This window comes from Pituophis catenifer, unplaced genomic scaffold (genome assembly GCF_029215685.1).
Source record: "Pituophis catenifer annectens isolate HBS135680 unplaced genomic scaffold, rPitCat1.0.hap2 SCAF_2, whole genome shotgun sequence".
Taxonomy (NCBI): Eukaryota; Metazoa; Chordata; class Lepidosauria; order Squamata; family Colubridae; genus Pituophis; species Pituophis catenifer.
Genome location: NW_027256882.1, coordinates 33,952,452 through 34,096,630, shown reverse-complemented (window position 1 = coordinate 34,096,630; position 144,179 = coordinate 33,952,452). Strand labels below are relative to the sequence as shown.

Sequence of the window (144,179 nt, the reverse complement as noted above, 5' to 3'; positions counted from 1 at the left end):
ACATAAAAGCCTATGAAAAAAGAAAAAAGATACATTATGCCTTTTACAGGGAGGATAATTGGGAAGTGGGTGTGGCCCACTGATGACGCCTTAAGAGGTAGAAATAGCTATCTGGGTCTCCCAGGAAGCAACACAGAGTTGCAGTTTGGCAGCAGAATGGGTCTCCCAGGAAGCAACACAGAGTTGCAGTTTGGCAGCAGAAAAAGGGCCCAAGAACTTGTGAATGAGATTTCACAGAACCTAGGGCTGAAGAACAACTAAGTTTACATAGGTAAAACCTGGCTAGAAAGAATATGCACATAAAAGCCTATGAAAAAAGAAAAAAGATACATTATGCCTTTTACAGGGAGGATAATTGGGAAGTGGGTGTGGCCCACTGATGACGCCCTAAGAGGTAGAAATAGCTATCTGGGTCTCCCAGGAAGCAACACAGAGTTGCAGTTTGGCAGCAGAATGGGTCTCCCAGGAAGCAACACAGAGTTGCAGTTTGGCAGCAGAAAAAGGGCCCAAGAACTTGTGAATGAGATTTCACAGAACCTAGGGCTGAAGAACAACTAAGTTTACATAGGTAAAACCTGGCTAGAAAGAATATGCACATAAAAGCCTATGAAAAAAGAAAAAAGATACATTATGCCTTTTACAGGGAGGATAATTGGGAAGTGGGTGTGGCCCACTGATGACGCCTTAAGAGGTAGAAATAGCTATCTGGGTCTCCCAGGAAGCAACACAGAGTTGCAGTTTGGCAGCAGAATGGGTCTCCCAGGAAGCAACACAGAGTTGCAGTTTGGCAGCAGAAAAAGGGCCCAAGAACTTGTGAATGAGATTTCACAGAACCTAGGGCTGAAGAACAACTAAGTTTACATAGGTAAAACCTGGCTAGAAAGAATATGCACATAAAAGCCTATGAAAAAAGAAAAAAGATACATTATGCCTTTTACAGGGAGGATAATTGGGAAGTGGGTGTGGCCCACTGATGACGCCTTAAGAGGTAGAAATAGCTATCTGGGTCTCCCAGGAAGCAACACAGAGTTGCAGTTTGGCAGCAGAATGGGTCTCCCAGGAAGCAACACAGAGTTGCAGTTTGGCAGCAGAAAAAGGGCCCAAGAACTTGTGAATGAGATTTCACAGAACCTAGGGCTGAAGAACAACTAAGTTTACATAGGTAAAACCTGGCTAGAAAGAATATGCACATAAAAGCCTATGAAAAAAGAAAAAAGATACATTATGCCTTTTACAGGGAGGATAATTGGGAAGTGGGTGTGGCCCACTGATGACGCCTTAAGAGGTAGAAATAGCTATCTGGGTCTCCCAGGAAGCAACACAGAGTTGCAGTTTGGCAGCAGAATGGGTCTCCCAGGAAGCAACACAGAGTTGCAGTTTGGCAGCAGAAAAAGGGCCCAAGAACTTGTGAATGAGATTTCACAGAACCTAGGGCTGAAGAACAACTAAGTTTACATAGGTAAAACCTGGCTAGAAAGAATATGCACATAAAAGCCTATGAAAAAAGAAAAAAGATACATTATGCCTTTTACAGGGAGGATAATTGGGAAGTGGGTGTGGCCCACTGATGACGCCTTAAGAGGTAGAAATAGCTATCTGGGTCTCCCAGGAAGCAACACAGAGTTGCAGTTTGGCAGCAGAATGGGTCTCCCAGGAAGCAACACAGAGTTGCAGTTTGGCAGCAGAAAAAGGGCCCAAGAACTTGTGAATGAGATTTCACAGAACCTAGGGCTGAAGAACAACTAAGTTTACATAGGTAAAACCTGGCTAGAAAGAATATGCACATAAAAGCCTATGAAAAAAGAAAAAAGATACATTATGCCTTTTACAGGGAGGATAATTGGGAAGTGGGTGTGGCCCACTGATGACGCCTTAAGAGGTAGAAATAGCTATCTGGGTCTCCCAGGAAGCAACACAGAGTTGCAGTTTGGCAGCAGAATGGGTCTCCCAGGAAGCAACACAGAGTTGCAGTTTGGCAGCAGAAAAAGGGCCCAAGAACTTGTGAATGAGATTTCACAGAACCTAGGGCTGAAGAACAACTAAGTTTACATAGGTAAAACCTGGCTAGAAAGAATATGCACATAAAAGCCTATGAAAAAAGAAAAAAGATACATTATGCCTTTTACAGGGAGGATAATTGGGAAGTGGGTGTGGCCCACTGATGACGCCTTAAGAGGTAGAAATAGCTATCTGGGTCTCCCAGGAAGCAACACAGAGTTGCAGTTTGGCAGCAGAATGGGTCTCCCAGGAAGCAACACAGAGTTGCAGTTTGGCAGCAGAAAAAGGGCCCAAGAACTTGTGAATGAGATTTCACAGAACCTAGGGCTGAAGAACAACTAAGTTTACATAGGTAAAACCTGGCTAGAAAGAATATGCACATAAAAGCCTATGAAAAAAGAAAAAAGATACATTATGCCTTTTACAGGGAGGATAATTGGGAAGTGGGTGTGGCCCACTGATGACGCCTTAAGAGGTAGAAATAGCTATCTGGGTCTCCCAGGAAGCAACACAGAGTTGCAGTTTGGCAGCAGAATGGGTCTCCCAGGAAGCAACACAGAGTTGCAGTTTGGCAGCAGAAAAAGGGCCCAAGAACTTGTGAATGAGATTTCACAGAACCTAGGGCTGAAGAACAACTAAGTTTACATAGGTAAAACCTGGCTAGAAAGAATATGCACATAAAAGCCTATGAAAAAAGAAAAAAGATACATTATGCCTTTTACAGGGAGGATAATTGGGAAGTGGGTGTGGCCCACTGATGACGCCTTAAGAGGTAGAAATAGCTATCTGGGTCTCCCAGGAAGCAACACAGAGTTGCAGTTTGGCAGCAGAATGGGTCTCCCAGGAAGCAACACAGAGTTGCAGTTTGGCAGCAGAAAAAGGGCCCAAGAACTTGTGAATGAGATTTCACAGAACCTAGGGCTGAAGAACAACTAAGTTTACATAGGTAAAACCTGGCTAGAAAGAATATGCACATAAAAGCCTATGAAAAAAGAAAAAAGATACATTATGCCTTTTACAGGGAGGATAATTGGGAAGTGGGTGTGGCCCACTGATGACGCCTTAAGAGGTAGAAATAGCTATCTGGGTCTCCCAGGAAGCAACACAGAGTTGCAGTTTGGCAGCAGAATGGGTCTCCCAGGAAGCAACACAGAGTTGCAGTTTGGCAGCAGAAAAAGGGCCCAAGAACTTGTGAATGAGATTTCACAGAACCTAGGGCTGAAGAACAACTAAGTTTACATAGGTAAAACCTGGCTAGAAAGAATATGCATATATATATATATATATTATATTGATTATGTATTAATTATTGATTTTTATGTAGTGATTATGATTTTTCCTTATGGGAAAAATCTGTTTGGTACTCATAGTTTTTGGTACTCATTGCATCTCCCGAAACCAATTAATGAGTATTGAGGTACTACTATAATTCTCAACCTAAACTACTTATAGGGTGTTAGAGGAAGGTGCATGCTGGCTAATCTTGAAAAAAATGTGGGATACATAGACGGGATAAATTACAATTATCTTTGTTGGGCAGAATTCCCATAATCAAGATGAACATTTTACCAAAGATGTGGTTTCTATTTCAGACATTATCAATACCGATGATTGATGAACTGTATTAAACAATGGCAAAAGGATATTTCTAAGTTCACATGGCAAGATGGAAAAAAAAAACTGAGAATAAGTATAAATTGTTGCAAGACGCTAAAGAAAAAGGAAAGTTGGATTTACCAGATTTAAAATTGTATTTTGTGGCATGTGGCTTGGTCTGGAGGAAAGAATGGGGGACCCTCCAAAAGAAGAGATTATTAGTTTTGAAGGGTCATGAACTGAGATTTGGATGGCAATAAAACAAGCATTTGGCATCTTCAGAGTTTCAGCCTTCATTTTCTCCTGCCCAGAAAAACAAGACTTTCCAGCTCAATCCCTGTGCAATATCAGCCTGTTTATTGTACCACACAGGAGTATGTGTATTTTGTCTACAGCCTGCCCAGAATGAGTCACCTGAGGCCCAGAAAAATAAATTACACTCTAACCCAGATTCTAATCAGGACAAGGTGACTACAGAGGTTCTCCCTCCCAGATTAGCAAAGGAGAGGAGAAGAAAAAGATAGGAGAAGGAGGGAAGGAGAAATAGAATAGAATAACAGAGTTGGAAGGGACCTTGGAGGTCTTCTAGTCCAACCCCCTGCCCAGGCAGGAAACCCTACACAACTTCAGACAAATGGTTATCCAACATCTTCTTAAAAACATCCAGTGTGGAGCATTCGCAACTTCTGGAGGCAAGTTGTTCCACTGATTCATTGTTCTAACTCTCAGGAAATTTATCCTTATTTCTAAGTGGCTTCTCTCCTTGATTAGTTTCCACCCATTGTTTCTTGTCCTGCCCTCAGGTGCTTTGGAAAATAGCTTGACTCCCTCTTCTTTGTGGCAGCCCCTGAGATATGGGAATACTGCTCTCACGTCTCCCCTGGTCCTTCTTTTCATTAAACTAGATATACCCAGTTCCTGCAACCGTTCTTTGTATGTTTTAGCCTCCAAACCAGGGGTGAAATGCTCCCGGTTCAGACTGGATCGCCCGATCCGGTAGCGATGGCGGCGGGTGGTTCGGAGAACCGGTAGCAAAAAAATCCCTGCATCCCCACCACCACCATGCCCATCTGAGTCGCAGGATCATCAGAGGCTTTTTTTTTTTTACTTCTACAACTTCTTCCACCAAAAAGATGCTTTTAAAAGTAAAAAAAAGCCTCTGATGATCGCGCAGATCGTCAGAGCCTTTTCAAAGCATTTTTTTAAGCACCTCTTCCCCTAGGTTGCAGGAAAAAAATGCTTTAAAAGTCTCTCTGATGATCCCAGCTGAGTTGCCTGATCTTCAGAGAGACTTTTCAAAGCACTTTTTAAGACGATCAGGCAACTCAGCTGGGATCATCAGAGAGACTTTTAAATTATTTTTTTCTGCAACCTCTTCAGCGGAAGAGGTGGTTTAAAAAATGCTTTGAAAAGGCTCTGACGATCCCAGCTGTGTTCCTGATTGGCAGAGGCTTTTCAAAGCATTTTTTTCCATTTGCAGAAAAAATGCTTTGAAAAGTTAAAATAATTAAAAAAAAAAGTTGGCCACGCCCACCCAGTCACATTACACCCCCCCCAACCAAGCCACGCCCACAGAACCGGTAGTAACAAATTTTACATTTCACCCCTGCTCCAAACCCCTAATCATCTTTGTTGCTCTTCTCCGCACTCTTTCTAGAGTCTCAACATCTTTTATACATCGTGGCGACCAAAACTGAATGCAGTATTCCATATTGGAGAAAGAGAAGAAAGAGAAAAAAGGAGATGAGAGGAGAGAAGGGGAAAGGAGAAGGAGAAGGAGAAGGAGGGAAGGGGAGCAGGAGGAAAGAGGAAGAAGAGGAGGAGGAGGAGGAGGAGGAGGAGGAGGAGGAGGAGGAGGAGGAGGAGGAGGAGGAGGAGGAGGAGGAGAGGAGGGGAGGAGGGAGGAGGAGAGAGGAGAGGAAAGGATACAAATAATTATTTATGAGGTCAGTGTCTATAGTTCCCATCATCCCCCATCAGTCTGATCAATGTGGCCTCCCCCACTCACCTCATTGATGAAATTAAGCAAGAGCTGGAAGTCAGAAGGGCTGTCAAACAGGCCATGGACAACGATGACAGGCTTATAAGAGGCGGTGAACGTGAGGAAAAGGAAGGTGAGGCAGAAAGCAGCCAGTAACCGGAGACAGCCTCGGTGGTGTGGCATGGTCCCACCAGCTGGACAAGAGAGAAAGGTTAAATTGACCTCCAGCCCAACCCTAGGAGATTTCTCACTGTCCATTTAATCCAGAAATTCCTTTCTCTGCTCAAAAGTATATTATGGAGTGACTGCTCAACCTAGAAGTGGGAAACACTGAGTCTACGGCCATATCAAGAATAATCACAAAATGGGGGATCTGGACACACACCCCTCTTATTTACTCCAAAGGCAATTGTTGAAATCCCTTCCCATTCACCTTCACTTGTTCCTTGGATGTTTTTTCCCCCCTCATTTAATTTTGTTGCTTTTTTCAGCATGAGGATGCAGTTTGAATCAAAGCTTCAGGTTATAACCACTCCTCACTTTATTTCCTAAAAAAGGCTGCAGAGAAAAATTACCTCCAATGCATCCCCATAGGAGCAGTAGGCAGGCCGGCAGCTTGAAACATTACAGGGGAAAAATGGGCACGTAAGAAGTGTGAAATATAAATAAATACAGAAGTCTAATGTTCGTTTTAAGAGTTCATGCGATCAGAGGGACCTGGATTAATTCTTACACTGGTTGAAAAAAAAATTGTAAATGTGGACTGTACCCTTTTAGACAGCTGGAGAATTACCTAATTCACCTCTCCGTTGTCTAAAATAAAAAATCTCGGCCATGGTTGACTCACTATGCAGCTGCACTTGCAGCCAGACAATAGTAACGGTTGGGGGGGTGGGGGAGGGAATGCATTGGAATGTAAGGGAGGTTTGGGAAGGAAATTTGAAATGAAAATGTGCAGACTGGAAGCCTGAGATGGATTCAGTGGTGGGATTCAACCGGTTCGCACCACTTCGGTCGAACCAGTTGTTAAATTGCAGGCTGGCCCCTCCCCTCCCCACTATTTTGTTCTCAGTGCCGGCTGACAGGACAGAGACGGAGATTAAACTAACTGAACCTTTATTAATACAAACATGACAGAGAGAGCCGGAACCCGCGCTTGACAGCTCCTTTTATACCGCCAGCTGTCAGTTGTTAACCAATGAACGTTGTGCTTACAACACCCAATCCCAATACTCCAATCAACTTAACTTAATATGTAACACCCCTTTCCACCTATCTGAGCATGCACCGACGTCAGGCGCATGCGTAATCGCCCAGGTAAGCGGGTCTTCGCCGTATCCTCCCTGAACGTCTGGGCTCCACCCCTCCGGCCCCCTCCGGCGGTGAATTTGAACTCACCTCCCGTTGTACCTCAACTCTGGGCTGCGGGCTAAGCGAGCCCCCTACTTCTACTGTACTGCTTCCCGTATCCAGCAAAGGTAAGTTCTCCTCCTCACCCTCTCCCCCATGGGTGGTCGGTGTGTTTGCCTGTGGCGGCACCGGGTGTTCCTTCTCGTATCTAACTTCCTGCGAGCTTGGCTCGGCGGCCATACCCCCACCTTTGGCCCCACTTCTCCGAGCCCTCAACTGATCCTTGTGACGCTTCCAAATTTTTCCCTGATCTATCTCAATATGGTAGGAGCAAGGACCTGCAATCCCAACAACCTTCCCTGCCAACCATAAGGGCATTCCCCCATAGTTCCTGACGTATACGTGATCCCCTATAACAAATGACCTGTATTGTCTCATGGCATCAAAGGGCTTGGCATGTCCGTACGTGGGGTGCAAACGATCTAAAGTTGTGCGGAGCTTCCGGCCCATTAAAAGTTCGGCCGGGCTCCTGTTAGTTAGTTGACAGGGCGTGGTATGTTGAGCTAATAAGAACTCCTCCACCCGCTCAGCCCACGTCCCGTGCCCTATCTTTTTCAGTGCGTCTTTTGCAGATCGCACAGCGCGTTCCGCACACCCATTGCTGGAAGGATGAAACGGCGATACTAAACAATGCCGTATGCCCCTGTGGGCTAAAAAACCCTCGAATTCGGCCGCAGTAAATTGCGGACCGTTATCCGAAACGATGCAGTCAGGCAATCCATGTGTTACAAATAGTGAACGCAAAACCTTAATGACAGCCTCTGCTGTAGTCGACCGTAATGGGACGACTTCAACCCATTTTGAAAACGCATCAGCGAGGACCAGGAAAGACTGACCCTTCAATGGACCAGCGAGGTCAATATGCAACCTCGACCATGGGGCCCCAGGCGATTCCCACTCCCCTGGGGGGTCTCTAGGCGGCATTGACATGTTCTCCTGACACTGCGAACACTATGCGACCCAGTCAGTGATGTCCCGGTCCATCAAAGGCCACCACATATAGCAACGGCCTAACGCCTTCATCCTGACCACCCCCGGGTGACCCCGATGCAATTTCTTCAACAATGAGGAGCGAAGGGGGGGTGGAATAACCACCCGGTGACCCCACAGAAGGCACCCCGCTTGAGTAGAAAGTTCGAGGCGGCGGCTGGCAAATGGCTGGAATTCTGGAGCGAAGGGCCCTGGTGGCCAACCTCTGGCCATCCAGTCCAACACCTGCTGCAGGGTAGTATCCTTCGCGGAGAACCGGGCGACGTCTGATGCGGTGATCAACAATGGCGCGTCCTCCAACAGGAACACAGAGGACACAGGGACAGGGTCCTCTAGCCAGTCAGGGCTGGGGCATCGGCTCAATGCGTCAGCGTGAGCGAGATCCTTCCCAGGCCGGTGAACCAGTCGATATTCGTATGCAGCGAGGAAGACAGAGTAACGGGTCATGCGGGGGGACAGAATTTGAGGAGCAGGGCGATCGCCTGCCAATATGCCTAACAAAGGCTTATGATCAGTGTATAATACGAAGGGACGGCCATAGAGGTAATGGTGGAACCGTTTGACCCCGGCCACCAAGGCGAGAGCCTCTTTATCTAACTGCGAATAATTACGCTCTGCTGGTGCCAAGGTCTTAGAATAATAGGCAATGGGCAACTCACGGCCAGAAGGTAGGACATGGCTGAGCACCGCTCCCACCCCGTACGGGGAGGCATCACATGCTAAGGTTACCGGCAGGTGTGTAGAAAATTGGGTGAGAACCGAGTTGGAGGTCAGGAGATGTTTGACAGCCAAAAATGCTTTAGCCTCTCGAGCACCCCAATGCCAACGAGCGTCACGTTTTAATAGCCGGTGAAGGGGCTCAGCAACAGACGCCTTATGCGGAATAAAAACAGCATAAAAGTTAAGTAGTCCTAGGAAAGATTGGAGATCAGCCTTACACTTAGGAGGAGGAGCGTCCATAATGGCCGATGTTTTAGCTGCCGTCGGATGGATTCCCGAACTATCCACCAGGAATCCGAGGAATTCCACCTGGCGCACCGCGACTTGGCATTTGGTCTTGTTAACCTTCAGACCTGCAGCAGCTAGCTTCCGAAGAACCTGCCGTGTCCGCTCCAATAGCTGTGAAGTCGAAGAAGCTGAGACGAGAACGTCATCAAAATAAGGAATAACCCCGGGGAGTCCATGCAGCAAACGTTCCATCATGCTCTGGAAGATCCCCGGGGCAACACTGACCCCGAACTGCAACCGGCGACACCGGAATGCCCCCCTATGGGTCACTATTGTCTGTGCCTCCGCCGTCAGGTCATCCACTTTAAGTTGCTGGTAGGCTTGGGCCAGGTCCAGCTTTGCAAATATCGACCCTTGCCCCAATGAGTGTAGCAGATGCTGAACGACAGGAACGGGGTAAGCATTACCTAATAGGGCCTTATTCAGCGTAGCCCGGTAGTCAGCACAAATACGGACCGATCCGTCCGCCTTAATAGGAGTTACTATAGGGGTTTCCCAGCGTGCGAATTCAACAGGTTCTAACACCCCTTGAGAAATTAATTTATCCAGTTCTGCATCCACCCGTGCCCTCAGCGCAAAGGGCACCCGGCGTGGTTTCAATCGTCTCGGGGTCACGCCAGGATCTAGGCTGAAGGATACTGGGGGCCCATTATAACAACCTAGCCTTCCATCAAAAACATCAGGAAATTCTTTAATTAGCAATTCCAATTCGGAGGACTGGATGGCGTGTACCCCCTGAATAGTAATTCCCAATGCCTGGAACCAATTTAAGCCCAATAAGCTTGGTAATGGAGCCTCAACTATAATTAACGGCAGGCGTCCTGAAAATGTCTTAAATTTTATTCTGAACTGCCCACATCCCAGCACTCTGATGGGGTTCCCTTGATAATCACGGAGTTGCAGGTTACAAGGGTCCAAACGACGACGAGAGATGTGGGGCACTAATCGCTTAATTGTACTCCAAGCAATGAGGGAGTGTGCTGACCCTGTGTCCACCTCCATCTCACACTGTCATCCCTCGATGGCGAGTTCCACATTAATTTTCGGTTTCCTATTTGGCGAGGCGGTCTTTCGCTGCGTTTGATACACCCCATTTACTCCTGCAGACTCACGCCCCCAATTCGCTCTCGGGTTCCTTCCCGCCTCCTGTCTGCGCGGACCACGATACTGTTCTTGAGGGGGCGGAGTTTTCTCCTTCAGCGTCGGGGACTGACATATCCGCGCGATGTGGCCACGGCGCCCACATCGATAGCACGTTGCCTCTTTAAAACGGCAACTGACTCGCTGATGACCCCCTCCGCAACTCCTGCATCTCCCCTGTGCTAGTGTATCTTGTCTCCCGGGCCGCGGAGAAGTCTTGATGCGAGCGACGTTACCCTCTATCCCAGGGATGTCTTCATCACTGAACTCAGTCACGTTTTGATGAATTTGCTCGCCTGTTGCCTTATTTGAGCACTGCCCCCTAGGTAAATCAGCCAGTGATAGAACGGCTAATTCAGCAGCGCACGCTTCATCTAGGGCATCCTGGAAAGATAAGTCAGGCTTGGCTATTAACCGACGCTTTAGGTTCTCGTCCCTCACTCCGCTGACTAGTCTGTCTAATAAATAATCATCTAAATTGGTAAATTGACAGTGCCTCGCTGCTTTTCTAAGTGCCGCCACATATTGGCTTATTGACTCGCCCTCAGCCTGGTCTCGGTGGTAGAAATGCTGCCGGCGAGCTATACGGGACGGCGCGGGAGCATAATGATTTTTTAACTTATTCAGGAAGTCCTCCCAGGTGCCAGCGTGTACAGACAACGGGGCCATTAACGTCATCGCTGTTTCAAACATTTCTGGCCCACACAGACTCAGGAAGTACGCCCGTTTTCTCTCACTTGACAACTCACGGTAGTCGTTAGCGATCAAAAAACAATCGAACCGAGTAACAAACGCTTCCCACGACTCCACAGTAGCGTTGAATGGAGCGAAATTCTGAGGCGACGCCATTTCTCCTCACCGCTCCGCTATCGCCCTTACTCAAATATTTTTTTTTTTTTTCTTCAGCACTGGAACCCGTTTTCGATTAATTCTGGAGGTTATACTTCCTAAATCCCACCTTCGTCGCCACTATTTTGTTCTCAGTGCCGGCTGACAGGACAGAGACGGAGATTAAACTAACTGAACCTTTATTAATACAAACATGACAGAGAGAGCCGGAACCCGCGCTTGACAGCTCCTTTTATACCGCCAGCTGTCAGTTGTTAACCAATGAACGTTGTGCTTACAACACCCAATCCCAATACTCCAATCAACTTAACTTAATATGTAACACCCACCCCTTCCAGAAGTCCCCACACACCCCATTTTGGCTCCTTGGTAAGTGCAGGGAGGCCTACTAGGCCCGAAATGGGGTGCAAGGGGGTGCAGAGCGCCTCCCTGTGGCCCATTTTTGCTCCCAGGAGGCTGCAGGGAAGCCTAGGCCCAAAACAGGGCATGGGGGGATGCAGTGGGGCCCCCCACATGGCCCCTTTTTGCTCCCAGGGGGATGGAGGAGGCCGAGTGCTGCCTGTCACACCCCCTGGCCATGCCCACCCAGCAGGTCATTAGGACAGAGAACCGGTTGTTAAATTATTTGAATCCCACCACTGGATGTATCCAACACCCAAGGTCATTGGTTGAGAACATCCGAGGCAGACAAACCATTCTCAAAACAACACAAATGCAAATGATCAATAGAGAATGGACAATGGAAGGTACGGGGAGAAAAGGGTAAATTTTCCTATACTGTTTGTGCGCGAAATAGTTAGATCCGGCTTTTCTATTTCTCTACCCATAGGGAATCCTCAGTAAAGCTCTTGGTACAAAAAAAATGTCCCAGGAGTTTTTTTTGCTCTCTACGCCAGTGGGACGGTTGACAATCTCTTTGCATTAAGCTTGTCAAGAATAAGGTACATCTCTCCGACATCTTGTTTTTTGTGGGCACTCTGTTTCATATTTTACAATCTTAAATTCATGTTGGTATATTCCGAAGCATGAATTCTGTAATTCTCTTTGATCCAACCCTCCTGACCTTCTGTAAAACCTTAAAGTTTTATGTAAGACCTTAAAGACTTCCGTAAGAGCTTAAAAGACCTGGTACTGTCAGCTTGCTTGGAGCTCCAATGGGGAAGCATCCCACTGGAGGTGGTTGATAGATTAAGATTAACTGATCCCACCTCCTCCACACCCCACCCTTCCTCCTCCCTCCCTCCCTATCATTTAGCTAGGGCTGTGTGTTGTATTTTGCATTTTTGTAATATTTTATTTATACAGTTTTATCTTTTTAATAATGCAAGCCACCCGGAATTACTCCATGGTAAGATGGGTGGCCAATAAATTTAACAAAAAAATAAATCACACAATCTTTTTTTTTTCTTTGATCGGGAAGGGGAAAAAAAAGAGAAGAAAATGAAGGGATTGGCAACCTATTAGGCACAAGTAATTGGGAAGGTCTACCCATGATCAATGTAAAATCAGAAATATAAAACATAAAAAATAATTCTCATTGCCCCTGTGAATGCAACAATACACAGTATATCTTGAAAACAAATTTCACTTTCAATTATTTTCTCTGATCGCTCTCGCAGTAACTCAACCTAGACTATGCCATTTATTCTTTCAAACAGAGGCACCAGGGTTCATCAAGCGGAAATGATTTGCCTTAGTCTACTCAGTGTCTGTAAACGTAGGATGGATATGGAAGTGAACCCTAATCCGTTATTATTCCTCACCGGGCAGGAATTCAACTGACCTACTTTCACACAAGCAGGCAGTGTCCCTTGCAAATCTGCGCTGAAAAGCATGGATTGCGTCATCCAGAAGAAATCTGTTTTCCAACTCAAAAGCCTAATCCAAGACCTGAATGCATCCCATTCATTTGAATCCATAAACAAACACGTTCCAATTTAAGACTCTTTCAGTTTTGGAAACTAAAACCAAGAGCTTGCAATATAACAAAGAACGAAGAATGAAGAAATGGATGTTTAGAGAAAAAGGCACTGATTAACTTTTTAGCCTCTTTTGGACTTTTTGTGGGGAACTGAATAAAAATGACGACATATGGATTTAATGATTAGCAATACTCAGAGACTGTTTAAAAATGGATATTGTTGTGTAATTTTAGACAGTGTGGTGGCCTAGAGGTGCCGATGCTCGCCTCACATTTAGGAGGCCGAGTATTCAATCCTAGGCAGAGACAGATGTTTCTCTATTAGAACACAAAGAGAAAATGTCTGCTGTCAACTCCACATAGACGTTAGGAAGGGCATCCAGCCAGTAAATGCTCAGCTCCATTCAGTCGCCCTGAGTTGAATTTAAGTTTCATTTCTATCTGCTGCAAAAGGAGTCGGAAGTCATTCTTTTTTTGTGTATCTTTCTTTCTACATTTTAAAAAAAAATTACTGCACCTCTATTTCCTATTTTTCTCTCTATCCTCTTTACGGTTTCCTTTCTTGATAATTCTTTTGTTACTTTTACAAATTTATTTTTACTTTGACAAATTTAATAAAGCTATTGAAAAAATAACTTAAACGGATGCTTGTAAAACCCAAGGTTAGGTACCCATTCAGATCCACCTATATGTCAATGTACCCCAAAAGAAAGCTACAGTCATTGATCTAAAATATTTCTGCCCTCTTGGAAACAGACACAAAGGAGAAGGAGATCACAGGTTGCTTAGAGTCAGAAGGCAAATCTTCTAAGCTTATTAACTAGCCAGGATTTCTCTAGATCAGCCTTCTGCAACTTTGTATGTACATAATGTTGCAGGTCTATTTAGACAGACCAGGTTCACACATGCTATGCCAGGGGTGTCAAACTCAAGGCCCCCGGGCCGGATCTCGCCGGTGGGTTGCTTAGATCTAACCCGTGGGGTTGCCATGGAAATAGCTAAGGACCAGCCCACTGGCCTCGGCCAGCGAAAACTGAGCTCAAGAGGGCTGCGCACAGCCCTCCCGGCAGAGGTGGGTTTCAGCAGGTTCTGACCAGTTCTGGAGAATTGGTAGCGGAAATTTTGAGTAGTTCGGAGAACCGGTAGTAAAAATTCTGACTGGCCCCGCCCCCATCTATTCTCTGCCTCCCGAATCCCAGCTGATCCGGAGGAAATTTATTTATTTATTTAATTAATTAAATTTATTTTTATACCGCCCTTCTCCTGCGGGACTCAGGGCGGTGTACAGCCGAGATAAAACATAGCATATAAAATTTAAAAACAGTTTAAAAAACAATTAAATAATTTCAGCCCAAAATTTAAAACAACCCAATTAAAACCAAATTCAATTAAAACTGAGAGGGTGGGATCAAGCCAGCCTGGCTAGATGGAATAAGTGTGTTTTCAGGGCCCGACGAAAAGTCCGGAGGTCTGATATCATCTCAGGGGGCAGGTCATTCCAGAGGGCAGGTGATGCCACAGAGAAGGCTCTCCCCCTGGGGGTCGCCAGCCAACACTGTCTGGCCAACGGCACCCTGAGGAGGCCCTCTCTGTGCGAGCGAACCGGTCGATGGGAGGCTATTGGCGGCAGAAGGCGGTCTCGCAGATACCCCGGCCCTAAGCCATGGAGCGCTTTAAAGGTGGTCACCAACACCTTGAAGCGCACCCAGAAGACCACCGGAAGCCAGTGCAGCTCGCGCAGGAGAGGTGTCATATGTGAGCGCCCCGTCGCTCCCATAATCCCCCGCGCGGCCGCATTCTGGACTAACTGCAGCCTCTGAGTGCACCCCAAGGGGAGCCCCATGTATGGGGATTCTGCAGTAACCTTCCCCTGGATTGGGGAAGGAATGGAGATTTTACAGTACCTTCCCTTGGAGTGGGGTGGGAATGGAGATTTTATAGTATCCTTCCCCTGCCACTCCCAAGCCACACCCACCAAGCTACGCCCACAGAACCGGTAGTAAAAAATTTTGAAACCCACCACTGCCTCCCGGGCCCCATTTTCAGCCATAATGACCTCCACCAGCCCTTTGTCAGTGAAAATGTTCCAGGCTCCATTTTTGGCCACAATGGCCTCCTGCTGCCCTCTGCCAGTGAAAACGGAGCCCGGCAGGGCCATATGTGGTCCACCCGGGCTTCGTTTTCACTGGCAGAGGGTGGCAGGAAGATTCCCCCCCCCCAGCTCCACCCTGGCCACCACAGGTGCCCCCGACACAAGTGACCTCGAGATGGCCATGCCCACCCCAGCCTCGCCCACCCCGAGTTCAAACACAAGCCTGATGCGGTCCCCAATGAAACCGAGTTTGACACCCCTGTGCTATGCTGCATTGACGTTTGTTTGGCATTGGGCCAGTATATTGGGTTTACCCAATAAAGTTCATAAATCATGGTTTATGGCCAAGCACAACACTGTGGCTTTAATTAATGAAATACAGGGCGAAACATGACTTGACACAATATATAGACTCAGCCAACTAACACTTATTCAATAAACGTTAGTTAAGCAAGTCTCTGTGGGCTGACTTTTGGGAAAATGCCAAGTAATAATCTCTGTCAGGTAATCCAGATTCAATAACCTGAATATTCAACCAAGCTATGCCTATCTTTTCTCAATATCTAGTTCCTCTCTAGAAAAACTCCACGTGGATTTTAAGGGTCTTAAAACTACATTTTGAATTGATCTTCACAGCAACCTTATAAAATGGGTTAGGCGGAGAGAGAAATAGACAGAATGCAAGTAGTCCTTGACTTACGACCACAATTGAGCCCCACATTTCTGTTGCTAAGTGAGATATTAAGTGAGCTTTGCCCCCTTTTACGACTTTGCTTGCCACAGTTGTTGAGTGAATCATTGCTGTTGTTAAGTTAGTAACATGGTTGTTAAGTGAATCTGGCTTCCCCATTGATTCTGATTGTCAGCAGGTCGCGAAAGGGGATCCGATGACACACACACACACACACACACCCCGGACACTGCAACCGTCATAAATATGAGTCACTTGCCAATCATCTGAATTTTGACCATGGGGATGCTACAAAAGTCGTACGTGTGCAAATGGTCATAAGTCACTTTTTTCAGCGCTGTTGTAACTTTGAACGGTCATTAAACCAACTGTTGTAAGTCAAGGACTACCTGTGCATAGGTGCCAAAATATACCCAGTGAGTATCTCAACTTTAGCTCAGACTTTCTCATTTTACACTTCTAAATATATTGGATTTTGACAGCCATAATCTCCAGGTGAAGATTATACCTAGGCTTTCCCAAACCACAAAGCAGATTCCTTGTCCCGACAAAAAAACTTTTTATTTAATTTACGGTGAATTCCGCTCCAGCAAAGTCTTTCTTCTCCCACAGTCTTTCAAGATAGTTCACAATTACTGACCTTTATCAGGCTTGGAGAGGGGCCAGGCCGATATCTTTCAGACTCCACAATACTTGGCAAGAATGCAGGAATGAACTAATTGTCTGCTGAAAACTTCACTTCCCTTTCGCTCCTCTTTCATTCTCTATGGGAGGGGCCCTTCATCGTCCACCTGTGGCCTTACTCCCAAGTCGACCCTTGTTCTTTAGCTGTTCCCTTCATCTGGCAACTCTGCGCATGCGCACACTGGGAACAGGCTCCAGCTGTTCGTCTGCCTCACTGATGTCTGACTCTGAAGGCAGCTGATAGTTGGCATATGGCCCTGGCCCCATCTCTGCCTCCGATGCAGAACCCTCATCAGAGCCTTCCCCAGACTCCAGGACTGGCCCACATTCCTTCCCAATCTCCTCACTGTCCAAATCTGCTGCCAGTTCCGCTGGCCACTGGCGGGCCACAACAAGGAGAGAGTTGAACCTGTCAAACTATGGGACCTTTCTCTTATTCCAGAAACTTTTTTGAGGGGGGTTGGGTCTGGATAATCAGTTCTGTTTTGCATAGCTGTGGAGGGCAGAGGGAACGAAGAGCAGCCATCAAGGCAACTATGAGATAAGAGGGATTTGAGCCCTAGCCAAGAAAGTAACCTGAGGAAACATCTCCGACAAGCCCCTCCTTAGTTCAACACAAAGATAAAGAAGAACCACATCTAGTCTTGCAAGATTCAGGGATCCATGTAGATCAAAGCCAATCAGAAAATGTTCCTCGAACAAATATTGCTAGCTTTCCCAAACAATTACACCATGTTTAATACGGAGACAGATCACTAGTTAATCTTTTGCCCCCTACTGATTGCTTTTTTTTCTGGGATTTGGTGCAGATTTCCCAACACTGCTTGATGGTGACAGAAACCAAACATATAACTCCTTGAATGCAACATATAATATCACTACTATGCTTTGCCCCAATGGTGTTTTTTCAAAGTTCTGAAGAAGCTTCTTGGATGAGAAGCGAAATGTCTTCAAGGAAAAACAAAGGAAGTCCAGTTGCCTTTTCAAAAAGCACCGTTGGGACAACTGTGACCTGGATGACTGAGAAACTCCATAGACATTTACTATGCTTTTGTGCACGCTTGCTAATCTCTGTTTGGCCAGAAAGGGAAATCTGTGTTACCCCCCGGAACCATAACTACGTTTAGGCTTAGCAAGTTATTTGCAAACAAATGAATATGTAGGAGGGAATCTGCCCAAAATATGAAACTCACAGTTGCAGGAGAATATCTGCAGAGGATGCTTGTCATACAAGTCAAGATAATAGCCAGGGATCACATGAATAAAGTCTTATCATCACAAAATAAAAAAAAAGGGGGGGAGGCAAAATTTTGGTTGCAGACATCATTTTGACTTTTTTTTTTTAACCTCAATTTGGCCACTCCTGTCCTGTTTGATGAACTTTGGTATTATTTGCGAGCTTGGGGATTTTCTTTTGAATTAAACAGAAAAAATAGGAGCGTTTGATCACTCTGATATTGTTCTGAATTCCATGCTTTTAAGGACAATTCAAATAAAATGGAATGAGAGCCAAAGAACAGCTGTGTGAATGATCAGGGAAATAGCCCCTCTCCAACTCGATGATGATGATGATGATGATGATGATGATGATGATGATGATGATGATGATTTATTTGATTTGTATGCCGCCCTATCTCCATAGGGCTCAGGGCGGCTCACAACAATTAAAAGCAAACCAGATAAAACATGTTAAAATACATATTAAACACATTAAAATAATCCAAACCCCATCAGAAAACGAAAACGAAAGTCCAGTTGCCTTTTGAAAAAGCACCTTTGGGATAACTATGACCTGAGTGACGGCGAATCTCCACAGACATACGTATTATGTATTTCAGTGGTCCCCAACCTTTTTATCGCCGCGGCCCGCTGAGCGCGCGCAGGGGTGGGGGCACGGCCCAGGAGCTTTTGCGCATGGCCCATTGCGCACGGCCCAGGAGCCTTTGCGCTGCAGCGTTCATGTCCCCCGGCCGCTGCGCGGCCCGGTGCCAGGTACTCCACGGCCCGGCACCGGTCCGCGGACCGGGGGTTGGGGACCACTGATGTATTTGTATTAAAATTGAAGAGTAGATAAATCTGGAAAACTATACTACAAGCAATGCATTCATTTCAATTCCTCAGAGGTCCTCTCTGTTAAAGGTAAAGGTTCCCCTCACACATGCGTGCTAATCGTTCCCAATTCTAGGGGGCAGTGCTCACCTCCATTTCAAAGCTGAAGAGCCAGCACTGTCTCCTTGGTCATGTGGCTGGCATGACTAAACGCCACAAAGGCGCACGGAATGCTGTTACCTTCCCACCAAAGGTAGTCCCTATTTTTCTACTTTGCATTTTTAACGTGCTTTTGAACTGCTAGGTTGGCAGAAGCTGGGACAAGTAACGGGACCTCACCCCGTTATGCGGCACTAGGGATTCAAACCGCTGAACTGCTGACCTTTCGATCGACAAGCTCAGCGTCTTAGCCACTGAGCCACCGCATCCCTCGTTCCTCTCTGTTATCCCTTGGTTAAAAGAAAGGCAAGTTGAAATGTAGAGAAACAACACCTAAAATACAGGACTTTGACATTCTGATAGGTTGAATACACACACAAACACACAAAGTATCGAGTGAATTAAGACACACAACTTTGGATCAAAGTCAAGGCTTAAAACAAACTGGCAGGCCTTGTGCTCAACCCTAGGTGTCATTTCAATATAAACAGTTGACACCTAGCATGATTGGAATTCTGAGTAATCTTTGAAGACCAAGCCTATAATTTCTTGGAAGCAATACCCACACAAACAACTGTAGTACTGACATGCTGTTACATGACAGATCTGCATCTATCAGATGTCTCCAGCGGTGAAGACAGTATTTTCCGAGGGTTAAAACAGAAAGACCCAAGATAAACCCTAAATCTTCACATACGTCTTACCTGCTCACACCTTTATTGGCAACTCCCACTTCCGGATGATGTGCTTGGAGAGACCTTGAGCTCTATGGCATGGTTCTGGCCAGGATGTTGGGATTAAGAAGGACTTCTCCTAGCTCCGCCCCTTTCCTTTGAACCACCAGCAACACCTATGGGTGGAGACAAGGAATTCCTGCCGTCATTGATCAACGCAAGACTTGACAAGCAACAGGCACCGATGGCTACAGAGGTTTCGTAAATCGTGATTTCAGATGAGGTGGAGGTGAGGTGGGCTAAATAGAAGGCTGAGCAGCCACCCCAGCCTCCGTATTTTCCTCAGTGGGTATCTCTACCACAGAGGAACATCGAAGTGAGAGATTCTTGAGGCTGCCCTCAAAAGTACCCAGAGTCAGTTACGGATTCATGAAAGATTCAGTGGAGAGAAGCATACAAAGAGAAGATACTCTGAGAAACCATTGGTCCAGTCCAAGGATGGGATTCAGCCCTGTCAGACTGGTCTGGGCGAACCGGTAGTTCTGACGATCAGCTGGCCACGCCCACTCGCCCCTCCCTACCCTGCCCTATATTTCCTTCTTTCTCGCTCAGCTGATTCGCGCGGCACAGCTGATTTCCGTGCCTCTGCTGTTCTACTTACTAAGGGTCGGCCTTAGAAGGTAAGCAGCTGAGCTTCAAATTGCTATAGTTTGAACTCTGTGCCCAGCTTCCCCAGCTAAAATATGTGGCAGTTTAGAAGCAAAAAGAAAATTGTTTTCCAAAACTGACACGTGTTAGGCATGCGTGCTCGCAAAGAACGTGCTCACCGAACTGGTTTTTAAACCAGTAGCATCCCACCACTGGTCCAATGAATCTAGAACCAAGCTGAAATAGTGCCACCAAATCTTAGGTCAGTGTTGGCTAACCTTTTTGCCATTGCGTGCCAGGAGGAGGGGGAGCACGGGGGGGGTCGCATGCGCATGCGCCCACACCCATAATTCTATGCGCCCCACCCGTGCATGTGTGGACGACTCCCCCGCTCCCCCTGCTCCTGGCATGTGATGGCCCGGTGGGCCTGTTTTTTTCTCTCCCCAGGCTCCAAAGCCTTTCTAGGAAAACGGCCCATTTGCCAACTTCCGGTGGGACTGGAAGGCCCATTTTTTGCTATCCCCAGGCTCCAGAGCCTTTCTAGGAACCTGGGGACGGAGAAAATGGCCTTCCCCACCCCACCGGAGGCCCTCTGGAGGCCAAAAACAGCCCGTTTGCCAACTTCTGGTCCCCACTGGAGCCTGGGGAGAGCAAAAATAGGGCCTCTGGTCCCACCAGAAGTTGGCAAATGGGCCATTTTTGGCCTCCAGAGGGCTTCCGAGGGGGTGAGGAAGGCCGTTTTCTCCCTCTCCAGACTCCTAGAAAGGCTCTGGAGCCTGGGGAGAGCAAAAAACGGGCCTTCCCCACCACCCCCCAAGGCCCTCCAAAGACAGGAAATAGCCTGTTTCCTTACTTCTGGTGGGCCCAGAAGGCCCAAAAATCAGGTGGCTGAGCTCGCATGCCCACTGATATGGCTATGTGTACCACCTGTGGCACGCGTGTCATAGGTTCGCCATCACGGTCCTAGGTCTTGCAGACAGGCCAGGAAGATACCATAGTTGGTGGTACTGAAAACCACCAAGAGTTGTAAAAGGACCAAGATATAAAAGGACTTTCTCCAATCAAGTCTCAACGAGGGTCATCCAAGAACATTCCAATTCCATACAGGTAGTCCTTGACTCCCAACAGTTTGTTTAGCGACCATTCAAACTTACAACAGCACTGGAAAAAGTGACTCATGACCGTTTTTCACACTAATGGCCGTTGCAGCATCCCCACGCTCACGTGATCAAAATTCCAATGCTTGGCAACTGACTCAGATTTATGACCATTGCAGTGTCCTGGGTCATGTGAGCCCCTTTTGAGACCTTCTGACAAGCAATGTCGATGGGGAAGCCAGATGGCCATGTTACTAGCTTAACAACTACAGTGATTCACTTAACATCTCTGGCAAGAAAGGTTGTCAAATGGGGGGAAACTCACTTAACAACGATCTCGCTTAGTAACAGAAATATTGGGCTCAATTGTAGTTGCAAGTCAAGGATTACCCTGTAGCTAGATCTCAACCCCGGTTGAAAAGGGTCCACCTGCCAGTCTGCTTTTTCTAACGGTAGGCCAAACAATCAAGTTCCTATTACAGACCCAACAATCTTGACTAAAGGAGAGCTGGAGACTGGATGAAAATTATTTACCGTGTTTTTCAGTATAAGACGCATCTTTTTCCCTCCTAAAAGAGGCTGAAAATTTGAGTGCTTCTTATACTCTGAATGTAATTTTTTCGAAGCTTTTTTTCAGCCCTAACGAGGCGCTAGCGAGTGAAGTGATCTCCGTGCTAAGCTTTTTTTCAGTGAAGTGATCTTCCTGCTTTGCCTGCTCCCTCCGACTCTCAGCTGTGAAGCTTTTTTTCAGCCCTAACTAGGCACTAGCGAGTGAAGCGATCTCTGTGCTTTGCCTGCTTTTCTCATTGTTTCTCTCTCCAAAGATCAGCTGTGCTTTAGAAGCTGTTTTTTATCCCCAAGCAGGGGATAAAAACCAGCAAACTAATGTGCTGTAGCTGACCAGACTAAGGACGCTGGCCAGATGAATACCTGGTAGGCAGATTTTTTCCCCCCTATTTTCTTCCCCAAAAACTAAGCTGTGTCTTATACTCCGGTGCGTCGTATACCCTGAAAAATACGGTATGTCTTCCGCATCCAGGAAGAGCTTCCGAAAGAGAAGTAGCCATTGCCACTACCTTGCCTACAATATCCAAAATCCAGAAAAAAAATATCCCCTTCAACTACCCAGAGGAATCAGATGACACACGGAGGCATCGCACAGGAGACAAAGGTCATCCTAGAGGTCACTCCACCCACTGTCTCAGAAGTCACGAGCCAAAATGAATCCCAGGTAACTTGGCAAGATGGCGTCCTTCCACCTGCCCAGGTGGAATCAAGACTGAAATGGAACTGAGAGACTGGCTAAATTTTACACTGTCTAGTTCAGGGGTGTCAAACTCAAGGCCCACTTATCTATCTATCTATTTATCTATCTATCTATCTATCTATCTATCTATCTATCTATCTATCTATCTATCTATCGGTTTGATTTATATGCTGCCCTTCTCCAGAGACTCAGGGCGGTTTACAATGTGTTAAGCAATAGCCTTCATACTTTTGTATATACCTGCATAGTAGGGCTTTCGTCCCCCCCCAAGCGGTGTTCTTTTTTATACAAAGTCAGCTTATTGCCCCCACAAACCGGGTCCTCATTTTACCTACCTCATTTTACCTACCTACCTCGAAAGGATGGAAGGCTGAGTCAACCTTGAGTCAACCTCTGAGTCAACACTTCCTCTGAATTTATCAGAGGAAACCCTTATTCTCCAAATATTCCCAAATCTTTTGCTATGGATTCTGTGGTCTGGGCTCAGACATACCTGCAAAACCTCTGGAGAGGTCCAGGTTATTTATTCCTGCCATATGTTACCTGTAACATATTGAATATGTTGAATAAGCCTAAGGAAATGGGCTGGAATCATATTTCTCATTCCTGGAAGCCTATTTTGTCCCAAAAGCATGCAAAAGTGTTTAAAAATAAATGCAAGAAAATCACATTTTTATTCACAAAAAGACCTGGAGGGATTTTTTCCCCCAACCCATTGGGAAATCAGTACTATTATGAGATTATAGAGGGGGTTTTAGGTGCGGTAAAGAAAAAAAAGCTTACCTAAGTTAAATGATAGATTTAGGCATACCAAACTGGATTAAAACAATTTGCAGTCCTGTGTTATACCTTAAAGTTCAGAGAACATACCATTCCCTGTTCACCTGAGCCAGCAGCAGCCAAAAAAGTTAACACAATCCTGGGTTGGACAAACAGAGGCATAGAATCAAGATCGCCTGAAGTATTAGTACCGCTTTATAAAGCCCTTAGTAAGACCACACCTGGAATACTGCAACCAATTTTGGTCACCACACTATAAAAAAGATGTTGAGACTTTGGAAAAATGTTCAGAGAAGAGCAACTAACATGATCAAAGGCCTGGAGGGTAAAACACATGAAGAACGTCTGCAGGATTTGGGTTTGGCTAGTCGAGAGAAAAGAAGAATTAGGGGTGACACAATAGCAGTCTTCCAATATTTGAGAGGCTGCCACAAAGAAGAGAGGGTCAAATTATTCTCCAAAGCCACCTGAGGGCAGGACGAAGAACAATGGTTGGAAACTAATCAAAGAGAGAAGCCATCTGGAATTAAGGAGAAACAGAGAGGACAATTAACCAGTGGAACAGCTTGCCTTCAGAAATCGTGGGCGCTCCATCGTTGGAGTTTTTAAGAAGAGACTGGACAGTCACTTGTCTGAAATGGTATAGGTTCTCCTGCTATTCTATTCTATTCTATTCTATTCTATTCTATTCTATTCTATTCTATTCTATTCTATTCTATTCTATTCTATTCTATTCTATTCTATTCTATTCTATTCTATTCTATTCTATCCTATCCTATCCTATCCCATTCCATTCCATTCCATTCCATTCCATTCCATTCCATCCTATCCTATTATTCCATTCCATTCCATTCCATCCCATCCCATCCCATCCCATCCCATCCCATCCCATCCCATCCCATCCCATCCCATCCCATCCCATCCCCCTGTGTGGTAGCAAATGACAAAGCAGAGCTGGGTGCCCCCCCAAAAAGGAATAATGTGGCTTTGGAGAATGATGATATTTTTGCTACAAGAAACTAGGCCCGCCAAGGATTTTATGTAAAAGCTTTTATTGACCCATATTCTTTAAAATGGGCAGTTGGATCTCATAAAGCTTCCATCTGAAAGAAGAGAAATGTTATTAAAAGCATAAAGATCTAGAGTGAAGGACATCCGTTGATGATCGTAGGCGTGACGGTGTAATTTCCTGGGCAACAGTATGGAGGTGTATTTCATCATTATCTTCACCACTATCTCATGGTACACCATTTATCTTCTTTGGGAATGTGTTCTTCCCCAAACAGACCGGCCTTTCCTATGAACGTGACAACCAACCCATGTGGAGAATATCATTACGGACTTGTAATTATGAGCATTCTGTCCACCAGCCGAGAAATATTATCAGCAAGAAAGAAACACAACCCAAAAGATAATCTGAAGGACAGTGAGGTTGGCCCATTTCCACACATCCAACTATAACAGTAACAAAGGCAGGAGTTACAGGTAAGTCCTCTACTTACAAGCATTTGTTTAGCAACTGTCCAAAGTTACAACAGCACTGAAAAAAACAATTCACGCTTAGCACTGTTGCAACATCCCCAGGCTCACACGTGATCAAAATTTGAGAGCTTGGTATCCAACATGCATTTATGATGGTTGCAGCATCCTGGCAGATCATACGGTGATCATTTGCAACCTTCCCAGTCAGTTTTTGATTATAGCAATAGCATTTATTTTATTTATTTTATTATATTTTATATCAAATTTATATACCACCCTTCTCCCTAAGGACTCAGGGCGGTGTACAGCCAAAGTAAAAACATAAACTACAAACATTAAAATACAATTAAAAAGATATATAAATATTTGGCCCCATAATTAAAAGCAATGACAAAACAATTAAAAACATTTTAAAAAGTGTTAGGCCAGCCCAGCTTGCTGGAAAAAGAAAGTTTTAAGGGCACGGCGGAAGGCACCGAAGTCTTGGATTCTCCTTATCTCTGGGGGCAGCTGGTTCCAGAGGGTAGGTGCCACAGAGAAGGCCCTCCCCCTGGGGGTCACCAGCCTACATTGTTTGGCTGATGGCACCCTGAGGAGGCCCTCTCTGTGAGAGCGCACAGGTCGATGGGAGGCCGTCGGTAATTTAGCGGTATATTTAGACTTATATACCGCTTCATAGTGCTTGTACAGCCCTCTCTAAGCGGTTTACATATTGCCACCCAACAATCTTGGTCCTCATTTTACCGACCTCGGAAAGATGGAAGGCCGAGTCAACCTTGAGCTGGTCAGGATCGAACTGCCGAACTGCAGTCAGCAGAAGTAGCCTGCAGTATTCTATTCTAACCACTGTGCCACCGCGGCTCTTAAGCAAAGTCAGTGGGGAAAGCTGGATCCATTTAATTATTATTATTATTATTATTATTATTATTATTATTATTATTATTATTATTTAGCGTATGATGAGAGCATCATAAAGGAGAGAAGTAAACATATGCAATAGTGGTGAATATCCGTAGCTTGGGTATAGGATGAAGGTAAAGGTTCATTCTCCGAGCTTGTGGGTTGGCTTCCGAACACTTGTGCGGGCACTCCGCAAGCAATTCCATCAACAGACACGTTGACCTACAACCAGCCTACCAACCCTTCAAAATCCAAATCAACCACACAGCCAACCAGAGATGGCACTGACCCTCAACTAACCCAGACAATTTCCCATCCACACATCGGAGGTTCAACTCCCAATGTCCCTGACCTGATGTAATCTTCTTATCACAAGACCCATCACAAGACTCACTGATGACTCACAGCTGACCCATCACAAGACCCTCACTTGACACACCCAGACCTGAAGCCAGTGGTAGGTTCCTCCCAGTTCGGCCCGGTTCTGCCGAGCCACTAGCAGTGACGATATGACGTCACCGAACCAGTTCTCTTTGTTCAGGAGCTGGGCCCCCCACCCCCCCGCGTTATTCTTACCTTTTATTTGGCCCCGCCCCCAATCTATTCACTGCCTCCCAAGTCCCAGCTGATCGGCTAGAAGGAAAAAAACTGTTTAAACTCTTGCCGCGGGGCTTCAAAGGGCCGCCCTACTGCTGATCAGTGTTAAAAGGCAGTGTGGTGGTAGACCGGTGCACTCGAAAAACAAATGGGTAGACTGGTGCCTCTAAAAACAAATGGGTAGACAGATGCCTCCAAAAACAAATAGGTAGATCAGGACGCTCCAAGAACAAATGGGTAGACTGGTACAGCTCTGCAAGCAGTTAAAAGCCTGGTAGACCAGTACCTCTGCTAAATCCTAAAGAATAGTCACATGACCATCAAACTATGCCCATAAAATAAGCCACGCCCACAGAACTGGTAGTAAAAAATTTTAGAACCCACTCCTGCCTGAAGCCCTTATAAACAGAAGAATCAGTGACATCCCCTAAACTCCGCTGAAGATGTTACCCAGCCTGGTAATGAAACATTTGGAAACCAAGCCACAAGGTCAGAGAACGAGCCTTCACCCTCAAGTAAACATATATACACAGTCTACATAAATATGACTAAAACTTTTATAGGGGGTACTGCAGTGTCCTCATAACTGGATAATTTAACAACTATGCAGTTCACTTAAGCTCATAAAATCAGCTTTTTTTACTCACTTAACAACTGCCCTGCTTTGCAATACAAATTCGGATCCCAGTTGTCCTGTCGTAGGTCAAGGACTTCCTGCTATCCTGTCAGTAAAGGCTGGATGATGCTATGAGGAGGTTGCAAGTCACTAAAAGTGAAAACAACCACCATCTCTTTGTCAAAACAAAGCTCGTGAGGAAAAACTCCGTGTAGGAATTTAAAAGACCAAACAGCCATTTCCTCTCCAGAGAGAGAGGGAGGCAGGGGTTGGTATAAAGGAGAAAAAAAAACTAGATGACTTATTTCTTCTCGAGTTCATCTATGCAAAACAAGGACTGGAGATAACAGGTTTTGTACAACTCAGTGCCCTGAGAATTCATGCTTGCTCAATTTGGGGCATAATTTTACATCTGCTCCAATGCTGTGTTACTCCATTAGCTTAGATTGCTCATTCTTCAGAGACCGAGCTTCAGTATTATCATTTGGTAGACACTTATGTATAATCATCAGGAAGGACCTATCTTTCTTATCCACAACAACAAACTTGATAGGTTGTTCTGATGGGCCCAAATCCACCTGGGGACTTTCCATGAATTGAAAGGGAAGAGAAAATCTGTCTACCCCATCTAAGTTCCAGGTGAGGTTACATCTCCCCACTGAAGAAAAGGTGAGGTCGGCATAACTTCCTGCCTGAGTAAAACTCCCTTACCTTGGGAAATTCCTAGATACTTCAGGTCCCAGGTGTGGGGACTACATAGCTGGAGATCCACGGAAGGAGACTAACAGATTAGTATGATATGTCAGTAACAAGCCCTCCTCTTCCTCCTCCTCCTCCTTAATACAGGTAGTCCTCGACCTACGACCCAAAAATTCCATTGCTAGATAAGACAGCTGTTAAGTGAGTTTTGCTCCATTTTACGACCTTTCTTGCCACAGTTGTTAAGTGAATCGCTGCAGTTAAGTTAGTAACATGGTGGCTAAGTGACTCTAGCTTTCTCATTGACTTTGCTCATCAGAAGGTCACAAAAGATGATCACATGGGATGAAATATATTTACGTTCCCAACCGGTTCGGAAGCGTGTGCGCACGTCACATGCGTGCTTGGAGCCTTTGCACATGTGAAAACCCTTCTGCACATGTGCAGAGGATAAAAAACAGGTTACTTCCTGATTAAACCAGGAAGACCGAGCGGGTGGGCGGAGCCTCGCGCTGCCATCACTACTGGTTCTCCAAACCACCAGCCGCCATTATTCCCAGTTCTGCTGAACTGGTCCAAACCGGGAGCATTTCACCCCTGACATGACCCCGGGGAGCACTCCAGCCGTCATAAATACATACCAGTTGCCCAGTGTCTGACTTTTGATCATGTGACCATGAAAATGGTGTGAAAAACAGTCACAAGTCATTTTTTTTTCAGCGCCGTTGTAACTTCAAACGGTCCTAAACGAATGGTTGTAATTCGAACACTACCTACACAGATGTGATGCAATGACCATCATGGAAGAACTGTGGTTAGAAATAACAAAGGTTTCAGTGGAGAGTTGTATCAGAGGCAGTGTGGTGTAGTGGTTAAGGCGACACCAAACTGGGTGAGTTTTTTTTAAAAAAAAACAAAAACTCACCCAGTTTGGTGTCGCCTTAACCACTACCTCTAAACAGGAAAGTTGGTTGGGTGACTGTTGTTTTCTCTCTGCCCAAGATCATCATCATTATTGATTGATTGATTGATTGGTTGGTTGGTTGGTTGGTTCAATTTATATGCTGCCCTTCTCCGGAGACTCAGGGCGGCTTACAATGCGTTAAGCAATAGCCTTCATACTTTTGTATATACCTGCTTAGTAGGGCTTTCGGCCCCCCCTAAGCGGTGTTCTTTTTTATACAAAGTCAGCTTATTTCCCCCACAATCCGGGTCCTCATTTTACCTACCTCGGAAGGATGGAAGGCTGAGTCAACCTTAAGCCTGGTGAGAATTGAACTCACAGTAATTGCAGGCAGCTGGCAGCTAAGTGCTACTTTAACAGTGCTTTAGTCTGCTGCTCCACCAAGGAAAACACAATGGGGACAGGACAGCCACTTGTCTTGAATGGTATTGGGCGGGGTTGGCGAACCTTTTTGGCACCAAGTGCTGAGACGGGAGCAAGCGTGCGTGCGTGGGGCAACACCGGAAACTGGAAGAGCCGTTTCCCAGCGCACATGCATAGGAGTGCTAGAAACTGGAAGAACAGCTCCCTGGTGTGCACACATACAAGCGCTGGAAAGCAGAAGAGTTCCGGTGTGCGTATGCGCGCTAGTCACCTGCTCTTCCGGTTTTTAGTGCGCATGTGAGTACGAAGACCATGAACGCCAGGGAGCTGTTCTTCCAGTTTCTGACACTCCCATGCGCACGAAGACCAGCTGGTTGGTGCACATGTGCACACCGGAACCCGGAAAAGCAACGGGCGACGGCTGGTATGCCCAGAGAGAGATGGCTCTGCGTGCCACTTCTGGCATGAGTGACATAGGTTTGCCATCACAGGTACAGGGTCTCCTGCTCGAGCAGAGGATTGGACTAGATTAACGTTAGGATTCCGTCCAACAACTGTTATTCTGAATTCCGTATTATACATACAGTACCTTAAGTCAGAGGTGGGTTTCAGCAGGTTTTGACCAGTTCTAGAGAACCGGTAGCGGAAATTTTGAGTAGTTCGGAGAACCGGTAGTAAAAATTCTGACTGGTCCCACCCCCATCTATTCTCTGCCTCCTGAGTCCCAGCTGATTGGGAGGAAATGGGGATTTTGCAGTATCCTTCCCCTGGAGTGGGGAGGGAATGGAGATTTTACAGTATCCTTCCCCTGCCACGCCCACCAAGCTACACCCACAGAACCGGTAGTAAAAAATTTTGAAACCCACCACTGCCTTAAGTTGATCGAAACAAAGATGAGAGATAGATCAAATAAACTAATCAGTGTGGTGGCTATTTCTGTTACAACCAGAGTGGAATCTTTGCTAAACTGCTGCTTAATAGTTTATAGAGTTTCTTGGGTCAAATCCAACGTAGCACTTCTCATATTTTTATTTGTTGGAGGTGTTTCTGTCAGGGTGGATTTGATTTAAATCGAGTTGATTTAAATCACAATTTAAATAATGATTTAAATCACTAGTAAAAAGGCTTGATTTAAATCAACTCGATTTAAATCATAATTTTTAAAGAGCAACTGTCATCTCTGCTACTCCTTTGACCCACTGTTGACTCACCGATAGTCCCAGTGTTGCAGAATATACAGCCTCATGCTACATAACTAAGCTCCATTTCATGCTGAATCAACTAAATTATTTATGTATCTTAAATAGAAAACTACCTTACGATAGATTTTGACCCCAAAAGTTTTTTATTAAAATAAATTTGATAAAAATCAAAAAAATCCTATTTAAATCAAAAAAATCTGATTTTTTTTTTATTTTTTTAAAAAAATCATTGATTTTTATCCACCCTGGTTTCTGTACACGGTTTGTATTAAATGGGTGGATCCGGTCTTATTTATCTATTTTTTTTAAAAAAATCACGTTTTATGCTGTTTTGGGAGCCTACCTAAAGTGGCTTTAGCGTCAGGGCAGCTCCTAAACCTAATAAAATAGTTTTCTTTTTTGCAAAATAATAATAATCAATGAATAACGAATTGCTACCGTAAATATCATCCCATTGAATTGATATGTTTTTTTTCCTGCAGCGCTGAGGTGTGATAGCACACAGCATATCAAAGAATTCAACTGCCTCGTGACTTTCTGCTTTTATCTACGGCAGACAATGTCCGCAATTGCTAAATGTCAGCATGGCTTTGTCAAAAGCAAATCATGGGAGAGAAATCGTCTCTGACAAGGTAATAGCTTTGGTAGATAGGGGAAGGCGCCAGGCTAGAAACCAGGAGACTGAGAGTTCTTCTTATCCATGAATTCCAGCTGGGTGACTTTGGGCCAGTTATTCTCTCTCTCAAGCCCAATCTACCTCACAGGCTTGTTGTGGGAAAAATAGGAGAAGGAAGGCGTACAGGTAGTCCTTGACTTACAACCATTCATTTATTTTATTTATTTATTTATTTATTTATTTATTTATTTATTTATTTATTTAATTTGTATACCGCCCTTCTCCCAAAGGGACTCAGGGCGGGGAACAGCCAAAATTAAAATACATACAATACAAAAGTTAAGGTAATTAAAAGAGATTAAATCAATCGGCCTCCCAATTTAAAAGTCTATAAAGTCTATAAAATTTAAAAATCCCATTAAAAACCATTTAGGCTAGGCCGGCTTTCTGGAATAAATAAGTCTTCAGGGCCTTACGGAAGATTTAGTGACCGTTTGAAGTTATACTGGCACTGAAAAAGGTGACTTATGACTGGTTTTCACACTTACAACTGTTCCAGCAGCCTCAGGGTCACATGATAAAAATCCGCACGTTTGGCAACTGGCATGTACTTATGACAGTTGCACTGTCCCTGAGGTCATGTGATCGCCATTTGTAACCTTTCCTAACTGGCTTCCGATAAGCAAAACTAATGGGGGGGGGGAACAAGATTCGCTTAATGACTGTATGATTCGCAAAACAACTGTAGTAATTCGCTTAACTGTTGTGGCAAAAAGATCGTAAAATGGGGCAAAAAAACCTCACTCAGCGACCGCCTTATTTAACAAAGTTTGGGCTCAACTGTGGTCATAAGTCAACAAGTATGTGTGTTAGATACGGTTGCCTCCTTGAGTTATTTTTAAACAAATAATAACAGTGGAATGAAAAGGAATGATCCCCCTTGATTGCAAAGATTTCATTTGAAGTTCTCACTGACAAGCTGTTACAAGTGCAATTTGGATGACACTACACTCAGGTAGTGACGTGGTGGCTCAGTGGCTAAGATGCTGAGCTTGTTGATCAGAAGATCGGCAGTTCAGCGGTTTGAATCCCTAGTGCTGCGTGTAACGGGGTGAGCTCCCGTTACTTGTCCCAGTTTCTGCCAACCTAGCAGTTCGAAAGCACTTAAAAAATGCAAGTAGAAAAATAGGGACCACCTTTGGTGGGAAGGTAAAAGTGTTCTGTGGGCCTTTGGCGTTTAGTCATGATGACCACATGACCACGGAGATGTCTTCGGACAGCGCTGGCTCTTCGGCTTTGAAATGGAGATGAGCACCGCCCCCTAGTGTCGGGAACGACTAGCACATACATGCGAGGGGAATCTTTACCTTTAACAGAGAGGACCTTTACTACCAGTTCGCAATGGGGCCGCACATGCGCAGAAGCTTCCTGATGATGTCGGGGTCAGTGGGCGGAGCCTCCCGCCGGTTTTACTACCAGTTCTTGTGAACTGGTCCGAACCGGGGACAACCCATCACTGGAGATGAGCACCAGCCCTTAGAGTCGGGAACAACTAGCACACATGTGCAAGGGGAACCTTTACCTTTACCTTACACTCAGGTAGACCCACAACTGGAGAGTCTAGCCAACATTGGAGAGTCCAACCAACACGCAGGATGACAGAACTAGATTACAGCTCTAACCTGGATAATTTGGAAAACTGGGCTAAGAGGAACAAGATGTTCTCAACAGGGAGAAGCATAAGGAGGAAAAATATTGAACGCAAATGCAGGAGAGATCCAATATTAGACCTCAGGCCCATTAAATAGTGTCACAGAGAAGACGGGCAGGAACTATTTTATGTTGTCGCAAAAACTGGAAATAAATAAGTTGCAGCTACCTAGTATTTAAAAACCGTATAAGGAAAATCATCCTGTTGGTAAAATCTTTCAAATAGTAAAAGAGTCAATTTTCAGAGGCAATAGGCTCTCCATCTCTGGATGTTTTTATGAGAAAATTGGATGCCCTCGTCTCAAGGATTATTTTAATTTTCTGCATATAGTCCTCAACGTATGACTGGACACCTAACAACCATTCAAAGTTATGATGGATCTCCCCAGGATCCGGTTCCAAAGTTGCAATGGCCACTCCTGAGTCACGTAACAACAATTTGGGTGCTCAGCAATCGGCCAGCATTTATGGTTCTTTGCAGCATCACACAGTCCCAAGACCGCGATTTACGTTTTTGCCAAAAAAAAATCAGCATTTACTTCCGATTTCTGGCAAAAAAATTTCCCCAGCACACAATGGGTTTCTTTAATGATCACAGCGTTCACTTTATGACCACAGTCTCTGCTTAATGGCCACCACTAAAACAGGTGGTAAAAATGGATCTGGTCACGTGATGTCCTGCTTTACAATTATCACAACTTACAAACCCTAATGGACAGACTCCACTACGGTTCTAAATGGAGGAGTACTTGGACCGTAGAAGATCGGGCTAGAGCAGGAGTCCCCCAACCCCTGGTCCATGGACCAGCACTGGGCCACGGCATGCCAGAAATCGGGCCGCGCAAGCAAGAGAAGCCCCATTCATGGGATGCAGACAGGATATGAAATCCTCCTCCTCTGCTCCACAGAAAAACTGCTGTCCACAGAACAGACTAGGTGGCTCAGTGGCTAAGACACTGAGCTTGTCGATCAGAAAGGTCGGCAGTTCGAATCCCTAGTACAGGTCTCCTGCGTGAGCAGGGGGTTGGACTAGATGACCTCTAAAGGTCCCTTCCAACTCTGTTACTGTTAACAGAACCCTGGTGCCCAAAAGATTGGGGGGCCCTGGGGTAGAGGATCCCTTTCATCGTCACTGTTCTGGGAATCCTATGACAAATTGCTGTCAAATTGATTTATGCTATTGTTCGATCATGAATTCTATTATCCTAACTCTGAACCTTGACTGACAGCAGTTCTCAAAAAGACTCTTTATTATCATACTGGAGAAAAAAGATTGTTCCAAAGAACTTTCATACTTTCATACCGAACATATATTCTACTATCACATATGTAAGAATGTGGTGATAAAACCCCAGTATGATAGAATGAATTGTTCTCTTTCAGACCAGGAAACCTTTTTCTTGCAAAATTGAGAGAGGAGATGTTAAAGGCAGTTTATTTCTGGTTTATAGCTCTTTGACCTGTTTTATTCTGGTTACCTTACTATAAAAAAGACATTGAGACTCCAGAAAGAGTGCAGAGAAGAGCAACAAAGGTGATTAGCTAAAACGTATGAACAACGGTTACAAGAACTGGGCATGGCTAATCTAGTGAAGAGAAGGCTCAGGAGCAGGGATGAAATGTTCCCGGTTCGGATCAGATTGCCCGATCCTGTAGCAATGGCGGCAGGTGAATCGGAGAACCGGTAGCAAAAATTCCTGCTCCCCCACCCTCCACCATGCCCAGCTGAGCTGCACGATCATCAGAGGCTTTTGTTTTTCCTTTTAAAAGCATTTTTTCTACAACCTCTTCCGACCAAAAAATGCTTTTAAAAGTTAAAAAAAAAAGTCTCTGATGATCGTGCGGCTCAGCTGGGATCGTCAGAGGCTTTTCAAAGCATTTTTTTCTGCAACCTCTTGGCCGAAGAGGTGGTAAAAAAAAATGCTTTGAAAAGCCTCTGACGATCCCAGCTGAGCCGCACGATCATCAGAGGCTTTTTTTTTAACTTTTAAAAGCATTTTTTCTACAACCTCTTCCAACAAAAATATGCTTTTAAAAGTAAAAAAAAAAAAAAGCCTCTGATGATCGTGCAGCTCAGCTGGGATCGTCAGAGGCTTTTCAAAGCATTTTTTTTACCACCTCTTTGGCCAAGAGGTTGCAGAAAAAAATGCTTTGAAAAGCCTCTGATGATCCCAGCTGAGCTGCACAATCATCAGAGGCTTTTTTTTTCCTTTTAAAAGCATTTTTTCTACAACCTCTTCCGACGAAAAAATGCTTTAAAAAAAAAAAAAAGCCTCTGATGATCATGCGGCTCAGCTGGGATCGTCAGAGGCTTTTCAAAGCATTTTTTTTACCACCTCTTCAGCCAAGAGGTTGCAGAAAAAAATGCTTTGAAAAGCCTCTGACGATCCCAGCTGAGTTGCCTGATCGGCAGAGGCTTCTCAAAGCATTAGAAAAAAATGCTTTGAAAAGTTAAAAAAAAAAAAAGTTGGGCACGCCCACCAGTCACATTACCAGTAGCACCAAACCACGCCCACAGAACCGGTAGTAACAAATTTTACATTTCACCCCTGCTCAGGAGTGACATTATAGCAGTTGTAATATTTGAGGGGCTGCCACTGAGAGGAGACGGTCAACCTGTTTTCCAAAGTACCTGAAGGCCAGACAAGGAACAATGGATGGAAACTTGATTCAAGGAGTGATTCAACCTAGAAATAAGGAGGAATTTTGTGACAGTGAGATCAACCAATGGAACAGAAGTTGCCTTCAGAAGTTGTGGGAGCTTCATCACTGGAGGCTTTCAAGAAGAGACTGGATAGCCATCTGTCAGAAATGGTATAGGGGTCTCCTGCTTCAGTAGGGGGTTGGACTGGATGACCTACAAGCTCTCTTCCAACTCTGTTATTCTATTCTATTCTAAATAGTGACTGATACATCTTGGAGGGCAGGATAATCAGGCCACGATTTTATGACTCACGGTTCAAAGAAGGTAAGACATACAAAACATTTTGAGGTTCAAATTCTGTGGTTTCTGAACTTCCCTTGCTTCCAAGTCCAAGATGTTGGAAACCTTTCTGGCATGTAAGAACAGCTCAGGTTGAAATGAGGTAGTTTGGATTGGAAGTTTTCCATCCTGAAACTCTTTAGCTATCTCTGTTCGGTAACTGACTCAACAGGTGGCGGCATTTCTATATTGTTGCCAAAAAAAAAAAAAGTTGCACAAATATGTCCATGCAGTTACTAGCAGGGTGGATTTGATTTAAATCGAGTTGATTTAAATCACAATTTAAATCATGATTTAAATCACTAGTAAAAAGGCTTGATTTAAATCAACTCGGTTTAAATCATAATTTTTAAAGAGCAACTGTCATCTCTGCTACTCCTTTGACCCACTGTTGACTCACCGATAGTCCCAGGGTTGCAGAATATACAGCCTCATGCTACATAACTAAGCTCCATTTCAGGCTGAATAAACTAAATTATTTATGTATGTTAAATAGAAAACTATCTTACGATAGATTTTTATCCCAAAAGTTTTTTATTAAAATAAATTCGATAAAAATAAAAAAAATCCGATTTAAATCAAAAAAATCCGATTTAAATAAAAAAAAATCTGATTTTTTTTTATTTTTTTAAAAAAATCATTGATTTTTATCCAGCCTGGTTACTAGGAGCTGAACTCAACTTGAAAGAGAGCTTATATGTACTTCTTATACTGCTAAAAATAGAAAAGGCAATTTCTTAACTTGCAAACCTGATAGAAGCAACCCAAATCTTCAATATCTTCATAAACGACTTAGATGAAAGAACAGAAGGAGAATTTACCAGATTTGTGGATGATACTAAAATGGCAGGAATAGCTAACACCCTAGAACAGTGGTCCCCAACCCCCGGTCCGCGGACCGGTGCCGGGCCGTGGAGTACCTGGCACCGGGCCGCGCAGCGGCCGGGGGACATGAACGCTGCAGCGCAAAGGCTCCTGGGCCGTGTGCAAAAGCTCCTGGGCCGTGCGCAAAGGCTCCAGGGAAGAGAGCCCCGCGCAGGTACGCACGTGTGGCCCAAAGCCCCCACCCCTGCGCGCGCTCAGCGGGCCACGGTAAAATTATCAAAGGCTGATTGGTCCGCGGTGATAAAAAGGTTGGGGACCACTGCCCTAGAAGATAGGCTCAAGAGCCAGATGGATCTTGACAGACTTGAACACTGGGCCTTATTTAACAAAATGAAATTCAACGTAGAGAAAAGTAAAGTCCTACACTTAGGCAAGAAAAACCAAAAATACACATATAGACTGGGTGAAACTGGCCTTAATAGTAGTAACTGTGAGAGGGATCTTGGAGTCTTAGTGGACAATTGATTAAATATGAGCCAGCAGTGTGCAGCGGCAGCCAAAAAAGCCAATGCAATCCTAAACTGCATTAACAGAGGATACAATCAAAATCAAGAGGGGTACTAATACCACTCTATAAAGCCTTAGTAAGACCACACCTAGAATACTGCATCCAGTTTTGGTCACCACACTATAAAAAAGACGTTGAGATTCTAGAACAGGGGTTGGCAACCTTAAACACTCAAAGAGCCACAAAGGTCCTAACCGGAAGCCCCCCGTTCAATTCTGGAGCCGACCGGAAGTCCGGTTCCCCCACCATAGTCTCCTCCTAGCGCAGCATCCTTTTTCCTCTACCTCTCCTAACCGAAAGCCCTATCAATTGTGGAGCCGACCAGCAACATGGAGTCACAGCAAAGGGATGAAAGAGCCACATGCAGCTCCAGAGCTGCAGGTTGCTGACCCCTGGCCTAGAACAGGGGTGTCAAACTCAAACCCACCCGATACAAGTGATGTCAAGCTGGCCACACACACCCTGCCCCCCCCCACAAGGTCAAACACAACCCTGATACTGTCACTGCGTTTTTGTATTTACCAGCTGAGCTCATTATTTCTGGACTGTCAGACTTTCCGTAGCTTGCCAAAATTTCTTATCGGTGACTGATGCTACGTGTATCCGCATTCCTTTCTTTCCCCCTCACACATTTCTTTGTTCTCTTGCCAAGAAGTCTGACCACAGAGAGGTGGCCGGCACGAACTTTGCAAAAATGTAACAATTAAATATTTAGATAGTTAGATGTTTTATTTTCTTTACAATGAATATGAGTTTAATTAGAAGATGTATTCCGGTTTTATTTTATCAAAAGTATACACAAAGAAAATGCCACGATCCAGGCAATTTTATTTATTTTTATTTTATTTTATTTTAAATTTATATACCGCCCTTCTCCCTGAGGACTCAGGGCGGTGTACAGCCAGAATTAAAAAACATGAAATACAAATATTAAAAACAATTAAAATATATATAAATTTGGCCCAAAATTAAAAATACAAACCAATTAAAACATTTAAGATTTCTTCTTAAGCCAGCCCGGCTTGCTGGAAAAAGTGGGTTTTAAGTTACCCCAGGAAGGTAACGGGGCTAATTACCTCTGACAGATACGTCCCTCAATGAAATCAAGTGTGACACCCCTGCTCTAGGAAGAGTGCAGAGAAGAGCAACCAAGATGATTAGGGGACTGGAGGCTAAAACATACGATGAACGGTTGCAGGAACTGGGCATGGCTAGTCTAGTGAGAGCAATCAACCAACAGAACAGAAGTTGCCTTCAGAAGTTGTGGGAGCTTCATCACTGGAAGCTTTCAAGAAGAGAAGGAACTGCCATCTGTCAGAAATGGTGTAGGGCTGTGATGGCAAACCCATGGCATGCGTGCCAGAGGTGGCACACAAAGTCCTCTCTGCTGGCACACACGCCGTCACCCCAGGTCAGATCTCCGTGGCGTTTCTTTCGTGAGCTTCTCTTTCCCTGCAAATGACGAAAGAGAAGCTCACAAAAGAAAAAGATCTTACCTCTTGCCGCGCTGCCAGTGTTGGGATGCCCAGCCTCCCACCGGCCAGCTGGTCTTCAGGTCTCTGCTGCGCATGCATGTCCATGCGTGCACATGTCCGTGCATGTCCGTGCATGCACACATTCGCACATGTCCGCGAATGCGTGCATTCGTGTGAGCACCTTTCAGTTTGGGCATGCGTGTGTGTGCAGTTTGGGCATTTGGTGCTTAAAAGGGTCATCATCAGTGATGTAGGGTCTCCTGCTTGCGCGAGGGTTGGACTAGATGACCTACAAGGTCCCTTCCAACTCTGTTAATCTGTTAAATAAGCAGCCTCTGCTGCTTCTTGCCACACCAACAACTCCTTGCAAAGTTGTTATTTATTTGTGGGGGATGTCCTCTATTTAAAAAACATCCCCATAAATAAGCAACAGTCTCAAAGTAGAAGCTTCTGACCTCTGTCAGAAACAGGATTCCATAAATCAGGGGTCACCAACCTTTTGGACCTCCGGGACCACAAAATTCATAATTTTTAATCCCACGGACCATTAATATGAACTGCCTAATGACCGGCTGGGTGGGCGTGGCTAGGTGGTCATGTGACTGGGTGGGTGTGGTTAACTCAATGTCACTCATGTTGAGGGGCACCTCGCTGGCTTCTATTTGCCCCTCCTCTCCCAGCCCCTCCTCGCTTGCCCACCCAGGCTCCTTAGGGCCCCAACAGGAAGCAGTTATTGGAGTTAAGCAGCCACCATGAGAAAGAGTTGGCAAAACAGCTCAGTTCAAATTGGATCTGACCGAGAAGGAGGCTTAGCAGAACCACCTCACCGAGGACTAGGAGCATAGGCTTTCCAAGCAGAGGGAAGACCTGCAAGGCCAGGTACCGGCGCCTGGAGGTTCAGTAGGCTGAGATGGTTAGCCAGTTCCAGGCTATGATGCTGTCCAGGGTGGATTTGATTTAAATCGAGTTGATTTAAATCACTCACCGATAGTCCCAGTGTTGCAGAATATACAGCCTCATGCTACATAACTAAGCTCCATTTCATGCTGAATAAACTAAATTATTTATGTATCTTAAATAGAAAACTATCTTATGATAGATTTTTACCCCAAAAGTTTATTAAAATAAATTCAATAAAAATCAAAAAAATCTGATTTAAATAAAAAAAATCCGATTTAAATCAAAAAAATCCAATTTTTTTGATTTTTAAAAAAAAATCATTGATTTTTATCCACCCTGGTTGGAAGGGACCTTGGAGGTCTTCTAATCCAACCCCTTGCTCAGGCAGGAACCTATACCTGTGATGGCGAACCTCTGGCACGTGTGCCACAGGTGGCACACAGAGTCATATCGGTGGGCACGCAAGCTCAGCTCTGGTGCACATGTGCATGCCAATCAGTTTATTAAAATAAATTCGATAAAAGTAAAAAAAAATCCGATTTACATTAAAAAAAATCTGATTTTTTTGATTTTTTAAAAAAAATCATTGATTTTTATTCACCCTGATGCTGTCCCATTGGAACAAGGCCCTCTGGCTCTTCGCCACCAGCGGTGCTTCCCTCCAACCTTTGCCCAAAGCCCCACACCAGGAGGCTGAAGCAGACCCCCTCCGACCCACACAAAAAGACCCAAAAGGGAGAGACTCTCTGCAGTAACACAAACGTTCATGGCATGTATCTGTCGCAGGGGCCGTAGTTTGAGGACCCCTGATTTAGTGCAATATAAAAATGCAAATAATTTTTCTGCAGACCCCCAAAATTTTCTCACGGACCACCAATGGTCCACGGACCACCAATTGGTGACCACTGCCATAAATTCAATCCAGAACAGCACAGTCCAATTCTACTCCTCTTTTCCCTTCACGAAATAACTGCTTAAGAGAGTTGCAAGAATTAATGCAGGAACTGGATGGTGCAAGAGATACTGTTGATCTGCTTCATACACCACCTGTGCTGGAAATGCAACTTTTTTTCCCTCTCCCTGTTTTGCAAAAGAGTCTTTCTTAAAAGGGTATTTCTTAACTCAGCCTCCTAAGTAGGACATGCCTAGCTCCATGGGGAAATCGGGGCCGTTTCAACACGATCGTTCAGTTTGGCCATCATTCATCCTTCCTTTTTTTATTATTATTATTAACCTGCTTTTGAAGAGGAACCCAGGAGAGTTGTCAACTCATGACTCAACATCAAGTTAACTCACTCTGCGATACTACAGCAACAGAAGCTTTAACAAGGGTGTCGGAGACAAGCAAAACTTCCACTAACCCACGATGACGGAGAGCTGTAAAGTGACTCATGATGATGATCGGGGCAACCTGCTCAAGAGTGAACCAAAATAAAGGTCACCAGGTGAAACACTCGTGAAGTGGATTGAAGAAAATACAACTGGACAAGGCAACAGAGGTCAACTAGGCCAACCACTTGCTGAATACAGGCTCTATAATGCAGGATTTATTTATTTATTTATTTATTTTATTGAATTTGTATACCGCCCTACTCCCGAAGGACTCAGGGCGGTGAACAGCCATAGAATAAAACATATAAATACAAAATTTAAAATAAAATAAAACGAATTAAATAATTTGGCTGAACAAATTTAAAACCCCAGTAATTTAAAACCAAATTTAAAAAGGGGAAAGACTTAGGTCAGGCCAGCTTGATGAAATAAGAAAGTCTTGAGCGCGCGACGGAAGGTACGCAGATCCGGGATCCTCCGTATCTCCGGGGGGAGCTCGTTCCAGATAGTAGGTGCCCCCACAGAGAAGGACTCTCCCCCTGATTCACTTCCATTTCATCCATGATTCCAACCTTGCCCTTGACAAATACAGGTAGTCCTTGACTTACAACAGGTCACTTACTGAATGTTTAAAGTTACAACAGCCCTGAAAAAAAGTAACTGTTTTTCACATTTATGATCACTGAAGCATCCCCATGCTAATGTGATCAAAATTTGGACTCTGGGCAACCGACCCGTATTTATGATGGTTGCAATGTCTTGGAGTTATGTGATCACCATTTGTGAACTTCTGACAGGGAAGCCGGATTCACTTCACAACCCCATTAAAGTTCGTAACATGGGGCAAAATTCACTTCACATCTGTTAGGAAGTTTCTCCTGAATCCCAGGTTGCTTCTCTCCTTGATTAGTTTCTGTCCATTGTTTCTTGTCCTGCCCTCCAGTCAGGGGTGGGCTTCAAAAATTTTAGCAAGGGGTTCTCTGCCCGTTTGCTGGGTGGGCGTGGCCATGGTGGGCATGGCCTAGTCGGCGTCCTGCACCATGGTGGGGGAGCTGGTGTTTTTGTCCTCCCCGGGCTCTGGAGGCTTTCCTCGAGCCTACAGGAGGGCGAAAATGGCCTCCCCAAGCTCCGGAGGCCCTCTGGAGGCCGGAAATTTTTATTTATTTATCTATCTATCTATCTATCTATCTATCTATCTATCTATCTATCTATCTATCAGATTTCTATACTGCCCTTCTCCTTTCAGACTCAGGGTGGTGAGCAGCCAAAATAAAACATTTGTACACAAAAGTTAAAATAGATTTAAAATAATTAAATAAAGTTTATTTTATTTTATTTTATTTTATTTTATTTTATTATTTTATTTTATTTTATTATATTTTATTTTATTTATAATTTAAAATATTTCAATTAAAATCAATATCAAATTTTAAAAACCCACCATAAAATCAGGACAGCCCGGCTAACTGAAAGAAGTAGGTTTTAAGGGCCCGACGAAAAGTCCAGAGGTCTGGGATCACTCGTATCTCTGGGGGTAGATTGTTCCAGAGGGTAGGTGCCACCACAGAGAAGGCTCTCCCCCTGGGGGTCGCCAGCCGACATTGTCTGCCCGACGGCACCCTGAAGAGGCCCTCTCTGTGGGAGTGAACTGGCCGGTGGGAGGCAATGGACCTATTTCTGGCCTTCCCGAACTTCCAGTAGTTTTTCGCCCTCCCCAAGCCTTCACACGCACCCTGCACTTACCTGCATCCAAAACAGGCCGGGTGGGGACTCCTGGTAGGGGTGGGATGGGCGGGGCCTGCCAGGAGTGAGATTTGGAGGTTCTCCGAACTGCACAGAATCTAGAGGTTCTTCTGAACTCCTGCAAACCCCCAGCAGCCCACCCCTGCCTCCGGTGCTTTGGAGAATAAACTGATACACACACACCTTGCCTTTCACCGATGCAACAATCCCAGCAAGCAGAATGGTCTTGCATGGCTTCCCCTTTATCCGGTGCCTTTCACAATTCTCAGATAGGCTGGTTGATTTGCGCAATTGTTATTAGGTAACTACTGCCAATAACAAGCTTGCGATGGAAGCTGCCTACCGTCTGTATGTTGGATTTTGATGACAGGGAAGTTGCATCAATGAAATAATTAAAACGATGATTTAATGATTTAATAAAGTCATCCTACCTACATGACCGTATAACAGAAAATACCACGTGGGAGGAACCTGAAGAGTGCCCGTGGCTTCGGTTAGTTGTATTGGCAAAGGGAAGTTTGCCTTGTTCCCACAAGCTTAAGGTAAAGGTAAAGGTTCCCCTCACACAAATGTGCTAGTCGTTCCCAACTCTAGGGGGCGGTGCTCATCTCCATTTCAAAGCCGAAGAGTCAGCGCTGTCCAAAGATGTCTCCGTGGTCATGTGGCTGGCATGACTAAATGGCAAAGGTGCACGGAACGCTGTTACCTTCCCACCAAAGGGGGTCCCTATTTTTCTACTTGCATTTTTTAGGTGTTTTCGAACTGCTAGGTTGGCAGAAGCTGGGACAAGTAACGGGAGCTCACTCCGTTACGCGGCACTAGGGATTCAAACGTGGCACTAGGGATTCAAACAGCCAACCTTTTGATCAACAAGCTCAGCGTCTTAGCCACTGAGCCACTACGTCCTACCGCGCCCCACAAGTTTACACCTCTGCTAAATCTATTCTGTAAATTTGGAATCGGGGACCTTCTCTGGACCATGGTTAAGCACCCCATAAAGCAAACCAGACTTTAGTGCAATCTGTGAAGCCTACCACTGAGTAGTTTCAATTATAAAAGTGTTTTAAAAAGGGAAAAATGCAATAATACAAAGAGTAGACAGAGTGGATGAAGAAATGCCAGAAAGGTATGCTATGCACTCAAAAGAGAACATAACATTTATTGCCATTATTGCTAAACATTTCCAGTATCATACCTTCTATTATTTATGAAACCCATTTTATCCTAGATATTCTACACATCATAGTAGAACCAGAAACCACTAGAATAAATTGCTTATTAAAATATATGAGTATCTATTCAATAAAAGCAATCTAGGTTTGTTCAATTCCCTTCCTCTAAAGAAAGTATGTAATTTAGCATTATAGCCCAAACATTAATTAATTAATTAATTAATTAATTAATTAATTAATTATTAATGATTAATAGCAAATAATTGTACTGAAAACAGAACTCCACCGAGCCAGGGATGGACAAACAAAAATGTATTTTAAGATTACTTAGAAATATATTTTTAAAAAATCAATGCCCGGGAACAGATACAAAAAGCTGAAATATTTAACAGTGCAGTCTTTTGCATGCCTCCTCATAAAGAAACTTCAAAAGGGCTTATTTTCAGATAAAGAATTTTTAGATTGTAACCTCCTTTTAAAATCAGCATCTAATGTTGCCATCCAGACAAACACAAAGAGGAAGAGACATTTGTTAAAATGTTACTATCGGGTTAAAAATTTCAAAGTTACAAGTGGCGAAAGCCAACTCCTTAGCTATGGCTACAAAAATAATCCCTTAGCTAATAAACTTAAAACATTTTAGTTTTGAAATGTTTCACCTAATACCTTATCAATGTATGTTATCTATCCAATTGTTTTATCTTAGGCTTGGCTTCTTAGATTACGGCTAGACTTTGCGGTTCAGATCTTTCAGCCTTCATAAATGTAACATGTCATTATACAAGAAAGAAAGAAATTAAATGTCAATCAAAATACTGTTGCTTTGGCTTTGGGGTAAAAATCCAGGCATTATGGCTTGTAAACCTGCATTTATAGCTTGTTCAACCACATCAACAAACCATGACTTATCGCAACAGATAAATCTGGGGAAAGACTTTCATCATCCTGGTGCCAACGAATAAAACCTTTGTCCCAAAGACGGACTGGATATCTACACCTTTACATACCTACTCCCTGATCTCTTTGTGTTCATACAGACAGCAACATTAGTTACTGATTTTAAAAGCCAGAACTGAGGTTACAATCCTAAAACGTCTTTGCCTACAAATAAGCCTGTTTAAAATGTGTTTCTTTATAAGGCACGCAGAAGGTTTTTGTAGCAATGCAGAGAAAGGACCATGAGTTTCTTCCATTAATGACAACCTAATGCCCTTCAGGGGAGATATTTTGTTCTACTCATTGGTGCTCCCTGGCTGTATTTATGGGACGGGAACAAAAATATTCGAAAGCCATCATGTCGATCATTTCAATTGGAATTATATAAAACAGTGGATTAGAGGTAGCCCTTGACTTAAAAACTGCTGGGGGTTTGGAGGAGTTTGCAGGGGTTCAGGAGAACCTCTAGCTAAGATTCTGTGCAGTTCAGAGAACCCCCAAATCCCACTCCTGGCTGGCCCCGCCCACCCTGCCCCTCCCAGGAGTCCCCATGCGGCCTGTTTTGGATGCAGGCGCATGAAGGCTCAAGGAGGGCGAAAAATGGGTTTCTGGCCTCCAGAGCCTGGGGAGGCCATTTTCTCCCTCCTGGAGGCTCAAAGAAAGCCTTTGGAGCTTGGGGAGGGCAAAAACGCCCCCCTGCCATGGTGCAGGAGGCTGACTAGGCCACGCCCACCATGACCACGCCCACCCAGCAAGCGGGCAGAGAACCTCTTGCTAAAATTTTTGAAGCACACCCCAGTTTAAAACAGTTTATTTAGTGACCATTTAAAGTTACAACGGCACTGACAAAAAGCGACTTAGGACCATTTTTCACTCTTACAACCTCCTCATGCTCCTCATTGCAGCATCCTCATGGTCATGTGAGAAAAATTCAGATGCTGGGCAACTGATTCATATTTATGACACTTGCAGTTGTCCCAGAGTCACATGATCCTCTTTTGCAACCTTCTGACAAGCTAAGTCAATGGGGAAGCCAGGTTCACTTAACAACCGGGTCACTAACTTATCAACCTGGCGTGATTCGCTTAACAACGGTAGCGAAGAAAGGTTGTAAAATGGGGGCAAACCTTACTTCAGAAATGTCTCGCTTAGCAGCATCAGTTTTGGGCTCAATTGTGGTCCTAAGCCAAGGACTAACTATACTGTAGTGGGCAGGGACAGGAGTACATGCGGGGGGGCTTCTGATGAAGGACACAGTGTTTTTTTTTAATTGATAAATAATCTGATTGTTTCACATCTTGGTTACTGCAATAGTTCCCTGGCAGGAGTTCTTACTGCTTCTCTCCATCCATTGATCATAAACCAAAACAAGGTAATTGTATACCTTCTACACAACTGTTACATGTCTTACCGAGCAAGTCTCTTTACGGGTGTTGTGAGCCAAGGCTTAGTATAAACTACTTGTGTTTGTGTTTACAGCCTTCTGGTCACACTTTGTATCTGTCTGTCCTTATTTCTCACTACAATCCCACTTGCTCCTTAAGTGTCTTGCTCCAGGGTTGAGATGTTCAGATTTTGGGGGGGGGCTACCAGGCTGCAGACTCAGGGATTACCTTCCTCCTTCCTTGCACCTCTGTGTAAATTTGATGGCCTTTAAAAAGGGCTTAAATACCTGCTTATTAGACTAGTGCAGTGTTTCTCAACCCTGACAACTTTAAGATGTGTGGATACCTACCCCCTGATCTCTTTGTATTCATACAGATAGCAACATTAGATACTGATTTTAAAAGCTAGAACTGAGATTACAATCCAATGTGTGGACTTTAACTCCCAGAATTCTGGGAGTTGAAATCCTCACATCTGAAAGCTGCTGAGATTGGGAGACACTGGACTAGTGAGTTGATATTTTAGGTTAATTAACCTATTATTTAGGTTAATATTTTAATTACAGGATTTCTATGGACTCTGTTGTATCACAGCATTGTTTGAAAGCATTGTTTGAAAGACGCACACTGTTGTGTTTGTCTTCAGTGTACTTTGTACTTTGTATACTGGTTTGGCTACTAGGTTTTTTTTTTGTTGGATTTTTTTTAATTCTTCAGGTAGGTAGGTATATATATATATATATATATATATATATATATATATATATATATATATATATATATATATATATATATATATATATAGGCTGCAGCTAGTATAATGAAGCATGACCCACAGCTTCTAAATTGATAATAAAGGCCCGAAGATGACAAGGTAGAGAGCTTGTCGAAACTCTGCCTAACCTTAAAGTGTTGGTTAGGATTTCAGCCAGAGTTTTTTGAAAGACCTTAAAAAGGTTTTTGTTTGGGAATTTAGAGGATTCTGAGCTGGGATCTTAGCCAGGATTTTAATATTTATATTTATATTTATATTTATATTTATATTTATATTTATATTTATATTTATATTTATATTTATATTATTTATATTTATATATAAATACATAAGATATGGGTGTGGCCTACTGATGAAAGCAAATGAGCTAGAAATGGATCTATTTAGGTCTCCCACCTAGCAGTTAGAGCTTGCTAGCTGTTAGAAAGGAAAAAGCCCAGAACCGAGTAGATGTGATTCTACTGAGCTGGAGCAACAAAAAACCTTGGTTACGTAGGGAAAACCTGGCTAGAAAATATATATATATATACATACATACATATATATATATATATATATATACATATATATATATATATATATATATATATATATATATATATATATGTAGGTCTTTGGTTATTCGGGTCTTCTCCCACGTAAAATTGGAAGTGTCTTGGCGACGTTTCGACGAAGTCTCATTCGTCATCTTCAGGCTGGTGTTCTCGGCTTCGTGCTCCTGGAAGCACGAAGCCGAGAACACCAGCCTGAAGATGACAAATGAGACTTCGTCGAAACATCGCCAAGACACTTCCAATTTTACGTGGGAGAAGACCCGAATAACCAAAGACCTACATACAAACACCCGCGAAAACCTGAGAAAATATATATATATATATATATATAAAAAAAATTTATTTATTTATTTATTTTATTTCAATTTGTATACCGCCCTTCTCCTAGTGGACTCAGGGCGGTGAACAGCCAGAGCTAAAACACATGCAGATACAAAATTTAAAATTGTTAAAAGAATTATATAACTGGCCCAATTTAAAACAATTCAATTTAAAACCCCATGACAATTTAAAACTAAAAACTAAAAAACTGAAAAAGGGGGAGGGGGTTCAAGCCAGCCCTGCTTGATGGAAAAGAAAAGTTTTCAGGGCACAGCGAAAGACCCGGAGATCCGATATCCTTCGTATCTCTGGGGGTAAATCGTTCCAGAGGGCAGGAGCTGCTACAGAGAAGGCCCTCCCCCTGGGGGTCACCAGCCGACATTGCCTGGCTGACGGCACCCTGAGGAGTCCCTCTCTGTGGGCGTGTACTCGTCGGTGGGAGGCTATCGGTGGCAGAAGGTGGTCCTGCAAATATATATATACACACACATACACACACACACACACACACACACACACACACACACATACTCCACCTTAAAGGTGCACAGTCACAACTATTATTATAACCATTATCCTAATCTCTGAAATTTTTTCCAAGCTTTTCTTACTAAACAGTTAGTCAAACATTTTGATGTCACAGGATGCGAAGATGAGCCATTCCTTCCCCTACTATTTATGGCACAGCTATTCCACAAGTTTGGGACTCTTAAACAGGAATTAGTGACTATAAGTGCTATAAATAATCCTAAACTAAATATCTTCCCGAGCTGTGATGGCTGTTTCACGCAAACACTAGGTCACAACAAAACAAATCCTAAGCCATGATGAACCCAGTCATCATGGGTGAAGTAGGCCAGGGAGACCACAGAGGGAGGAAGCCTGCTAGATTCCTTCAATAGGATCCAATGAAATTGATATAAATAATTTATTTGTTATTTGCTCTCCTGGAGATCACCTGTCCTACATCCACTTCCCTGACATTGTGTTCTTCTGATACATGGCAATGCAAACGCCATCATCCCCAAACAGATGTGGTTGTTTATATATTAATTCAACTGGTGGATTTGCCCATCTCAATAAGTGATCCTGGGTAGCAAAATATTCCAATGTGCCTGGGGAACCACCAAGTTCAGGGATCTGCCCTAGATTCTCTAAATCCCACATATTTTACACATAAACTTGAATCTCAATCACTGTTGTGGCCCGTCAGTGGCCTGTACCAATTGTAGCTGATTCTGACAGCGAGGAGGCTGGTGTGGTGTTGCGCCAGCATCCTGTGCAGCTGGCACCCGAGTTGGACAATGAGGAGGCTGGAGAAGATGTGGTGCCAGAGGCAGGGATTCAGCCAGGGCCTTCAAACCTCCAGAAGCTCCTTTAAGTGAAGAGGACGAAGAGGAGGAGCCTCTTCTTGATGCACAGGCGTGCAGAACTGCCAAAAGGCAGGAGTGGCTCCTCAGGAGAAGGTCTCCTTGAGAATAAGGCTTGGGGCTAATTGGCCACTCCCTTAGCCTATTTAAGGAGGAACGCTGACTGAAGCAAGTTGTAGGGAACAACTTTAGTTCATTCTCCTTCGCGTCTGGATTCTCTGCAAATTGCTTCTGGGCTTTCTGCCAACCTTAATAAGACTTTTATCTTTGTTTTCTTGTAGCCTGTTAAGGAAGTTTATTAACAGCCTTTGTTTGGAAAAGACTGAGTTATTTTAGTAAATTTAATTTTTGTACAGACTTTGTGTGTGCTGCGTTCTTTGGGGTCTGTAGCTGGGGCAGAACAATCACCAGTTCCAGACACAACTCCTTGCTGGCAGAAGGGACTGTACTTATTTTCTCCTTATTCTATCAAGGAAGCAGTGGAAATGCAGGTTGCCCTTCACTTACAACAGTTTGTTTAGTGACCATTCAAAATTACAATCGGACTGAAAAAAGTGAGGGTTTTTTTTTGCACTGACAACCATTATAGCATCCCCATGGTCACACCATCAAAATTTGGATGCTTGACAACTGACTCATATTTATTTATTTATTTATTTATTTATTTATTTATTTATTTATTATTCGAATTTCTATACCGCCCTTCTCCTTTTGGACTCATGATGGTTGCAGTGTTCCAAGGTCATGCAATCACCTTTTGAGACCCCTGAGAAGCGTAGTCAATGGAGAAGCCAGGTTAGTGTTACTAACTTAACAACTGCAGTGATTCTGTCAAGCTCGAAGCAGGCTTATGCTGTTGCATCCATTATCGCTTCTCAACTCGCCAACAAACAAGGGGGGGAGGGAAGGGTGAGAAGGAATGTAGGCTCCAGACATCAAGGAGGAGAACCGTGAGAGCCAAGGTCACATCTGCAGGTGTCAACCAAACCAGAGACTCTTTCTCATAACAATACAATGACACTCCATTGGACAATGTGACCTACACTAATAGGGGAGGAGGGGGAATTCTATATTGTAACTATGTGGGTTTGCGCGAGAATTAGGTAGAGCTGGTTTGCATTCAATAGTGCCGAAATAATGTACTCAATCAAGTTTTGCACTGAGACATTGCCCGGTGTCGAGGGTGATTGCTTTGGTTGGGATTGTCAGTTGGGATATGGACAGATTCACTTAATCACTGCAGCAAGACTGGTCGTAAAATGGGACAAAACTCACTTAACACATATCTCAACAGAAATTTTGGACTCAATTGCGGAGGTAGGTTGAGTACTAGCCAACTTCCACTTAGGTTTCTTTCATATAGTGGCACAAGTCAAAAGGTTCGAAAGAATGGAAGAGGTGCAGAGGTGAGTCCCAGTTGATCCAGACGAAATGGGGATTTTGCAGTAACCTTCCCCTGGATCGGGGAGGGAATGGAGATTTTTCAGTATCCTTCCCCTGGAGTGGGGTGGGAATGGAGATTTTACAGTATCCTTCCCCTGCGACGCCCACCAAGCCACACCCATCAAGCTATGCCACACCCACCAAGCCACACCCACCAAGGTGAAGAGGTGGTTATGCTAACATTAACACAACCACAGCCATGTGGATGCTGCAATTCTGAGTGCTCGGGCCATCACAGGCGCCCCCGACATGAGTACCGTCAAGCTAGCCACACCCACCATGGCCACGCCCCCTACCTCCTCCGAGGTCAAACACAACCCTGATGCGGCCCTCAATGAAATCGAGTTTGACACACCTCTGCCCTATACCATTTCAGACAAATGGTTATCCAGTCTCTTCTAAAAAACCTTCAGTGTTAGAGCACCCACAACTTCCAAGAGGCAAGTCGTTCCACTGATTGATTGTCAGGAAGTTTCTCCTTAGTTCTAGGATGCTTCTCTCCTTCATTAGTTTCCATCTATTTTATTCCTTCTTGTCCTGCCTTCTGGTGCTTTCGAAAATAGGCTGACCCCGTGTTCTTTGTGGCAGCCCCTCAGATATTAGAAAACAGCTATCATGTTACCCCTAGTCCAGTGATGGCTAACCTTTTTGCCATCACGTGCCAAAAATGGGGGGAGTGTGGGGGGGTCATGCGTACAAGTGCCCACACCCATAATTCCATCTGTCTTGCCAACCCGCGCACACACGCACAACCCCCCTGTGCTCCCCCTGCTTTTGGCACGCGGTTGCACGTGGGCCCGGTAGGCCCGTTTTTTCGCCCTCCCCAGGCTCCAGAGCCTTTCTAGGAGCCTGGGGAGGGCGAAAACAGCCTCCTGTCCCCCCCCCAAGGCCCTGCAGAGGCCGGAAATGGCCCGTTTGCTGACTTCTGGTGGGCCCAGAAGGCCCAAAAATCAGCTGGCCGACATGCGCATGCGCGCCAGAGCTGAACTCGTGTGCCCACAAATATGGCTCCGTGTGCCACCTGTGGCACGCGTGCCATAGGTTCGCCATCACGGCCCTAGTCCTTCTGTTCTCTAAACTAGCCATACCCAATTCCTTTCCATACCCTTTCCTCCTATCTGGTGTGGTTTCGTTGGTCCCACATGCCAGTGCTGGTGCAGTGGTTAGAATGCAGTATTGCAGGTTAACTCTGCTCACATTGCCAGGAGTTCGATTCCCTCAATCCTTCCAACGTCGGTAAAAGGAGGACCCAGATTGTTGGGGGCAATAGGCTGACTCTGCAAACTGCTTAGAGAGGCCTGTAAAGCACCGCGAAGCGGTATATAAGTGCTATTGCTATTATTCTAGACATACCCAATTCCTGCAGCCGTTCATCATAAGTTTTAGCCTTCAGTCCTTAATCATCTTTGTTGCTCTTTTCTGCACTCTTTCCAGAGTCTCAACATCTTTTTGATATCGTGGTGATTGAAACTATTATTTATTTATTTATTTATTATTTCAATTTGTATACCGCCCTACTCCCGAAGGACTCAGGGCGGTGAACAGCCATAGAATAAAACATATGAGTACAAAATTTAAAATAAAATAAAACAAATTAAATAATTTGGCTAAAAATTTAAAACCCCAATAATTTAAGACCAAATTTAAAATTTCCATTTAAAAAGGGGAGAAACTTAGGTCAGGCCCGCCTGGTGAAATAAGAACGTCTTGAGTGTGCAACGGAAGGTACGCAGATCCGGGATCCTCCATATCTCCGGAAGGAGCTCGTTCCAGAGAGTAGGTGCCCCCACAGAGAAGGCTCTCCCTCGGGGGGCCGCCAGTCGACATTGTTTGGCCGACGGCACCCGGAAGGCCCCTCTCTATGGGAGCATACTGGTCGGTGGGAGGCTACTGGTGGTAGCAGGCGGTCCCGCAAATAACCAACTAGATGCGATATTCCAAGTGTAGTCTTACTAAGGCATTATAAAGTGATATTATCACTTTATGCAATCTTGATTCTGTCCTTTTGTTAATGCAGTCTGCATTGGTTAAAGAGAAACTAACTTATCTATAGGGCTAGGGCAGAGGCAGTTCATTGAACCTCTGGGTGGCAGCACAGTGGCATGATAATGCTGAAGTAGCCACACATCTAAATCCCAAAGGAGGCACCACCTTGAATTTTGCATGCAAATCTGTCAATCTGAGCTACCTTGGTTCAAAAATTGTTGCCCTATTATGTAGCATTTCGCCCAGGGGTGAAATGCTCCCGGTTCGGACCAGATCGCCCGATCCGATAGCGATGGAGGCGGGTAGTTCGGAGAACCGGTAGCAAAAATTCCTGCCTCCCCCATGCCCAGCTGGGCTGCGCGATCATCAGAAAGTTTTTTTAAAAATTATTTTTAAAAGCATTTTTTCTATAACCTCTTTGGCCGAAAAAATGCTTTTAAAAGTAAAAAAAAAAAAAGCCTCCGATGATTGTGTGGCTCAGCTGGGATCGTCAGAGGCTTTTAAAAGAAAAAAAAGCCTCTGCCAATCAGGCAACTCACCTGGGATCATCAGAGGCTTTTAAAAGTGTTTTTTTTACAACCTCTTCAGCCAAAGAGGTTGTAGAAAAAATGGTTTTAAAAGGAAAAAAAAAGTTGGCCACGCCCACCCAGTCACATTACCCCACCACCACCACCAAGCCATGCCCACAGTACCGGTAGTAACAAATTTTAGATTTCACCACTGATTTCGCCCCAATTGAAGGTTAAAGAAAAAGAGACACAAGAGTTTACTACATAGATAAGGGCCCAGATGCATGATAGAATCCCAACATAAAAGATGGGTAACATTTCCAGTCACTTGGGAACATCAGTGTAACACTTTATGACTTTCTTCCCTGCTTCCAGGGTGGATAAAAATCAATGATTTAAAAAAAAAAATCAGATTTTTTTGATTTAGATTGGATTTTTTTGATTTAAATCAGATTTTTTTGATTTTTATTGAATTTATTTTAATAAAAAACTTTTGGGGTAAAAATCTATCGTAAGATAGTTTTCTATTTAAGATACATAAATAATTTAGTTTATTCAGCATGAAATGGAGCTTAGTTACGTAGCATGAGGATGTATATTCTACAACACTGGGACTATCGGTGGGTCAACAGTGGGTCAAAGGAGTAGCAGAGATGACAGTTGCTCTTTAAAAATTATGATTTAAATCAAGCCTTTTTACTAGTGATTTAAATCATGATTTAAATTGTGATTTAAATCAACTCGATTTAAATCAAATCCACCCTGTCTGCTTCTAATAAGTCAGGGCTTTAGTAAAATCACAAATAACAAACCAAGCAAGAGAAACAACTTGTTGAAAATCTGCACGTAGGTAGTCCACAACTTACAACATTTCATTTAGTGACCAGTCAAAGTCACAACAGAACTGAAAAAAAAAGTGACTTATGACTATTTTTTCACCCTGACGACTGTTGCAACATCCCCACCAGATGTTGGTCACCAGATCAAAAATTCAAATGCTTGGTAGCTGATTCATACAGTGGCAGTGGCCCAGGGTCATGTCATGATTTTGGTGACCTTCTGACAAGTCAACCAGGAAGCCAGAAACAATAACATTCCTAACTTAACAACTGCAGCAATTCACTTAACAATTGTGGCAAGAAGGATTGTAAAACGGGGCAAAACTCACTTTAACAACTGTCTCGCTTAGCAACAGAAATCTTGGGCTTAATTGTGGTCATAAGTCGAGGACAACCGGTCCTAGCCATCAAACCAGAATTCAGGTTTTAACACAGACTTTATCTGGCTAGTTGCAAAATGTTATGATACTTTTTAAAAGCGGAGAGGAAGATGGATAGCCAGAAATTGAAGGAAGATGAAAGGCCCCAAAGGGATAAAACTAAGTGGTGGCACTGAAAGCCAATGCAGCACAGCAATATCTAAAATATAAGTAGCTTGTTATTTTCATTTGTCCAGGAAAAGTACAAATGTCCATGGTGATACAGCTACAACTAAGAGGGCTATTGGGAATTGTTTATGTTGGCTTGGCTAATAGAAGAGCCTTGGTGGCGCAGCGGACTAAAGTGCTGTTAAGTAGCACTTAGCTGCCAGCTGCCTGCAATTACTGCGAGTTCAAATCTCACCAGGCTCAAGGTTGACTCAGCCTTCCATCCTTCCGAGGTAGGTAAAATGAGGACCCGGATTGTGGGGGCAATAAATTGACTTTGTATAAAAAAGAACACCGCTTAGGGGGGAGCGAAAGCCTTACTAAGCAGGTATATACAAAAGTATGAAGGCTATTGCTTAATGCATTGTAAGCCGCCCTGAGTCTCTGGAGAAGGGCAGCATATAAATCGAACCAATCAATCAATCAATCAATCAATCAATCAATCAATCAATCAATAAAAGCTTCTATCCAACTCCATCATAAATTTTCCTCTCCTAATATATGGACTTTAAAAAAGAAATTCAGGTAGTCCACAACTTACCACAGTTCACAATGACCATTCAGTTACAACAGCACTAAAAAAAAAGTGACTTATAACCATCACACTTTCACACTTATAACCGTTGCGGCATCCTCATGGTCATGTGATCAAAATTCAGACGTTTGGCAACTGACTCACATTTATGACGATTTGAAGTGTCCCGGGATCATGTGGGTCTCCTTTTGCAGCCTTCTGACAAGCAAAGTCAAAGGGGAAACTGGATTCATTTAACAACCGTGTTACTTATTTAACAAGTGCACTGATTCATTTAACAAAGGTGGCAAGAAAAGTCGCACAATGGGGCAAAACTCACTGAACAAATTTCTCGCTCAGCAGCATAAAATTTGGGCTCAATTGAGGTCATAAGTCAAGGACCACCTGTAGTACATGAGTCACAACTGCTTATGTACAATATGCTAAATCAGTGGTTCTTCACCACGGATCCCCTTTAAATACCTTTTGGGGCCATGGACCATGGCCACAGCCCACCAAGATTTAAATCATACAATTTTTTCAAGTCCCCCTGGGATGACATCATGGCCCCTGGACCACAGTTTGAGAACCACTGTGCTAAATCATAATTTATTAGCATAGTAGTTGGCTTCACACAGGCTAAAAGCAAGGAACATGAGCTATTCTACATAGGCACAGGATTTATGTATCCCCTTAATACCACGCATATAAAGAATGGTTGCTGGAATTGGGTATGTCTAGTTTAATGACAAGGAGGACTAGGGGAGATATGATAGCTGTGTCCCAATATCTCAGGGGCTGCCACAAAGAAGAGTTAGTCAAGCTATTCTCCAAAGCACCTGAAGGCAGGACAAGAAGCAATGGGTGGAAACTAATCAAGGAGAGAAGCAACCTAGAACTAAGCAGAAATTTCCTAACAGTGAGAACAATTAATCAATGGAACGACTTGCCTCCAGAAGTTGTGAATGCTCCAACACTGGAAGTTTTTAAGAAGAGATTGGACAACCATTTCTCTGAAATGGTATAGGGTTTCCTGTCTGAGCAGGGGGTTGGACTAGAAGACCTCCAAGATCCCTTCCAACTCTGTTTTGTTCATGCAAGCTCTGAGCTCCAAGTGAGGGACTTTTTAAAAAAAATCTACAATAGTTTGCTCTTGTTGTTTTTGAAATGAGACATCTGAAAAGTCTGAGTGCCTTTTTCTCCTGGACTGTAGTCACTTCCCGATCTGGTTCTAAATTTCAGAGTTCCTCCCCCTCCCGTTACCAGATCACAACCCAGGAATCCTGCACCGCAAATGTCACCAAAGTGAGTGACGAGGCAATCATTTACCATGTCAAACATCCACTTGTAGATTTTAAAAGCGCTGCCTTTTATTCTTCCTGTTTTCTAAGGCAGCAGCATGACAAAGTCAGCCAATCTTTAGAATGACTGAGATGAAAAATTGACTAATGAAGGGTGAATCATGGCATGGGAAAATCCAAAAGTTAACTACAGCAGTAGCTAAACTTAATTACAAAGGAAACAATTCCTACAGTAGTGCTAGCGCTACAGTTACCTGCAACTGAAAAGACACACCACAATACACAATTACCCCACTTTTTCAAGGGCTTATCTTTGACCCATGGCATCACACACCAGCCATGCAGGCTCAATAACTCTCTAAACTCAAATGTCATCAGTCACCTTATACCCAAGCCTTTTGTCCAATACAGCTAGTCTTCGACTTACAGCCACAACCGAGCCCAACGTTTCTTGCTGCTTAAGCGAGACATTTGTTACGTGAGTTTTGCCCCATTTGACGACCTTTTCTTCTCACGGCTGTTAAATGGATCAAATGAGTGACACGGTTGTTAAGTGAATCTGGCTTCCCCATCGACTTTGCTGAAGGTTGCAAAAAGTGACCGTATGACCACAGGACACTGCAACCGTGGTAAATATGAGTCACCTGCCAAGCATCTGAATTTTAATCATACGACCACGGGGATGGTTATGTGTGAAAAACGTTCGTAAGTCCCTTTTTTCAGTGCTGTTTAACTTTGAGCAGTCACTGGACAAACTGTTGTAAGTCGAGGACTACCTGTACGGAAAAATCCCTCAGGCACAAATCTTAACCATACCACGAACTACTAACCGGCCACCCACGACTGACCACAATGTATTGTGTGAACCCAACCCACCCATCCTAGTGAAGGCCACATCGGGTGAATGCAAGAATCGAGCACAACCGTGGTTCCATTTCCCGACCCGGCCAGAAATCGGGATTCCGATCTCTCTCCAAACCCAGAGCCCCAGGCCTCCCGCCCAAACGAAGGGACAGGCCTGTCGCCAGTCGATCACCTCGCCGATCCCGCGTCTCCAAACCGTGCAAAACAATTCCACGCGAATGGCGACTCCCGGTCACGTCACGGCCAGATGAGTCGCTCCTCCATCTCTGGCTGTTGCACCGGTGCAGATCCAGCAAGGGAGGCGGAGAAAGCGAGAGAGCGGCCGCCTGGCTTTTTTTGCAAAAAGCCCCTTAAAAGCTCCCAGTCCTGAGCTGCCTCCGCACCGGGCGGTTCTTAAAGGCACAGCAGCCGCGGGCAAAGCCTCTTTTCAGGGAGAGGAAAGAGCTCCGTTGCCCTCCTGTTTAAATAAACCGGGCCCCGGTCCAGGTGCCTTGTTTCCCTCAAACAACACCCCCCGCCCCTTGAAATCTTTCCCTTCTCCGATTTGCAATGGATGAGATGGCAGAAGAGTCAACCCCGATCTTCGGCTTTGCCCCTTGCCGGCGCCCTCTAGTCGTAGAGAGAGACTACACCGCCCCTGATCCTTTAATCTCAGGGTCCCTTCCCGCCCCCCCACGCCCTCCGCATGCAGTTACAAGTCCATCCTTGCAAGTTTGTGGCTTTAATTTGGGAAAGGAAGGAAGGAAGGAAGGAAGGAAGGAAGGAAGGAAGGAAGGAAGGAAGGAAGGAAAAAGAAAGGCAGGGTGGGAGGGAGAGAAGGAAGGAAGGAAGAAAAAAGAAAGAATGAGGGAAGGAAGAAAGAGAGGAGGGAGGGAGGAAAGACAGAAAGAAAGAAAGAAAGAAAGAAAGAAGGAGGAAGGAAGGAAAGAGGGAGGAAGGGAGGAAGGAGAGAAAGAAAGAGGGAGGGAGGGGGAGGGAGGGAAGGAAGGAAAGAAAGAGAGGGAGGGAAGGAAGGAAAGAAAGAAAGAAAGAAAAAGGAAGGAAGGAAGGAAGGAAAAGGAAGGAAGGAAGGAAGGAAGGAAAGAGGGAGGAAGGAAGGAAAGAAAGGGAGGGGGAGGGAGGGAAGGAAGGAAAGAAAGAGAAAGAAAGAAAGAAAGAAAGAAAGAAAGAAAGAAAGAAAGAAAGAAAGAAAGAAAGAAAAGAAATCCATTAGGAATTTCCCTTACAATCCCATTCATTAGCTTCTCCCCCTATTTGCAAACCGTGGATGAATGGAGGAAGGAGGGGAGTTTTCTTGAGGGGTGGGAGACAAGATTTTAAAAGAATAAGAACTTCCCCGGATCGAGACCGAGTAAATCACTCCAGTCCCATCAGGTAAAGCCTTTTTTTTTTCCCCCGGCGAAAATAAACACGCACTTTGTATGACTGGAAAAGTCCAACAACATCGCAGTCAACTCCGTCCAAGATACGGTCATCAAGCAATTCGAGATATATATATATACATACATACATACATACAATAAGATAAATCTCTCTAAATCTCTAAATCTCCCATACATATATAATAAGCATAATGTAATATAGTAAAATACCGATCTATTTCCCCGATCACCCACCAGATCTTGCCCTGGATCAAGCCGGCAGCCGCTTCCCTGCCCCCTTCCGCCAGCTGATCTCGCTCTCCCTCCTTGTTTATTTCCCCTCTTGTGCCAGCGCGCCGGCGCGTCAGATCCGGGAAGGGTCCCTCCACTAACGCCTTAGCAACCGCGCAGGCGTCCCCGGCAACGCCAGGTACCAACGTTCTAAGGCCGCCCCCCCCCTCCAGCCCCCAGCCCCTTTCCACGGTACCTTTGGAAGCTGTTTTCAGGGGGAAAGAGGTCTTGGAGATGCAGGTGGATGCGAGCCAGGTTATTCTCTCTTCCAAGTCCACGGTATTCTCCCCGAAGCCCTGAAACTTGATTTTTCAAACATTTCCACTATATATTATAAATAGTCTGCGATTAATATGTATGGGGTGTGTATGTGTATATGTGGGTGTGTATGTGTGTTTGTGTGTATAATATACATATACATACACATCCTATTCTCTTCTCTTCTCTTCTCTTCTCTTCTCTTCTCTTCTCTTCTCTTCTCTTCTCTTCTCTTCTCTTCTCTTCTCTTCCCTTCCCTTCCCTTCCCTTCCCTTCCCTTCCCTTCCATTCCCTTCCATTCCATTCCATTCCATTCCATTCCATTGAGTGGTGGGTTGCCCCCGGTTCGGACCGGTTTGCAAGAACCGGTAGTATAACCGGCGGGGAGGCCCCGCCCACCGCTCCAGATGTCATCATTGGTGATCTGCGCATGTGGGATCTTAGATCCCGTTGCAAACCGGTAGTAAAGGTAAGTAGAACCCACCCCTGATTCCATTCCATTCCGTTTGATTCCATTCTTTCTACCCTGTTTCCCCCAAAATAAGAGATCCCCTGATAATAAGCCCAATTGGGCTTTTGAGCGCATGGCAGTAAAGCGAAGCGCTTATTTCAGGGCTCAAAAAAAATATAAGACAGGGTCTTATTTTTGGGGAAACACGGTATTCTATTTTTATGTATGTATATAATATACAATGTATAATACACACGCATACACACTGTCTGTGTCAGTGTATATCAAAGATCACCTGAGGTACTAATAACACTCTATAAAGCCTTAGTAAGTAAATACCTAGAATACTTCATTCAGTTTTGGTCACCACACTATAAAAAAGATTTTGAGGCTCTAGAAAAAGCGCAGAGAAGAGCAACAAAGATGATTAGGGGACTGGAGGCTAAGAGACTGTCCAGAGATTGGACAGCTACCTGTCAGAAATGGTGTAGAGTTTCTTGCTTGAGCAGGGGGTTGGACTAGATGACCCACAAGGTCCCTTCCAATTCTGTTATTCTATTCTATTCTGTTCTGTCCCGTTCTGTCCTGTCCTGTATATGTGTGTGTGTCTATATAGCATATGTATGTGCATATGTGTGTGTATTCTTTTGAGAGCGGGCATCAGAATTTCATTTTTTAATGTGTGCCAGTGTGTTTTGTTTTTTTTTTAATTTGATTTATATGCCGCCCTTCTCCGGAGACTCAGGGCAGCTTACAGTGCATTAAGCAATAGCCTTCATACTTTTGTATATTTTATACAAAGTCAGCTTATTGCCCCCACAAATTGGGTCCTCAATTTACCTACCTTAGAAAGGATGGAAGGCTGAGTCAACGTTGAGCCTGGCAAGATTCGAACTTACTTTAATTGCAGACAGCTGGTGTTAAACTACAGGGCTTAGTCTGCAGAGCTATCCAGGCTCCTGTGTTCCCAGAAAAAATGTGACAATAAAAGTTATCTTATTGAAAGTCACCCCAGAACAAAGCACTGTCCCCTCCATCTTTTCAAAGGATCCCACCCCCTGAATCCCGCCAGTATTGCTCAATTTCTGCAGGACGAATTAGGGCTCTCTAACCGATAAAATAAATAAGAGCGCTGCCCATGGTTCTGGAATGGCAACTCTTTTAACTTTTCATTAGAACAGACTGGCTATCGAACTAGTTAATGACTGACTTTCTAGGAGATTTCCTGAATCCAGCTGGCTGGATTTTCAGCACAACAGATTATGAATCAGCTTGATTAAACACGAACGGAGGCTGAGTTTGCACAATAAAGCTTAACAAGGTCAGCTAAAGATGCTGTCTGGATCTGGATTTGTACACAACAACCTTGGTTATCCCAAAGCAGGGGTGTCAAACTCGATTTCATTGAGGGCCACATCAATGGGGAGGGGTTGTATGTGGCCAGCCTGATGTCACTAGCGTCAGGGGTGCCTGTGGTGGCCCGAGCACTCTGCCAGCAAAAACGAGTTCCCCAGCTCAGTTTTTGGCTGCGACAGCCTCCTGCACCCCTCTGGCAGTGAAAATGGAGCTCGGGAGGGCTGTGTGCAGCCGCCTTGAGCTCTGTTTTCACTGGCAGCGGGCTGTAGGAGGCTGTCATGGCCGAAAATGGAGCCTGGGAGGTACCACGGGCTGGTCCTTCACCTGTCCTCCAGGGCAGTCCCGCAGGCCAGATCTAAGCACAGCCCAAATCTGCCCGCAGGCCTGGAGTTTTACACCCCTGTTCCCAAAGTATCAAGACACACTTGAAAACACAATCTTCATTTAATATACTATACATGAATATATACACTATACATGTCCATGAATTTATTTACAGCATTCATTCATTCATTCAGCTCCTTTAATTAGTACATTCAGCTCCTTTAATTAGTACATTCAGCTCCTTTAATTAGTACCCCAAAGTATCAAGAAACACTTGAAAACACAATTTTCATTTAATATACTATACATGGATATATATACTATACATGTCCATGAATTTATTTACAGCATTCATTCATTCATTCATTCATTCATTCAGCTCCTTTAATTAGTACATTCAGCTCCTTTAATTAGTACCCCAAAGTATCAAGACACACTTGAAAACACAATTTTCACTTAATATACTATACATGAATATATATACTATACATGTCCATGAATTTATTTACAGCATTCATTCATTCATTCATTCATTCATTCATTCATTCATTCAGCTCCTTTAATTAGTACATTCAGCTCCTTTAATTAGTACCCCAAAGTATCAAGAAACACTTGAAAACACAATTTTCATTTAATATACTATACATGAATATATATACTATACATGTCCATGAATTTATTTACAGCATTCATTCATTCATTCATTCATTCATTCATTCATTCAGCTCCTTTAATTAGTACTGTTTCATGCTGAAGGCTGGCAACCCATAATGTCATTTGTCTCTCTGATACTGATATGCACAACAGAATAAAAATCAGAATCAGAATAGAGTTGGGAGAGACCTTGGAGGTCTTCTAGTCCAGCCCCCAGAATATAATAGATATAACAGGATATAATAGATATCCTTACAGTATATACTGGAATGCCAATTTGTAATCAGTCCATCTCTTTGGCAGTGTTCAAAAGCTTTCCCCTTTTGCATCAAGTTGTAACATTCCAGGTTGCAATATTGTGAGCTGACCTAGAAATTTCTAGGGCATTTACTCTGGTTCAGAGACTTCTAGCCCCAAAATAGTTCTCAATTAAATTGGAACTCCTCACACTATAGAATCCTATTTCTCCTAATATCTAACCTAAAAATGCCCTTTACGCGCAGGGAGAGGGAGAGGGAGAGGGAGAAGGAGAAGGAGAGGGAGGGAGAGGGAAAGGGAGAGGGAAAGGGAGAAGGGGAGGGAGACAGAGGTGGGTTTCAGCAGGTTCTGACCAGTTCTGGAGAACCGGTAGCGGAAATTTTGAGTAGTTCGGAGAACCGGTAGTAAAAATTCTGACTGGCCCCGCCCCCATCTATTCTCTGCCTCCCAATTTCCAGCTGATCGGGGTGAGGGGGGAATTGGGATTTTGCAGTAACCTTCCCCTGGAATGGGGTGAGAATGGAGATTTTACAGTATGCTGCCCCTGGCGTGGGTGGGAATGCAGATTTTACAGTATCCTTTCCCTGCCATGCCCACCAAGCCACGCCTACAAAGCCATGCCACACCCACCAAGCCACGTCCACAGAACCGGCAGTAAAAAATTTTGAAACCTACCCCTGGAGGGAGTGGGAGGGAGAGAGAGGGGGAGAGGGAGTGGGATGGAGAGGGAAAGGGAGAAGGGGAGGGAGGGAGAGAGAGAGAGAGAGAGAGAGAGAGAGAGAGAGAGAGAGAGAGAGAGAGAAAACAGTTCTTTGGAGTGACTTCTTTTCCCAGACTCTGATCTGTTCCAATCTTTCTGGAAGGAATTAGGGTACATTAAAACCAAGGGTTGAGGCAGTGACTTGTGATTGTGTTTACTTGGCAAACAATCAGGAGCTGATAACAGTCTTACAAGTGGAAAATGTCAAGTAGCTGTTTAAGCAGATGTAAAGCAGCAGTGGAGTGACCTGAGAAGCTCTGGCTGTAAATCATAATTATTTCTCTTCCTCCTCCCTCTCTCCCTCCCTCCCTCCCTTCTAGCACTGAGAATTCTATGATTTGAGCCACAACACCTATTTTTAGATTTTGTTTAGGCCACAGAGAGAGCTGGGCAAACCACCCACCCTTAAGAGGGATGTTGCAACATTATCATTCCAGATTCTCCTGGGCACAATGCCCTCAATGAGATAAGGTGGGGCACCAAACTCCTTTTCCCAAATCCAAAACAACTCCATTAGGCTTCTATCTGGACTGGAAGAGATAAACAGGCACACGTGGATATAAGAACACCTGGTGTTAAATAAAAAAAATCTAAAAATTAAACCATAACTGCAAAGGACTTCCAATGACAGCTATCTACCAGAAATTGGATTCTATAAGGTAAAGGTAAAGGTTCCCCTTGCACATATGTGCTAGTTGTTCCTGACTCTAGGAGGTGGTGCTCATCTCTGTTTCAAAGCCAAAAAGCCAGCGCTGTCTGAAGACGTCTCCGTGGTCATGTGGCCGGCATGACTAAATGCCAAAGGCGCACGGAACGCTGTTACCTTCCCACCAAAGGTGGTCCCTATTTTTCTACTTGCATTTTTTACGTGCTTTCGAATTGTTAGGTTGGCAGAAGCTGGGACAAGTAACAGGAGCTCGCCCCGTTACGCGGCACTAGGGATTTGAACCGCTGAACTGCCAACCTTCTGATTGACAAGCTCAGCATCTTAGCAACTGAGCCACCGGGTCCCTTTTAGGATTCTATAGGTAGTCTTTATTTATTTTTTTGAATTTATATTGCTGCCTATTCGCCCACGGCGACTCAAGGCGGCTTACAGAATATAAAACCACATTTAAAACAATAAAAACTAACAAAAAAATCAAATAAATTAATATACTACAATATAACAAAATCATCCCCCACCTCCCACTCCCCGGTGACAGCAGATCACACGAGCAATTTAATGGGCTCCACCCCGCTCTGGGTTCCCCAGGCCCGCTGGCAGAACCAGGCCTTCAGCGCCTTCCAGAAGAGTATTAGAGTGGAGGCCATTTTAATCTCTGGGGGGGATGATGTTCCAGAGAGAGGGAACCACCACGGAGAAGGCCTTTCCTCATTGATTTTGCTTGTCAGAAGGAAGGTCATAAAAAGTGATCATATGACCCCAGGATGCAGCAACGGTCATAAGTAGAAACCAGTTGCCAAGAATCTGAATTTTGATCACACAACCATGGAGATGCTGCAAAGGTTGTAACTGTGAAAAACGGTCATAAATCACATTTTTCAGTGCCGTTGTACCTTCGAACCGTCACTAAATGAACTGTTGTAAGTTGAGGACTACCTGTACCTTTTGAAGGGTCTGTTGTAAATTCAAACAGTCACCGAGTAACCGGTTGTAAGTCGAGGACTACTTGTAGATGAAAACTAAACATTTTGCCTTCTTTCTTAGGAGCACCTTCCTTATCAAGGGGATTGATGAGACCCCCGGTTGGTACCAAGTTACTTAAGAATGCTTTTAGTGTAGGAATGTTGGTGTTAAGATTAAAACCTTGGCACACCTTCCAACTTTTAGTTGAAGCAAACCCTTGGCTGAACCATGTTGCTATGATTACTGAAATGTACGCATGATGATGTTTTTTATTATTGGTGTATGATAATGCATGCTCCCATGATTGACTCATGACAATATATGCATTTTAAAACTGTATAATAGGTGTGCCACTCAAACAGGGGTGTTTCCTATTTCTCCATATTCCCGTTTCTGGGAAATTTTTTATTTGCAAATTTAAAAAAATTCAATCAAAATAGAGTTGAAAGGGACCTTGGAGGTCTTCTAGTCCAACCCCCTCCTCAAGCAGGAGACCCTACATCATTTCAGATAGGCAGCTGTCCAGTCTCATCTCAAAAACCTCCAGTGATGAAGCACCCACAACTTCCGAAAGCAAAGCTTCGGACTGGTTAATTGTCCTCGCTGTCAGGAAGTTTCTCTTTAATTCTAGGTTGCTTCTCTCCTTGATTAGTTTCCGTCCATTGTTTCTTGTCCTGCCTTCTGGCTCTTTGGAACATAAGTTGACTCCCTCTTCTTTGTGGCAGCCCCTCAAATACTGGAACACTGTCATCCCTAGTCCTTCTTTTCTTGACCAAATCCTGCAACCGTCCTTCATATGTTTTAGTCTCCAGGCCTTTAATCATCTAAGTTTGTTCTTCTCTGCACTTTTTTCAAAGCCTCAACCTCTTTTTTTGTAATGTGGTGATCAAAACTGGATGCTGCATTCTAGGTGTGGCCTTGCTAAGGCTTTATAAGGCTTTGTGGCAGCCTCTCAAATGCTGGAATACCGCTTGGGCAAAATCACACAGATGATGGCAACTAATTCATCTGTAGACAGAGACCTTGCACCAGTGGTGGGTTGCTACCGTTTCGCCGCGGATTGGGCAAATCGGTAGCGGCAGCCGGAGGCTCCACCCACCCACCCGGATGCTTCTACACACACACACACACACACACACACGTGCATGAGAGAACCGGTAGCAAACTAAATTGAAACCACTACTGCCTAGCGCCAAACTAGAGTTATTAAATGCAGGTAGTCCTCAACTTACAAACATTTGTTTAGCGATTGTTCAAAGTTCAAAGCTATGGGACCGCCTGCTACCACCAATAGCCTCCCACCGGCCAGTACGCTCCCATAGAGAGGGGCTCCTCCGGGTGCCGTCGGCCAAACAATGTCGACTGGCGGCCCCCAGGGGGAGAGCCTTCTCTGTGGGGGCACCTACGACCTGAAACGAGCTCCCCCCAGAGATACGGAGGATCCCGGATCTGCGCACCTTCCGTCGCGTGCTTAAGACTTTTTTATTTCATCAAGCTGGCCTGGCCTAAATCTTCTCCCCTTTTTAAATCTAAATTTTAATTTGTTTTTAAATTATGGGGTATTTTAAATTTGTTCAGCCAAATTATTTAATTCATTTTTATTCTATTTTAAATTTTTGTATTTATGTGTTTTATCCTGTGGCTGTTCACCGTCCTGAGTCCTTCGGGAGTAGGGCGGTATAGAAATTTAAATAAGTAAATAAATAGATAAATAAATAAATAAATAAATAAATAAATAAATAAATAAAGCGTCCCTGAAAGATATGACTTACGATGACTCCTCGCCCTTACGAATGTCACGGCATCCCTGTGGTCACGTGATCAGAACTTGGTTGTTTGGAAAACAGCATGTATTTATAAAATGCTTGGGGTCCTGGGATTGCTATTTGTGACTTTCCCAGATGGCTTCCGACAAGCAAAGTCAATGGGGAAACTGGATTTGCACAACATCCATGTGATTTACTTAACAACTGCAGTGATTTGCGTAACAAACAAGGCAAAAAGGGTCATAAAGTCATGATGGAAGGAAAAAAAATGTCCTTCTGGGCTCAGTTCCAAGTGGAGAGAAAGACACTGGAAACATGGTGGCTGATAGTTTTAATGGTGGACAGGATCACAGGTGAAGGGAAAAAGGGGAAGAGATGCTGAGAGTGCCTGAGTTTTATACCCTCTCTGGGCTTTTGAATTTGAGCTTGTATTCTGATTGGTTGTCAGACTCCCATGAGGCCATTCAGGGGCAACTCTGTAGGTTGTGTCTTGAGTCCCAAGCTTGGTTGAGCCGTGCTGGGTGATGTAATCTTCCCAGGTGCCATGTGGTGAGATGGGTAGAGGGCTAATCCTATCATGTCCTGAGGGCCATGTCTCAATCCCATCACCCTGGCCTGGAGCTGAAGGGGTGGGTGGGCAGGAAGCTGCTTTGTCTTTGAAAACATGTTTCTCCTGTTCTCATCCAGGGAAACCTAATATTTTGCCTTTTTAATATTTTCCTAAAATATTTCATTCTTCTAGGGGAGGGGTTGGGTGCTAACTTCCTAAAGTCGGGTGACTTTAACACTTAACAACTGCCTTGCTTAGCAATGGGAATTTCTGGTCTCAACTGTGATAGAAAGTCGAGGATTACCTGTAGTTACTGAGCTGGAGTGGATCCTTGGAGAGCCAGGCTCAAGTCTACAAAAAAAAGTCACCAAAAAAACCCCATTGGATGATTTTGGGCCAATCGCTTCCTTTCTTGCAAGGTTGTTGTGAAATAAATATCAGACATGAAAGCGCGCTACTGCGGGTTTCCTTGGATATAATTTAATAAACAATAAGCAAATAAAGAGCACGTTGTGTAAACCCACTGGGAGAAATGACTTGCTCTTTCTCACCAGCATAGCTTCTGAACAGGAAAAACCAGTTGCCAGCATCACAAAAGGAGATTCTGATGATCGTCTATTGTAGCGTGAAGCCTTCTGAGGAACCTTGGCATAAATAGAGTTAGAACAGAGCTGAGTTCCCGTAAAGGGAGGCTCACATAAAACTGGCTTGACAGGTATATCTTCGGGAGTGTCCCCAGGCATTTTGGCAGCAAACCACAATTCCTTTTCGGGTGGTTTGGTGGAAGAAAATGTAGACAGAGAAATAATTTATCAAAACAAAATGAAATCCAAAAGGTTGCCTTACTGTTTCCCTGGCAGGCACCGTCAAGACAAATTTTAGGGAAGATGTGGGGAACGATGGCCCCTTTATGACTTGTGGACTTCAACTCCCAGAATTCCTGAGCCAGCCATGCTGAGGAATTCTGGGAGTTGAAGTCCACAAGTCATAAAGGGGCCATTGTTTCCCACCCCTGCTTTAATGCTAGTGATGTGATTGGGAGACATTTGGTAGTCTCGAGAAAAGAAGGACTAGGGATGACATGATGAAAGCAGTAGTCCAGTATTTGAGAGGCTGCCACAAAGAAGAGGGGGTCAATTTATTTTTCAAAGCACTAGAGAGCAGGATAAGAAACAAGGGATGGAAACTAATCAAGGAGAGAAGCAACCTAGAATTAAGGAGAAACTTCATAACAGGGAGGACAATTATTTATTTTTATTATTTATTTATTAATTTTATTTCTATTCCAATTAACCAGTGGAACGGCTTTGCCTTTAGAAGTTGTGGGTGCTTTTCTTCATCACTGGGAGGTTTTTAAGAAGAGACTGGACAGTCACTTGTCTGAAATGGTATAGGGTCTTCTGCTTGAGCAGTGGGCTGGACTAGAAGACCTCCAAGGTCCCTTCCAGCTGTGTTCTGGTTAAAATAAAAATTGAAACATTCATAACATGGCGAATAGGGCTGGCATGACGAGTCCACTTAGCAGAATGTAAACAGCTGAATTTGCTTTCTGGCGGCGTCTCTCCGCTTTTGATCTGAAAAAAAAAAAAAAGGCGGTAGCTCAGAGTGGCCGAGGGAGCTTCTATGGCTGAAGAAAGACTTCGAACCTGGGTCTCCTGATGCCCAGCTGATCGTTTTCACCACTTAGACCAGGCTGAGAAGGAGGAACTGTCCCACAGCAGAGTCCTCAAGGCAGCTTCTCTGGTTGGAGAGGGACTTAGAAACTGGGTTTGTTGGTGCCAGCCCAATATTTTCACCCCAAAACCAGGCTGAGCAAGAGGAACTGTCCCTGAGTCCCCAAGAGAGCTTCTGTGGCCGAAGGGGCACCTAGAACCTGGGTCTGCTAGTATCAGCCCAACATCTTCACCAGAAGATCAGGCTGAGAGGAATGATCTGGCCCAGAGTCCTCAAGGGTTACTGGGTTGAAGGAGGATCTAGAACCTGCATCTCCCTAGTGCCACCCCAACATTTTCACCACTAGACCAAGCTGAGAAGGAGGAATTGTCCCAGAGTCCCCAAGAGAGCTTCTGTGGCCGAAGGGGCACCTAGAACCTGGGTCTGCTAGTATCAGCCCAACATCTTCACCACAAGATCAGGCTGAGAGGAACGATCTGGCCCAGAGTCCTCAAGGGTTACTGGGTTGAAGGAGGATCTAGAACCTGCATCTCCCTAGTGCCACCCCAACATTTTCACCACTAGACCAAGCTGAGAAGGAGGAATTGTCCCAGAGTCCCCAAGAGAGCTTCTGTGGCCGAAGGGGCACCTAGAACCTGGGTCTGCTAGTATCAGCCCAACATCTTCACCACAAGATCAGGCTGAGAGGAACGATCTGGCCCAGAGTCCTCAAGGGTTACTGGGTTGAAGGAGGATCTAGAACCTGCATCTCCCTAGTGCCACCCCAACATTTTCATCACTAGACCAAGCTTTGAAGGAGGAATTGTCCCAGAGTCCCAAAGAGAGCTTCTGTGGCCGAAGGGGTACCTAGAACCTGGGTCTGCTAGTATCAGCCCAACATCTTCACCACAAGATCAGGCTGAGAGGAACGATCTGGCCCAGAGTCCTCAAGGGTTACTGGGTTGAAGGAGGATCTAGAACCTGCATCTCCCTAGTGCCACCCCAACATTTTCACCACTAGACCAAGCTGAGAAGGAGGAATTGTCCCAGAGTCCCAAAGAGAGCTTCTGTGGCTGAAGGGGGACCTAGAACTTGCGTCTCCCCATTCTTGGTCCAGCACCTTCACCGTCTTTTAAACCTATTCCCAATAAAATGTGTGCACGAACAATGAAGGGCAGCCAGCTTTTGCACACCTCTAGATCAGGGGTGGGTTCTAAATTTTTTTACTACCGGTTCTATGGGCGTGGCTTATTTTGTGGGTGTGGCTTGGAGGTCATGTGACTAGGTGGGTGTGGCTAGCTGGTCAGAGTCATTTCTGGAAGGTCCTCGCACTTATGACCAGTCCTCGCACTTACGACCCGACTCATTTGTTTGCTTTTAACACTGATCAGCTGTAGGACGGCCCTTTGAAGCCCCGCGGCAAGAGTTTAAACAGTTTTGTTCCCTCTAGTCATCAGCTGGGACTCAGGAGGCAGCAATAGATTGGGGGTGGGACCAAATAAAAGGTAAGAATAACGTGGGTGGTGGGTGGGAGGGCGGGGGGGGAGAACTGGTTTGGTGACGTCATATCGTCACCGTTACCGGCTCGGCTGAACCGGACCGAACCGGGAGGAAGCCACCACTGCTCTAGATGGATCACTCTGCCCCCAGGATGATGCTCTGGGTGGGAAACATTTCTCCTTCCAGTCCCTGCACTTATTAGAGCTTAGCTTGGTTTGTTACAGATGGGATCTCAAGACAGGATCTCCTCTCCTCTCCAGAGGACAGGCTCCTTATCCCAAGCCTCCTAGGGAGGGGATCTGAGCTTGATGTCCATGTGGCCTGAACAGTTTAAATTTCACAACACCCAGAAATAACAACAGTCAACACCCACCCCTGCGGTTATTGGTTGGCCAGGTTATTCAATATCCTGACCTTCTGAACACAAACAGCCGCACTAAGAAAACCAGGATTGGTTCTTAGTCCTCAGGGCTGGGAATGGTGATCTGACAAGTGATACCTGTACTTTTCAGGCAAGAATTTTTTTTCAGGGTTTCCAGCTGTCAAGGAACGGAGACTTATGAGTTTGCAATACTGCAGAGTTCCTGCAGCAATCCTTTGCTGCTTCTTTTTAATGGGCCTGTTTTTCAGACATCAGCAGGTTGAAAGAGAGGGGGTGAGGGGGAGGGAGAGGAAGGGAGGGAGAGAGTGAGGGAGAGCGGGGAGAGGGAGAAGGAGGGTGGGTGGGTGGGAAGGACGGAGAGAGGGAGAGACAGAAAAAGGGGGAGGCAGAAAGAGAGGGAGGGAGAGAAAGAGGGGGAGGGGGAGAGGGAGAGAGAGAGCAGGAGGATGGATGGGAAGGATGGAGAGGGGGGAGAGAGGGAGGGGGGAGAGGGAGAAGGAGGGTGGGAAGGACGGAGAGAGGAGGAGACAGAAAGAGAGGGAGAGAGGAGGGTGAGAGGGAGAGAGAGCAGGAGGATGGTTGGGAAGGATGGTGAGGGGGAGAGAGAGAGAGAGGGAGGGAGAGGGAGGGAGAGAGAGAGAGGGAGGGATGATGGGAGATGGAGGGAAGGAGAGAGGAAGGGAGGGTGGCAGAGAGAGAAATGGAGGGAGGGAGAGGGAGGAAGAGAGAAGAAGGGTGGGAGGGAGAGAGGGAGGAGGATGGGGGAGAGAGAGATTTTCTCCTAAATTTTTATTATCTCTAGGCTAAGCCAATAAATTTTTCAGGGCAGGGCCAGCAAGAAATGCATGTTGACTCTGGTTTTCCATTTGAGTCATATATAATTTCTATAAAATGAAGGATGTTTAGCAATGTTTGGCATTTCTATAAAATGAAGGACGTCAGCGTCCGAAAGTCTATATTAAACCATTATATTAAACCATTTTTTTTAAAAGCCTAGTTCCTCTGACACAGGGTGTTGACTAAACTATTTAGCTATGCTATGCTTTAACAGCAGCAAAAGGAAATCTTAGATTTCTCCTGCCCTGGGACAATTTCTAATAGCATTTATTCAGAATAAACTGAATTTACATAACGTGGTAAACAACTAAAGCTAAGTACAACCTCTGAACCTGGCCATGGAGGACTGTAAACAACTGTATCTGGCTTAATACAAGGTGGCTTAAAGCAACATATAGCAACTATTTCAGCTTGCTCAATAAAGTATGATAAAACAAATCACATGGGTTCTAACTGCATAATACCGGTATCTTAATGTGATGCTTTTGTTAATAAATTATACTAAATGGACGTCAAGCCACTATGTCTTGTTCCATAAATTATGATCACAACAAACCATGAGGGCTGTAAACCATTCCGTATGTCTGAATGCATTATTTCTTAAACTATTTTTTTTCCTCAGGGCCTCTTCCCACTTTTAAAAATCACGGAGGGCCCCAGGCTGGGCTATCAACATAATAATTTTAAATTGGGTTTTTTTAAATTTTTGGGGTTTTAAATCGGCCAAATCTATTTAATTATTTTAATTTTTAATCGTTGTTGTGTCTTGTGTTTTTAAATTGGCTGTACACCGCCCTGAGTCCTTCGGGAGAAGGGCGGTATGGAAATAAAATTATTATTATTATTATTATTATTATTATTATTATTATTATTATTATTATTATTATTATTATTATTATTATTAAATCAGCTTTTGTTTATCTGGGTTATATTCGGGGTGGGCTTCAAAAATTTTAGCAAGGGGTTCTCTGCCAGGTTGCTGCGTGGCCTAGTCGGCCTCCTGCACCATGGTGGGGGGGTGTCTTTGCCCTCCCCGGGCTCCTGAGGCTTTTCTCAAGCCTCTGGGAGGGTGAAAACGGCATCCCCGGGCTCCAGAGGCCCTCTGGAGGCCAGAAACGGGCCTGTTTCCAGCCTTCCCGAACTTCTGGTAGGCCCATTTTTCGCCCTCCTCAAGCCTCTGCACACACTTGCACTTACCTGCATCCAAAACGCGCCACATGGGGACTCCTAGGAGGGGATGGGTGGGGTGGGTGGGGCCAGCCAGCAGTAGAATATGGGGGTTCTCTGAACTGCACAAAATCTTAGCTAGAGGTTCTCCAGAACCCCTGGAAACACCAAGCATCCCAGCCCTGGTTACATTTATATTTACCATATTAAAAAGTAGAATCGACTCCATCACTGCTACTACTTCCTGTCACAATCATCTTATGGGATTTTAATATTGTATTATTTTTCAACATAGGCTGGCAAATCATTTTGATTTTGTGGGTTGCTGAAAGCACCTGGGGGGGGGACACCCCAGAGATTGTGGGATCACATTTTAAGAAACACCATCTTAATGTTTTTCTCAAGCCATTGCTGATTCTTAAGCTGACCACAAAATATAATGACAGAATAATGGTATGAATAAACATATAACTGAATAAACATATGAACAAATGTACTCATTAAGTGTTGTGGCCTGTCAGCGGCCTGTGTGGATTGTAGCTGATTCTGACAGCAAGGAGGCTAGTGTGGTGTTGCGCCAGCAGCCTGTGCAGCTGGCACCTGAGTCAGACAATGAGGAGGCTGGAGAAGATGTGGTGCCAGAAGCAGGGATTCAGCCAGGGCCTTCAGAACCTCCAGAAGCTCCTATAAGTGAAGAGGAAGAAGAGGAGGAGCCTCTTCTCGATGCACGGGCGTGCAGAGCTGGCAAAAGGCAGGAGTGGCTCCTCAAGAGGAGGCCTCCTCGAGAGTAAGGCTTGGGGCTAATTGGCCACTCCCTTAGCCTATTTAAGGAGGAACGCCGACTGAAGCAAGTTGTAGGGAACAACTTTAGTTCATTCTCCTTCGCGTCTGGATTCTCTGCAAATTGCTTCTGGGCTTTCTGCCAACCTTAGTAAGATTGTGATTACTTTTATCTTTGTTTTCTTGTAGCCTGTTAAGGAAGTTTATTAACAGCCTTTGTTTGGAAAAGACTGAGTTATTTTAGTAAATTTAAGTTTGGTACAAACTTTGTGTGTGCTGTGTTCTTTGGGGTCCGTAGCTGGGGCAGAACATTAAGAAGCAATAACCCTTTTACTCCTTTTTAAGATTCACTTGATCTTAGCCACCCACCAGATTTTAGTTTTATGTTAACAGAATAAAGTCACTGTTAAACATTGTCGCAAAGTCTATTATGGCTGCAAACTCTGAGGAGAAGTTGCAGCCATAATAAAGAAATGAACAATAGAAATGCCTCTTAATAAATTCAAGAAATACCGGTAGTCCTCAACTTACGGCCACAATTGAGCTCAAAGTTTATGTTGCTAAGTGAGAGGTTTTTGAGTTTTGTCTCAATTTACGACATTTCTTGCTACGTTTGTTAAGTGAACAAGTTGCAGTTGTTAAATTAGTAACTCGGCTGTTACATGAATCTGGTTTCCCCATTGACCTTGCTTGTTAGAAGGTCGCAAAAGAGGATCACATGACCCCAGGACACTGCAACCCGTCATAAATGTGAGTCGGTTGTCAAGCATCCGAATGTAAATCACTTGGCCATAGGGATGCAGCAATGGTCATAAGTGTGCAAAATGGTCATAAGTCACTTTTTTTTCAATGCCGTTGTAATTTCAGTCACTAAAATCCCTACGGATTACCAGTATAGACTCTTTTGCAATGTAGCCTCCTCCAGTCATGTTTTAAAATGAACCGCACCCGACTTTCTAGCTAACCTGGGCTTTTCTACATTATAAACCTGAACAATTCAACCAGGGGTGAAATGTACAATTTGTTACTACCTGTTCTGTGGGCGTGGCTTGGTGGGGTGGGGTGGGGTAATGTGACTGGGTAGGCGTGGCCAACTTTTTTTTTTTTTTAACTTTTCAAAGCAATTTTTCTAATGCTTTGAAAAGCCTCTGCTGATCAGGCAACTCAGCTGGGATCGTCAGAGACTTTTCAAAGCATTTTTTTTACCACCTCTTCGGCCAAGAGGTTGCAGAAAAAAATGCTTTGAAAAGCCTCTGACTATCCCAGCTGAGCCACGCGATCATCAGAGGCTTTTTTTTTTTTTACTTTTAAAAGCATTTTTTCATCAGAAGAGGTTGTAGAAAAAATGCTTTTGAAAGTAAAAAAAAAAAAGCCTCTGATGATCGTGCGACTCAGCTGGGTATGGTGGGATGGGTGCAGGGATTTTTGCTACCCGTTCTCCGAACCACCCGCCACCATCACTACCGGATCGGGCGAACCGGGAGTATTTCACCCCTGAATTCAACCCTGTGTGATGACCTTCGAGTGAGTGTGATGAAAGCAATGATCAGTTGCTCATTCCTCGTCAATGCTGAGCAGGGGAAGTTGGCTGGGGAATTCTGGGAGTTGAAGTCCAAACACCTTAGCACAGCCAAGGTTGAGAAATACAGGGCTAGCTTAAGTTGTAGGATTTCAAGGGGCCTCCCATACCCATTCTTTGCCAAGTCCAACATTGCTTACCTTTTTCGACATTTGGAAAGTCTTGCAGTGGTGGGTTACTACTGGTTCGCACAGGATTGGGTAAACTGGTAGTGGCAGTGGCGGCAGGCTCTGCCCACCTGCCCGGACACATCAGCGCAGAAGCACCCCGTGCGCACGCACAAGGAAACCAGTAGTAATGGGATTTCAAACCCACCCCTGAAGTCTTGATTGCACCAGACTACACGTTAGTAGCCAGATATAAACAGAGGCATAGAGTCAAAATCACGTGAAGTATTAGTAAAGCCTTAGTAAGGCCCACCTGGAATACTGCATCCAGTTTTGGCCACCCCATTACAAAAAAAGATGTTGAGACTTTGGAAAAAGTGCAGAGAAGAGCAACCAAGATGATTTTTTTTAAAAAATTTTTTTGCTTTAATTTATATGCCGCCCTTCTCCGGAGACTCAGGGCGGCTTACAATGCGTTAAGCAATAGCCTTCATACTGTTGTATATTTATACAAAGTCAGCTTATTGCCCCCACAATCTGGGTCCTCATTTCACCTACCTTTGAAAGGATGGAAGGCTGAGTCAACCTTGAGCCTGGTGAGATTCGAACTTGCAGTAATTGCAAGTAGCAGATGTTAATAACAGTGCTTTAGTCCACTGTACTACAAGCTCTGTATTACAGGCTCTGATTAAGGGCCTGGAGACTAAAACATATGAAGAACAATTGCAGGATTTGGGTTTGGCAAATCTAGAGAAAAGATGGACTGGGGGGGACAGGATAGCAGTGTTCCAGTATTTGAGGGGCTGTCACAAAAAGAGGGGGTCAACTTATTTTCCAAAGCACCAGAAGGCAAGACAAGAAACCATGGATGGAAACTAATCAAGGAGAGAAGCAACCTAGAATTAAGGAGAAACTTCCTGACAGTGAGGACAATTAATCAGTGGAACAACTTGCCTTCAGAAGTTGTGGGTGTTTCATCACTGGAGGTTTTTAAGATGAGATTGGTCTGAAATGGCATAGGGTCTCCTGCTTGAGCAGAGGGTTGGACTAGATGACCAACAAGGTCCCTTCCAACTCTGTTATTCTATTCTATTCTATTCTATTCTATTCTATTCTATTCTGTTCTGTTCTGTTCTGTTCTGTTCTGTTCTGTTCCATTCCATTCCAATTCTATTCTTATTCTATTTTATTTCTATTCTATTCTATCCTAATTCTATTCTATTCTCATTCCCTTTTCTTTTCTTTTCTTCTCTTCTAATTCTTATTCTCTTCTCATTCTTCTTCTCTTCTCTTTCTCTTCTCTTCTCTTCTTATTCTATTCTATTCTATTCTATTCTATTCTATTCTCATTCTCTTCTCTTCTAATTCTCATTCTATTCTCATTCTTCTCTTCTCATTCTATTCTATTCTAATCAATTCTCATTCTATTCTCATTCTCTTCTCTTCTAATTCTTATTCTATTCTCCTTCTATTCTCATTCTTCTCTTCTTTACTTTACTTTTATTGGATTTGTATACCGCCCTACTCCCGAAGGACTCAGGGCGGTGAACAGCCACAAAATAAAACACATAAATACAAAATTTAAAAACAGAATAAAACCGAATTAAACAATTTGGCCGAGACAAATTAAAAACACCCAATAATTTTAAAAACAAATTAAAATTTACATTTTTAAAGGGGAAAGATTTAGGCCAGGCCGGCTTGATGGAATAAAAAAGTCTTGAGAGCGTGAAGGAAGGCACGCAGATCTTCTCTCCTCTCCTCTCCTCTTCTTATTCTATCTCTACTCTACTCTACCTCTTATACTATCCTATGATTCCATTCCATTCCATTTCCATTTCCATTCTGTATATTGGAAGTGGTGCCCCTTTTTGAGAGCTGTATGCAACGAAATTTCCTTTTAATCTATGCCGATTAGCGTGCATTTAAAGGGACAGTAAAGTTATTCTCTTATTCTGTTATTCTTCTACTGATAAGAGAACAGATCCAGGGGGAAACCTCCGATTGCTTTCCCAGGGCAGACCAGAATTGGGGTGGGGTGGGGTTGGGGGGGGGGAGACAGAGTGGGAGGGAAGGAGGGAGGGACCCTCCCCTCTCTCCCTCTTGCACAGTTTCCTCCCCTTTTGCAGGAAGTGACACACACGTTCGCAACCGGGTCAGGCTGGGATTCCGCTTTCCTCGCCGCCCACCCTTCGCAACTTCGCAAAAACCCTGGGCTATCAGGAGGGCGCATGGGATTCCTGCAATGGGAAGGTGGAGGGCGTTGTGGCGGCCTTGGGGCTGCGGCCAGAGCAACCTCTCGGCGCCTACGGTCAGTACAAAAAAAAATTCTCCTCCATTGCCCCTTCTCTTTTGTTGTTGGTTTTTTGTTTGTTTGTTTTTTTTTTTGCAAAGGTTTGCAGTCGCAGAGCGTGCAAAAGTTAAGGCGGGGTTTGTTTTTGCAACAATTGCCAGCCTGCGCGCGGACGTGCCAGAAGGAGGCAACGCTTGCCCGTGGAGGCTGGGGTCGAACCTGCGATTTGGGGAGGGGGGGTGGGGGTGGGAATCCCCCAAAGGAGTTTAAAGGGGAAACGGGGAGTCGCGTGCAAAGCCGTCCTGGAAAGCGATCCCGTGCAAAAGGCAGCCGGGATCGCGTGCAAGAGGCTTTTGCGTGCAGAGAGCGCAGCGCAGCGCAGCCACCTCACCTCCCCCTACCGGTTCGCTTTGCTGAAGCGCGAAACCTCTGAAGATCCAGATGGCTGGCAGGCAGGCAGGCAGGCTGGCTTTGTCCATTGCGTGGGGAAGAGAAGTGGTTCCTTCCCCCACCCCCTTTGAAGGTGGTGGTAGCTCCCGTTTTATAAAATTAAAACGCATTTAATGCCATTATCTTTCCGATTATGGTATATTGAAGAGCCTTTGATTTCGCCGCGCGGTCTGGAAGGGCGAAGTTTGATCTCGGGGGTTTTCCGCATTATAAGGCGTTGTATTCTTCTTTCCCCTTAACGTCTTTAGTTAATTTAGTTAATTAACTAAAGTTAGTTAGTTAATTTAGTTAATTTATCTAATTCTGCGCGTTCCAGAATTTTCTTAAATTAAATCCTTAATTAAATCCTTTGAAGAATCAAAGTACTATAAGGTATGGAGTAGATGGTATGAATGGTTGAAAAAATAAGGAAACACGGTAAATGAATGAAGGAACGAGGGGGGAAATGTGTACGATCAATTGATAGGATCCGATAGAAGGATTGATAGAAAGCAGAAAATGAACGTCAAATAAGTTAATACTAGATTATCTGTAAATATTGATGTGTAGAAAGAATGGACGGCTGCACCTAACTGAAAAGAAAAATAATATTAAATTTTTTTATTATTATTATTCTATAAATGTATGTCTATGTTTGGTTTTTAATGTGTTTAAAATAAAAAAAACTATAAAAAAAGAATTAAAAAAAAGGCATTGTATTATTTGCACATTATTAGAACCATATTATAAATAATGCAGTTCTAATAATAGAGTGGTATATGGCAGTGCTCTGTTTGTATTCAATCGTGGGCTTAAGTTACCTTTCGGGAAGCAGATCAAACCCGTTTTAAATACAGGTTTGCGGCTGGAGATCGCGTTAAAATGAGATCTGCTGGGGAAAAAGAAAAGGAATGGGGGGGGGATAAAAGTCAAATAATCGGCATAAAACTTCCGTGGTTTGGATAAATTGAAGATCAAGGTACAAAATAGACAAAGAAAGATGGTAAACAAGGTAGAAGTAAGATAAGGTTACAATATGTGTAAATATGTATAAAGAGTAAGAAAGGATCACTTTGAAAGAGCTGTAAAAAAAAAGCGATATGCCTATAAATGTTGTATGTTTGCGTCTTGTTTTAATGTGTTCATAATAAAAAACTTTTTAAAAAGTAAAAATTTAAAAAAAAAAAACTTCAGTGGTTTGGTAAAAAAAGGTTTGTTAAGTTTTCCTTAATAGACGTAGAGGTGCCTCCATTCGCCACCGGACTTTAAATCTTTTTCATTCCAATTTCCCCGCTTATAACCAAACTAGAGCCTGCTAAATAAGCAATGATGCCCTCTTGATTTGTGTCTGGGATGTGGATAGGTACAGAAAAACAAATTTCGGGAAGTAGGTGAGAGGGTGGGTGGGGAGGCTGCTTCTCTGAAGTCTTTGAAATTTTAGTTGTCTCTCTAGTCCTTGAGACTTGGGAGGTGTACAACTTTAATAGATGTATCTAATATACAGTAATAATTTTATCTCATATGTATTGTAAGAGATCTCTCTGCCTCTGTGTACAAGCAATTTAGGGATCTCCCCCCCCCCATTAAGAAAACATGTAATAGTCAAAGTTAGTTGAGGATAGTTGAAGTCGTAGGCTAAATTCTCGTGTTGTGCTAAACCATGGTTTTTAACCATGGTTTATTGAACTTTATTGAGTCCACATATAATGTTAACCCCTTAGCCACCCATTGATGAGAAATTCCTTCACTAAACCAGAGGAGCCAAATTCTATATTTAAAAAAAAAGTTTATTGGGGAAATACAGGAACAAGGAAAAGGATGGTTACATAAAAACTCAATAAAATCAATATAATCTGTTTAAATAAACATTTTTTTTACCTCCTTGAATTAAGATGTTGGATTCCCAAACATGTTGGAGGTTCATTGACCAGAATATAGTTGGAAAAATGTCATCAGGGCCTCCTGCGTGTGGAAGTTGATAGGCAGGCAGGGACGTCTTTCCTGGTTCTTCCTTGGAGTGCTTCTCTGTTTTACGGAAGGTGGGCAGGTAGATCAGAGCCAACCTCTTTGGGCAGAGTGACTTGTGTTTTGTCCAATCAAAGCCAGTCCTCTTTCTCTGATGCCTTAGATCTAGCTAGCAAATCAGAAATTACCTTAATGGTTAGACTCACCTTCATAGCAAGGTGGAATATAAAGACATAGTTTAGTGTTTAGTTTGTACTATATCAGTGGAAATCTCATTTGAGGAAACAAAGTCTGAATCCAGAAGAGAAGAGAAGAGAAGAGAAGAGAAGAGAAGAGAAGAGAAGAGAAGAGAAGAGAAGAGAAGAGAAGAGAAGAGAAGAGAGAAAAATAACAGAGTTGGAAGCAGGGTGGATTTGATTTAAATCGAGTCGATTTAAATCGAGTCGATTTAAATCATGATTTAAATCACTAGTAAAAAGACTTGATTTAAATCAACTCGATTTAAATTATAATTTTTAAACAGCAACTGTCATCTCTGCTACTCCTTTGACCCGCTGTTGACTCACTGATAGTCCCAGTGTTGCAGAATATACAGCCTTGTGCTACATAACTAAGCTCCATTTCATGCTGAATAAACTAAATTATTTATGTATCTTAAATAGAAAATTACCTTACAATAGATTTTTACCCCAAAAGTTTTTATTAAAATAAATTCAATAAAAATAAAAAAAATCTGATTTAAATAAAAAATCCGATTTAAATAAAAAAAAATCTGATTTTTTTAAAAAAATCATTGATTTTTATCCACCCTGGTTGAAAGGGTCCTTGGAGGTCTTCTAGTCCAACCCCTTGTTCAGGCAGGAACCTATACCTGTGATGGCGAACCTATGGCACGCGTGCCACAGGTGGCACACAGTCATATCGGTGGGCATGCAAGCTCAGCTCTGGTGCACATGTGCATGCCAGTCATCTGATTTTTGGGCCTTTTGGGCCCACTGGAAGTTGGCAAACAGACATTTCCAGCCTCCGGAGGGCCTCTGGAGGGATGGGGAAGGCAGTTTTCGCCCTCCCCAGGCTTCTAGAAAGGCTCTGGAGCCTGGGGAGGACGAAAAAACGGGCCTACTGGGCCCACTGTGCCATCACATGCCAAAAGTGGGGGAAGCACCGGGGGGGGTCGTGCACACATGCATGGGGGCAGGGCGCATAGAATTATGGGGGTGGGCATGCGTGCGCCCGCTCCCCCCACTTTTGGCACGCAATGGCAAAAAGGTTAACCATCACTGACCTATTCCATTTCAGACAAATGGTAGTCCAATCTTTTCTTAACTGTTGGGCAGTTAAGATAGCATAGTATCTAATGCCTAAAGAGTTTAATCAGTTACATGTTTAAAAAAAATGACAAACGTTTCCCTTTCACTCAGCAGAGGAGCCATTGTTTTTCCATGATTTTGTGACTTTTCTTCCATCATTATCCTGTGGGAAATCCAAGTTGGGATAAAGGGGGAGGTATCTCTCCAAACATTAGCTCAACCCTGAACTCTGTCCATTTCATCGAGATGGCTGCGTCGAGGGCCTTATTTCATGATGCCTCTTTCTCCAGGCCCGTCTCTTACACCCTGCTCTTTAATGGTAGCTCAGAGCAAGGTAGATGGGGCAATCGTTTTAATGAATTGATACCGAGAAAGCATCGCCTGCTATTCCTAGAGCAGAGCTCCAGGCATCTCCGATCAATGGCGAGGGGTTTGAGAGTTGTAGATAGAAAATATCTGGAGAGAGCGTAGAGAACAAGCTTGAACGACAGAAGGGTTGAGCTGCTAAGGTCAGATAAGAAGGGCCTGAACCCAGGCCAAGAATGTAAGGTGAGTAAACATTTCAAAGAAGCCCCTCCCAAATTCACATGAAGATAAAGTGAGGGAGGTGGAAGCACGTTGAGACTTGGGAAGGTTCTGTTAACTACAGCTATTATAATAACTGATTCTGATCTACATGGCTATAGGACAGGGGTCCTCAAACTACGGCCCGTGGGCTGGATATGGCCCGCCGAAGCCATTAATCCGGCTTGCGTGGGAACACGAGGCTGCCTTGTCCACATCACCCCCGCTGGCCGCCACCTGCCTTCTGGAGGCCAAGGTGGCCAAAAACGGGACCGTTTTTGGCCTCCAGAGAGAGGGAGGGAGGGACACTCACCCACACACACAGAGAAGTCCCTCACACACACATCAAGGCAGCCACATCCCTTCACTAATCTGCTTTCCACCCCCAGGAGCATAACAAAATTTAATTTGTGTGTATTGTTTAATGGACTGCTAAATTGGCCACACCCACCCAGTCACAAGACCACCTAGCTAAACCCATCCAGCCAGTCCGGGCCCCCCAACAGTCTGAGGGACCGTGAATTGGCCCCCTGTTTAAAAAGTTTGAGGACTCCTGCTATAGGATTTGACCAAGACGAGCCTGAGGGTGGGATCAAATACATCATTAGTTTAGAGTCTCTAATGCCCCTGTAAGAGACCTAAGTCCCCTTGAAATCCGTTGACCCTTATCTAATGCCAATTTGCCTTGACTAGATTCTTACGTATTGGTACCCTGTTTCCCCAAAAATAAGACATCCCCTGATAATAAGCCCAATCAAGCTTTTGAGCGCATGTGCTAAAATAAGCCTCCCCCCGGAAATAAACCCTCCCCAAAAATATTTAAACGCAGAGCTGGAAATCAGGTGAGATAGCAAGAGGAGCTCCATCTTGCTCCACACACCCGAAAATAATAAGACCTCCCCGAAAAGAAGGCCAAGCGCTTATTTCAGGGTTCAGAAAAATATAAGACAGGGTCTTATTTTCGGGGAAACACGGTAGGATGAAATAAACCTGTAGTACGTTTGAACTCTTATCTTGGCTTCTGACTTCTTGCACCTGACAATGGCCTTGGTTTCTTAATCTGGTCTACCTGGTAGAGCTGACACTAGGTTTCCTACACAAATCGGTACAAGATAAGTCTATACAGGTTGTCCTTGGCTTACGACCATAAACTGAGCCTGCAATTTTGGGCAGAAGTCGTCATGTTCCTTAAGCGGATTGCCAAGTGACTGTTTTTTGCAATCTTTTTGTGGCAGTTGTTTAGCAACGATGTTACAACCCTTTTTTGTGTGTGTGTGGTGGTCATTAAGTGAACACTGTTAGGACTATGACTATTACCTAATTGGTTGGGTTGGCAATATAATAACCATCAATATATGTTCGCAGTGAAAATGTATGTATGTATTGTATAGCTTTAAGATTGCTGTATTGCATCATACTATGTCCTGATTGGTTAGCTCTGTTGCCAATGTCCTTAAGAGGGAGCTAGAAACATGGTTTGTTCTCTTTGTTGTTCTTGCTCTCTGATATCTCTGTCTGGTACTGTTTGCAAATCCAGAAGAACTGTTTACTGTGAATGACTTTGACGACTGGTAAGAAGACTTTGTTATTGGATTATCCCTGTCATTTTGGCTGTCTCCTGATTTATATATGTATGACCTGGACTGTTTATTGGACTGTGTTTTACTGTTTCCTGAAAAGTAAACTAGAACACAACTCGGTGTATCTGTGTGGTAACTGTGCTTATTCATAACTATTCTCAATCGTTTTCATGTGCACACCCTTGCTACTCAAGGGTTACTCTGCAAATTCCTTAACAAACACTACAATCTTTAAGCCAATCCATTGTATCCTATGGGATTTCTCCTTTTTTGCCAGAAACCAGACATAAACACCAGTTTCCAGCAAAAAAAACCATCATGAAATGCGGTCACATGACTGCAGGATGCCACAAACAGTAGTAAATGCGGGCCAGTTGCCCACCCTCTGAATTTTGATCATGTGACCGCGGGAATGCTGCGACGGTCATAAGTATGAAAAATGATCGTGAGTCATTTTAAAAAAAAATTAAAAAAAAACTTTTTAACTAAAGGAATGGTTGTAAATCCAGGACTACCTGTAATTGGGTGTTGTGGGTATGGATCGATGGGTTATGAGAACCCACCTTCAAGGAAGAAAAAGTGTTGATTAAGCAAATATGCTAAGTTCTCTCTTGCCTCCTTTTGATTTTCTAGGTATTCCACTACCGAAATGCCTCTTCCCTTGCCCTCCCGCGTCAACCTGTGCCATCATTGGCTCAAACCATGAACCAATACCTGCGCTCCCTGGAGCCCCTGGTGAACCCCAAAGACCTGGAGCAGACGCGGCAGCTAGTGGCAGCCTTCGAGGCCCCAGGCGGAGAAGGCGAGAGGCTCCAGGTGCGGCTGAAATGCAGGGCTGCCCGCATGGAGAACTGGGTAAGGAAGGGGTCTCTGGAGGGCAGAGGGAAACCATGGAGCCCTGGTTGGTGGTGGGGTGGGGTGCAGTGGCTGGAATGCAGTATTGCAGGCAAACTTTGCCTACAGCCTGGAGTTCGATCCTGACGGAACTCAAAGTTGACTCAGTCTTCTAAACTGAGGAGATGAAGGGATGACTTGTCTTCTTAATGTTGAAGAGATTTGGACCACTTTCTTCTTTTCAGTCCTTCCTCCAGAGCAGCAGGTGACCTGGGAAATTTTTTGTCCTTCACATTTTTTGTGCTTCATTTTTTGTGCTGCTTAGGAGAAGCTGGAGAAAGTTGCTGGAAGATGAAAAAGTTTCTCCCTAAGCAAGGTCTTTCCCATCTCCTCTTTTGAGCGTCATCAAAGCATTAGAAAAGCAGTGGTTGCGCAGTGGTTAGAGTGCAGTATTGCAGGCTAACTCTGCCCACTGCCAGCAGTTCGATCCTGACGGAACTCAAAGTTGACTCAGTCTTCTATCCTTCTGAGGTTGGTAAAATGAGGACCCAGATGGTTGGGGGCAATGTGCTGACATTGTAAACTGCCCAGAGAGTGATGTAAACCAGGAGTCTCCAACCCCTGTTGGAGAGACATGGAGAGGAACTCCAGGGTAATGGTGCAACAGAAGCTCCCATTTTGCTTTCCTGGGAATGGCTCCTTTCTCCCATTTGGTGCCTACCAGATGTATTGCAACTACAGCCCCCCCCCCAATTCTACAACCACATAATGGCCTGTGAACCAGATGTTCCCAAAGATGCTAAATTCTAGATTCCCAAAGATGTCTATGGAGTTTCTCAGTCATCCAGGTCCTGTCCCAAAGATGTTTTTCAAAAGGCAACTGGACTTTCTTGGTTTTTCTTTGAAGACATTTCGCTTCTCATCCAAGAAGCTTCTTCAGCTTCAATCCTTCCATTCCCCACTATACTGTCAGAGCTGAAGGAGTTTCTTTTTTTCTTTCAGTGCCAAAGAATTTGAAAGAATACAAAAATTTTTGTAAATAAAAATGGTGACAAAACAAGAGCCTGGTGGCCTGGGCCTGGTGGCTCAGCAGACTGATAGCATTGTGATTAACACCAGCTGTCTGCAATTACTGTAAGTTCGAATCTCACCAGGCTCAAGGTTGACTCAGCCTTCCATCCTTTCTAAGGTAGGTAAATTGAGGACCCAGATTGTGGGGGCAATAAGCTGACTTTGTATAAATATACAAAAGTAGGAAGGCTATTGCTTAACGCATTGTAAGCCGCCCTGAGTCTCCAGAGAAGGGCGGCATATAAATCAAATTAAAAAAAAAAAGAGTCCTCTCCATGCCAAAACCTTAATGGTTTGTTCAGCTAATTCGGGGAAAGTGGTGAGGGAACTACTGGGCACTGCTGCCCCAAGTTGCTTATTTGATGGTATGGGAACTAAAGAGCTTGCTCTGTACTTACCTTGTCACAGAAATGAGCCACCAAGTGGATGCCAAGTTCGTAATGATCAATATAGGATCTACTTAGGAGCATTTGCTGGGGAAAAGAGGAGAACAGATAAAATGGATGTAACAAGTGTCACAACTCAGATACTTGCACCCGATGTTGTACCTCAGGTACACAGTGGCAGTGTTTGCACGACGATTCACTGCATGGGATTCACTGCATAACTTAAGAATCATTTGTAGTTTGCGCTAGATTCTGTCGGGTCTTCCCACAGCAGCTGGTGACCTCCAGGTGTATTGGACCAATCTCTGCACATCTGGAGGGCATTAAGCAGGGGAAGGCTGCCATAATTACCGTATTTTTTGGAGTATAAAACGCATCGGACTATAAGACGCACCTACCTTTTTTGGTTGTTTTTTTTAAAAAAGTTTTTATTTTTTAGACAAACACACATACAAACATACAATGTTTGAACAGAGTATTTGGCTGGTTCACAAATTTAAACAGTGTTTAGTCATTTCAATTAAATTTACAATTTCTATATTTCCTTTTTGCCATATTTATTCCTCATCTATTTTTTTAAAAAAACCAATATTACCCTTCATTCTCATCTCTAATCTTAATCAAATTCAATTTTTCCCTTCTATTCTATATTATACCCCTTCACATTGTCATCTATTTTTATATCCATCCTCACATTGGTTAATTATTTAATATTATAATTGTTTAATACAAATTCAACATTTTTATATAAATCAATTATTTATAACTATCTTTTTTGTATATTAATCAATATGAACATGAATATTCCAATTATTTCCATGCAATCCAATTTCTTACAAATCAATTAATTATATTTACCAATAATAATAAACCAAATAATTTCCCCCATATAGTCTTCCAAACCACAACTTAACCATTTCTGCTTTCAACACAATATACAATTAATAGTATCTCAATTATTACAATTCCCTAGTTAAATAGAGCTTTTTTTCTTTTGTGCTTTAAAATCTTGAACTCTCCTCTTTTGCCCTAAATTTCCCATTGTTTGCACCTACCTTTTTTGGTGAAAAGAAAAAAAAATCTCTCTCTGCCTCATTTTGTCACATTGCAGCAAAGACCCTCTTTACTTTCAGTTTCGTTTTTTCAGCATAGCTAGGGGAAAAAAATCTGCTCCAGCACTCTGCAGCAAGCAGGAGAGCCCTGTGCAAAGCAGCTGAGCGCAAATCAGCTGAAAGTCGGGAGGCCGATCTAATCAACTTGTGCTAATTAACTTATGCTGAAGCTGAAAGGGGCTGTTTTTTCTTGCTGTTTGCTTGCAAGAAGGCAACTGCTGCGAGGCACAGGGCAAAGGGTGGGGGCCAGTGGGTAGGCAGGGCTACCTAAATTTTCACCCCCTTTTGGGGGGTAAAAAGGTGCGTCTTATACTCCGAAAAATACGGTATATACTACTAAAACCTTTGTGTCTGTTTGATTGTAACCTTCAATTGGGCGAAACTCTGCATCATAGGGCAACAGTTTTTGAATCAATGGACCTCAGATAGATTAACTTATAAAAGGCACCCACAATCCAGGATCAGTGACACTTGGCTAACTCTGTCCCACCACCACAGTAAGCTGCAGTCATACGTTCATCATTTTTAGTGCTCCCTGCCAGCTTCCCACAAGGAAAGTCAGTGGGGAAGCCAGCAGGAAGTCCAAAGTTTGTTTATTTGTTACATTTATATGCCACCCATCACACTGTGGAATGAATCTGGGTGGCTTACAACACCATAAAACAGAAATATAATTCAGTTTCAATTTAATTCAATTTATATGCCGCCCCTCTCCAAAGATTCAGGGCAGCTCACAATACATTTAAAATCCTAACAAAAAACATTTAAAAATTAAAAACATTAAAACATTAAAACTCATTCATACCATTCATGGTCGGATCTCGCCAGATCGCAAGAGTGAGATCAACGGCACCAGGCCTGCCGGAAAAGCCAGGTCTTCACTGCTTTTCGGAAGGCCAATAGGGTGGGGATGGTCCGGACCTCAGGAGGTAACTGGTTCCAGAGAGCCGGGACAGCCACAGAGAAGGCCCTCCCCCGCGGGCCCGCCAGCTGGCATTGTTTAGCTGACGGGACCCGGAGGAGACCAACTCTGTGGGATCTTACCCGTCGCTGGGAGCTATGCGGTAGAAGGCAGTCTCGAAGATAACCTGGCCCTGAGCCATGTAGGGCTTTAAAGGTAATAACCAACACCTTGAATTGTGCCCGGAGACCAATAGGGAGCCAGTGCAGCTTGCGGAGAATTGGTGTAATATGGATGTACCTAGGTGCACCCACGACAGCTCACACGGCTGCGTTCTGGACCAACTAGTCTCCGAACACTTTTCAAGGGTAGCCCCATGTAGAGCGCTTTGCAATAATCTAACCGTGAGGTGACAAGGGCATGAGTGACTGTGAGGAGAGCTACCCGATCCAAGTAGGGTCGCAATTGGTGCACCAGGCGAACCTGTGCAAAGATCCCCCTAGCCACAGTTGTCAGATGTTGTTCTAATCTTAGCTGTGAGTCTAGGAGGACACCCAAATTGCGAACCTGTTCTGAGGGGGACAATTTCTCCTCCCCCAGAACCAAGGATGGACAGTCAACATAGTGAACATAGTCAATATAGTCTTTAAGAGGCAATACCCACAGCCATTCGGTCTTGTCTGGGTTAAGTCTGAGCCTGTTGACTCCCATCCAGACCCTCACAGCCTCCAGGCACCGGCACATCACATCCACCGCATCACTGTTCTAAAGCAATTAGAACATTAAAACATTAAAAACATTGAATGTTAAAAGTTGCTTCCTACTCCTAGCAGTGTTCCAATATCTCAGGGGTTGCCACAAAGAAGAGAGAGTCAAGATATTCTCCAAAACACCTGAGGGCAAGACAAGAAGCAGTAGGTGGGAACCAATCAAGGAGAGAAGCAGCCTAGAACTAAGGAGAAATTTCCTGACAGAACAATTAATCAGTGGAACAACTTGCCTCCAGAAGTTGTGAATGCTCCAACACTGGAAGTTTTAAAGAAGAGATTGGACAACCGTTTCTCTGAAATGGCATTGGGTTTCCTGCATAAGCAGGGAGTTGGACTAGATGACCTCCAAGGTCCCTTCCAACTCTGTTACTCTATTCCTATTCCTATCCTATCCTACCCTACCCTACCCTACCCTACCCTACCCTACCCTACCCTACTCTCTATTCTATTCTCCTCTCCTCTCCTCTCTCTATTCTATTCTATTCTATTCTATTCTATTCTATTCTATTCTATTCTATTCTATTCTATTCTATTCTATTCTATTCTACTCTACTCTACTCTACTCTACTCTACTCTACTCTACTCTACTCTACTCTACTCTACTCTACTCTACTCTTCTCTTTTGCCTAGCTGTGCTCATTCAGTTTCTATGTTTAAATAAGGAAATATTTCTGAAACAATGACCCAGTGGGTCACGGGTTGTCTAGCTTGAATTAGACAATCGAACCTCTAACACATCCAAGTGTGCAAACAAGCAAACATGATAAATCTTAGTAGACTTTGTCTTCAGTGCTCACCACACAGTGTTCTTGTCCTTGTTGTTTTAAGGACCCTTTGCGTCAGTGGGGAGCTGATAATTAATAGTTTGGAGAAAAAATATTAAAGCTTTCTCTGTTTTGGTTCACTGAAGCTGGACTTTCCTTTCAGGCAGAAAGTAGAATGTTTCAATCCATGCCTGACCGACTTTATTAATGATCCCAGCTGGACGTGGCACTAACGCAAAAATTCAGCTGATGCAATTTATATAACTTCTTTTTGTTGCTATATAAAATTTTATTATTTTTTAATCCTAAAAAGATGGCATGTTCCCCTCCGCCCTTGGAATTTACAAATATAAATTCCTTGATGCAGAAACATAACAGTCTGCAAAAACGGTTTTATGCATTGCTTGAAAAGTTTTCACATATTTTAAATTTCTTCTTGCTCTGGGGTTTTTTGGCTTTATTTATCTACTAACAGCATTTATTGGCTGCCCCCATGTGGCCAGTTCAGGGCAGTGCACATCGGAATATCTCTCGATAATTAAAAACAACTGAAAACTCATTAACAAAACAATAAACAAGCACAAAATGAGATGAGCTACTCTAATCACCCTGAAATAAGAACGTTTTTTAACAGCCATCCTGAGCACAAGGAATTATTCCTTAATTCTGGGGCTGTCAGCATGAAAGCCCACCTCTTGTCTTCTTATGGAAAAAACACTGATATTAGAAATGAATTTTTCTTCATTACAACCAAAAGTCAAAATCCTATTTGGTAAGTCAGTTCCTAATATATCTGTTTTCATAGTATTTTGGTCTGTTAAAAAAACAACAACATGTTTGCCATCATTGTAAATGGAATAGGAATAATTTCAACAATATAAATAGCAATAATGAATTTCCCTGGGTCTATTGATCTATTTACTTAATTTATTTAAGGGACGCGGTGGCTCAGTGGCTAAGACGCTGAGCTTGTCGAGTGAAAGGTCGGCAGTTCAGCGGTTCGAATCCCTAGTGCCGCGTAACGGGGTGAGCTCCCATTACTTGTCCCAGCTTCTGCCAACCTAGCAGTTCGAAAGCACGTAAAAAATGCAAAAATAGGGGCCACCTTTGGTGGGAAGGTAACAGCGTTCTGTGCGCCTTTGGTGTTTAGTCATGCCGGCCACATGACCACGGAGACATCTTCGGACAGCGCTGGCTCTTCGGCTTTGAAACTGAGATGAGCACTATCCCCTAGAGTCGGGAACGACTAGCACATATGTGCCAGGGGAACCTTTACTTTTACCTATTGATCTATTTAAGCTTACAGAAATACTTATGAGACTTAATAAAACTGTCCAATTCCAGAGGCTGTAGTGTTTTTTTGTAGTTTCATATATTTTTTGCTTATTAGAAGCGAAGGACGACCGCAATTGACCCCAAAATTTCTGTTGCTAAGCAAGACAGTCGTTAAGTGAATTTTGCCCCATTTTACAACCTTTCTTGTTATGAAGTGTATCACTGCAGTTTAGTTAGGAACATGTCTGTTTAAGTGAACGTGGCTTTCCATTGACTTTGCCAGAAGCTCACAAAAGGAGATCACATGACCCTGGGACACTGCAGCCATCATAAATAGGAGTCAGTTGCCAAGCGTCTGAATTTTGATGGTCTGACCATAGGGATGCTGCAACTGTCATCAGTGTGAAAAATAATCATATATCATTTTTTTCCCCATTGCCATTGTAACTTTGAATGGTCAGTAAAGGAATTGTTGTAAGTCAAGGACTACCCCTATGTCCTTTTAACTAATGGCAACAGGATAGAAATCGGGATCAGGGTAGGGATGTATACCAGAGGCCTCAATGGAGGTGGGACAGGGAGCAGATTGCAAATTTACCAGGTTTCCCAGAAAATAAGACCGGGTCTTATATTAATTTTGGCTCCAAAAGATGCATTAGGGCTTATTTTCTGGTTAGGTCTTATTTTGGGGAGAAATACGGCACTAAATCTATCCATCTGGCTGACAATCTTAACACGGGCTTATTTTGTGAATAGGGCTTACATTACGAGCATCCTGAAAAATCATGCTAGGATTTATTTTCCGGTTGGGTCTTATTTTCGGGGAAACAGGGTAGTTGCGTGTTGCATCCTGACGCAGCTGATGCAAATTCTATAATCTGGGGTTTGTGTGATGACATCATGAGAGATGTACCTTCACTGTGGCTTCTACCGTGTTTCCCCGAAAATAAGACCCTGTCTTATATTTTTTTGAAATAAGCACTTGGCCTTATCGCCATGCACTCAAAAGCCCGATTGGGCTTATTATCTTAGGACGATTGGGCTTATTGGCTTAGGACCTGGTTATCTACGGGACCACCTGCTACCACCAATAGTCTCCCACCGGCCAGTACGCTCCCATAGAGAGGGGCTCCTCTGGGTGCCGTTGGCCAAACAATGTCGACTGGCGGCCCCTGGGGGAGAGCCTTCTCTGTGGGGGCACCTACGATCTGGAACGAGCTCCCCCCGGAGATATGGAGGATCCCAGATCTGCGCACCTTCCATCGCGCGATTAAGACTTTTTTATTTCATCAAGCCGGCCTGGCCTAAATCTTCTCCCCCTTTTTAAATGAAAATTTTAAATTTTAATTTGTTTTTAAATTATGGGGTATTTTAAATTTGTTCAGCCAAATTATTTAATTCGTTTTTATTCTATTTTAAAGTTTTGTATTTATGTATTTTATCCTGTGGCTGTTCACTGCCCTGAGTCCTTTAGGGAGTAGGGCGGTATAGAAATTTAAATAAAATAAAATAAAAATAAAAAATTATCAGGGGATGTCTTATTTTGGGGGAAACAGGGTAACAATTGCCTATACATCCCATAGACCTTCCTCCTTCACACATTCTGACGATTGATTGATGACACCTATTCTAACCTTATCCAATTCATCCTAGGTCAGAGATTGGTGGATTCAGACAGCCTACTTGGAGAATCACCTTCCCTTGGTAGTTCACTCAAGCCCAGCTGTTGTCCTGCCCAAGCAGGATTTCAATGACTGGAGAGGACAATTGAGGTGAGACATCTGGTGTGGGATTTAAAAAAAAATGGCTTGGGTTAAGAAGTGGAGGTGTTGTGGCTGTTGAAGGAAGAATCAAGCCTTTGGGAAGAAAAGGGAATGACGAAGACAATGATTGAATTGATAGATGGGATTCAATCATGGTTTAAGCAGTGTCCCAAAGGCGCTTTTTCAAGAGGCTTCCTTGTTTTTCTTTGAAGACATTTCGCTTCTCACCCAAGAAGCTTCTTCAGCTCTGACTGGATGTTGGGCGATGGAAGGATTTATACTCCTTGCAGACAGCTGGTCATTTGCATTCTTCTTAGAGGATCATTGGAGGTTTACCAGTGTCCTCAGGGTCATCTGAGTGGTGCAAATGGATGTGGAGCCTTCTTGGAACTTCAAGGACTGTGTTGTAGACTGGAGATAGATGATGTTGTATCCTTCCCCCTCTGTTGAGAGACGACTGATCGATTTTGACATAGATGGCCTCTTTGACCCCTCTTTCAAACCAGCGATCCTCTCTGTCCAAAATGTGGACTTTGCTGTCTTCAAAATAAACCTCCAGGTGGCCTCAATGACTCTCTAAAAAAATGCAAATGACCAGCTGTCTGCAAGGAGTATAAATCCTTCCCCACCATCCAGTCAGAGCCGAAGAAGCTTCTTGGATGAGAAGCAAAACGTCTTCAAAGAAAAAAAAAAAAGAAAGTTTAGTTGCATCTTGGGAAAAAAAAAACACCTTTGGGACAACTATTTTTTGTCCTATTTGGATGACGGAGAATCTCCATAGATGTTTAACCAATGTTTTTGGAATAAACCGTAATTTGCTTAGATTTGTTTTGTTTAACATGCTGAACATAAGCATAATGTTTTACATATCCCCGTGCCTGGGCTTTCAAGAATATATTATCCCACAAACAAAATATGGGACATTTTGGAAATGCATTGACCCATTTTTAAGATCTCCTTATTTTATGTTAGGGGCTCTGTTGTGTAACTTGGATGTGGTTTAGCAAATTGGGTGAGCTAGCCAATTAGGTTTCCAAACTATGGTTGATGGTTTAGCGTGTGGCAAAAAACTAGCCAGTTGTGGCTCCCATCAGTCCATTTGCAGCATGTCAACATCTCAAGATAAGGTCGTGAATTTTTTTTTTTTTGATTGAGCTGGTTTCAAGAATACAAATGGGAGATTCCTGCTCTATCCCATCATTAAAGGAAAAGTGATCAAAGAATGGCCTCGGAAAAATGTCCATAAGTCCTCCAGGGACATCAAAGCATCTGTAGAGCGGAATGGGACAACTTGCCACAGCCAACTGAATAGGGTAGGGTAGGGTAGGGTAGGGTAGGGTAGGGTAGAGTAGAGTGGAATAGGAAAAGGAATAGGAAAAGGAATAGGAATAGGAATAGGAATAGGAATAGGAATAGGAATAGGAATAGGAATAGGAATAGGAATAATTTAATTTAATTTAATTTAATTTAATTTAATTTAATTTAATTTAATTTAATTTAATTTAATTTAATTTAATTTAATTAATCATATTTCTATGCCGCCCAATTCCCAAGGGACTCTGGGAATAGGAATAGGAATAGGAATAGAACACAACACAACACAACAGAATAGAATCATAGGGTAGGATAGGATAGGATAGGGTAGGATAAGAATAAGGATAGGATAGGACAGGGTAACAGAACAGAACAGAATAGAATAGTAGCGTTGGAAGGGACCTTATAGGTCATCTAGTCCAACCCCCCGCCCAAGCAGGAGACCCTACACCATTTCTGACAGATGGCAGTCCAGTCTCTTCTTGAAAGCTTCCAGTGATGAAGCTCCCACAACTTACGAAGGCAACTTCTGTTCCACTGGTTGATTGCTCTCACTGTAGGACAACTTAACAATTTATTTAATTATTTTATATATATATATATATATATATATATATATATATATATATATATATATATATATATATATATATATATGTAGGTCTTTGGTTATTCGGGTCTTCTCCCACGTAAAATTGGAAGTGTCTTGGCGACGTTTCGACGAAGTCTCATTCGTCATCTTCAGGCTGGTGTTCTCGGCTTCGTGCTTCCAGGAGCAATTGCTCCTGGAAGCACGAAGCCGAGAACACCAGCCTGAAGATGACGAATGAGACTTCGTCGAAACGTCGCCAAGACACTTCCAATTTTACGTGGGAGAAGACCCGAATAACCAAAGACCTACATACAAACACCCGCGAAAACCTGAGAAAACATATATATATATATATATATATAAATTTTTGTCATTCACATTTCATTCTGTCCCTCCTTTTGCATCCTTTCCTTCATTATCCTGTTCCGCCATTTCTTTAATATTAGTGGAACTCTCGTCCTGCAGTGAGTTGGTGGCGGTGAGTTGGCCATGGCAAGTTGTCAATTTTCAATTTTATTTATTGATTAGCCCTTTGGGCCATATCAAATGCAGAATTACAAGTTGTCATAGACCCCTATAGAGGCCCTCTGAGGTCCTCAAAGGACGGGGTTGAAGCCCCAACCCCTAAAAACCGAGGTCCTCATTATTAAGGCAACGCACTAATCCAGACTGAAGGCTGAACTGGCACTGGCAAATCACCAGCAGGAATGCTAAGAGAGACAATAGGTCTGCAGTGCGCGCTGAACACAAATTGCTTTGAAGCTGGGAGCATTGTTTGAAGAGCTCTTTATCCAAAGACACATCGAGCTGAGTCTGGCGTAAAATGAAGTGTAATTAAAACTTGCGTGGGTAGCCAGTCAAACAGGGATCACTTCACATAAGTACACCTCTGGCTGGCAGCTGCTGGAAAGGGGTGTGGCTTAATGAGTATCCTTAACCAGATTGCTTGAGAGGAACAAGTGTGGGGGTATAGCTCAGCGGTAGAGCATTTGACTGCAGATCAAGAGGTCCCTGGTTCAAGTCCGGGTGCCCCCTTATTTTAGGGGAAAAAAACCTTTTGGGCACTATCCCAAAGGTGCTTTTTCAGGAAGCAACTGGACTTTCTGTTTTTTTTGTTTTTTTTGTTTTTTTCATTTGAAGACGTTTCACTTCTCATCCAAGAAGCTTCTTCAGCTCTGACAGGATAGTGGGGAATGGAAGGATTTATACTCCTTGCAGACAGCTGGTCATTTGAATCTTTTTAGAGCAGGGGTATCAAACTTGATTTCATTGAGGTCCGTATCAGGGTTGTGTTTGACCCTGGAGGCCCGGGGTGGGTGAGGCCATGGTAGCTGTGGCCAGCTTGACGTCACTTATGTCAGGGGTGCCTGTGGTGGCCCGAGGGTTTCCGAGCTCCATTTTTGGCTGCGACAGCCTCTTGCGATCCTCTGCCGGCAAAGATGGAGCTCAGGATGGCCACATGCAGCCCTCCCGAGCTTTGCTGGCAGAGGCACCGTGAGCCGGTCCTTGGCTGTTTCCAGAGTTGGCCCCACAGGCCAGATCTAAACACTCTGTGGGCCGAATCTGGCCCCCGGGCCTTGAGTTTGATACTCCTGCTTTAGAGGATCGTTGAAGCACCTTTGGGACAACACTGACCTGGACTACTAAGAATCTTACAGACTTTTAGCTATACAATTTGGGATGAGCACCCTTTGAATGGTGTGGGAGTAGGAATGGATTTCCAGAGGAGGAAAAATAGCAGACTACAGGAACCATTTGCACTCTTCAGGTGACCCTGAGGACACTGATAAACCTCCAAGTGGCCTCAACGACTCTAAAAGGCTGCAAATGACCAGCTTGTCTGCAAGGAGTATAAACCCTTCCATTCCCCACTATCCTGTCAGAGCTGAAGAAGCTTCTTGGATGAGAAGCGAAACGTCTTCAAAAGAAAAAACAAGAAAATCCAGTTGGCTCCTAAAAAAGGACCTTTGGGGCTATCATGACCTGGATGACTGAGAATCTCTATAGGCCTTTTGAGCATTAGGGACCAGTTCCATGGAGAGAGGGCGTGGTCTCGTGTGCTGCCTACATCCAATGGATGGGGCTTTGCTTGTTTGTGTGGCCCGGTTTCTGGCATGCTGTGGCCTGGTGCCAGTCCATGGACCGGAGGTTGGGGACCCATTTTCTGTGCCACCAAAATGAGTGGAAAATAAGTATTGAGACAGTTCCCCGAGACCAAGGTCTGAATTTGTCATTCTTAGTTATTGGGGGTGGACATTGGTTGCTTTCCAAGCAAGTGATATCATTCTCGGCTACACCCACTTCTTCGGAAAGAAGGAATATATTTCTAATTTAAACTATTTGGATGTAAGGGTTTGTTGTTGTTAGTTGCGAAGTCGTGTCCAACCCCATGGACAACGTTCCTCCAGGCCTTCCTGTCCTCTACCATCCTCTGGAGTCCATTTAAGCTCACGCCGACAGCTTCAGTGACACCATCCAGCCACCTCATTCTCTGTCGTCCCCTTCTTCTTTTGCCCTCAGTCTTTCCCAGCATTAGGCTCTTCTCCAGTGAGTCCTTTCTTCTCATTCGGTGGCCAAAGTATTTGAGTTTCATCTTCAGGATCTGGCCTTCCAAAGAGCAGTCAGGGTTGATCTCCTCTAGGACTGACCGGTTTAATACTTTGCAGTCCAAGGGACTCGCAGGAGTCTTCTCCAGCACCAGAGTTCAAAGGCCTCAGTTCTTTGGCGCTCAGCCTTTCTTATGGTCCAACTTTCACAGCCATACATTGCAACTGGGAAAACCGTAGCCTTGACTATACGCACTTTTGTTGGCAGGGTGATGTCTCTGCTTTTTAGTATGCTGTCTAGATTTGCCATAGTTTTCCTCCCCAGGAGCAACCGTCTTTTAATTTCTTGGCTGCAGTCCCCATCTGCGGTGATCTTGGAGCCCAGGAAAATAAAATCTGTCACTACCTCCATTTCTTCCCCATCTATTTGCCAGGAATTGAGAGGGACGGATGCCATGATCTTAGTTTTCTTAATATTGAGTTTCAAGCCAACTTTTGCACTCTCCTTCTTCACCCCCATCAAGAGGCTCTTCAGTTCCTCTTCGCTTTCTGCCATTAGAGTGGTATCATCTGCATATCTGAGGTTGTTGATACTTCTCCCGGCAATCTTAATTCCAACTTTTGATTCATCTAGCCTCACCTTTCTCATGATGTAAGGGTTGGTAGTTGGTAAAACCTGGAGGACTTTAAACAGCAGGGAATGTGTTGTGAAATTTATTTTCCTCAATCTACACGGAGAAACAAGAACGGCCTGTTTATTTTTTAAAAGAAAGAGGCCCATCATTTATTATAGGCAGTCCTCGACTTACAACCACAGCTGAGGTTTCCATTCCATTCCAATTTCCATTGCTAAGCAAGAGGGCTGTTAAGTGAGCTTTGCCCCCCTTTCTTGCCACAGTTTTCTTAACTGAATCACCATATCTGTTAAGGTAGCAAATATGGTGATTAAGTGAACCTGGCTTCCTCCTTGACTTTACTTTGTCAGAAGATACCAAAAGGGGATCACATGGCCCCGTCATAAATACATGCCAGTTGCCAAACATCCAGATTTTGATCATGTGACCACAGAGATGCTGCAATGGTCGTAAGTGTGAAAAATGGTCATAAGTCACTTTTTCCAGTGATATTGTGTAGAAAATCAATGTCCAGTCATTTGTTCTGATCAAAGATGTTTTTCTCGCTCTCGCAGAGAGCTTTATTTTTATACAGTTTTTACAGGCAGACAAAAAGGCAGGCAAGCAACAGCGTCCTAATTGGTAGAAACTATTCACCCCCCTCTCAAGATGCCATCCTCTGAAGGCAAGGTGAGATAATGCAGATGAGAGCCAAAATGAGATCATACAAGCAAGCAAGATCCACAGCGCATGAGCTAAGGCAGTGTGCTGCTCTCAGCCTGGCACAATGACCTTTGACCTACCTCTACAACATTGTAACTTCGAATGGTCACTAAGTGAATAGATGTAAGTCGAGGACTACCTGTACTAGGTGGGGTAAGGTGGGGAGTCTTATAAAAAATATAAATTTTTTAAATGGCCTGGGTATCCCACCAGATGTCACCTTGATTTCTCCAAGGCAGAAAGGAAATTGATGTTAAACTAAAAGAGACAGCTGGAAATTCTTCCTGCTCAGGGCAAGATCCTGGATTTTCCCCAGTTCTAAACTGAGGAGATGAAGGGATGACTCGTCTTCTTAATGTTGAAGAGATTTGGACCACTTTCTTCTTTTCAGTCCTTCCTCCAGCAGGTGACCTGGGAAAATTTTTGTCCTTCACATTTTTTGTGCTTCATTTTTTGTGCTGCTTAGGAGAAGCTGGAGAAAGTTGCTAGAAGATGAAAAGGTTTCTCCCTAAGCAAGGTCTTTCCCATCTCCTCTTTTGAGCGTCATCAAAGCATTAGAAAAGCAGTGGTTAGAGTGCAGTATTGCGGGCTAACTCTGCCCACTGCCAGCAGTTCGATCCTAATAGGTTCAAGGTTGACTCAGCCTTCCATCCTTCCGAGGCCGGTAAAATGAGGACCCAGGTTGTTGGGGGGCAATATGCTGACTCTGTAAACCGCTTAGAGAGAGCTGTAAAGCACGATGAAGCGGTATATAAGTCTATGTTCTATTGCTGTTATTTTCTTTACTTAAGACCAGGATGGGAAATGCCATTCTCCAGACACTGATGAATGCCCTATCTTGGTGATGCTCACTATTGAGGATCTTGGTTGCAGGTGTCATTCAGCAAACGCCAGCCAGGCTTTTCAGTGTATATCTGAAGACATATTATTGGCAGAAGTGATGCTTGCCATCCTTCCCCCAGAGAGAGCATCCATTGAAAGTTAGGACCTTTTTTGAAGATTAGAAGGTCTGGTGGAAAAGACAGTGCTTTTCAGACTGTCTCCCAGACTAGATCTCAGAAGATTGTTCTGCTCTGGGAAAATTGTTGTGGAATTATAGGTGTAACATTTGAAAACGATTACTCATAAATTTAGGGAAGGGAAACATGCAGTAAAACCAGTACTCAAAAGTAGACCTCAGGTGAGGCTTACATATGTGCTGGGGGTATAGCTCAGCGGTAGAGCATTTGACTGCAGATCAAGAGGTCCCTGGTTCAAGTCCGGGTGCCCCCTTATTTTTTTCCCCTCCTCCACTAAAAGGCTTGTTCCTTACTCCTTTTTCCAGAGGTGTTCTGGGGTCATGTGACCCGCTTTTGCGACTTTCTGACAAGCAAAGTCAAGGGGGAAACTAGATTCACTTAACAACCAGGTTACTAACTTACAAACTGCAGTGATTTACCAGTGTCGGTCCATAGATTGGGGGTTGGGGACCCCTGTGCTAAGGGACAAAGGAAATCAATGTTAAACTAACAGAGGCAGCCTAAAGTCCTTCCTGATGAAGCCAAGACCATAGGTGGTATTTAGGCGGTTTGCACCGGTTCGGACGAGCCGGGTAACAGTGATTGTGGGCTCCAAGCCATGCTATTTAGACATGTTTTTGAGGCCAGGTGCATGTGCGGAAGGTGCGCGAGCAAAGCACACGCACGGAAGGCCAGGCGCATGCATGGACTGCTCGTGAAGCCAGCGTGCATGCGTGTGGCGAACTGATGGTAAAGGTAAGTGAAACCCACCCCTGGCCAAGAGCACGGATTCCTCCCAGTTCTAAAGGCGACGAAGAGAAGAGTCACCTTCTCAATGTTGAAGGGAATTGGACCACTTGCTCCTCACTGCCCCTTTCTCCAGAGTGGCAGGAAACCTTGGGAGATGTTTTGAGCCTCACAACAGTCACTCATGCTCTCGTCACTTCTCGCCTGGACTACGGCAACGCTCTCTACATGGGGCTCCCCTTGAGGAGCACCCGGAGGCTCCAACTGGTCCAGAATGCGGCCGCGCGGGTGATTACGGGAGCGACATGGCGCTCCCATATAACACCTCTCCTGTGCGAGCTGCACTGGCTCCCGGTGGTCTTCCGGGTGTGCTTCAAGGTGTTGGTTCTCACCTTTAAAGCGCTCCATGGCTTAGGGCCAGGGTATTTACGAGACCGCCTTCTGCTACCGATAACCTCCCACCGGCCAATATGCTCTCACAGAGAGGGCCTCCTCAGTGTGCCGTCGGTCAAGCAATGTCGGCAGGCGGCCCCCAGGGGGAGAGCCTTCTCTGTGGGAGCACCCGCCCTCTGGAACGAACTACCTCCCGGAATATGGCTGATTCCGGATCTCCGCACTTTTCATAAGGCCCTGAAGACGTTTTTATTTCAGCAAGCCGGCCTGGCCTGAATAGATTTTATGGGTTAGTTTTTTAATTGTATAGCTAGGGGTTTTAAATTGGGAGGCCGATTAATTTAATTTATTTTTAATTATCTTAACTTTTATATTGTATGTTATTTTAATTCTCGGCTGTTCACCGCCCTGAGTCCCTTCGGGGAGAAGGGCGGGATATAAATTCAATTAATAATAATAATAATAATAATAATAATAATAATAATAATAATAATAATCATCATCATCAGGAGAAGCTAGACAAAGTTGCCAGAAGATTAAAATGTTTCTCCATAAGCAAATGAACAAGAGTCCTTCCCTGGCCTCTCTCTGAGCATCATTTATTCTATTTTATTTTATTTTATAATTGGATTTATATACCGCTCTATTCCCGAAGGACTCAGGTGGTGATCATCAAAGAGTTATCCTCTTTCTTTTAAGACCAAGATGGGAAATGCCATTCTCCAGTCACTGCATTGATGAATGGCCAATCTTGATGGTGCTTGCTATTCGGTGGTTTAGTTGCAAGTCTAATTCAGCATTATCACCCAGGTTTTTCTGTTTATGTCTGAAGAAAGGCGTTGATGGCAGAGATGGTGCTCACCGTCCTTATCCCAAAAGTGCTTTTTTGAGAGGCAACTGGACTTCCTGGTTTTTCTTTGAAGACGTTTTGCTTCTCATTCAAGAAGCTTCTTCAGCTCAAGAGCTGAAGCTGAACCAGGACCTGGATGACTGAGAATCTTCATAGACATTTAGTGATCACCAGGGGTGGATTTCACTTACCTTCATCACCGTTTCACCACATGTGTGCACACTCGCTTCGTACACATGTGCGCTGTCCGTGCATGTGCTTTGCTTGCTCACTGTTGTGGCCCGTCAGTGGCCTGTGCAGCTAGTAGCTGATTCCGACAGCGAGGAGGCTGGTGTGGTGCTGCGCTAGCAGCCTGTGCAGCTGGCGCTCGAGTCAGATAATGAGGAGGCTGGAGAAGATGTGGTGCCAGAGGCGGGGATTCAGCCAGGGCTTTCAGAACCTCCAGAAACTCCCATAAGTGAAGAGGAAGAAGAGGAGGAGCCTCTTCTCAATGCATGAGCGCGCAGAGCTGTTAAAAGGCAGGAGTGGCTCCTCAGGAGGAGGTCTCCTCGAGAGTAAGGCTTGGGGCTTATTGGCCACTCCTCTAGCCTATTTAAGGAAGGATGATGACTGATGCAATTTGCAGGAAACAACTTTGTTCATATTCCTTCGCATCTTGATTCCAGAAACGTTTGATTCAGCTCTTGTTTAGCTCTTGTCAGTTTTCCTGCAAATTGCTTCTGGGCATTCTGCCAACCACAGTAAGATTATGGTTATCTGAAATACTGTGCTTCAGAATTGAGTTATTATTCTTTGGATTCTTGTCGGCTGTTAAGGAAGTTAAATTAACAGCTCTTGTGTTAAATTAACTGTACTTGTGTTCGAACAACTACTAAGAAAGCTCATTAGTAGTCCTTAATTAGTAAACTAAGGTTTGTACGGACTTCGTGTGTGCTGCATTCTTTGGGGTCCGTAGCTGCGGCAGAACACTCGCTTGCCTTCCGTGCATGTGCCTGCCCTCGAAAACATGCCTAAATAGCACGACTTGGAGCCAGGGCAGGTGGGTGGCCACCCGCGATCGGTGCTACCGGTTCGCCTGAACTGGTGCGAACTGGCTGAATACCACCTCTGGCGATCACCATCCTTATCTTCCCTTAGAGAGAGCTTCCATGGAATTTTAGCATCCTTTTTTTCAGACAGACTTGAAGGTCCGATGGATAAAATTTTGTTGCCATTCAGACCGTATCCCAGAATTATAAAGAGGATTGTTCTACTCCAGGGAACTTGTTACGGAATTACAGGTGTAACATTTGAATGTGATTACTCATAAATTTAGGGAACAAAAATTTCCAGTAAAACCAGTATCCAAAACAGAGCTTAGGTGAGGCTTTCTTTGGTGTTGGGGGTATAGCTCAGCGGTAGAGCATTTGACTGCAGATCAAGAGGTCCCTGGTTCAAGTCCGGGTGCCCCCTCCTTTTTGTTTTATTTTTCCAAATAATTTATATTTTGAAATCCCTGTGGATGTCATGTAGGAAGAAATAACTCCTACTGAAAGCTTGAAGGAATAATAGAAATTATTAGGAGAATAATTTAAAGTCCTTTATGAAAAAAAATGGATTAGCATGTTGGATTACCCCAAAAAATAAGACCTCCCTGGATAATAAGACCTTCCCCGAAAATAAGCCCTCCCCAAAATATTTTAAGCACATGTGCAGCGGGTTCCCACCATTTCCTCTGGTTAGGGTTAGGGAGACAGAGCTGGAAATCAGGTAAGACAGCAAGAAGAGCCCCGTCTTGCTCCACACACCCCCAAATTATAAGACCTCCCCAAAATAAGGCCAAGCGCTTATTTCGGGGTGCAGAAAAATATAAGACAGGGTCTTATTTTTGCGGAAACACAGTACTTTTTTATTTCTAAACTACATACATAGCTTTTACTAGAATGACTGGAAAATAAATATGGAGACATATCCCGTATCCAAAACTTAAGGTTTTAATTCTATATTCCTGTATTTTAGGAATGAAGGTCAATTGCTTGCCAATCAAGAGATACCACTCTCAGCTACACCTGCTTTGAGGAATATGGAATTTTTTTTCTAATTTAAACTATTTGGATCTAAGGGTTGGTTGTTGGTCACACTTCGAAGAGCTTTAACAATAGCTAACGTGCTTTGAAATGTATTTTCTCATCCATGTGTGAGAAAAAGGAATGGTTTCTTTCTTTTTAAAATAAGGTAGTTCATTGTTTATACCAGATTGGAGTGGGATGGGAAGTCTTGTAGAATGGAATGGAATGGAATAGAGAGTAGAGTAGAGTAGAGTAGAGTAGAGTAGAGTAGAGTAGAGTAGAGTAGAATAGAATAGAATAGAATAGAATAGAATAGAATAGAATAGAATAGAATACTTTATTGGCCAAGTGTGATTGGACACACAAGGAATTTGTCTTTGGTGCATATGCTCTCAGTGTACATAAAGAAAAATAAAATGCATTCATCAAGAATCGTAAGATACAACACTTAGTGATAGTCATCGGTTACTAATAAGCAATCAATCACACTAGGAAACAAACAGAACAATATAAATCGTAAAAATATAAGCAACATGGTTATAGTCATAAGTGGGAGGAAGTAGGTAATAGGAAGGATGAAAAAAATAATAGTAATACAGTCTTAGTAAATGGACAGTGTTGTGGGAATTAGTTGTTTAGCCGAGTGACGGCATTCCGGGGGGGAAAAGCTGTCCTTGTGTCTAGTTGTTCTGGTGTGCAGTGCCCTATACCATCATTTTTTGAGGGTAGAAGTTGAAACAATTTATGTTGAAACTATTTAAGTTGAAAGTTGAAACAATTTATTTAACTGGGTATCTTGCCAGAAGTCAGCCTGATCTCCCAAGGAGAATGAAAATTGATGCTAAACTAGAAGCAATCGGAAGTTCTTCTTGAGCAGGGCGAGATCCTGGATTTTCCCCAGTTCTATACTGAGGGGATGAAGGGATGATTTGTCTTCTCAATGTTGAAGAGATTTGGATTCCTTGCTCCTCAAGGCCCTTTCTCCAGAGTGGTGGGAAGCCTGGGAGATCTTGTATGTTTCATGACACTCAGGAGAAGGTTAAAAGGTTTCCCCATACACACAAACAAGGGGTAGAGTCCTCTCCAACCTCTCTTGTAGCATCATCAAAGTATTATCCTTTTTCCTTAAGACCAGGGTGGAAAATGACATTCTCCAGGCCCCGAGGAAGACCTTAGTTGGTGCATGCTATTCAGGATCTTGGTTGCAGGTGTGGTTCAGCATCCTCTGGAGAGCCAAGAGTTTTCCGTTTATGTCTGAAGAAGGGCGTTGAGGGAAAAATAATTATGCTCCCTATCCCAATCTTCCCTTGAAGAGGACCTCCATAGAAAGTTAGGATATTTTTTCCAGCTTAGAAGGTTTGATGTAGATGTAGTCGCCGTACAGGCTGTCCTCCTGACGGTGTCCCAAAATAATAGACATTTTGCTCTGGGAAAGTTGTTGTTGAATTATAGGTGTAACATTTGAAAATTACTCATAGATTCAAGGAACAGAAATATCCAGTCAAACCAACACCCACAACTAGACCTTAGGTGAGCATAATTTATGTGCTGGGGGTATAGCTCAGTGGTAGAGCATTTGACTGCAGATCAAGAGGTCCCTGGTTCAAGTCCGGGTGCCCCCTCCTTTTAATTTTAGGGGTGGGAAAAGACAACCATTTTTATTATTGGGGGGGGGGGGAGAGAATCATTTGTATTATTCCCTAACTAGATATTTTGTTAGAATAAGTAAAATGTAACACCTCTCCTGCGCGAGCTGCACTGGCTCCCAGTGGTCTTCCAGGTGCGCTTCAAGGTTCTGGTTACCACCTTTAGAGCGCTCCATGGCTTAGGACCTGGCTATTTACAGGACCGCCTACTACCACAATCAACCTCCCACCGGCGGGTATGCTCTCATAGAGAGGGGCTCCTCCGGGTGCCATCGGCCAAACAGTGTCGACTGGCGGCCCCCAGGGGGAGGGCCTTCTCTGTGGGGGCATCTACTATCTGGAATGAGCTCCCCCCAGAGATACGTAGGATCCCGGACCTGCGCACTTTCCGCCGCGCTCTAAAGACCTTTCTATTTCAGCAAGCAGGCCTGGCCTGACCTTTCCCCCCTTTTAATTTTTTAATTTTTAAATTTAAATTGAAATTTTAAATTTGTTCTAAATTTTTGGGATGTTTTAAATTGTCTTGGGTTCAAATATTTAATTTGGTTTTAATTCTGCTCTTAACTTTTTTATCTATGTGTTTTATTTTGTGCCTGTTCACCGCCCTGAGTCCTTCAGGAGTAGGGTGGTATACAAATTTGATCAAATAAAAAATAAATAAATAAATAAATAAATAAATAAATAAATAAATAAATAAATAAATAAATAAATAAATAATCAATTGAGCAGATTTCATATCTGAAGCTAAGGTTTTTATCCCATACTCCTCTGTCTTGGGAATAGAGATTAGTTGCTTGCCAATCAAGAGGTAACATTTTCAGCTATATTCCCCCTTTTGGGGAAGAAGGAATATCTCTGTAATTTAAATTTTTGGGTGGGTCTGAGGGTTGGTAGACGGTGAAATCTGGAAGAATTTCAAAACCATTTTTCCCATCCATGCAGATAAATAAGAATGGCCTCCCTTCGTTTTAAAAGACAGCCATTCGTTTGAACTAGATTGGAGTAGGGTGGGGGAATGTATTTTAATTGGCCTGGATATCCCACCAGAAAAACCAAATGCACAGGTACAGTATAAGTGGTACCTTGCTCAATAGTAGCAACTGTGAGAGGGATCTTGGGAGTCCTAGTGGACAGTCACTTAAATATGAGCCAGCGGCGTGCTGCAGCTGCCGAAAAAGCCAACACAGTTCTAGGCTGTATTAATAGACAGATAGAATCAAGATCACGTGAAGTGTTAATACCGCTTTGTAATGCTTTAGTAAGGCCACACTCGGAATACGGCATCCGGTTTTGGTCGCCAGGATGTAAAAAAGATGTTGAGACTCTAGAACATGGGTGTCAAACTCAAGGCCCCTGGGCCAAATTCGGCCCGCAGGGTGCTTGGATCTGGCCCGTGGGGCCGCCCTGGAAACAGCGAAGGACCAACCTGTGATACCTCTGTCAGTGAAAATGGAGCTCCATTTTCCTCCCTAAACAAGGGGACAAGGCCCTTCTCAGTCCCTCTTTCTGAGCATTGTCAAAGAGTTATCCTCTTTCCTTAAGACCGGGATGGAAAATGCTGTTCTCCAATGCCGATAAATTCCATCTTTTGGTGGTGCTCACTGTTCATGAAGTTGATTGCAGGTAGTTGGTGGCGCAGCAGACTAAAGTACTGTTAAGTAACACCAGCTGCCTGCAATTACTGCAAGTTCAAATCTCACCAGGCTCAAGGTTGACTCAGCCTTCCATCCTTCCGAGGTAGGTAAAATAAGGACCCGGATTGTGGGGGCAATAAGCTGACTTTGTATAAAAAAGAACACCGCTTGTGGGGGGGTGCGAAAGCCCTACTAAGCAGGTATATAGAAAAGTATGAAGGCTATTGCTTAACACATTGTAAGCCCCCCTGAGTCTCCGGAGAAGAGAGGCATATAAAATCGAACCAATAAATAAATAAATAAATAAGTCAGCATCACCTGGATCATCTTCTCTGGGTCTTGATTCTAGGAAGGAAAGCTTGCTTACTATGCTAATTGTACTCTGTGCTTTCCAACCATGAAGTGTTTAGAATCTATTTTCGGCTAAGAAGGGCTTCATTGTGAAGAAACCATAGCCCTTCAGATTGCATCCCAGAATAATACGGAGATGATTGTTCTCTTCCACAAAAGGCGTCATGAAATCCTGGGTGCCATATTTGGAAACTGGTGCGCATACATTTATAAATCAGTGTGTTTGTTGGCAACTTTAAAATGGGTAGACTTCAAACCTGACCCCTGTAAAATGTGTGGCCTTTTAACTCCTACACGGAGTTACGCTCTGGCTGGAGTATTCTGGGAGTTGAAGTTGACACATCTTAAAGTTTGGAAAACACTGGTCTAGGGCACCTTTTCAGACTGATTTAATGATAAGGCCTACTCTTTTGGGAGCTGAAGGAGAAGCCATGCAGAGGCCTGGATAGTTATGCAAATGAAGGTCTGGGATGGAGAAGGGCAGGGGTGGGTTCTAATTTTTTTTACTACTGGTTCTGTGGGCGTGGCTTATTTTGTGGGTGTGGCTAGCTGGTCAGAGTCATTTCTGGAAGGTCCTCACACTTACGACCAGTCCTCGCACTTACGACCCGACTCATTTGTTTGCTTTTAACACTGATCAGCTGTAGGACGGCCCTTTGAAGCCCCGCGGCAAGAGTTTAAACAGATTTTTTCCCTCTAGTCATCAGCTGGGACTCAGGAGGCAGCAATAGATTGGGGGTGGGGCCAAATAAAAGGTAAGAATAACGTGGGGGGGTGGGAGGGCAGGGGGGGAGAACCGGTTCGGTGACGTCATATCGTCACCGCTACTGGCTCGGCCGAACCGGACCGAACCGGGAGGAACCCACCACTGGAGAAGGGGAGATTACAGGTATCCTATCAATTAACAACACTAAGTTTGTTAAAAGCCCGTTGTGTTTGTTCAAACCTTTTGAGATAAGCCTGACCTCTTTTGATAGATGTGAGTTCAGTAACCTCCCACTCAATTGTGCTGCTGAAGTTTCTTTGTTCCAAAATTGTTACCTGAGATCTATAATGGAAGGTCCTAGGAGTTTAAAACACATTTGATCAAGTGACCTTCATTTTGCAGAGATTTATGTATTGCCTTATAATAAAATTTGCTACCAGACTTTCTAATTTTGGCCTACCAAAAATTAAACACACCCTCTTCCTGCCTTGTCATTAATTTATGGGAGGAAACTAGGCAGATATTAAGGGAAGCATACCTGTGTGCTGGGGGTATAGCTCAGTGGTAGAGCATTTGACTGCAGATCAAGAGGTCCCTGGTTCAAGTCCGGGTGCCCCCTTATTTTGTTTTATTTTTCCAAACAATTTATATATTATATTATTTATATATTATATATTTAAAATCCCTGAAGATACACAGTGGATGTCATGTAGGAAGAAATCTACTGACAGCTTGAAGGAATAATAGTAATTATTATTATGAGAACAAGTGTGATACAAGCTATTTAAATTACAGATAATCTTGATTTACGGCTAGAATTGGGACCAGAGTTTCCATTTCTAAGCAAGGCAGTTGTTAAGTGAGTCGCATCTGATTTCATGACCCTTTTTTTTGCCACAATTGTTCAGCGAATCGCTGCAGTTGTTAAGTGAATCGTCTCATTAAGTGAAACCAGCTTCCCCCATTGACTTCACTTGTTGGAAGCTGTCCAGGAAGGTCCTAAATGGGGATTACATGATCCCGGGATGCCTGCAACCATTGGAAATACTGGCAGGTTGCCAAGCGCCCAAATTTTGATCACATGAGCTTGCGGATGCTGCAAAGATTGTAAGTGCGGGGACCAGTTGTCAGTCACTTTTCACTGCTGTTGTAACTTGGAACATTTGTTAAATGAATGGTTGCAAGTCAAGGATTACCTGTATTTAAATTTCCCCACATAGCTGGAGTTCTCTATTCGTAGATGGATAATAAAAGAAGAATAATAGAATAGAGCTGGAAGGGACCTTGGAAGTCTTATAGTCCAACTACCTGCTCAAGCAGGAGACCCTATACTAGTGATGGCTAACCTTTTTGCTGTCTTGTGCCAAAAATGGGGGGAGTGCAGGGGGGGGGTTGTGCGTGTGTGCCCAGATCCATAATTCAATGCGCCCTGCCCCCCCCCCCCACGTATATGTGTGCGACCCCCTGCGCTCCCATGCTTTTGGCACGTGATGGCCCGGTAGGACCGTTTTTTGCTCTCCCCAGGATCCAGAGCCTTTCTAGGAGCCTGGGGAGGGCAAAAACGGCCTTCCTCATCCCCCCCCGGAGACAGGAAACAGCCCGTTTCCCGACTTCTGGTGGGCCCGGAAGGCCCGAAAATCAGCTGGCCGGTGTGCGCATGCGCGCTGGAGCTTAGCTTGGGCAACGCTCGCGTACCCACAGGTATGGCTCCACGTGCTATCTGTGGCACGCGTGCCATAGGTTCGTCATCACGGCCCTATACCATTTCAGACAATTGGCTGTCCAGTCTCTTCTCAAAAACCTCCAGTGATGTATAGTCCAATTTGTGGCAGCCCCTCAAATATTGGAATACTGCTATCATGTCACCCATAATTCTTCTTTTCTCTAGATTGGCCATACCAATCTAGAGGACCCAGTTTGTGGGGGCAATAAGCTGACTTTGTATAAAATATACAAAAGTATGAAGGCTATTGCTTAACGCATTGTAAGCCGCCCTGAGTCTCCGGAGAAGGGCGGCATATAAAAATAAAAATTAAAATTAAAAAAAAAATGCCTCTACTCATGTTCCTCTTAAACTGGTACAGGCAGTCCTCGATTTACGACCACAGTCGAGCCCAAAATCTCTTGTTGTTAAGCGAGATGTTTTTAAGGGGGGGCTTGCCCCATTTTACGACTTTCCTTGCCACCGTTGTTAAGTGAATCTGGTTTCCCCATTGACTTTGCTCGTCAGAAGGTCCCAGAAGGGGATCACATGACCCCGGGACACTGCGACCGTCATAATAAATATGAAATGACTGACAAGCGATTGAATTTTGATCACATGATCATGGGGACGCTACAAAGGTTGTAACTATGAAACGTTACGGTCATAAGTCACATTTTTCAGTGCCGTTGTAACTTTGAACAAACTAAACAAACTACATCAAGAACCACCTGCGTTACCTTTGACCCCGGAAGCAATATACATGATCTGGTGAGATTGTCTGTGAGCGCTTGATGGCCTCTTTTTCCTTAAATCTGGCTGATGCCTTCTTTAAAAAGTCACAAGTTGGCCGCCTTTTTTTCCCATGGTCCAAAAACTTTGCACCGTGAATGCGTATGCAAAAATTTGTTTCTGGGCTGACACCTGGAAGAGGAGAAGTTTGCTTTGGGAGGAAGGCTTAAAACTCATTTTGTTTGTGGTAGGCAAATATGTAACCAAACCAGTATACATGAGTAAACTTCCTGGAGCCGCATAGGATGTGCTGGGGGTATAGCTCAGCGGTAGAGCATTTGACTGCAGATCAAGAGGTCCCTGGTTCAAGTCCGGGTGCCCCCTCTTTTTTTGTTTTTTTTTTCCCAAAAAGGACTTTAACTTGATTTGTTTCCTTTTTAGAATTGGTTTATTCCTTGCAACATAGTAAAATTAGGAAAACCAACTTGTAACCAAAAACGTGGCTTTTCCTATATACTTCGTGGGCCAATATCATGGTTAGTAAGTATGGCGTTTAAGCATGACCTGTCTATGTATCGTTTCATGAAAAGAGATGTATCAATTCCATAAGAAATATTCAGTAGCAATAAAAAAAAATTCGGATTGTGAGTGGAAAGGACTGAAATACCAATTGACTTCTTTTTTCAATGAAACCAAAAACAAAACTAGATTTTGAAAATCAATTTTACCAAAGCAATATTAAACCTTTCCCCAACTTTTCTACCGCCGTTGGTAAATGATCAAAACATTGTTAATAGGGTACTTTAATTCAGTTTCCAAATTTTAAAAGAGTTGGCAGGATTGTGTTTTATTTAGTTGAGCTTTAAACTGCATTGCTAAATCATTTTCTATTAGGAAAGAGTCTGTGAAATTGTGAAATTGCACTGTTTAGAATAGTCCCATCCTTTACAGGTATTCTTGGCTTAAATTCCTCTAATTTCTAGACTTGTGAGCACCTAGAAGGGGGGTACAGGTAGTCCTCAACTTAATGACCACAATTGATCCTAACATTTCTGTTGCTAAGCAAGACATTTGTTAAATGAGTTTTGGCCCATTTTACGATCTTCCTTGACACAGTCGTTAAGTGAATCGCTGCGGTTCTTAAGTTAGTCACACCGTTGTTAAGTGAATCTGGCTTCCCCATATGACTTTGTTTGTCAGAAGGTCGCAGAAAGGGAATGACATGACCCCTAGGACACTGCAACCGTCATAAGTATGAGCCAGTTGCTAAGCGTCTGAGCTTTGATCAGGAACCATGGGGATGCGGCAATGGTCGTAAGTGTGAAAAATGGTCACAAGTCAAGTTCGAATGGTCACTAAATGAACTGTTGTAACTTGAGGACTACCTGTACAATGCTGTCTGAGTTATAACTCTGTTCTCTGAGGGCCTTGTATTTTAGCTTGGATTTTTTTTTCAGTCCTTATGTTCCCATGTATAAGGGCAATAATCAGGTATTGAAGCGATTGGTTCTTTTGGATCCAATAAGCACACCAGTAAATAAAGAGATTTTAAGCTTTATTTAAGCTAAAAGAAACAGATTGAAAGGCATAATATACAAAGCATACATACCAACCAAAATAATACTCAAATCTCTTACAAACTGCCAGGAACTCCTTAATAAAAACAACCATAGAGATTTTATTATTAATATTTTTGGAGGGCGGCCAGTTTATACAATTCAGGTAATCCTCAAGTTCCAACAGTTTGTTTAGTGACTGTCCAAAGTTATAACAGCACTGAAAAATAGGACTTATGACCGGTTTTTGACACAACCATTGCAGTGTCCCCGTGATCATTTCATCAAAATTCAGACGCTTGGTGACTGACTCATATTTATGACGGCTGCAGGGGTCCTGTGATCCCCTTTTGCGACATTTTGACAATCAGAATCAATGGGGAAGCTGTGAGTAACTTAACAACTGCAATGATTCACTCAGCAACTGTGGCGAGGAAGGCTGTGAAATGGGGCAAAACTTACTTAAGAAATTTTTCACTTCGTAACAGACACTTGGGGCTCAATTGTCGTATGTCAAGAACTACCTGTACTCAAATGTCTTAAAAACTGCCAGGAGCTCCTTAATAACAAAAACAATAATGTATTTTATTTTTTGGCGGGGGCAGCCAGTTTGCACAGTATCTATTGCTAGGTTCCGTGCAGAAACTCCCCGCAAACAACAGAATTCCTACCGTATTGATCATGACCTGACACCAGAATGTCATGGCCCTGCTACAGTCAGGAGACTGGAAGACCTGACCTTCACTGACTGGCACCTGGCTCCAGGTGGAAATCGAAAGCCTGAGACTTTCACAGCTTTGAAGTTACATGATATTTACACACACACACACACACACACACACACACACACACACAGCCTTCTCTTTTGTTCAGCAACCAACCAAGAATGTAAACAAGCAGGCTAGCTCAGAATGAGCTCTAAACTTCTAGACCAGTGTTTCTCAACCTTGGTAGCTTGAAGATGAGTGGACTTCAACTCCCAGAATCCCCCAGCCAGCAGCGCTGGCTGGGGGATTCTGGGAGTTGAAGTCCACCCATCTTCAAGCTACCAAGGTTGAGAAACACTGGTCTAGACCCATGATGACGAATCTATGGCACATGTGCCACAGGTGGCACATAGAGCCGTATCTGTGCGCACACGAACTTTGCCCTAGCTCAGCTCCAGTGTGCGTGCGCGTGCCAGCCAGCTGATTTTTGGGCCTTCCAGGCCCACCGGAAGTCGGGAAGCGGGCCATTTCTGGCCTCCGGAGAGCCTCCAGGGGGGTGGGGGAGGCCGTTTTCGCCCTCCCCAGGCTCCAAGAAAGCTTATGGAGCCTGGGGAGGGCGAAAAAAAGGGCCTACCGGGCCCACCGGCAACCTTTATGCCATCGCGTGCCAAAAGCGGGGGGAGCACAGGGGGCAGGGTGGAGAGGGCATTGAATAATGGGTGAGTGCACGCACGCGATATCCCCGCACTCCCCCGCTTTTGGCACGCGACGGCAAAAAGATTAGCCATTACTGTTCTAGACTTTTCTTAATATGAAGGAGAAATCAAAATAGGCCATCAACTCCTCACAGTAACCATGGCCTTTCTGCATTGCTATATTGTAGTCATCTTGCCTCTTTTGTTTTTTTTACTAAATCACCAAAATTTTGCCTGATGTAAGATTTACAACATGTGAAAAGAAGCTTTATCCCCCACAAAAGCTTGGATATCCATATTTAGGGAATTGGTAACAAACACCAGGCAGAAGAACAGAGGCCAGATTGCATTAAAATGTCTTGAAGAATATAATTAACCTTTCTCTCCTTGATTAGTTTTCATCCATTGCTTCTTGTCCTGCCTTCAGGTGCTTTGGAGAATAGGTTGACCCCTCTTCTTCTTCTTTCTTCTTCTTCTTCTTCTTCTTCTTCTTCTTCTTCTTCTTCTTCTTCTTCTTCTTCTTCTTCTTCTTCTTCTTCTCCTTCTCCTTCTCCTTCTCCTTCTTCATTTTTTTTATTTTTTTTTATTTAAAATAAAAACAAAACATAAAACCGCCATCATTCAAATACAATCACAGACAGTGTGTCGATCGGTTAAAATTCTTTTGTGCACAATCCCATATCCAAAATTACCAATTATTTAATTTCTCCTATTTAACAGTTTTATATATCCCTTTATATTATTATACTCATTTAACCATTATTTTACAAAGGCTTAACTCCCATAAGAAAACACTTCATATATTTTATCATTACATTAATTTCATATTTCATATTTCATCTCCATATTTTATTATCTAGCCATTGGTAGAACAAATCCCAAATCAAATAATATTGTTTGTCTTCCTGTTCTCTAATTTCAAATGTCAATTTACTCATTTCAGCACAGTCCATAATTTTCTTAATAACTTCATCATCAGTAGGTATCTTCTCACCTTTCCAATTTTTAGCAAAAACAATTCTAGCCACTGTTAAAACATTCACAATTAAATATCTCAGTTGTTCGTTATACATTTCTGGTAAAATCCCTAATAAAAATATCTCTGGTTTAAAGTCAATGTGTTTGTCATTTTTTCCAACCATGTGTGGATTTTAGTCCAATATCTTTTAGCTTCTGCACATGTCCACTACATATGGTAATGTGATCCTGGAGTCTGATGACATTTCCAACATTTCTCTGATTTGTTGACCCCCTCTTCTTTTGTGGCAGTCCTTCAAATACTGGAACACTGCTATCATGCCACCCCTAATCGTTCTTTTCATTAGACTTCACATACCCCAATCCCTGCAACCATGCTTCATATGTTTTAGATTCCAGCCCCCTAATCATCTTTGTTATTCTTTGCACTTTTTCCAGAGTCACGGCATCTTTTTAATATTGTGTTGACCAAAACTGGATGCAGGATTCCAAATACGGTCTTACCAAGGCATTATAAAGCAGTACTAACTTGTTTTTCATTTCTCCTGTCTTCTCATCCTCTCACAGATTTGCAGCTAAGCTCATTGCGGGTGTGCTGGATTTCAAGGCAAAGATTGACCGGTGAGTAAGTTCCTTTGGATCTACTGGCCCAGTACAGGGGATATCCATGCAAATTGAAACCCACTGGGCAAATCTGGAAGACAAATTCTATCTCCAGTGGAAATTAGAAGAGGAAGTTGGTTGCGGTGGCATAGTGGTTAGAATACAGTATTGCAGGCTAACTCTGCCCATTGACAGGAGTTTGATTCTCACCAGGCTCAAGGTTGACTTAGCCTTCCATCCTTCCGAGGTTGGTAAAATGAGGATCCAGATTGTTGGGGGCAAATATGCTGACTCTGTAAACCACTTAGAGAGCGCTGTCAAGCACTGTGAAGCGGTATATAAGTCTAAGTGCTATTGCTGTTTTGCCTGGGAAGAGCATGGGACCCTTCTTGGGGAAGCCTGAATGGGTCAAAAATGGTAAACGGCTCCAGATGTGCCTGTGGTTCCCAGGGACAAGGAGACTTTGGGTGTTGCTACTCCTGGGTGAAGAACAGAGCGGACTGGGAAGAGGGTGGCAGCTGGCAAAGTCAGAAAGTTATAGTTCCCTTTTTTTTTCTGTACTCCCAAATGGACTATTTCAGGGGTTGGGGGCAGGGGTGAAATTCTACCGGTTCGCACCGATTTGGGCAAACCAGTAGTGATAAAAACTACCTATTCGCCAGAACCGGTAGTAAAAAAATGCTTTAAAAAAAGTAAAAAAAACGGTTCCCACGATTGCGCGGCACAGCTGGTAGGTAGTAAAAAAAATGCTTTAAAAAAGCTTTTTAAAAAAGGTGCCAACAATCGGCTGTGCCGCGTGATTGTGGGAACGTTTTTTTTTTTTTTACTTTTTTAAAGCATTTTTTTACTACCAGTTCGGGTGAATAGGTAGTAAAAAATGCTTTAAAAAGTATTTTTTTAAAAAAAAAAAGTTGGCCATGCCCACCCAGTCACATGACCCCACCAAGCCACGCCCACCAAGCCACGCCCACAGAACCTGTAGCAAAAAATTTTGCATTTCACCACTGGTTGGGGGTTCTCGTATTCCCCAAACTTTTACCTTCTGGTTTACCTGTGCAAGTGGAGAACCAATCAAGCCTTCCAGACCAGATCTGTTTCTCCTCCTTTCACAACTGCCCAGAGGGCCAGAGTGCGCAGAGATGAAGGTCACCCCCAAATAGAATAAGCCTGTGCTTTGGACCCCAAGGGGAAAGGGGGCACCCTAGAGTTCTTCCCCTTCCCAAGCTATCATACACTTAACTCTTTCCTTTCCACACTGCATTTATAGCCAATTGTTTTGGAAGCAGTCTTCAACTTTAACCAGCCTTGTTCAAAACGTCTTCTTTGGCACAGTAAAAGTTTGGTTTGCAGGTTTTGGCAACTTCACTTTTGTTTCTGTCTGATGGCATCCAAATTTTGTTTCTGTGCCAGACTAGAAGTGGGAAGACCTGGGTTTTTGTTCTCCTCTGAGCCACAGAAGCTCTCTGGGAGAAGTACCGTATTTTTCAGAGTATAAGATGCACTTTTCCCCCCCTAAAAGAGCGTGAAAATTTGGGTGCGTCTTATATATCGAATGTAGCCAAAAACACGAGGCACGGAGAAGGCGATGGTCGATGGCAATCCCTGCAGCCTGGAACAGCTGATTGGGGCTATTCCGGGAGGCCGATCCACCCGCCAATCAGCTGCTCGTGCTGAATCAGGCTGCAATAATATGCTGAAGCTGACCTGGCTGTTCGCTATTTGTTGCAAGGACTGTCAGAGTTTGCAGCAGCAAGCAAAACACAAGCAGAGGAGAGGAGTTTCAGTTTTAGTTTCAGAGATCAGCACAGCATGCAGCTTTAGAATACCCCCAGGCTCCTTGCTGTCTCCTTCCTTGTTGCTCACACAACAAATACTTTTCAGTTTCCAAACAGTCTCACACACTGACAGGACACTAGCCAGATGAATACCAATGGATGCTGGTAGGCAGAGGCAGAATTTTTTTTCTTATTTTCCTCCCCCAAAAGTAAGGTGCGTCTTATACTCTGGAGCGTCTTATACTCTGAAAAATATGGTAATTCATTCATTTTATTTGAACCAGAATAACAGAGTTGGAAGGGACCTTATAGGTCTTCTAGTACAAGCCCCTGCTCAAGCAGGAGACTGTACCAGACCTGTCAAACTGGTGGCTTGTGGACCGAATACAGCCCGCAGAGGCCACACCTGCCCCAGCTCCGCAAAGGCAAAAAACATCCCGATACGGCCTGCAATGCAATCGGGTTTGACACCCCTGCTCTATACCATTTCAGACAAGTGGTTGTCCAGTCTCTTTTTAAAAACCTCCAGTCTTGGATCACCGACAACTTCCCGAGGCAAGTCGTTCCACTGATAAATTGTTCTCACTTTTAGGAAATTCCTCCTTAGTTCTAGGCTGCTCTCCTCAATTAGTTTCCACCCATTGCTTCTTGTCCGGCCTTCAGGTGCTTTGGAGAATAGATTGACTCCCTCTTCTTTGTGGCATCCCCTTAGATATTGGAACCCTGCTATCCTGTTACCCCAGTCCTTCTTTTCATTAAACTAGACAAACCCAATTCCTGCAACTGTTCTTCATATGTTTTAGCCCCCAGTTCCCTAATCCTCTTTGTGACAGACCTGGAAACCATCTTGGGCATTGGATCTTCAGGCCTGCCACATTTAATGCAGTGGGAAATTGGGAGGGGGGATTGTATAGAACTGGGGAGATACGTAGTCAAAATAACATTCTTTTCTCCAAGAGTCAAGGCCACTCTTCCCTGCACCTCGAGGGGTGTGACTGGGAGTCATCTCCAGTTGGGACGGTGCATTGATTGGACAATGTGATGGACATCTGGGTGCTGGGGTAGGAACTTGGGCTTTCTTTTGGGTGGGGAAAACCCGGAAGGTTTCAGATTCGGGTTTTCCCAGATGTGCCAATATGACATCTCTAATAAAATGGAACTTTGAGGAAACTCGAGCCTCGGAGTTTTCTTTCATTGGGGGTGTTACTTGGAACCCTGACATTTTGTTGCTCTTCTCTGCACTCTTTGCAGCCTTTATATAGACTTTGGGCCACTCCATCCTTCCTAGCCAACCTAGTTCAAAGGGGGGGGGAATTGAATTCTAAGGCCTGTCTTCAATTTCTGGATGAAAAGGTGGGCAAAAGACTGTCAGAAATTCATATGCAGGTATGCCCACGGCTTTCTTGTGGACTGACATTGAGAGAGAAAGCTAATTTGTTACCTATTTCTTTCCATCCACCACGGCAGCCAGACCCTGCTAGTTGAGTATTCCCACGGTCACCCTCTCAGCATGGACTGCTATTCTCGCCTCTTTGCCTCTTGCCGACTTCCTGGACGAAAACGTGACACTATTTTACTGCCTCCACCTGGACGGAAACCCCCAAATTATATTACCGTTGTTCGCAACTTCCAGGTAAAATACCTTCATGTTGGTCCAACCTTTGATCCCTGGATCTGTTGGGAGCAATTCTTGGGGGGGCCTGAATAGAAGACCCCATATTTCTTTACTACTACATAAGAAAAAGAGATAAAATACTATTTTAATATTTTAAAAGTGCAATGTTCTAGTTCAGTGTTGACGCGTAATTGGAGACATCCAGATTCTAGTCTCCTTTCAACCATGGAAATCCCCTGGATTACTTTGGATCAGTCACGTAACATCTTAATCCTCTTAATCCACTGTGCCCCATAGAATTGTTTTTGGATACCATGGAGTGCAGTTTGGATGCCCCCTTAAGCTCCCGAATGAAGAGGGGTATATAAATCTAATACAGTCATTAAGGTATATCATGGTTATAGGATTGGAGGCAGCGTGCTAAGGTCCAGGAATGTGAAGCTCCTGCGAGGCCCCCCCTCTCCTTTCAGAAACCACTGTGGTAGGTGACCTTAGAGTAAGGGTCTCCAAACTTGGCAACTTTAAGACATGTGGATTTCAATTCCCAGAATTCCCCAGCCACCATGGCTGGCTGGGGAATTCTGGGAGTTGAAGTCCACAAGTCTTAAAAGTGTGGACTTCAGACATGTGGGCTCACTTAAAGATGTGTGGACTTCAGTTCCCAGAATTCCCATGCTGGCTGGGGAATTCTGGGAGTTGAAGTCCACAAGTCTTATAGTTGCCAAGTTTGGAGACCCCTGCCTTAGAGGAAGGATACAGGTTGTTCTGGACTTAAAACTGCAATAGAGACTGGAAAATTCATTAAGTGATGCAATCATTAATTTGAGGTATCACATGACAGCACCCAACTTTATGACCTGTTTGCCATGGCTGTTAACTGAGATGCCAGGCGACCATGACTTATGACCTTCACTCCCTGCTTCCCCATTGACACTGCTTGTCGGAAGCCAGCTGGGAAAATTGCAAATGATGATCACCTAGGACATTGGGACCATCATATATGTACAACGGTTGCCAAGCACCCAAATTGTAATTATATGACTGCGGGGATGATGCGACAGTTATCAACGCAAGTTGGTTTTTTCCAGTTGTTAAATGAATTGCCATAACTCAAGGACTACCTATATAGCAGTACTCAGGGCCTTTGGATGATAGAGGGTCGTTCTAGGTTCTTAGGTCCCTGGATGGGTGTGAACCCCAAAACATTTGGGGACTTTCTCAAAGAAACCAGAAGTGAACAGCTCCTTGGTATAATGGGGTACCCCTCACTTCTCTGCTTAAGATAGCCTTTATTGTCATTTTTGTGCGTGGGCACCTTAGCACAAATTAAAAGTGAAATTCTGTTGCCTGCTCTCAAAAGTGTACGCATACATAATACCCATAGAAACATGCTATATACATACATATCAGTGGTGGGTTGCTCCCGGTTTGCACCGGTTCGCAAGAACCGGTAGTAATAATTTGTAATAGTTCGGAGAACCGGTAATAACATTGGCTGGCTACGCCCCCGAACTGGTCCCCGGCCTGATTGCTGCTCGCTTACCCCGCCCACCTCATCAGAGGCTTCTTTTTTTTTAACTTTTAAAAGCATTTTTTCTACAACCTCTTCAGCTGAAAAAATGCTTTTAAAAGTAAAAAAAAAAAAAAGCCTCTGATGATCGCGCGGCTCAGCTGAGATCGTCAGAGGATTTTAAAAGCATTTTTTTCTACAACCTCTTAAGGTTGTAGAAAAAATGCTTTTAAAAGTAAAAAAAAAAAAAGTTGGTCACGCCCCCCCTCTCCCATCAAGCCATGCCCACAAAAGAAGCCATGCCCACAGAACCGGTAGTAAAAAATTTTAGAACCCACCCCTGATACATATGTATATACCTACACCCTAACTAATACATATAAATATTGATCACTGTCCATCTTGAATACATAGCGGAAAAAGGAAAGTTGAGAGTTCACGAGGTTGATACTGTATGGAACAAAACTGTGGCTGAATCTGGATGTTCTGCTTCGGATACCACGAAGCTTCCTCCCAGGAGGTTAACAAGGAAAACAGGTTGTGAAGAGGATGTGTAGCGTCCCAGACAATCCTGCGGACTCTGCTCAAGCATCGCTTATCTGCTATGTCCTGGATAGCAGCCAATAATCTTTTCGGCTGTCCTCGCCACTCTCTGCACCGCCTTCCTGTCTGAAGCCGTAATGCTTCCAAACCAGACTGTCATGCAATAGGACAGGATGCTCTCGATCGTCCCTCTACAGAAAGTGGTAAGAACAGGGGAAGGAAGATGAACTTTTCTCAGGTGACACAGAAAATGCAGGCTCTGCTGTGCCCGCTTCACCACTGTCTCGCTGTTGAGCGACCAAGCTAACCTACTTGTTAGCTGCACCCCCAGAAATTGGATGCTGCTAACCATCTCCACAGGTGAATCATTAATACACAAGAGGTGTGTGGCTGTGCCTGCCTTTTCTGAAATCGACAATGATCTCTTGAGTTTTTCCATTGTTTAAAACAAGGCTGCTTAAGAAAAACACTAGCAAACCCTCAACCTCAAGGGTCAGCAACCTGTGGTTCTGGAGCCACATGTGGCTCTTTCACCCCTCTGCTGTAGCTCCCTGTCACTCAAAATATGCGTCGCAACTGCCAATGTGTGACACCCGCTGGCACACGATTTATTGAGCTTTTCAACCCCCAGTAGGCCAACCATGGATAAATCCAAGAAAAGTTTCAGAAGAAAACAGAACGTTTAATTCAACTACATATGCTAGTTTTGTGGCCGCTCCAGAAATAGTCAGGCATGGGAAGGGTTTTGTGGCTCCCGGTGTTTTCTTTTCCATGGGAAATGGATCCAAATGGCTCTTTGAATGTTTTAAGGTTGCAGACTCCTGCTCTACCTCCTTGCGATAAGCATCCTTATTGTCATTCTTTGTTCCTTTCTCAGTTCTTCCAGCTTGAAGTATACAACAGTGATGGGACACCGCTGACCATCGACCAGCTCTATCTCCAGCTCCTAAAAATCCGCTCCTTTTCTTGGAAGTTGGATAAAGAGCCCTTGGGAGTCCTCACCAGTGACCACCGACATACCTGGGGAGAAGCCTTCACTAGTCTCATGAAAGGTATGGGAAGCCATGTTTTGGTAGGTAGAAGTTATGGGCCTTCGATCATCAAGCCTCCATGCAGGAATCCAGATTAAAGTATCCATGTTAGATGGCTGTTCATTCTCCATTTTGAGGGAAGGGGAGCCCTGCCTCTCAAGGTCCACTGTCAAACTGCTCCTAATTTTATTATCTTGCCATTCCCCAGTGACTGGATCGAGATGTAACAAATGGCTTCTTTTAAACACATTAAGGCAGGGGTGTCAAACTCGATTTCATTGAGGGCTACATCAGGGATGTGTTTGACCATGGAGGGTCAGGGGTGGTGGTGGCTGGAGTTGGGCGTGGCCATGGTGGGCGTTTGACTTTCTTTCCACAGTTCTTTACTATAACCATTTTCCTCTCTCTTCTATCAGATATTACTGGCAAACATTTATTACTTATTCTTCATATTCCACTAAACTTTCTATTTCTAAATTTATACCCCATTGTTTAAAAGTAAATTGCTTTTTCAGGCAGAAAAGCTATTTATACAATTGTATTTTTATTATTCAACTAATAATAAAAATACAATAGCATAAATAACATGATAATATAAGCTCTTAACAGCAGAGGTAAATTTCCAGGACAGTAAATAGAAATGGCTGTCAATTATAGATAGACAATAGAATACAGAATAGATTGCTGATTGTAGATTAAATGGACCTACAGTATGTAAAATCTGGCATTAAACTATAGTATTACCATAGGATGTTGCTTGTTTTCAATTAGATCAGACGCTTACTTGAGGCCACATAACGTATTTTTCGGAGTGTAAGACACACCTTTTTCCCCCCTAAAAGGGGGTGAAAATTTAGGTGTGTCTTATACACCAAATGTAGCCCCGCCCACCCACTGGTCCCCACCCTTTGGCCTCTGCCTCCCAACAATTTAACTCCTTGCAGCAAGAAGAAACAGCTCGTTTCAGCTTCAGCACAGTCTAATTAGTACAAGTTGATTGGATCGGCCTCCCAACTCTCAGCTGTTTTGCGCGGGTCTCTGCTGCTTGCTGCAAGGAGGTAAATTGCTGGGAGCAGATTTTTTTTTCTTGTGCTAATCAAGCTATGCTGAAAACAAAAATGAAAGTAAAGCAAGCTATTTGCTGTTTGCTGCAACGAGACAAAATTGCTGGGAGGCAGAGGCAGATTTCTTTTTCTTGTTTTCCTCACCAAAAAAGGTAGGTGCGTCTTATAGTCCGGAGCGTCTTATAAAACTATATGTTTTTATGCCAAGAATTCAAACCTGCTGTTTATTTTTTGCAACTGTACAACGTTTAGCTTAGTAAATCCACGTCTGATCATACACTCCGCAAAAGTCTCTTGTAACCCAAACGCTGTTAATTTTATCTGCTCAAAATTACACCTTGTGCTACAAAAATTAAAGTTATTTTTCCTGAATGAATCTTACCTAGCTAAGCAAAATAATAATAATAATAATAATAATCCATGCAATCCATAAACTGACATCAGAAAGCAATGATCTGAGTTACAAAATTGTTTAAGGGACTTTCGTCAAGTCTTGGTTTGATTTGACATCAGTCGCCGACTTGCTTCTTGGCCTCTGATATGACCCTCACGTTTCTCATCTGCTTGCTGCCTCTGTGACCTGTTTCACACCTCTCTCTATTGATTGGGAATGACAGGGCCACTGTGGTACTTGCATTTTTCCCTCAGTGAACTTCTTTATTTCTGCTGTAGTCAGTTTGCATGTCAAACGTGGCTCATATACATCTTCAGACCAGTCAATCAGGATTAAACATTTGATGGGAGGGTACAGTGTAGTCATATTAAATATACCGTATTTTTTGGACGATAAAACCCACTGGAGTATAACACGCACCAAGATTTCGAAGAGGTAAACAAGAAAAAAAAAGTTTTTGCCCTCACCGGCTCCCAGGAGCACTCTGCAGGCCTCCCAAACCCTCTGCGCCAGTGGTGGGTTGCCCCCGGTTCGGACCGGTTTGCAAGAACTGGTAGTAAAACCAGCCGGAGGCTCCACCCACTGACCCCGACGTCATCAGGAAGCTTCTGTGTATGCGCAGAAGTGCGAGCGAAGCGAGCCCACGAGCGCAGCCCCATTGCAAACCGGTAGTAAAGGTAAGTAGAACCCACCCCTGCTTTGCGCATCCCATTTTTGCGAAAAATGGGATGTGTAGAGGGTTTAGGAGGCCTGCAGAGTGCTCCTAGGGGCTGGAGAGGGCAAAAACGTGCATGGGGAGTTTGGGAGGCCAAAAGCGGGCTTGTTTTTTGCAAGAACAGGGCCTGCAGAGGGTTTGGGAGGCCTGCAGAGTGCTCCTGGGGGCTGGGGAGGGCCCCCGTTTCTGAAAAAAATGGACCCATTTTTGTGAAAAACGGACCTATTTTTGGCTTACCACACGTGTCATGTTTTTGCCCTCCCCAGCCACCAGGAGCACTCCTTCTACGCATCCCGTTATTGCAAAAAACGGGCCTGTTTTTGACGAAAACGGGACACAAGGGGCGGGGGTTCAGGAGGCCAAAAATGGCTGTATTTGGTATATAAGACGCACCAACATTTTCACCCTCTCTTAGTGGGCGGGGGGCAAGGTGCGTCTTATACTCCAAAAAGTACGGCATGTTCAGTTTACTTTAATTTTAACTATATGTAAATGAAAAAAGGAATGAAGTCAGGTTAAATTTTTTTAAGATTGCCCCCCGTTTTCTGACCCCCTTTCCCCCTCCAGAGAATGAATTTGAGCTCTGTCCTGTGCTACAACACAATTATATCGGGAATTAAATCTGGCGTTTCTTGTTCCAGACAAGCTGAACCAGGAATCGGCTCTCAAGATCCAACGTAGCCTCTTCACCGTCTGTCTGGATGCCCCTATCTTGAAGGTGTCCGATGCCCACGTCCAAAGCCGTTTAGCAGCTCAGATGTTGCACGGTGGAGGAAGCTACTCCAACAGCGGCAATCGCTGGTTTGACAAGACGCTGCAGGTGAGAATCAAAGCAGGACGTGAATTAGGCTTCAGTTTGGAAGCATAAAGACATATGATCCTCAGTTGTACAGTAATAAATAAAAGTAAGGTTAAAAAGATATAGATAAAAGTAAGGTTCTACACTTAGGTAAGAAAAAAAAACCAAATATACAAGTATAGATTAGGTGAAACTAGGCTCAATGCCAGTAACTGTGAGAAGGATCTTGGAGTCTTAGTAGACAACCACTTAAATATGAGCCAACAGTGTGCGGCGGCAGCCAAAAAAGCCAATGCATTCCTAGGCTGCATCAATCGTGGGATAGAATCAAAATCTTGTGAAGTTCTAGTAGTTCTACGAAGCTTTAGTAAGACCACACTCTGGTCATCACAATGCAAAAAGATGTTGAGACTTTGGAAAGCGTGCAGAGAAGACCAGCAAAACTGATTAGAGGGCTGGAGGCTAAAATGTACGAAAAAACAGAGGAATTGGGTATGTCTAATCTAATGGAAAGGGACACGGTGGCTCAGCGGCTAAGATGCTGAGCTTGTCAATCAGAAGGTTCGAATCTGTAGTGCTGCGTAACGGGGTGGGCTCCCGTTACTTGTCCCAGCTTCTGCCAATCTAGCAGTTCGAAAGCATGTAAAAAATGCAAGTAGAAAAATAGGGACCACTTTGGTGGGAAGGTAACAGCTCTCCGTGCGCCTTCGACGTTTAGTCATGCCGGTCACATGACCACGGAGACGTCTTCAGACAGCGCTGGCTCTTTGGCTTTGAAACGGAGATGAGCACTGCCCCCTAGAGCCAGAAACAAATAGCACGCATCTGTGGGGAGACCTTTACCTTTACCTTAGTCTAATGGAAAGAAGCATTGGGGGGGGGGACATGATAGCACTGTTTCAATATTTGAGGGGCTCCTACAAAGATGTTGGGGTCAAACTATTTTCCAAAGCACCAGAAGGCAAAATAAGAAACAATGGTTGGAAACTAACCAAGGAGAGAAGCAACCTTAGAACTAAGGAAAAATTTCCTAATGGTGAGAGCAATCAACCAATGAAACAACTTGCCTTCAGAAGTTGTGGGTGCTCCATCACTGAAGGCTTTCACAAAGAGACTGGACAACCATTTGTCTGAAAGGATATAGGGCCGTGATGGCTAACCTTCTTGCTGTTGCGTGCCAAAGGTGGGCGGAGCATGGGGGGGTCACATGTGCGTATGCCCACACCCATAATTCAATGACCCCACCCACCCCCGCGCATGCGTGTGCAACCCCCCCGCACTCCCCGCGCTTTTGACATGTGATGGCACAGTAGGCCTGGTACGCCCATTTTTCACCCTCCCCATGCTCCAGAGGCTTTCTTGGAGCCTGGGGAGGGCGAAAACGGCCTTCCCTCCCCCCCCCCCGGAGGGCCTCCGGAGACCGGAAATTGCCTGTTCCCCAACTTCCAGTGGGACTGGAAGGCCGGTTTTTTTGCCCTCCCCAGGTTTCAGAGCCTTTCTAGGAGCCTGCAGAGGGCAAAAACAGCCTTCCCCCCCCACCCAGAGGCCGAAAACAGCCCGTTTCTCAATTTCCAGTGGGCATAGAAGGCCGAAAAATCAGCTGGCAGAGCTGACATAAGGCAACGCTCGCGTGTCCACAGATATGACTCCACGTGCCACGTGTGGCACGCGTGCCATAGGTTCGCCATCACGGATATAGGGTCTCCTGCTTGAGCAAGGGGTTGGATTAGAAGACCTCCGAGGTCCCTTCCAACTATTATTCTATGTTCTCGGTAATCAATAATGTGCCATTAAGAAGGAAGCATCTCAGAAAGCTTCCAAGTTTCAGTTACATCATAACCGTTTTGAACATTTTTAGAATTATATTTTAAAAAAGATGGGATGGCTTCCGCAGGCCAAATCCTAGATCAAAATTTAAGCATTTAGAGTTTTGTCCATTTCTCTTGATACGAACAGAACGAGACTTGGCCTGTGTGCTGTGCCGATCTCTATTTAATGGCACGTTTTTTTAAAAAAATGATTTAAGAAAGCTACATGGCTACCTAACAAACACTAACTTGGGTTGGTAAGCAGTCAGCCAGTGACAAGTAAGGAATGCATTTAAAAATTGTATTTGGGAATACACATTATTTTATTCTGCTTTTTTCATCATCCAAAATAAAAAAGATGAGAAAAGCTCAGCGGTCCCCAACCTTAATGGCTTGGCAGCCTGGCGGGGACGGGAGAAGGGAACTGACCTGTGTAAGCAATGCGCTGGTGCGTGCATGTGTCTCCCAGCCCGCCTCGCGTAAATAGAGCTGCATGCACCGGCCCACCACTTGCACGGCCCACTTCTGAACTGGCCACGGACCAGTAGTGGGCCACGTCCAGGGGTGGGCTGCTGGGGGTTCACAGGGGTTCGGGAGAATCTCTAGCTAAGATTCTGTGCAGTTTGGAGAACCCCCAAATCTCACTTCTGACTGGCCCTGCCCACCCTGCCCCTCCCAGTAGTCCCCACGTGGCCCGTTTTGGATGCAGGTAAGTGCAGAGTGCGCATGGAGGCTCGGGGAGAGCGAAAAACAAAAATAGGAGCCTTAGTGGTGCAGCAGACTAAAGTGCTGTTAAGTAGCACCAGCTGCCTGCAATTACTACAAGTTCAAATCTCCCCAGGCTCAAGGTTGACTCAGCCTTCCATCCTTCTGAGGTAGGTAAAATGAGGACCCGGATTGTGGGGGCAATAAGCTGACTTTGTATAAAAAAGAACACCGCTTAGGGGGGGCCGAAAGCCCTACTAAGCAGGTATATACAAAAGTATGAAGGCTATTGCTTAACGCCCTGAGTCTCCGGAAAAGGGCGGCATATAAATCAAATAAATAAATAAATAAATAAATAAATAAATAAATAAATAAATAAATACGGGTTTCCGGCCTGAGGAGACCGTTTTTGCCCTCCCAGAGGCTCGAGGAAAGCCTCCAGAGCCAGGGAGGCCCCCTCCCATGGTGCAGGAGGCAGACATGGCCACACCCACCATGGCCATGCCCACCCAGCAACTGGGCAGAGAACCCCTTGATAAAATTTTTAAAATCCAACCCTGGCCACGGCCTAGGAGTTATGGTTCCCTGCTGTAGCTGAAACCAGCTTTTTAATTGTATCTTTTCTGTGCCTAACAAACCATTTCTATTCCTTCTTTCCACTCGTTCTTTTTCCCTGGCCTTCAGTTCATCATCGGAGAAGATGGCACCTGTGGGGTCCTTTACGAACAAGCCATCGCTGAGGGGCCACTGATTGCCACAGTCATCGATTACGTCATGGATTATTGGTAATGTCCCTTATTGGGGGAAGAAGATGAGGCTGTGGGGATAGATAGCCTGACTTGACTCCCGTGAGCAGATTTCGAACCGGTGCTACAAAAAGCGTTCAGAAAACCATAGTCCTTGAGATGCAGCTTTGAACTCAATAGCCAGTGACCAGGAATGGTAAACTCCACCCATAACTGCATGGCAGAATGAAATTTATTTATTTTTATTTATTTAATTGAATTTGTATACCGCCCTACTCCCGAAGGACTCAGGGCGGTGACAGCCATAGAATAAAACATATAGATACAAAATTTAAAATAAACTAAAACGAATTAAATAATTTGGCTGAGCAAATTTAAAACCCCAATAATTTAAAACCAAATTTAAAATTTCCATTTAAAAAGGGGAAAGACTTAGGTCAGGCCAGCTTGATGAAATAGGAAAGTCTTGAGCACACGACGGAAGGTATGCAGATCCGGGATCCTCCGTATCTCCGGGGAGAGGTCGTTCCAGATAGTAGGTGCCCCCACAGAGAAGGCTCTCCCCCTGGGGGCCGCCAGTCGACATTGTTTGGCCGACAGTACCCGGAGGAGCCCCTCTCTATGGGAGCGTACTGGTCGGTGGGAGGCTATTGGTGGTAGCAGGCGGCCCCGTAAATAACCAGGTCCTAAGTAAATAACATGGTCCATAAACCATGTTAAGGCTTAGTTCATGGGTATGAACCTGGCTAGAGGGATGTTGCTTTCATATAACAGAATAGTCCTTTATAAAAAAAAAAAACCAATCTTTATTAAGTATAAAAAGATAAAATATCACATTAACTACATACATTATAAAATATGAAATAAAGAAAGATAAAAGAACAATCAGAACAGAAAAGAAAAAGAAAGACATAAAAAAGGGAGAGAGACAAAAGAAAGAAGCAAAAAAAAAGAAAGAAAAATAGAAAATACACACAATATAATAATACAAACTACAATATATATATATATCTATATTTTTTTTTTCTTTTTTCATAGGCTTTTATGTGCATATTCTTTCTAGCCAGGTTTTACCTATGTAAACTTAGTTGTTCTTCAGCCCTAGGTTCTGTGAAATCTCATTCACAAGTTCTTGGGCCCTTTTTCTGCTGCCAAACTGCAACTCTGTGTTGCTTCCTGGGAGACCCAGATAGCTATTTCTACCTCTTAAGGCGTCATCAGTGGGCCACACCCACTTCCCAATTATCCTCCCTGTAAAAGGCATAATGTATCTTTTTTTTTTTTTTCTTTTTTCATAGGCTTTTATGTGCATATTCTTTCTAGCCAGGTTTTACCTATGTAAACTTAGTTGTTCTTCAGCCCTAGGTTCTGTGAAATCTCATTCACAAGTTCTTGGGCCCTTTTTCTGCTGCCAAACTGCAACTCTGTGTTGCTTCCTGGGAGACCCAGATAGCTATTTCTACCTCTTAAGGCGTCATCAGTGGGCCACACCCACTTCCCAATTATCCTCCCTGTAAAAGGCATAATGTATCTTTTTTTTTTCTTTTTTCATAGGCTTTTATGTGCATATTCTTTCTAGCCAGGTTTTACCTATGTAAACTTAGTTGTTCTTCAGCCCTAGGTTCTGTGAAATCTCATTCACAAGTTCTTGGGCCCTTTTTCTGCTGCCAAACTGCAACTCTGTGTTGCTTCCTGGGAGACCCAGATAGCTATTTCTACCTCTTAAGGCGTCATCAGTGGGCCACACCCACTTCCCAATTATCCTCCCTGTAAAAGGCATAATGTATCTTTTTTTTTCTTTTTTCATAGGCTTTTATGTGCATATTCTTTCTAGCCAGGTTTTACCTATGTAAACTTAGTTGTTCTTCAGCCCTAGGTTCTGTGAAATCTCATTCACAAGTTCTTGGGCCCTTTTTCTGCTGCCAAACTGCAACTCTGTGTTGCTTCCTGGGAGACCCAGATAGCTATTTCTACCTCTTAAGGCGTCATCAGTGGGCCACACCCACTTCCCAATTATCCTCCCTGTAAAAGGCATAATGTATCTTTTTTTTTTTTTTTTCTTTTTTCATAGGCTTTTATGTGCATATTCTTTCTAGCCAGATTTTACCTATGTAAACTTAGTTGTTCTTCAGCCCTAGGTTCTGTGAAATCTCATTCACAAGTTCTTGGGCCCTTTTTCTGCTGCCAAACTGCAACTCTGTGTTGCTTCCTGGGAGACCCAGATAGCTATTTCTACCTCTTAAGGCGTCATCAGTGGGCCACACCCACTTCCCAATTATCCTCCCTGTAAAAGGCATAATGTATCTTTTTTTTTTTTTTTTGGTTTCAAAAAAAGCCTATGAAAAAAGAAAAAAAAAGATACATTATGCCTTTTACAGGGAGGATAATTGGGAAGTGGGTGTGGCCCACTGATGACGCCTTAAGAGGTAGAAATAGCTATCTGGGTCTCCCAGGAAGCAACACAGAGTTGCAGTTTGGCAGCAGAAAAAGGGCCCAAGAACTTGTGAATGAGATTTCACAGAACCTAGGGCTGAAGAACAACTAAGTTTACATAGGTAAAACCTGGCTAGAAAGAATATGCATATATCTATATACGTATACGTTCTTGACGGTGTCTAGTTGTTAATTTTGTTATCTTACAAACTTTGTTTTTGATTTATCCATTTATGCTATTTGTTCCATACCATATAATATTTCGAGTCTACCTTATCCTTTAATTCCAGTGTTAGCCTGTCCATTTCAACGCAATTGTACATTTTTGGAATTACTAATTGTTCTCTAACAGAGTAGTCCTAAAGGTGCTTTTTCAGGAGGCAACTGGATTTCCTTGGTTTTTTTTTTTTTTCTTTTGAAGATGTTTCGCTTCTCATCCAAGAAGCTTTTTCAGCTGCTTAAGAAGCGAAACGTCTTCAAAAGAAAAACCAGAAAGCACAGCGGCTTCTTGCAAAAAGCACCTTTGGGGAGAATTTTAATTAGGTGCCTGTTTGTTTTAGTTTTATTAATCACATTTATATGGCCACAACTGGGAAACCTTGACCTCCGAATGTTCAGCTTGGAGGCTAAAGACGCAGTATGGCCTTCTCCAATTCGAAGAGACACTTGTTCGGCAGGCTGAGGCAAAGAGGCAGTACCGGAACCAGCGAAATCTGGGGGCTGGGCAGGGGACAGACTGTATCTGCCCTCAGTGTGGAAGGGATTGCCACTCTCGAACTGGGTTTTGAGTCACACTAGATGCTGTTTTAGGATCTCTTTCCAGAGCACGATACCATAGTCTTTTGAGACTGAAGGATGCCAATATGGCCACCTATCTCATGAGAAGCGACTCTAGGCATCGTGCAACCATCAGCAAAAGCAGGCCCTATATAAAAACTTATAAAAATATAAAAAGTCATTATTAAAAATAAAAACATTAAAAAAAATTAAAACGTAATGACACCCCTCCTGCGCGACCTGCACTGGCTCCCAGTGGTCTTCCGGGTGCGATTCAAGGTGATGGTTACCACCTTTAAAGCGCTCCATGGCATTGGACCTGGATACCTTCGAGACCGTCTTCTGCCACCAGTAGCCTCCCACCAGCCAGTCCGGTCCCATAGAGAGGGTCTCCTCAGGGTGCCATCGGCCAAACTATGTCGGCTGGTGACGCCCAGGGGGAGGGCCTTCTCTGTGGGAGCCCCTGCCCTTTGGAATGAGCTGCCCCCAGAAATTCGTAAAATCTCTGATCTCCGTGTATTTCGCTGTGCCCTCAAAACCTTATTGTTCCGCCAGGCTGGGCTATCAAGGTAAAGATTTTAATTGGTTTTTAAAAATGGGATTTTAAATTTGGGGTTTTAAATTGAGCCTATCATTTAATAATTTTAATTATTTTTAAATTTTGTCTGTTTTTGTGTTTTTAATCAGGCTGTACATCGCCCTGAGTCCTTCGGGAGAATGGCGGTATAGAAATAAAATAAATAAATTAATAAAATAAAATCTTTCCTCCCTTTCTTTTCCCTCAGCAAAGATCCAGTCATGACACGCAGCCCAATGATCCCTCTACAGTTACCCCCAAAACTGTATTTTTCCATCACTCCAGAAGTCAAGCGTGACCTTGAGCGTGCAAAGCAGAATCTGGATGTGTGAGTAAGCAGGGCGTGTGCTCCGGGGTGGCCGTGGCCTGTTTTGGTAGCGCGCCTTGTCAGCCCCACTGAAGGGGTGGAAAACACCAGTAGTCCTCGACTTACAACAGTTCATTTAGTGACCATTCAAGGTTACAACGCCACTGAAAAAAGTGACTCTTTTTCACCCTTATGACCATTGCAGCATCCCCCATGGTCACGTGATCAAAATTCAGACGCTTGGCAGGTGACTCATATTTATGACGGTTGCAGCGTCCCGGCATCCAAGGGTGGGTTCTACTTACCTTTACTACCGGTTCGCAGCGGGGCCGTGTGCTCTTCTGCGCATCCGCAGAAGCATTTTAATGACATCGGGGTCAGTGGGCGGAGCCTCCTGCCGGTTTTACTACCGGTTCTATAGAACCAGTGCGAACCAGGGGCAACCCACCACTGCCGGGGTCACGTGATCCCCTTTTGGGGCCTTCTGACAAGCAAAGCCAATGGGGAAACCAGATTCACTTAACAACCAGGTTACTAACATAACAACTGCAGTGGTTCATTTAACAATTGTGACAATGAAAGGTTGGGCAAAATTCACTTAAAAAATGTTTCACTTAGCAACAGAAATTTTAGGCTCAATTGTGGCTATAAGTCGAGGACTCCCTGGTTCTTTTGTTTCTTGCTCTGGAACTCAGGCAAGTCAGCTGGGATCGTCAGAGGCAAAAAAAAAAAAAGCCTCTGCCGATCAGGCAAGTCAGCTGGGATCATCAGAGGCTTTTTAAAAAAAAAAGAAAAGAAAAGCCTCTGCCGATCAGGCAAGTCAGCTGGGATCGTCAGTGGCTTTTTTAAAAAAAAAGAAAGCCTCTGCTGATCAGGCAAGTCAGCTGGGATCGTCAGAGGCTTTAAAAAAAAAAGAAAGCCTCTGCCGATCAGGCAAGTCAGCTGGGATCGTCAGAGACTTTAAAAGCATGCCCACTCAGTCGTATTACCCCACCACCAAGCCCGCCCATAGAACCGGTAGTAACAAATTTTACATTTCACCACTGATATAGAGAGAATTTTTTTCCCCAGTCCTTCAGCTCTTCCGATAGTGCCTCCATCACCACTCTAACAACAAAGTCCATCCATCTTGCTGGTCATCTTCTCTTTTCTTCTGCCTTTCCCAACATAACCTTTGGCTCTTTTCTAGATAGATTAACAGAGTTGGAAGGGACCTTGTAGGTCATCTAGTCCAACCCCCCCCTGCCCAAGCAGGAGAACGTACCCCATTTCTGACAGATGGCAGTCCAGGGTAACCCTATCTCCCAAAAGGGTTAATTTTAGTTTTCCCTCATTTGATAATGTTTTATTTTGTGGCTGCAGACTTCCCTCTGTAATAGTTGTTTTTAATTAAAATACTGTAATGTCAAACAAATGTAATACGTCTATGGGGCAGGGAGCAGGGTGGGCCTCAGGAGACAACACCATACAGTAGTGGCCAAAATTGTGGAAACCTTTTGGGAAAAGTGTATTTTCTAAAACTAGCTAATAACACCATTTTTGGGGGGGGAGTAGTACCATAAAATTATATATCAATGGAAAGATAATTTAATCAAGAATGTAATGCAGTAACTTTTATGAAGGATTTGCTATTAGAATAGCAGTTACAGAATAAAGAAGAAAAGTGAAACACGTAGAAAAAATGAGATATACAAAAATGATCACCATAGAAAAAACGAGATATACAAAAATTATAACTATGTCAGTTAATACTTAGTTGGGGAACCTTTAAGCATGAATGACGGCCTTACAACGTCTTCCCATGGAGTGAACCAAGTCTTTTAGTTCTGCAGCTGTTATAATGTGAAACCAAGATTGAAGGATTGCTTCTATTAACTGGGTTTTATTGCTGGGTTGCTTCTGACTAACAAATTTCTTTAGTTGGCTCCATAGATTTTCAATTGGGTTAAGGTCTGGACTATTCCCAGTGCCATTCTAGCAGTGGAATAGGATTACCTTGTAACGCTAACAAAAAAAAGTGGTGTTGTTAGCCACCAAACCTCAAAAATACACTTTCCCAAAAGGTTTCCACAATTTTGGCCACTACTATAGGTATCCCATCAAGGGCCTACAGGAGAAAATCATTTCTCTGCATCTGACACTGCATCTGCCTGAGCTCTGAGTCTCTCTCTCTTTCTTTTTCTCTCAGCCTCATCAGCGATCTGGACATCCGTTGTTTCACCTATGACGGCTTTGGGAAGGAGTTTCTCAAAAGCCAAAACTTGAGGCCTGACTCGGTCATGCAGGTAGTGCTGCAGCTGGCGCATTACAGGTGAGCTGGCAGGTGAAGTCAAAGGATGGCTTGGAGAAGCGGGAGGACGAGGGTAGGATCCAGAATTTGAAACAGAAGCGTCCAATCTCGGGTGCCTGCAGATGGATTTTCAGGGGCTGCGACTAAGAGTGGTTTTGGGTATCCCTTAATCGGGGGTGGGCTTCAAAAATTTTAGCAAGGGGTTCTCTGCCCGGTTGTTGGGTGGACGTGGCCATGGTGGCATTGGCCTAGCCGGCCTCCTGCATCACGGGGAGGGGGAAGCATTTTTGCCCTCCCCAGGCTCCAGAGGCTTTCCTTGAGTCTCCGGGAGGGTGAAAACGGCCTCCCCAGGCTCTGGAGGCCACAGGAGGCCAGAAACAGGCCCGTTTCTGGCCAACCTGAACTTCCGGTAGGCCCGTTTTTCGCCCTCCCCGAGGCTCTGCACACACCCTGCACTTACCTGCATCCAAACCAGGCCACTTGGGGACTCCTGGGAGGAGCAGAATGGGGTGGGCGGGGCCAGCCAGGAGTGGGATTTGGGGGTTCTCCGAACTGCACAAAATTTTAGCTAGAGTTTCTCCCGAAATGCTTTTAAAAGCCTCTGATGATCAGGCAACTCAGCTGGGATCGTCAGAGGCTTTTAAAAGCATTTTTTCTACAACCTCTTCAGCCGATCAATCCCAGCTGAGCCACGCGATCATCAGAGGCTTTTTTTTTTTACTTTTAAAAGCATTTTTTCAGCCGAAGAGGTTGTAGAAAAAAATGCTTTTAAAAATTAAAAAAAAAAAAGCCTCTGATGATTGCGCGGCTCAGCTGGGCATGGGGGGGAGGCAGGGATTTTTGCTACCGGTTCTCCGAACCACCGGCCGCCATCGCTACCGAATCGGGCTATCTGGTCTGAACCCGGACCATTTCACCCCTGGACTGAAGGGATGGGTTTCTAATTCCTTTATCTTAACTGTATTGCCTGAGGGAATTCAGAGTTTGCTTTTCTTTTGTCTTGTTGTCACTCCAGTTCAATAAAAGCTTCCTTTTGAAATGCTAAAGTTTCAAGAGCCTTTGCTTTCTTGAACGAGGAGAAGAGGCTGGACCTTACGGTCACCTTCTCAGCTCAAAATTCTCACAACAACTTCACACCTGTGGATTGGCTTACCTCCGACTGGACAGAGGGAAGGGATTTCTACAACTTTTAACCTAACGGTTTTGAGCGGGAACTTTAGATCCTGCCTATTTTCCTTGCTATCACTGTCTCCCCATAAAAGTTCCTTTTGAAATGCTGCCAGTTTCAAGAGTTCTGCTTTCTTGAGGGGACAGGAGAAACAAGTCCTTACAGAACCTGTTCACTGCATGTGGGGGGGAAATCTTCTTTTGTACCCGTAGGGTTTCTCACCTAAGAGGCATAGTTCCGATGGTGCACGTAGTGTGTGTATTACAACTGACCTTTTTCCCCTTTCTAGAGCACACGGGCAATTGTGTCCCACCGCAGAGACAGCTTCGCTTCGTCGCTTCCATCAGGGCCGGTCAGAAATCATACGCTCTGCTACCTCGGCTGTGCTGGCCTTTGCCCAGGCAATGGGTGATGAGAACTGTCAGGTATTCAGCTTTCCACCTTGATGCCTTGGTGGTCTTTATTTATTTATTTATTTTAAGGTTGGGGTGACAACCCACTTCATCAAGTCCCCATTTTATTTCAACCAGAATAACAGAGTTGGAAGGGACCTTGGAGGTCTTCTAGTCCAACCCCCTGCTCAGGCAGGAAACCCTATACCAGTGATGGTTAACCTTTTTGGCATGGCGCTCCCACGTGACACCTCTCCTGCGCGAGCTGCATTGGCTTCCAGTGGTCTTCCGAGTGCGCTTCAAGGTGTTGGTTCTCATCTTCAAAGCGCTCCATGGCTTAGGACCCAGTTATTTACGAGACCACCTTCTGCCTCCGATAACCTCCCACCGGCCAACACGCTCCCACAGAGAGGGTCTCCTCAGGGTGCCGTCTGTCAGGCAATGTCGGCTGGCGACCCCCCGGGGAAGAGCCTTCTCTGTGGGGGCACCCGCCCTCTGGAATGAGCTGCCCCCAGGGATACGACTAATCCCGGATCTCCGGACCTTCCGCCGGGCCCTGAAGACGTTTTTATTTCAGCAAGCCGGGCTGGGTTAAAAATTTTTAATTGGTGAATTTTATGGGTAACGGGGTTTTAAATTGGAGAAGCCTAAGATAATTTAATTCTGTTTTAATGTATTTTAATATTTGTATTGTGTGTTTTTAATTTTGGCTGTTCACCGCCCCGAGTCCTTCGGGAGAGGGGGCGGTATAAAAATTTAATAAATAAATAAATAAAATAAATAAGTGCCGAAACTGGAGTGCATGCATGTGTGTGCAGGCCAGAGCGCCAGAAACCAGAAGAGCAGTTAGTGATGGTGCTCCTGCCCACAAAGAGGGCTCTGTGTGCCACCATCATGGCGAATAGTACCGCCAATTATTGAAAGAAATTCTACCGTGTTCCCCCGAAAATAAGACCTCCCCGGATAATAAGCCCTCCCCCCCAAAATAAACCCTTCCTGGAAAATAAACCCTCCCCGAAAATATTTAAACGCATGCGCAGCCAGTCCCCGCCATTTTCTCTGGTTAGGGTTAGGGAGACAAGAGCTGGAAATCAGGTAAGACGGCAAGAGGAGCCCCATCTTGCTCCACGCGCCCCAAACTAATAAGACCTCCTCAAAAATAAGGCCTAGCGCTTATTTCGGGGTTCAAAAAAATATAAGAGAGGGTCTTATTTTCGGGGAAACACGGTACCTCATCATATTTGAGGGCCTTCAGATTCATTTCTGGATTAGTCATATGGGGTGGAATTTGGTTCTGCCAATCCTGCTAGTTTCTGTATGTGGAGAAGTCCATTTTTCTCTTCAAGAAGTCTTGGCCTTGTTCTGGCCTTGGTCTTGGGACAAGTAGGAAAGTCTCTGTTACCGACAACAATCTCTTTTCCATGCAGCTTGAAATTAAGAGTATAGATAGTCCTCGATTTATAACAGTAACTGGACCCAGAATTAGGGACACAAGTCATGCTAGTCATTAAACGAGTCACTACACGACCATGCCTGTTTTTACAACCTTTTTTTGTGGCGGTTACTAAGCAACTGCAGTGGTTATTAAGCGAACACAGCGGTCATTAAGCAAATCCATTGTCTGCAATGGGTGTTCTTTGCCAGAAACCAGAAGTAAACAACCATTTCCAGCAAAAAAAATGTTGTAAATCATGGTTCCATGATTACGGGATGCTGTAAATCAGCAGTCACCAACTGGTAGTCTGTGGACCACTGGTGGTCTGCGAGAAAATTTTGGTGATCCACAGAAAAATTACTTGCATTTTTTATATTGCACTAAATCAGGGCTCCTATGGCCCCTGGGCCGGATACGTGCAATGAACGCTTGTGTTCCTGCAGAGAGTCTCCACCTTCTGGGTCTTTTTGTGCGGGTTGGAGGGTGGCAGAAATTCCAACTTGAGGTCTGCTTCAGCCTCTTGGTGTGGAGCTTTGGGTGAAGGCCGCTGGTGGCAAAGAGCCGGAAGGTCTTGTTTCAGTGGGACAGCATCATGGCCTGGAACTGGCTGACCATCTCAGCCCGCTGAGCCTCCAGGTGCCTATACCTAGCCTTGCACTCCCGCAGGTCTTCCCTCTGCTTGGAAAGCCTATGCTCGTAGTCCTCAGTGAGGTGCTTCTATTGAGCTTCCTTCTTGGTCAGATCCAATTTGAACTGAGCTGTTTTGCCAACTCTTTCTCATGGGTGGCTGCTTAGCTCCAACAACTGCTTCCTATTGGGGCCCTAAGGAGCCCGGGCGGGCAGGTTAATAGTAGCGAGTAGAGGCTGGCAAGGTGCCCCTCAATGTGAGTGACATCGAGTTGGCCACGCCCACTCAGTCACATGACCACCTTGCCACGCCCACCCAGCTGGTCATTAGGCGGATCATATTCGTGGTCTGCGGGATTTAAAATTATGAATTTAGTGGTCCCTGAGGTCCGAAAGGTTGGTGACTCCTGCTGTAAAGGACCATAAATGTGGGTTGGTTGCTCAGTGCCCTTAATATGATCATGTGACCACAGGGTGGCGGCAGCAACCATCAGAACTTCGAATTTTGATCATAACTCAACGCTCGAGAGGTTCATCATAACTTTGAACGGGCGCTAAACCAGTTGTAAGTCAAGGACTGCCTTTATCCATGTCAACATTTAGATTTCTCTACATACAGGTAGTCCACGACTTACGACAGTTCATTTAGCGACCATTCAAAGTTACGACGGCACTGAAAAAAGTGACTTATGACCATTTTTCACACTTACGACCTTTGCAGCATCCCCCATAATCACCTGCTGTCACCTGCTTCCTATTTAGGACCGTTGCTGTGTGCCAAGGTCCTGTGGTCACCTTTTGTGATCCTTTGACAAGCAAAGTCAATTGGGGAGCCAGCTTCACTTAACAACCGGTTACTAATTTATCCACTGCGGTGATTCACTTAGCAACTGTGCCAAGAAGTGGAGCAGAATTCACTTAACAAATGCCTCACTTACCAACCAAAATGTCCACCTGCATTGTGGTCATAAGTTGAGGACTACTTGTATGTTAGTAGTGAAATTTTCAATGGGTTCTTGGAAGGTTCTTCAGGGTGTATGGTCTGAAGGTTCCTGTCTCTTGCAGGCCTCTTCTGGTATCTAAAATCCACGTCTCTTTTTTTTCACTAGGCCCCTGAAAGATTATCTCTCCTGAGACAAGCAGTTGAATTCCACAGCACCCTGACAGAGCAGGTAACTTGTCTCCCGGGAGGGAGTGTTGGGTAGGAATATTTATTTTTAATGTCTTCAAGTCAGCCTTGAAGTTGGCAACGTTTTCCTTGACGACATTTTCAAAAATGGTTTGCCATTGCTGGCTTCTTATGGCTGAGAAAAAGTGACTGGCCCAAATTCAACAAGTTGGTTTCACACATAAGGTTTTTCCCCTCCGGATTTTACCCTGGTAGTTGCGACCGACTTTTTTTGGGGTGTGATCTCTGTTTCTTAAGCCAAAGAGCCAGCACTGTGACCAGCATAATAACACGCTGCAGTGCACGGCATATGGCGAAACATGGAACGCTGTTACCTTCCCGCATGCTTAGATGTGGTACCTATTCATCTACTCGCGTTTGCATGTTTTCGAACTGTTAGGTTGGTAGGAGCTGGGACAAGTGACAGGAACTCACTCTGTCTCGCGGCACTCGGGTCTTGAACTGCTAAGCTATAGACCTTTAACAGTCTAAGACTCGGCATCCTAACCACTGAGGCACCCACCACGTCTCTTATTTCATGCACAAGGCAAGACTAGAATGTAAAGTTTTCCCTATTTTTAGCCCAACACCTTTAACCACCACGCAACTCTCCAATATGAATTGCTGACCCTCAAATCTTCAGAGTTCGCCTTGTTCTGCAGAAATAATTTTAGAACCTTAGAAATGTGAGATGTCACCTTCTTTAGGACAATGAAGGACAAGGAAAATGGAATAAATGTTGGGAGGTTTATTTATTTATTAATGAAGTATTTGTTTACTAGTTTAGAGCTGCATTTCTCAACTTTAGCAACTTTTAACACATGTGGATTTCAAGTCCCAGAATTCCCCCCCCCCCCCGTCAGCCATGTTGGCTAGAGAATTCTGGGAATTGAAGTCCATCCATCTTAAAGTTGCCAAGGATGAGAAGCACTGGTTCAGAGGGTGCCAACTCTAAATAACTGGGTGGCTCATATTGAAGAAAAGCAAGAACAAGAAAAATAAGCAACAAATATCAAAATGTTCCACATGAGTTCAATCAGCACTGTGCCCCAAGCCCAGAGAAAAAAACCATGGTTTTTAAAGACTTTTAGGAGCCATATACATATCAGAGGATGCTGTTCCAGAAGGCAGGTGCCACAACAGAGGGAGTGTACTTCCTATGTCTGGATCAGGGGTGTCAAACTCAAGGCCCAGAGGCCGGATTTGGCCTGCGGGGTGCTTAGATCTGGCCCACAGGGCCACTCTGGAAACAGTGAAGGACTGGCCCGTGCTTCTGCCAGCGAAAACAGGCTGCTGATCTCCGTTTTCAGCTGGGACTGCCTCCTGCAACTCTCTGCCAGTGAAAACGGAGCTCGGGAGGACTGTAAGTTCCATTTTCACAGGCTGAGGGTTGCAGGAGGCCATCCCAGCCGAAAACAGAGATCGGCAGCCCGTTTTTGCTGGCAGAGGCACCACAGGCCACCAGAGGCGCCCCGATACGAGTGATGTCAAGCTGGCCATACCCACTCCAGTACCCTGAGGTCAAATACAACCCTGATGCGGCCCTCAACAAAATCGAGTTTGACACCCCTGGTCTAGATGAATCACAGTGTTTTCTTGAAGGGGTACCAAAAGACACCCAGCCTGCTGAATTTCACTGAAAGAACAGAGGCTATAGGTAGTCCTTCCTTAATGACAGATTGCTTAGTGTCCATTCAGAATTTGCATTCATGGCTGTTTGCAATGTTCTGTGGCCATGTGATTGTGATTTTCAGTGTTGTTTTGTTGTTGTTGTTTTGCAGTTTCTGGTGTTTACTTTCAGTTTCTGGCAAAAAAAAAAGCCCATTTCCCTTTGGCTTAACATACTGTATAAAAACATCAAGTTGTTAATAAACGTGGATTAAACCAGGGATCTCCAAACTTGGCGACTTTTAAGACTTGTGGATTTCAACTCCCAGCATTCCTCAGCTAGCCATGAAAGTTGGATTCTGGGAGTTGAAGTCCACAAATCTTAAAGTTGCCAAGTTTGGAGACCCCCGATTTAGTGTGTGGAGCATATATGAGTTCACTCCATCTTCCAGGGATAGCTGATTTTGTGCAATGTCTTGCAGGCTCTGGATGGACAAGGCATCGACTGCCATTTGCTTGGACTGAAAATGGAGGCCATCGCGGATGGTTTCCATGTGCCCGAGCTTTTTATGGATATTTCCTACACCATGGCTTCATACTGGAAACTCTCCACAGGACAGGTACAAACAGCCTGCTCCAAATTTGTACTTCTTTGCTATATTCCTGTATTACTCAGGTTATGATATTCTCCGTACAGGTAGTCCTTGTTTGTTGACTGTCTTTGATAGCGACCATTGGCAAATACAATGATAATAAATGCTAATAAAACATTCATTTTCCCCACAACAAAAGCCAATGTGAAACTGATTAAGGCCCAGTCAGTTTCAGGAAGCAATTGTGAGACAAAGCTGCTGAAAAAAACAGCTCAGGAAGAGATTCCTTGTTTTTAACAGGATTGGAGGGGAAAAGTGATTTATGACCGTTTTTCACACTTATGACCATTGCAGCATCCCCATGGTCACATAATCAAAATTCAGACTTTTGGCAGCTGAACTCATATTTATGACAGTTGCAATCATGTGATCACTTTTTGGGACCTTTTGACCAGCAAAGTCGATGGGGAAGCCAGATTCATTGAACAACAGTGTTTCTAACTTAACAACGCAATGATTCACTTAGCAACTGTGGCAAGAAAAGTCGAAAAACAAGGCAAAACTCTCTTAATGAATGTTTCACTTTTTTTTTACAGTCAAGTTTTTTATTTATATATAAATATTTTGAAGACAGTGTATTGTCCAGGCATTTTATTTTACAAAAAAAATAAATAACAGATATACTGATAGTGATAATAATAATATGCATAATAATTATAACAATATTTATAATTATATTAATTTATGATCATAGTAATTGTACTAATATGCTTATAATTATAATAATTGTAATTATATTTTACATACATATAACAATAATATTTCTTCATCTAACTTCTACCTCTTAGCTTATCCAACCATTGATAAAATCTATTCCCACATTAAATAGTACTCTGTATCTCCTTTATCTTTCATTTTCAATGTTAATCTATCCATCTCTGCACAGTCCAATATTTTCCGAATTATATTTTCATCTGGTGGGGTGTTCTCATTTTTCCAATATTGTGCGAATACAATTCTTGCTGCTGTCAATACATGTAGCATCAAGTATATAGTCCCTTTATCATAGGTTTCATATACCATATTTTTCAGAGAATAGGTCGCACTGGAGTATAAGATGCATCTTAGTTTTTGGGGAGGAAAATAGGAGGGGAAATTCTCTCTACCAGGTATTCATCTGGCTAGTGTCCTTAGTCTGGTCAGCTTCAGCACATTAGTTCACTGGTTTTGAGCATGCATGCTCGCTATGCTTGCAGGCGCATGGTAGGGGATAAAAACCAGGTTCTAAAGCACAGCTGATCATCGGAGGGAGCAGCAATGAGAAAAGCAGGTGAAGCTCGGAAGATCGCTTCACTTGCTAGTGCCTCCTTAGGGCTGAAAAACAGCTTCTGAAGCACACCTGATCATCGGAGGGAGCAGCAATGAGAAAAGCAGGCGAAGCTCGGAAGATCGCTTCACTTGCTAACGCCTCGTTAGGGCTGAAAAAAAGCTTCGAAAAAGCTACATTCGGAGTATAAGACGCACCCAAATTTTCAGCCTCTTTTAGGGCGGGAAAAAGTGCATCTTATACTCCTAAAAATATTTCACTTAACAACAGAAATTGTTGGGCTCAATTGTGGCTGTAAATTGGAGGACTACCTGTGTTCAGATGTTTTTTTTGACCCCACTTTCCTTTGTCTTTCAGGTTGCTTCCCGCACGGACTGCATCATGTGTTACGGGCCCCTTGTGCCTGACGGCTACGCTGTTTGCTATAACCCTTTGCCTACCCACGTTAATTTTGCCATCACCGCCTTCAACTGCTGTGAGGAAACCAATGCCACTTACTTAGCCGGAAACATCCAGAACGCCCTGGCTGATGTGAGGGCCTTGTTGGGGAACTTTGGAGAGGGCCAGCTTGAAGGACTCTGAGAAATATTTTGAACTTCACTTCAGACTTCAACGTGACTGAGGGCGTCTCTCTAGTTTGGCCAACAGATGACCCGTCGTCGTTGCTGAGAAATCCCCAATCTCTCCCTTGCTTTCCTTTGGGCCAAAATTTGGGATGCGGCATCCATCAGCACTCCTAATCCATAATGTCCTTTGCTAGCCCTTAACAGGGTTTGTGGGGAAGTGGCTGTCTTTATATAAATATATATATACATACATCTTCTAAATGCAAGATCAGATCCTAATTTATTTCCAGAATAAAGACATTTAAAATATATATATATCTCTCTCACAGGAAAGGTGCTGAGTTAATTTCTTGTTTAGATCAGTGAAAGATTTAAAAAAAACAAACAAAAATTATGACTGAGTTGCCGGTCCATTCCAAACTGACCTTTACAGCATGGTGAACTTTGATTGTGATTCATGTTCACATTGTGCCTTACTTTAGCTGCCCCCAATTTTTTGACCACCTAGGACCGCTACCGGGGGGGTGGGGAGCGGGGTATAATTTCCCGAGCTACCTATCTCCTGCGCATGCGCAGATGAAACTTCAGTCACTTGTGTGGCCTAGTTTCTAATGGGCCATGGCCTGGTACTGGTTTACAGCCTGGGGTTTGGGGACTCCTGCCTTACATGCTTTTTCCCCAGGGGTTCTCAAACGTTTGGGGTAGGATGACCTTCTGAAACGATGAATTGATTTCTGGGTCTTCCACCCCTTAAAAGAAATTGCTTTCATTTGGGATGAGGTTTGGCAAAAGAAATAAAAGGCATCACGGTTAAAAATCTAATCTGTATCCAAAAGGGATTCTTAAACTTTGCAGGATTACAAAAGGAGGACGTGAGGAGCAATGACTTGTGGCATCTTCCATTCTGTCAACTTAGCTCTTGTTTTTGTTTGTTTGTTTGTTTTAAAAAAGTCAATCACTGTCAAGTTTCTATTCAGGATTGCAAGATCCAGGAAGAAAGATTTCCATTGACATTTTAATTTTATTTCAGATTTAATGCTGGCAAAATCAATGATGGTAAAGGTGTGTGTGTGACTGATTACCAAAAACTGAAGAAGGAAAACTTCAGCTGTCATTCATTACCAAATTCATTAAAGCGGGATCTCTATGAATTACGTGAACTTCTTCCTGCCAATATTGCATAACTCTATGTTTCCTAAACTTTCCCCTTTGTTTGTTTTTTGCAAAAAGTTTTTTTTTATTTTTATTTTTCTCAAATTACCCTTACACAAATTACATCTTTTTGGAACACAGCCCTGATCCGGTCATCAATTTATACAATTTTTTATCATCTTTAACAAGATTTCATATATTCTATTTTGCCATAATACTTATTCCTTAATCTTAAATCACCTATCTCAACTAATACCATCTTAAAAAGATTTACTCAAATTTACTTAATCAAAACAATTACCCTTCTATTAACCCCCCTTAAATCTTAATTTAATTAATACCTCATAGTACATTTCACAATTCTTACCCTAAATCCTCACTATTAATAATACTTAATCTTAAATCACCTATCTCCCCTATTACCATTTTATAAAAAGTTTACTCTTATTTATTCAATCAAAATGATTACCCTTCTATTAACCCAATTTAGATCTCAATTCAATTAATAACTCATAGTACATTTCACAATTCTTAGCCTAAATCCTCACTATTAACAATACAGGTCACACATGTTTATATTTCAAAATCTTATTTCCGTTTCTAAAACTTCCCCATATTTATTATTACTTCATATAATGCTCATTAAATCTTTATTTCCTTATTACTTCACCAAATTTAGATCCTATCTCTAATCCCAAAAATATAGCAATTTAACATTGAAACATAGTTCTTAATTCAAATAAAACTACAACACAATTTCAATCATTTCCCACAATTCTATCTCTTTAACCATATCATTTATATAAAAACTTTCCCCTTTGTTATCCAAAACCACTTTGGATACAGATTTTGGGGACTGGTCCTAAGCCCTTCCTTTCAGCACCGTCATAACTTCAAACAGTCGCTGAACGAATGGTCAAGTCCTCGAAGACTATGCAGGTAGTCCTTGACTTACAACCACAATTGAGCCCAGAATTTATGTTGCTAAGTGGGAAATTTGTTAAGTGAGTTTTGCTCCATTTTATGATTTTTCTTGCCACGGTTGCTAAGTGAATCACTGCACTGTGTTAACTTAGTAACATGGTTGTTAAGTGAATCTGGCTTCCCCATTGTCAGAATGTCATAAAAGATGATCACATAAGACACTGCAACGGTCATAAATATGAATAGGTTGTCAAGCATGTCAATCGCGTGACCGTGGGGATGCTGCAACGGTCATAAGTGTGAAAAATGATCATGTCGCTTTTTTCGGTGCTGTTGTAACTTCAAACGGTCACTAAATGAACTTTGTAAATTGAGGACTAAGACTCCTGGTGGTGCAGTTGTTAAAGTGCAGTACAGATAGCGGACACTAAATGAACTGTTGTAAGTCGAGGACTATCAGTATTATACAAGAAAAAATCTCACTGAGTGATCTTCATGTCATTTCAATCGCCATTGGTAATTTCATCCATTTTCCCTTGAGAGGAAAAGTTCGGCATTTTCAAATATACACATGTACATATATACAAAATATACAAAAGTACATGTGGCAAATGTCCCTGTTGCAATTGGGCAATATGGTTTGTGTGTTCTTACCCAAAGAAAAGTCACTTTTATCCAATATACCCCACTTTGGGAAGCATTAGTTTAACTGAAAAGCTTTACCAGATAATACATCAATTTGTTCTTCA

At 43.9% G+C, this 144,179-nt stretch overlaps 2 protein-coding genes and 6 non-coding genes across 10 annotated transcripts in view; 7 read left to right on the top strand and 1 right to left on the bottom strand.

Annotated features, from left to right (window-relative positions):
- PPT2 (palmitoyl-protein thioesterase 2) overlaps window positions 1-58,232 on the bottom strand; it is a 90,330-nt gene extending 32,098 nt beyond the window's left edge. Inside the window, exons 1-3 of one of the 2 annotated variants that reach the window (XM_070936628.1) lie at window positions 58,182-58,232; window positions 19,273-19,418; window positions 5,603-5,769 (exon numbers count right to left, since the gene is read on the bottom strand). In XM_070936628.1, the coding sequence (XP_070792729.1) occupies window positions 5,603-5,758 (156 nt within the window). In that variant the 5' untranslated portion in view covers window positions 5,759-5,769; window positions 19,273-19,418; window positions 58,182-58,232. Of the gene's footprint in view, window positions 1-5,602; window positions 5,770-19,272; window positions 19,419-56,737; window positions 56,887-58,181 lie in introns of those variants that run through there. The other variant, XM_070936627.1, reaches the window with a different exon arrangement.
- Window positions 58,233-76,386: 18,154 nt separating this feature from the next.
- Window positions 76,387-141,665, top strand: LOC139312096 (carnitine O-acetyltransferase-like). 2 transcript variants are annotated; one of them, XM_070936621.1, is made up of 14 exons: window positions 76,387-76,540; window positions 83,004-83,225; window positions 91,137-91,255; window positions 113,346-113,399; window positions 116,624-116,789; window positions 119,702-119,876; window positions 122,670-122,848; window positions 126,025-126,125; window positions 130,082-130,201; window positions 132,369-132,491; window positions 133,928-134,063; window positions 137,202-137,264; window positions 139,351-139,488; window positions 141,146-141,665. In XM_070936621.1, exons 1-14 carry the CDS (start codon window positions 76,475-76,477, stop codon window positions 141,368-141,370), a joined length of 1,887 nt encoding a protein of 628 aa, XP_070792722.1. In that variant the 5' UTR covers window positions 76,387-76,474; the 3' UTR covers window positions 141,371-141,665. The 2 variants fall into 2 exon arrangements, with proteins under 2 accessions (XP_070792722.1, XP_070792723.1); XM_070936622.1 differs by lacking the exons at window positions 76,387-76,540; window positions 83,004-83,225 and adding an exon at window positions 84,731-84,828.
- Window positions 94,116-94,187, top strand: TRNAC-GCA (transfer RNA cysteine (anticodon GCA)). Its single transcript has one exon. It is a non-coding gene; the product is annotated as a tRNA-Cys (tRNA).
- On the top strand, window positions 98,236-98,307 carry TRNAC-GCA (transfer RNA cysteine (anticodon GCA)). The gene has a single exon. It is a non-coding gene; the product is annotated as a tRNA-Cys (tRNA).
- Window positions 101,404-101,475, top strand: TRNAC-GCA (transfer RNA cysteine (anticodon GCA)). Its single transcript has one exon. It is a non-coding gene; the product is annotated as a tRNA-Cys (tRNA).
- Window positions 103,622-103,693, top strand: TRNAC-GCA (transfer RNA cysteine (anticodon GCA)). The gene has a single exon. It is a non-coding gene; the product is annotated as a tRNA-Cys (tRNA).
- Window positions 106,956-107,027, top strand: TRNAC-GCA (transfer RNA cysteine (anticodon GCA)). The gene has a single exon. It is a non-coding gene; the product is annotated as a tRNA-Cys (tRNA).
- TRNAC-GCA (transfer RNA cysteine (anticodon GCA)) lies at window positions 109,155-109,226 on the top strand. Its single transcript has one exon. It is a non-coding gene; the product is annotated as a tRNA-Cys (tRNA).
- Window positions 141,666-144,179: the final 2,514 nt, after the last annotated feature.

Excerpts from the sequence above, each read along its gene's own strand:
- LOC139312096 (XM_070936621.1), top strand. The coding sequence starts at position 76,475 with ATGGGAAGGTGGAGGGCGTTGTGGCGGCCTTGGGGCTGCGGCCAGAGC. Across the intron at positions 119,877-122,669 it reads CTTCACTAGTCTCATGAAAG|ACAAGCTGAACCAGGAATCG; the intron begins GTATGGGAAGCC and ends TTCTTGTTCCAG. Across the intron at positions 126,126-130,081 it reads GATTACGTCATGGATTATTG|CAAAGATCCAGTCATGACAC; the intron begins GTAATGTCCCTT and ends CTTTTCCCTCAG.